At 29.4% G+C, this 112913-nt stretch overlaps 12 protein-coding genes across 14 annotated transcripts in view; 6 read left to right on the top strand and 6 right to left on the bottom strand.

Moving 5' to 3' along the window:
- LOC111033872 (basic-leucine zipper transcription factor A-like) overlaps window positions 1–6556 on the top strand; it is a 55798-nt gene extending 49242 nt beyond the window's left edge. The window contains exons 5-6 of the mRNA XM_022314807.1: window positions 2436–2592; window positions 3878–6556. Coding sequence (XP_022170499.1) covers window positions 2436–2592; window positions 3878–5207 — 1487 coding nt within the window. The 3' untranslated portion in view covers window positions 5208–6556. The remainder of the gene's footprint in view (window positions 1–2435; window positions 2593–3877) is intronic.
- A 2807-nt stretch (window positions 6557–9363) lies between these two features.
- Window positions 9364–11346, top strand: LOC111033875. The gene is made up of 2 exons (XM_022314810.1): window positions 9364–10436; window positions 10738–11346. Exons 1-2 carry the CDS (start codon window positions 10429–10431, stop codon window positions 11264–11266), a joined length of 537 nt encoding a protein of 178 aa, XP_022170502.1. The 5' UTR covers window positions 9364–10428; the 3' UTR covers window positions 11267–11346.
- A 7646-nt stretch (window positions 11347–18992) lies between these two features.
- On the top strand, window positions 18993–20722 carry LOC111033869. The gene is made up of 2 exons (XM_022314802.1): window positions 18993–19210; window positions 20137–20722. Exons 1-2 carry the CDS (start codon window positions 19203–19205, stop codon window positions 20696–20698), a joined length of 570 nt encoding a protein of 189 aa, XP_022170494.1. The 5' UTR covers window positions 18993–19202; the 3' UTR covers window positions 20699–20722.
- A 1677-nt stretch (window positions 20723–22399) lies between these two features.
- Window positions 22400–28284, top strand: LOC111033868 (RNA polymerase I-specific transcription initiation factor RRN3-like). Of its 2 annotated transcripts, none has more exons than XM_022314800.1 (11): window positions 22400–22696; window positions 23350–23598; window positions 25399–25488; window positions 25547–25676; window positions 25743–25851; window positions 25918–26070; window positions 26136–26363; window positions 26459–26710; window positions 26790–26974; window positions 27049–27277; window positions 28030–28284. In XM_022314800.1, exons 2-11 carry the CDS (start codon window positions 23356–23358, stop codon window positions 28223–28225), a joined length of 1815 nt encoding a protein of 604 aa, XP_022170492.1. In that variant the 5' UTR covers window positions 22400–22696; window positions 23350–23355; the 3' UTR covers window positions 28226–28284. The 2 variants fall into 2 exon arrangements, with proteins under 2 accessions (XP_022170492.1, XP_022170493.1); XM_022314801.1 differs by lacking the exon at window positions 22400–22696 and adding an exon at window positions 24849–25016 and having other exon boundaries at window positions 23485–23598.
- Window positions 28285–31142: 2858 nt separating this feature from the next.
- Window positions 31143–37289, top strand: LOC111033866 (RNA polymerase I-specific transcription initiation factor RRN3-like). Its single transcript, XM_022314799.1, has 11 exons — window positions 31143–31715; window positions 32380–32628; window positions 32762–32851; window positions 32917–33046; window positions 33113–33221; window positions 33289–33441; window positions 33513–33740; window positions 33851–34102; window positions 34172–34356; window positions 36407–36635; window positions 37035–37289. Exons 2-11 carry the CDS (start codon window positions 32386–32388, stop codon window positions 37240–37242), a joined length of 1827 nt encoding a protein of 608 aa, XP_022170491.1. The 5' UTR covers window positions 31143–31715; window positions 32380–32385; the 3' UTR covers window positions 37243–37289.
- Window positions 37290–41826: 4537 nt separating this feature from the next.
- On the top strand, window positions 41827–44465 carry LOC111033878 (B-cell CLL/lymphoma 7 protein family member A). The gene is made up of 4 exons (XM_022314812.1): window positions 41827–42170; window positions 43102–43177; window positions 43750–43858; window positions 43965–44465. The coding sequence occupies exons 1-4, from the start codon at window positions 42079–42081 to the stop codon at window positions 44087–44089; spliced, it is 402 nt and encodes a 133-aa protein (XP_022170504.1). The 5' UTR covers window positions 41827–42078; the 3' UTR covers window positions 44090–44465.
- Window positions 44466–46254: 1789 nt separating this feature from the next.
- On the bottom strand, window positions 46255–48296 carry LOC111033887 (zinc finger MYM-type protein 1-like). The gene is made up of 3 exons (XM_022314828.1): window positions 48117–48296; window positions 46689–47706; window positions 46255–46628 (listed from the first exon to the last, which is right to left on the bottom strand). The coding sequence occupies exons 1-3, from the start codon at window positions 48294–48296 to the stop codon at window positions 46255–46257; spliced, it is 1572 nt and encodes a 523-aa protein (XP_022170520.1).
- A 12806-nt stretch (window positions 48297–61102) lies between these two features.
- LOC111033885 (zinc finger BED domain-containing protein 5-like) lies at window positions 61103–61642 on the bottom strand. Its single transcript, XM_022314826.1, has one exon. It carries the CDS (start codon window positions 61640–61642, stop codon window positions 61103–61105), a length of 540 nt encoding a protein of 179 aa, XP_022170518.1.
- A 117-nt stretch (window positions 61643–61759) lies between these two features.
- Window positions 61760–62137, bottom strand: LOC111033884 (protein FAM200A-like). Its single transcript, XM_022314825.1, has one exon. It carries the CDS (start codon window positions 62135–62137, stop codon window positions 61760–61762), a length of 378 nt encoding a protein of 125 aa, XP_022170517.1.
- Window positions 62138–62385: 248 nt separating this feature from the next.
- Window positions 62386–62961, bottom strand: LOC111033883 (zinc finger BED domain-containing protein 5-like). Its single transcript, XM_022314824.1, has one exon. The coding sequence runs from the start codon at window positions 62959–62961 to the stop codon at window positions 62386–62388; it is 576 nt and encodes a 191-aa protein (XP_022170516.1).
- Window positions 62962–67937: 4976 nt separating this feature from the next.
- LOC111033870 lies at window positions 67938–96731 on the bottom strand. 2 transcript variants are annotated; one of them, XM_022314804.1, is made up of 6 exons: window positions 96257–96731; window positions 73194–73313; window positions 71095–72648; window positions 69005–69452; window positions 68199–68282; window positions 67938–68117 (listed from the first exon to the last, which is right to left on the bottom strand). In XM_022314804.1, exons 1-6 carry the CDS (start codon window positions 96325–96327, stop codon window positions 68046–68048), a joined length of 2349 nt encoding a protein of 782 aa, XP_022170496.1. In that variant the 5' UTR covers window positions 96328–96731; the 3' UTR covers window positions 67938–68045. The 2 variants fall into 2 exon arrangements, with proteins under 2 accessions (XP_022170496.1, XP_022170497.1); XM_022314805.1 differs by lacking the exon at window positions 96257–96731 and adding an exon at window positions 83982–84123.
- A 1825-nt stretch (window positions 96732–98556) lies between these two features.
- LOC111033871 lies at window positions 98557–110596 on the bottom strand. The gene is made up of 4 exons (XM_022314806.1): window positions 110484–110596; window positions 110189–110406; window positions 105598–106903; window positions 98557–98818 (listed from the first exon to the last, which is right to left on the bottom strand). The coding sequence occupies exons 1-3, from the start codon at window positions 110567–110569 to the stop codon at window positions 105675–105677; spliced, it is 1533 nt and encodes a 510-aa protein (XP_022170498.1). The 5' UTR covers window positions 110570–110596; the 3' UTR covers window positions 98557–98818; window positions 105598–105674.
- Window positions 110597–112913: the final 2317 nt, after the last annotated feature.

Below are 112913 nucleotides of genomic sequence, written 5' to 3'. Positions count from 1 at the left end.
ATTATTTTTAATTAACTTATTATCCCATTCAAATAAATACCTAAAATAAAAAATGAATTACCCACCAACAATGAATCATTATTATAAGTAGTACCTATGGTAAAAAAATCAGTGTATTATTTGAGATTTATCATCATTTACCACCAGTTTTGGTAAATGACATCAATGGCCGGTGAAAGATGTACATTTGAATTTATAATCTGGTTTTTTACACCATTTACCTACATAATCAAATCATTTTGGTAATAGACGTCATTCACCGGAGAATGACGACATTCACCAATATTCATCTTTCACCGTAACATATACATTACTGTAAACCACGAATGCTGCAGCACAATATTATAATATACGATCGGCACGAGCGATAAAAATAACACGCTTTCAATACTAAATAAGTCGGCCGAGTATAAAACGACGTAATGTGTATTATAATATTGCCTATGTGCATATAATATTATAATGGCTGGTTGCAACCGAACGCATTAACCAGAGCATAAGTACTGTTTAAACTAGGTACGATACTATTGTATTACGACGATGATTATGTTATATAGGTACTAAACAACAAGTGTTATAAAATATGGCTCACACACAATAACTATATATGTATATATTATAAGCAAAGTGACAAAATCACGTTTTCGGTCATAAAACAACTCTTGATACCTATATATTTAATATTACTGTACACACTGAATTTCCTGCATAAACATTAACTCCAGGCGCTGTCGTTATAACTTATAATAGCTGCCTAATATCCTAGGATCTATATCATTATATAGTCTATAATCGATTAAGACGTGATTATGACAATTTTCGAATTTTTCAGAATTCCTGTTAATTCAAACTCATACGTAGAGATACGCAATTAAAATGATTGCTTCCTTACTCCAAATAACAGAAAAAAAAGTTTTTTCGGTCGAAAACCAAAACATGAGGGAATTGATTAAAAACAGATGTGAAAATTACACGAAAGACTCAATGCGCGATAGTTAATACATAGTTTTATATGTTAAAAGAATGGTGAGCTTATAAAATATAACCAACCTAAAATATTGATGAAAAAAGAAGTTTTCAATTTCTAAATTAAGTTACTTATTGTATCAGTAATTATTTTCATAGAGCCTTTATTTTGATTAAAGTTGACCATTTGACCCATTCAAATTATTTTACGTTTGCATTTTATAGGTTTATATCTGAATTCTGAATTGAATATACATCATATTTTGCAAAAAATATCGCCTCTCAATTAAAACTTATTTTAAAAATGTTTTTAAAATAATCGTATTATCTTCTAACCAATGTATTAGGTAGCTATAGTATGGTTTATAATATTGTTTAAGAAAATAAAACTTAATTAGCCTTTTATAGTCTTTGAGTTCATAATATTTAACACGATATCATAATATGTTGAAATAGCCGTATAAAAATCGTAATATAGTAAGAAGCTATCTGTAACAGATTGTTTCCTTTTTGCCCAACAAAGTAACTAGAGATCTGATACTTATATGAGGGTGACGAAAAATGTGTAATAACCACAAATATTTTTACAATTTTGCTGACTTAAGATATTATACTGTAAATGTTATTATATTATATATTGTAAATATTTGATTTGAAAAACTTTAATAGTTGCCCTCGGTCTCAAAAATCTCGTACCGGTACTTTAAGTATAATAATACTCACATACTAGAATACTCCCGTTTTTATTTATTAGTGGTACTACTATATAAACCAAAATAATTGAACTTGTTAATTTCATTGCAATTTCTCATATTCGTTTAGTGGACTATACTTTTTGTACTTCCAACCACCCAATTTGGGTTAGACTCCCAGCAGTTAGAATAAATCATGTAACGTGTGTAAAATATAAATATAATTTGATTATGCATCATATTTAATTTTTCAGTGACTTTAATGTATAGGCTACCTTTACAATAGTTCGATTACAAAAGTCAGTCGTCATACAAAAGATATTTTGCAAAATAAGAATACTGTTGTAGAGAAACCTAGCTTAAATTGTAATAGTAATAAAGTGACTTTTCTGCACATCTTGGTCTTGTACTAAGTAAATTCAGATAAAATACAAATATAAAACAACACAAAATGGTTGATTTCCTTCTTGAAATAATATTTAGAAATGATTCGAAACGATTCGAATTAAATGAAAACACATTAATCACTTCACGACTATTGAATCGAATTGAGTTTTAAATTACTACATATTATCCAATGTCGATAAATTAACTGAATTTCAATACCTTTATGATTAAAAAGTTCAAATCTAATATAATTGCATACCAAAAAAAAATTCTGATTAAGTGTACTAAATGCTAATACAATATCCAATCGTAATAATATTATATATGATATGTTAATACGTTCAATACGCTCAAGGATTTGATTTTAATTCTGTTTTTTTTTTATTCCAGCGGAAATCACCGATATCAAATTCTTATGTCTAAACGGGACGGTATTCGATCAGGAGACCAGAGTATGCGAACGTTTGGACGAAGTAGATTGCAGCAGGAGCGAAAGTTTCTTCGATCTTAACTTGGAGCTGTACGGAAACAACGGAGCGGGCTATGGGTAAATAATTGCAACATATTACTGCAATAAACGAATCTATAACATAAATAAGGTGCACAGAAATTAAGTCGTATAAGTGCGAGTGAATAATTTTTAATGAAAGATTGTTTAATAAAGCTTAAATATTCGAAGGTATATAATTATTATCGTACGAAAATTATTTTGGGTCCATTCGAAAATCTGTACAACAGGTTTATACGTTCAATTTTTGAGGTTGCGTTTTTTATTATAATGCCGCGATAAAATTATCATACAAGTTATCTGCGTGAATAAGTTGTTTGCCCTGGTCGTTTTTACCATTTTGTTTGATACTTTATCAATAAAATAAATGAAATATTATCCAACAATGTAATATCATATGCCCACTGGGCATTAAAATATGTGCATACCATCGATAGGCGGTACGTTGAAATGTGCCATATTATTATATTATATGTTATTATATAATTATAAAATATATCTCCTTAGTACATACAAATGTATTTACTTGATGAGCTGATTTTCTTAAATATTAATACAAATAATTATAGTATAGAATATTGTTATTTCAATTTTACAATTTTTTATTATTTTATTCAATAACCATAATAATATGGAAACTTTCAAAATTTGACTTGCACTAAGTAGTGTAATTTGCCAATTTAGTATGTTGTATCAATGTTCGTCGTTTTGACACAGCGTGTATTACGACATCATATAATAAGCACTTACTTAGTGTACCAAACACATTTAAAGAAATGATAATAATAATTTAAAATAAAAACAAAATGTATTTGCACAATATTATAGTCGTGCTGCACTGCCTTATTAGTTATTACTTATTCAGTAAATTCAATTGATTTTTTTGTTTGATCAAAATCCATATATTGTCTATTCGTGAGGTATTGTAAATAATAATGAATTAATTAAGTGTCACAAAGACATAGTATGTAATTTTATTCTAAATATTTCGGCTCATTGGCTATTTAATATTTACATAAAAATGTAGTATATTTCTGATACCTACATGCGTTATGAATACTAATCTTTAATTAATTAGTTGTAAGTAGTCTATTAATAATTTACAAAAAAAAATTATGGTTATAAATTATAATTGATTTGGTTTGTCGATATCTTGTAAATTTGTTAAAATAATTAATGAAAAAATTAAGTAAATCAAAAACGATAAGTGACTGAAATGAAGTTGAAAAGTAAAAATCACAAAAACCGACATTTCTCTCGATTATATTATATTATATTACTACATTATCTCCCATACATATATTCATGTGGCGAATTCTTTCAGAATTGCACCGGAAGAACCACCGGAACAGGAACCGGTGCAGTGTAACGTAGACGAAGAAGAGTGTTCCGGGACGCCCGACTACTTCGACGAGGAAATGACAACGGTCTCAGGGCCAATAGGAGCGCTGGCGGCCACGGCCGCGGTCGCTGCAATGACGACGACCACCACGACGACCACTAGCACCACGACCACAACGCCACGGACAACCACGACAAGCGCGGCCACGAGCACCAAGCGTCCATCGCAGCCGATAGTGATGACTAGCACGCCAAAACCGACGCAGCAGCCGGCTGTCTCGTATCCGACAAACTCGCCAGAAACGATAGCGGCTCTGATAGCACTGCACAACGCTTTCCAGGAGAGCCTCAAAGAACGGGAACAAGGGCCTGGGCCCAAGGGGCAGCAGTCCCACCACAGGTACCATCCACCGCCGCCGCCGCCACCTCAACAGCAGCAGCCCAAACCGTTTACGGTGTCCAACTTCCAACCACCTCGACACTTCCCGTCCAAGGCGCCGCAGCAACATCTGCAACAGCAACAGCAGCAACTGCAACAGCAACACCAACAGCAACAACAACAGCAGCAGCAGCATCAGCAGCATCATCTGCAACATCAACAGCAGCAGCAGCCACCGCCACCGCCGTACCGACATCAGCAGCAACATCTGCAACAGTCCCAACAACAACAGCAGCAGCAGCAGCATCCGGTCTTGTTGTCGTCTGAGCGGTTCGGAAACCAAAACTTCCGGCACGGCTTCCGGTTGCAAAACGGACCGCTGCCGCCCGTGGACGAATCGCCGCCTCCGTCGTCGTACCAGCAGCAGCAGTACAACGGAGACGGTGCACAGTACGACGGTAACTATGACGAAGCGGTCGCGGCCGTCGGACTGGGTGACGAAGAGGACGTGGACGACGAAGAGTCCCGGCGGAACTTCGCTCGCGAAGCTCCCGAATCGTCGGTCTCGGTTTCAGTGCAGGTTAGCTCGTCGTCGACCAAAAACAGTGCCATCAACCAGCAGCAACAGCAACAGCAACAGCAACAGCAACGGCCGACGCAGGTGGCTGTCGTCGCCTCAGAATCCGCGACGCCGACCGCGACCACGACGACGACCACGACGGCCACGGCCACGGCGGCCGATCGCCCGTTCACGGACAAGTTGTCACTGCCGCAGCCTCCTCCAGCGGACGACTCCGACCCGAACGACGGCGGAGATGTGTACGAGGACGAGTACGAAGAGTTGGAAGGCGACGAAGAGTTCTTCAAGGACGTGCCAAAACTGGGTCAGGACAGGAGACGGAGATACGCAGTGGGCGTCGCCAGACGAGCGTAGCGATATGTTTATGATAATAACAATATTATCGTTATCGTTTCCAACAGTACGACGCGGGAACGGCCGCCAAAACCACCGCGAGACGATCGAACGCAGTTCAAAATGTTTTTGCTCAATAGTTTTGCGTCTGTTGTTATGATCACGACTATACTATACGCGAATACGGCCATTTTTTTTTCTTCTCATCGTCGTTCGTAAATGCTTTTACACCGACGTACCTGAATCCTACTGCTCCTGCTCCTCCTACTCCTCCTCTCCTTCTCTCTCTGCCACCCTCACTTCCTATTCCACCTCGTCCTACACTCGAGTAAGGAAAATGTAAAAGTGATTTTTTTTTTGTTTTTATTTTTTTTTACCAACATACTGTATTTATAACTTACACGATTTTTTTACGAATATGCCAATAATGGTTATAATAATATTATTATTATCAATTATTATTTTTGCAATAATTCTGCAGGCAATGTAAAAGAATATGTCCCTTGCTATTCCTGTATAATTGTAGGGTATAATCAGGACTCGGGACTATGAGCACTCGCGTCTGAGGTGTAGTACCGCTACTGGTGTATCAGTTTTGGGTAATACGTACCATTTTTAAAATTGTGCAGAATCATTTATTGTTATATTAATACTATTTTTTTTTTTTTTTGTCACGGTTATGTTTTGAATGGAATATTTTTCTAGACACTATCAAACCGGTGGTATTAATTATTTATCATAATTTTAATAGATATACTAATGTAAGTACCTAAATATTTACATTAAAAAAAATATCAAGTTTGAGATAAAGCATACAGTTATATGTATTTAAGTAATATACAAATATTTAAATAAGCGCTCAAGTCCCGACCCATGATTATGATATTACGATATCACGCTTGCTTACGTCTGTCGTGAGCGATATCTTTTTTTCTCTTTTTTATGCTTGAGGGGAGGAACGATTTAATTTTGTATACTATTATATAAATTAATAATTAAAATGATATTGTACGATTGAAATACATGTTTCTTTTACACGCAACACAATACGGATATTTAAATAAAAGAATCTATTTATATAAAATAGGTTTGTAATATTATTCCGAGTTAACCAAGTATAATATTTATGAATACGTCGTATACGCATATAATAATATAGTATTATATTGTAATTTTTTTACACTTGAAAACATAACAATATCATATAATATATATTATGTTATCGATGATTATTAATTTTGTGTCTTTCCTCACATATGATAGGTAATCTAGACTGATATATGTTATTATTATTGTACTCGGATTATTGTGTTTAGTTTTACGGAAAGCGTGTAATATACGAAATTAAAATTGTTTAATCATTTTTAGTATAACGTTATGCTTTTATATTTATTTCCACCTATGTCGATATTTTGGTTATTGTGCACAATATTTTGTACGCACATGAACGGATCGAAAAAAATCCAACAATTTCCATATAGTGAAGTGTAATACCAATGCAATTAAGTCCACGGTGTGATCATATAATAGAAAAACAATAATGTAACATAAACAACATAAATTACACCGAATTCATCAGCGAAGGTAAGAGCGTCATTATTGGGATGTACATTTTTCGCTAAGCGATTTTAAGTAATGTGCCAATTAACATATTATATAGTTTTTGTTAAATGGTTGTATTCTTGAAATATATTACTCGCCATCAGAAAAATAAACTAAATAATATGCTTAATACAAATAATCATGATATTATTTGAATTAACAATTGTAGGTATTATAAACAACTGTTTAAAAATACATTTTATAAATTTTTGTTTCAATAAATTTAATTTCACACATAAAATATGCATTACCGATTGGTAAAAGCCCAGGCATACTTGTACTGTTGACGCCTGGTGTGATACCAGTGAAAATTTGTGAATTTCAAAGTATCTTTTGAGAGCTCAAACACATTTTTTATTATTAAAGCAACTATGATATATTTATATATAACAAATTAACAACCGTCAACCATACTGACATAGGTGTCTTACATTTTATTAGGACAAAAATACTCAAAGATTAACTTTAATCAAGATAACATTCATACAATTTAAACAAATAATAATGTTTATTTTGTAAATAATTTTTCCTTTTGTTCATAGAACATAATATAATACGTCACAGTATTCATAAATAACAGAAAATTAATATTAAAAAGATAAAATTAAGATTATATGAGTTAGTATTTGCAACCCCCGATATGCTTAAGCTTGAAATAGAGGGGTTTTTTTAAATAGTTCACAAAAACACTAATTGTTATTACTAGTTAATGCCTAGCAAAATCTCTTACTATGGCGGTATATACTCGACAGTCGATACCTATTACAGTATTATACAGGAACAAATGTACATTACTACAATATATCAGACTATAAGAGTGACTTTCACTGTTTTTTTATGTGGACACTATTTTACTTCATTCTTTCAATGTAGAACAAAATGTCGCTGATTATCAGTTTTCCAAACCCAATCTATATAGTTTAGGATCGGATCTTCGGATCTTATCTTACATCCATTGACTATTCTATTCTTTTATTTCAGCATTAAAATTTATTTTTGTACCTACAAGACGAGCAACAGCGGATAGCACATTTTAATACAAAATATATACTTCGTATGTAATATTAAATATTTGTTATAAAATAACCAATTATTTACGAAATTAAATACTTTCAAAAACTAAAATTTTAAAAAGTTGAAGTAAAATATTACAATCATAAAATTCTTATAATTTGCTTTTAAATTAAAATATTTATAAAATCCTATGAAGTGTCCTGAATAATATTTTACCTTTAAGTGTTATAATAGGTTAATTTACTCTAATATCAAAAAATTAGGATTTGCTACCTACAGAAAGAAAACAAAATAGTGCAATAACACATCATAAAATAGTATTATTATCTACAAAATACAGCAGTTACCTATCCAGCTATATTCTACCGGCCGGTGAATGAAAAATGAATAATCTCTTATTATATTTGACGAATAATTATTATCAAATAGAGAATTTTAAGAAGCGAGCATCTGTGCTACCTTAATATTATCTTGAAATATATCATACTACACACTCAATAAATAACAAAATATGCACAAAAAAAGTTGTCTAAAGTTAATTTCAAAATAAATAATTTTTTGAAGGTACCTATTATAAAATATTTGTTGTGACTAAAGTGATGAAAAAACAATCGATACAAACTGTAGGTAATAACAAGCGATATGGGAATTATAGTTAAACAAAGTATACCCAAGAACGACTCGATTTAATAAAAAATAAGGGCAAAATTATATTTTTACATGATAGAAAAATGGTAAATTCATAAAATATTATTATTATCTAGAGTCCTATAATATATTTAATAAAAATAAATTTTAGCTTACTTATTTTTCTAGGTAATTTATTTTTATTATAATTAACTATTTTAACTTACATACATATAAACTGGTTTATATCTTTATTTGGATATCTAGTATACACTATATCCATTATACAAGACAAATAAAATATAGATATTGTTAAATAAACTATATATTAAATAGTTATTTAAGTATAGTTAGATATTATAAGTATCCTTTAAATTTAACTTATAATACAAATATTTATAGCAAAACTAGGTACCTATAAATAATAACTTAAGAGACACCGATATTTGTTTTTCTAATAAAGGTTTTTATTTATTTATAGGACAGTTTGAATGGATGATATAATATTATGTAATGAAAAAGTGTAAATATTGCAAAAAAAGTTTGTAAATTACTTTAATATTTCTTACATTAAGTATTTTTAAAAACCTCTAACTTTATTATAATGCATTGGTGATGCAAGTGTATATTTTATACAATATACTGCAGTTCTCGGTTAAACAGTCATACACTCATACATGTACATACATACATACATACATACATACATACATACATACATACATACATATATATATACATACATACATACATACATACATACATACATACATACATACATACATACATACATACATACATACATACATACATACATACATACATACATACATACATACATACATACATACATACATACATACATACATACATACATACATACATACATACACACATACATAGATTCATTATATATTATGTCCGTTTACTGTATAGTAAAATAGATTATCATTTTAGATTGTCATTATTATAAATAGATATTCTCTATAGTTTCCTAATATTTTGTATGAATTATATTAAAGGGTAGGCATATATCGATCTATCGAAGTTGAAATATGTAAGATACAAAAATGTAAGTACCTACCTATACATAATAAATTTCACCACCAATACAAGTCCATAATAATTACACCACCATACGCTCTACATATTCACTGACATTTAAAAAAATATATATTATAATATCAAATACTAAAAAATCGATTACCTGATAATAATCACGTTCTACATTGCCTGTTAAGATATTTTAGCCTTCGAAGAAAATGCCATGCACCCAGACAATATTATGTACTTATATAGGTATGCATTTTCGTACTTCACAGTTAAAATTGGATAGGCGTACCGTATTATATTATTTTGTGCACAACGACAGAATATTTTATCAAACTCTCACTGGTGATGACATGTACGCACGAATAAATACTCAACGTGTGATATGATATAGTTATGGTATACCTGGTATATACGTATATACTGGTATGACATGTCCAATTTTGAATTTAAAACAAATATCAAATCATAATAAATAATGGGAATAGATATTATATTATATTCGCATATAATATTTCGGTTAGTAACGATGTGGTCCGATGTGGCCAAGCAATTCCGTGTTTCCCAGTAAAATTATAGAAAAGACGCCGTATTGTCTTACCTCTAACTATTATGTTGTTATGTGTCGTAAAGGCGCGATTGGACGTGCGATTACAGTAATAGTGTGCTAATTCTTCGTTAATGCGCTACAATGTTTTCGAAAATGTCATTTTTGCCGGTCTCTGGTAATTAAGGTAGGCCCCTAATGTCCCCTACTGCCAAATCGACCGTTTGCAAACGACGATACCCGTGAACGTCTGCTATATAAACCCAGGACCTCAGTCAAAAAGGCACATCACTCCTTCAGTCGTCTCTTCGAACACACGCACCTGAACGAGTCTCCGCAGTCAGACATCACTCGACAAACGCTCGACAAACCGTCCACACTCGACAAAACTTCAACAACAACATGTACAAGTAAGGCTTAATTGTTATTATTATTATCATTATAATTGCCGATCAAAATTTCGCAACTATACGCATATATTGTCGTCGAATTCAAATCGAATGTTTTCGGCAAAATATATATTTTACTAGTTGTCAAGTTCAAGCACATCGACACACCACGATTTTTGTGATCTGGCTGACGAAACGTGTTGTATACTAAACGATCGAAGTGGTGTGCCGTAAAAAATCGAATAATTTATTATATTATTGACTATTTCATGTAACCATCATATAAAAGTATAATAACAAAACAATTTGTCACCGTTTACAGGTACACAGTCATGATGATCGCAGCGGTGGTTGTTGTATTGGCGTCCGTTCCGGCCACCTCCGCCCAAGCAGCGGCCAACAAATTCAACCCAATGTCAGCCGCGGCCACATCCGTACACAGCAAGCATGTCAAGAATGAGAACCGTCAAATTTTCGCTTCCGAGGCCTATAACGAACAGTCGAACAATGTCGGCAGCCAACTGTTGTCCGGACTACTTGAGGCGATTAGTATCCCGAAGAAGATCGCCAGCGCCTTGATCAGCAAAGTGTCCGATCTCCTTAAGTCGGTGGATCTGAGAAAACTCATCAAGATCGCTTTGATTGGTGGTGCTGTGATCGTGTTGGGAGCTGTGGCCGCAGCCGGCGTTGCTGGTATCGCCGCCGTGGTGGCGTTGGTGAGCGCCGCGCTCCCGTACTTCCGGTTCTTCTTCGGCGGACACAAGGGCGAGGCATCCGAATCAGAGATTGACGTCATCAGCGAATTCGTTTTGAACGCATTCAACAAGTACGACAGCCAGCACAAGGCGTAATGATGCAACTCGTCGCATTAATATTATATGTAATTAACCGTCCGGTTTTATTTATTGTACATTTAACGAAGCGCTGATAATGGCTCACCTATATTTATATTATTTATATATTATTATTTTTCGAGTATGGTAATAAACAAAAATATCCTACTCTTATATGTGGCACACTCGTCTTATGACTTATTACCTAAATATTATTATATTCTATTACGTGTACACGTACTTAATATACCATCGTATTTATCTGTGCTCACTGCTCAGTACGAAGACGCATAGTAACGAGCGCAGTGCGAATCAAAAAAGAGTGTGACCCTGCTGCAAGCATTGAATGAGTTAGAACTTCGAACTTGTATGAATATGTTCTCTTTAAGCATTTTGTTCAAAAAATGAAATTCAATTTAACTTTAAACTTTAACTTCAACGATAAAAAGTCTACTCTACTGTCTAGTGGGTCACTAAATTGGATGGTTTTAAATTTGAATTCAATGATATCATATCATTGTATAAAAAAAAATATTCTGGGAGGAGACTGTCTGTCACTCAGCTTATATTATAATATAATATTTTTAAATTACAAAAATAACTAAAATCATTATTCTTCTTTTAAATATGTTATTTTGTTTAAATTTGAACAATTTAAAATGTCTGTAAAAAAAAGGTGTTAGTATAAATACAATGTGTATAAATAACTCAAAACGAACAAAAATATTTTTATAAATTGATTGATACCTATACAATAAATTAATTTTACTGTGGAAAGAAAATGATAAAATGTGGTAATTTAAGTACCTACGGTTAATATTTTTTACACAAAATAAGAAATAATAATTACATTTGTTGTTTTAAGGGTGATAACTAATGTCTGACTTCAAAAAACACTCATAAAAAAATTGTTTAATTTTGATACATTTTTTTGTTTGTTAAAAGTAGAAAAACTTGTGGGAAATCTTGTATTATATTTTCAAAGTTTTGATATGCATAAAAAAAAATTGTAGAAATTTCTAACTAAAAATAATTATCAAATGTTCGTGATCTTGATACATTCTGTGAAACTTCTACCTTTGGAGGCTTATAAAAAATTACTGTGGACTTACGCTCAACTTTTTTTAAAATTTATATTAAAAACAATTTATATGAAACCCTATATCGTTATAAAAATCAATTCATACATAACTCTGCTCAGAATCTATAACTATTTAATTCAAAGATAGTTTATTAGTACATTGTATCTATATAGTAATATTGATTTTACTAAATTTAATGTACTATAAAAATAAAAGTGGATGTCGATCTGCTGTAGCTTTAGAAAAAAAGGTTTAACTTGAAATAAGAGTGCAAATTGTATATATAAATATTATATTTAGGGATCGATGGTGGATATGATGGACATATTATTCCAAGTATGAATAATTTGATTTTCCACCTCAGCATCTTTTCAAGTACGAAAGTGAATCTAGATGGTATACTTTGAGGGGTCAAAAGTAAAAAAGCAGGTTAGTAGATGTTACTCTGTTGTACATAAGGTGTCTAGAAGGTCGATATAATGAATGGTATTAAATTTAAATTCAATGATATGATATCATTGAATACGAAAAACGATTCTAAGCGTAGAGAGTATGTCAGTTTAGGATATTTTATATTGTTATAACTTATTATTAATATGGTAGCCGATAAGTTGCATTCATTGTATTCATAATATTATTCTTAAATTATCAGTGATGCTGGAAAAATATTAAATATACTTATGTACAATTGGGCTGTTTTGGAACCGAACTACAACAAAATGACAAAATATATAATTTTGTCCAAATTTAAACTTAAAATATCTGTAAAAAATAACTGTATTTATATATTTTTTAGATTTTATAGTTATGGAAAAACTTCATGAACTTTATGGAACCTCGTTTTAAATTTTCAATCCTTAGCTTTAAAAATTAAAATTGTATAAGTTATTATCACTACAAAAGCATTTAAAATTTTCAATTTGATGAATATTGTCAAAATTTGAACTTTCAATGCTTATACAAAAAAAAAATAGGACCTATGTATTTTTAATATTTTTCTACTGCTATTGTAACAATATAATATCAAGAGTCTTGTATTAAATTGTCATGCTTTTTGATCCAACCAATAACATTTTATTGACATTTATAAACAAAAAAATAAAAATAAAAAAATGAAAATTGAAAATGTCAGTCAACAACTTAAAACGAGGCAAAATATTTTGAAAATGTTATCAAGAATATGAATTTATGAAATAAATATATAATTTAAATTTAAAATGACTTCAGTAATTTGTTTTTGAATTACAATAAAATAAGAAAATCTTCACATGTGAAATCGAGTGAATATGCAATGTTGTAAAAATTTCTATTTCAAACTCTCATAAAAATTTTATTTGATTTTCTGGTAGACAAACTTTTGAAAAATTTCCTATCAAATTTTTAAATCATAGATACAAAAAGAAAAATTCTTATGAATTTCTAACTCAAAATAATTTTTACAAATGTTATCGAAATTCTAAGCTTAAACGCTCATAAAAGCTTATTGTGGATTTATAACAACTTACGAGAAACCTTATTTTACATTTACAAGTTTTTTTACTAAACAAAAAATGTTTTATCGACATTGGATTAAAAAAAAATCAAATAATAATTGAAAATTGCGTATGCCTATAAATAGTTCCACACGAGTCAAAATATTTTGATATTTTAATTATATTCATAATTATTTTATAATGTATAGAAAATGCTAACACAAACATTCAGTAAAAATTTCAAGTATCCACTGTAATTTTTTTTATAGTTACACTAAAAACCAATATCGATTTTTTCGAAAACTGGTCTTGCGTAAGAATTCCCGTTTTTTCTTAACTGTTTGTTTTTCCTGTCGCTTTTGAAAACTATTAGGAATTTTAAATTTCGACCTCCCGAATACACCAACTTGATTCACTTTCCTACCAAAAAAGTTGCTGTTGAAGAAAATCGAAGCACTTTGACTGCCTCCAAATCATGATGACATACAAAAGCAAAAAGAAAACTAAATAAATAAAAAACCCACATCATTGTATAATCAAAACATTCATCGCTCCACTCATCTAACCACAATTGGTCAAGCTTATTACTGACAGAACATTTTGGAATACTGTGAAGTGTTAAAAATGAGGATGCACTATTAAATACGTTCAGTGTGGTTGACTCGTAGTTTAAAATTGAAATGCAACATGTAAAATTCAATAATTAAATTGTTTAATATAATGTAATAGATAATAAATATTTAATGTAAAATACACATAATCAATATATTTGACGATTATGGCCTTTTTTGTGAGGCACTTGTCCAAGTCATGGTTTTCTAAAAAGTTTTAAAGAACACGTTTGATTCTCTCGCCCAATTGTACATATTTTTTATTTCGTTTAATCCCTTCTAAATTTAATTCGATGGTCACTTTCTGCTGCTGATGTCTTCAGTTTTTCAATTAAAACCTAAATACTCGGGTGCGATCTTCCCACTAGTGTTGAAATTTATGATCCCATTCTTCAAAATATTTATTTTGCGAATAGCAAGAATGACATAAAATGAATTTAGAATCCTAGTTTGAACACTCGCGTGACACTCTTTTCCCCTCAAAATCAAAATTACATAAATGGTATATGAAACACTATTTTTGATCCCTAACCTACGAAATTTTGACATTTTGAAAGTTTTTTTTCAAATATGTTTGTTTTTACCCATATATGTATATTATACATTTTAAATTACTGAAATTACAATTACTGCATGTGAAATTGTGAAAGTTTCTAATCAACGTTTCGTTGGAATATTATTATATTATCTAATTATTATTGATTATTTTTCATTCTCTGTGAAATTTTAATTCGTTTTATCATAATGTATTAATGTGTTTATAACTAGGTACCTATATATAGGTATAACTGATATCTAGCAATGTGTTAATAATATTTTAATTCATTTTTAAATTATAGATCACTATTAACATTATAATAACTACTTAGTTATAGGTAAATATTTGTTAAAGTAAACTGTATTCCTATTAGGTAATAATTTGACTATAACTGCGTATAATGTAATATTATAATATTATAAGTGCTTGCATCTCATAATGTTCGTTACATTTTATATTTTAATAATATTTTTTTTTCATTATAAAACATTTCAAATAATTTTATAGTTTTAACATAATATTAAATAAAATAATTACAAATTACCAATGTTTGTAAAAATAAACTTCTTTGAAAAAAACAACAAAATAAATGTTAGTACAATGTTAAAATATTTCACTATTTCATATTTCATTAAATATTTAAATGTCCCAACACGAATTATTATGCTTGTTTATTTTATTTAACACTGTTAAATATTTTTTGAATTGTAAACTTAATTAAATAAATAACAGTTAGGAAGTTCGGTACAACGAATATTGTTTCAGTGTTTTCACTTGAAACTAAAGATCACAGAAAGTCCAAGGTAAGTTTCTTTATACACTACGTAGCATAATCATATTATATTTACAATTAAATTAAATTATATTATAATATTATCTGTATACATAAAAGAGACTGTCCTGAGGGTCTGATTCATAATCAACGCAAAGTCAAACCTATTAGAGCTATCAATTTAAAATTTTGAGTGTAGATTAATATTATAATTTCTTTCCCGCTCCACTAAGAATGGATTTTTCAAAATTTTGATTTTCAAGGATTGAAATCGGCATATCAATATTATTGTATTATATTATTTATATATATATATATATATATATAATTATATAAATGAATGTATGTCTGTCCTTTGTGCCTGCCTAATTCGGTGAAATTTGTTGTATGTGTTTGAGTGGTTCCCTGGATGATTTAGACTTACAATTGGACACAGTAGGTCCGACCCGGAGTCCGGAGAGGTACTCAAACAGAGATTTTGAGATTAACGAAGGTAATTTTTGTTTATAAAGAGTTGTTATTAATTAAAAGAGAAATATACATATATTTATTAGACATTTTTATTTTATTTGTTTATTGATTGCCCGGGGAACTTGACCCTCCTGGGAAAAAAATATGAATTTATAGTGCAATAAATATTACCATGATATTTCTTAATTGCCAAAACAAATTATTTTTCAAAATTACTTTTATGATATGAAATAAGTATAAAAATACACAATTTTTTTTTCTATACTTCCTAAATTTTTTTTATTTGGCTCTCCTTAAAATTGTACGTATGCATCAAATTGAATTTTCGCACAATGCCTACCAAGGGGGCTGAGTTGCACTTGTATACGCTCATTGGCATGCCCGCAATCAAAATAAAACATATAATTCATATAAGACACCCATGTACCGAGTGGGGTCCATAAGCCACCGCAGGTGGATTGCCTACCTGATAGTACCTATATTATAACTCATATTATCACAAGCAAGTCTCATATAGAGTTGACATTTTTAAAGGGTAACTTAGTCCACGGGATCAGCACGTTGTTATGAAAATTAATACTATTATTTAAGTAACTATTATTACTACATTTAAAATATAACAAATATTTAACAATATATGCTGAATAAATCCTTATCAATCATAAATATAATTTTATACATAGAATTATTTATTAGGTATTAGATTTGACATATGACATAGATTTTATGAAACAAAAAACGTATTGAGCTGATAACTTTTTTATGAACCCGGCAATTTGTCTTTGCATAATTTGTACAATTAATTAACCAATCTACTCTTTTTGTAAGTACACTAAAACCTATATTATGAAATTTGTTATTTTCGTTGAAAAGCTTGGTTATATGTATTTTTGTTACCTATTTAATATTTAAATATTGTAGAAAAATAATGTTAAACACGTTGTCGATTTTTTCTATTAATATTCATCAAAATGTTTACATAATATAATAGAACATTACGATTTACGGCCCTAATATACTATGTTGAAATTATGTTATATTTATTTGACAAAAACAATATTTTAAAATTTACCAAGATTTAATCCATTGCTATTTTAAAATCATCAGTAATCACGTTTCTAAGTTTTATGTCTAGTAACATAATCCATATAATTAATATTCATATAAAAGGTATTGTTTGTGTGTGTATAACTGTATAAGCGATTCACTGCCAAATCTATCGAACTCATAGTTTTCGAATTTAGTACATAGGTACTTATAAGTACCCGAGGATGTACACCTTTGAATTTTTCATTTTAAGAAGAACTCATTCAAAAAATTCTTGGCTCAAGTTTTTTTGTTGGTTCTAAAAGTTTATCCATTTGTTAAGGAAAATAAAATAGTTATTAAAATTGAATATAATTTTAGACCAGTATTTTAAATTTGGCCGAAATGGTAGTATTAAAAATGTGTATAAGTAACTTACATTTAACGGAGCTTAAGACAGAATAAATTCACTGCATTATTTAACTAGTCGCGAGTTACGCCGTGCATCATTAGGTATAATTAATAAATACACATCCAGGTAATTGGTATATTGTACAATATAATATACCTACTCAATTATGGTACTATATAAAATCAAAAGGATGGTTCAAGACCCATAGTTTTCGACTGATTTTCATCAAATTTTCATCAATATACTCGGAAAGGTATATGCGGTGAGAGACTTTTTTACTTTTAACGTAATAATGTTAAATTTAGTTACCTAACTTGTGAAAGGCTATCGTTTTTTTTTTTGTACAGTATATTATATTATTATTCTATAGGTATTGTTGGCATTTTTTTTTTTTTTTGGATTAAGGATTCAACTACTAAGGCTGGTACTGTGTGGGGGGGACGATTAGTTGGAACACGTTTGTATGTGTGGCAAGGATATGTTGCTAAAAACCCGGATAGTCCCCCATCCGAGTGCTAACAACGCCAGCCCGTACGTACGCTCAGAGCGTTGCCGCAGATTGAGCGTACAACCGTGCCTCACCAAAAGCCACTGTTGGTATTTATTACAGAAAATAAAATAGTTATTATGATTGGATATAATTTTAGACCTGTATTTATATGGTCAAAACCACCCAAAATTTTTGAGTTGTGTTAGAAATGTTTGGGAATTTTATTTGTCACGGTAAATGATGTGTTTGGTCAGTTAGTTAGTCATAACTCTATAACCTAGGTTAGCTAGTCATAACTCACAAAGTACAAACTAAACTACAGTTATATGTTACATCCGGCACACGGTGAAATGGGTTGTTTCCCTAATTTTTTTTGCACTTCTCGAGGAATAAAAAACTGATTCTATTTTGCTTAAACTTTCGTGAAACTGCCCATTTGTGCGGAAAGTGACATAAAATTGTGGTGAATACTGAATACATACTACCATTGATTTATAAATACTAGTATTTATATTCAATGATACTACATAATCGTTTCCAAATTATTCCTCTCGATATCATAATCACGCGTCTTGGGAGAAATACAAATATCTATTTAAAAATATTTACTATAATAATTAATTGTAATGTTATAGTAATTTGATAGAATATATTTTGGTTTCAACTCTTGACTATCTACTGTAATAGGCATCGAATTATAATAGTGAAATCGTACATGAAAACATTTTATTACCTTACTACCATTACCAGTTGTAATAGGTATTGCAACAGAATGCGTTTATGTTAATCATGTGTGAATTTTTCATTAATGCGATATAAACGATCGAAGTTTGGACAATTTCATTTACCAGTTACCAATTAATGCCATAGGGATCTTGAAAACCACTGGTGCGGTCATTGTGATTTCAAATTGACAAATTTAAAGCCTACCTACGCCGCCTATATATAATGTTCAGACCTCAGGTCGAAAAGGCACACTTCACTTGTCACTGCTTCGAATATCTTTACTCGAACGCCGCAACGACATCCAGAGACTCCTACAGAAATCGAACATAAGACACGATCGGCGAGTCCATCATCATGTCCAAGTGAGTGTTATTTGTTTTTGATAATTAGATGATACGATACGCATACGTCGCTGTCATGGCTTCTACTCGAATGTTAATCAGAAGTTTTGAAAATTTTAAACAAATAAAAGAGAACACTTATATACTGGCCTCTAAATTAGAGATCATATTAAAACTTTGATAATACATTTGCAAAATTTACCACTAAAATTCCGCTTAAAACATATCATCTTGTTACTTAATCTATATTAATATGTATTATGTATAGACCTATACTTATATTATTATATTATTATTATTGTACAAACACGTATAAGTTATAAGTTATATTATTTACATTTTTAGACTCAAATAATCGTTAACAATGTTTTTTAATGATATAATATTTAATTATATGGTCATCTGTTCGGAAATTCTATTTTTAACAAGTCCTCGTATATATAGTTAGATATACCTAACATAAAAATACTAAATACACTTAAGTTATTAGTTAATTCAGATTTTCTTTTATTTCTTGTTTTTAAACCCAATTTTTTAAGTAGTTGATTCTTTACATGTTGTATAAAAATATTTAATAACCAAGTAAACAAAAATATGTCAATAATCAGTTATTTTAAATGTCTTTACTTCAATATGCCATATTTAGCTTTAATAAATGTGCGTAACTGATTATGATTAAAATATTAAAAATTAAATACTAATTAGGTATTCATTATAATAGTATAATATTTTAATATATGTATACGTATTTTAAATTTATTATGTATTGTATTATTTATAGTTTTATAATGTTGCATGCCTTTAGGTAGTCATGCTTTGTTTAAAAGGCTTAAGCCTTAGATGATAAAATTACAAAAAAAAATAACAGTGGTCACAGATTATATTAAATAACGGCGAAATGACGAATAATCATAAAACGTATTAGTAATTAATCAACGCCCTTGCAGGTACACGGTGACGTTGTTGATCGCTGCAATGGCCGTGTCGACGTCGCTATCCGTCAGCATACCAGCTGCTGCAGTCGAACAACGACCGCAGGAACCGGCTGCGGACTCTAGCAACTTGGTAGTGCACAAGAAGCACGTCAAGCCTGACAAGATCGTGTTCTTGTCGGAGATTTTGTCGCCGCATGACGAGGGCGAGGGCGGTGGCAGCGGCTTACTGGAATTGGGACTATCCGGGCTAATGGAGGCGATCAGCGCGCCGAAGAAGATCATCGGCGCCATCTGCAGTTTCGTGATCGGCAAACTCAAGTCGTTGGACCTCAAGAAACTCGTCAAGATCAGTCTGCTGGCGGCCCTGGTGACCGTGCTGGGCGCCGTGGCCTCGGTGGCCGTAGCCGGTCTCGTGTCCATCGTGTCGGTGGTGTGCACCGTGCTGCCGTATCTGAAATTCGTGTTCGGCGGTCACCACCACAAAGACGAGTCCGCGTCCGAGTCACAGATCGACCTGGTCAGCGAGTTCGTGATGGGCGCGCTCGACAAGTACAAAGTCAAGCGCAAGGCGTGAGTCCAGGGCAGCCGCTGCACCGCTGACAACGCTCAATCGTTGTTTCGACAATACGGTTAACAGTTTATTTATTGTACACCTATCACGCCGATATCGTTAAACTTAGTATATTATAATATTATATATATATATATATGCGTTGTGTACTGCGTTACGTAGTATTGCGAACAATAAACTAAACATTATTTAACTTTTATGCATTCAATTAATAAAACAATTTCATATAATAAAACATAAGTATAATATATAATATATAATAAGCACTTTTGAACTTTTAATTTAGGATGTATATTTTATTAACATACACGATTAAAAATACAATATTGTGTAACGATTACACAAACATGAGCATATACTCATACTCGGTGTAAATATAAAAAGTTAAAAAGTTTATGCATCACTAAAGTTTTTGATGCACTATTTTTATTAAGTGATATTCTTGTAGTTTATTAATAAATTATTATTAAAGCAAGTAAATATCTAAATACAAATATCAAAACACTAAATTAAATTCAAAATCCAAACCGCAATATTTTAAACGATTTGTGATATAAATTAGGCACCTACTCTGGAAATCTGTGAATTTATTTGAAAAAAATGAAGTGCTGACTACTTAGTCCCCTCAAGCACGTAATTTGAACTGTTTAGGATTAGGACTTTGGGAGTAACGAAATCCCTTTACCCTGGAAAGCTTGATATATAATTGTTACGATGTTTATTTCCTTTCCTTCTTTAATATATACTAATCTACCACTATAAAAAGCACATGAATTTATCTATTATACCTATAATACCTATAATATCTATAATATCCACTTGTATACCTAATTTAATGAAGAATTACAAAGACTATAGCATTCAAAAACTTGACTACGGTGGTATACGGTACCCATATTGTAGGTACTGGTACATGTTTAACATAAATATGTTTTTGGACTGTATACACGTTTTTGGTTTCTGACCGATTTTTCGTAAGGTTTTCCTTGTCATGGTTACTTATTAACAAAAACATATTTATGATTCATAGACTTTTCTTTTAGACTAAAAATATTGAATAGCGTGCTATGGATTTTCTTTTTATTAATACTATAATTGTTTATTTATTCTTCAAGAAAATAATGCGGATTCCATTTGAAAAATGTTGTGTTCTTGTGTCAGAGTCATAGTTAAAATAATGGTACCTACATATAAAATGCTAAAATAAATTCAATTTAATAGTACTCGTCCAAGACAAATACTATTACGAATTACGTCATTTTAAAGATAAGACAATTTTCATTTGTAGATAGCATATTAAACCAACACAGAATTACGGTGAATAATATTATACTTACGGTGGATAGCATATTGGTCGAGTAAGTACCAATTTAATTAGGTAGGTAATTTATTTGTTGTTAAAATCAAAATTCAAAATCTAATATTTAAATTGATGGTATGCATATTATGTATATGTATATTAACGAAAATATACTGTTGGCCTCGCACGAGTCGCACGGGCTTTACGACAAAATCGTTCTGATCAGATGCACCAATCATACGCGGTACTGAGAAAATTTCATCCGCTGCTCGTGGCCAGCCTGCGAGCAGCTGCTGGATCTACGACGTACAATGTACATATTCAACGTACTACCGCTGCGGTCGTGGTGTCTATCGTTCCTCAGGTGAACGCGGTGGTAATAATTATTGGTTATAGTACGACGTGCTTGTGAATGTATGATATCAGTGGCGGAATTGAGAATAATTGCACGTTGCACGACGCCACGACGTATATCACTTCGCTCTGCCAGACGGTCTATTACGACTTTCCCGTCTACCACTCACCTCTCCTGTAGTGTGTACTCTGTTTTGTGGTTATTGCCAGCAGTGCGACTGTGCGAGAACGCAGAAACTCACGTTATTAATCAATTCTCATAAGTTCCGGATCTATTGTCGATCACCGGATGTCACAGTGGATGATAGTTCCCGACGGAAACGAATTAGCTTGACGTGAACGAACGGGTATGATGAACACGTTAATATTATTTCGTATACCTATAATGATAAGTTAGTGGCGCTTGCCATGTGGTTTATCGGCTACGATTACCCGGTGACCGGTGTAAATGTACATAGTATTGTAATATGGCCTTATGCCGGCGACTTTAGGTACGGAATATAATATGTCTGTATTTCACCGAAATCGTCACTTACTTTTGACACTTAAAATGTTGAAAATATAGTAAAATATGATTATACGCGTTTTGTAGTTTTCCAAATCAACCAATTCCGATTTAGTCGCACTTTCTAAGTTTAGGATAAGTAGCAATTGAAAAAAAAATAATAACTCTTGAAACAATGAGCAACTAGGTATTTGTTCAGAAAAAAATATGGTATTTGTGTAAATTTACACAAGTATGAAAAATAGAAACTTATCGATGCTATCGTTTTCAACAACATATTGTCGGCTTAATGACTTTTTTCTAATATTACCTTCCTTTTCTTATGTCAAATTAATTCATAAGTATCTGAAAACCACAATTAAATGCTATTTGTATTAAATATAATATATTATTTAATCATGCTTAGTATATTTATTTACTTTGGGAAGAGTATGGTCATACATTATGTATTTAAATTTTATTTTTTTAAGTTCTTTCACATCTTTATTTTTGCAGGTAATTATGTCATCGTATCGTACTTCGAAGACCAGTTCACATAACTCACGGCCACCAAGCACAAGTACCCCTACAATATTGAAAAAACGTAACACACAGTTAAATAATGTACCAAAACAAAAAGTACAATTCAATCTTATAGACAACTTGAAAGCGTTGCTTATTAGTTTTGATCAAAACAATGATAAAGAAAAACTTAAATACAATAACCTTATATGTGATATTAGGGATGCCGGTATTGAAATTAAGGTTAGTATTTTTTCATTTTTTTATAAATAAGTTAAGGTTTGGTAATTCTTATAATTATAATAAATAAACTATTAAACATTAAATCAATTATGAAACTTGAAATTTCAACCAGAGCCCTTTAAGTTTAAAAATACCAACGTCCAACAATCTTTATAACATTTTTAAACTAGTTAGGTAAGTCAGTACTTTCAAAGACAATGTTGGTTTTAAACATTTATAGTATAAATATATCTAAATTAAGAACATTTATATTATACATAATGTCAAAATGATGTAACGTGATAATACTGTGCATTCCATTAACTAGGTGGCCTTCTTGGCTTATCACAGAGTTCTTCAATTTGGCTTTGTGGTTAACTGAGCCAAAGAAACTACATACGTATTTGAATTAGATTTTTAATAGTTCAAATCTGCATTTATTTCGTACTAGTCTAATGACAAACTTCCCCCATTAGGAATCGTGTACACACTACTATTGTCATATTATAATATAATGTTATTTTATAAACTAAGACTACTGTTCAGCTCTGTAACAGATGGTTGTACAAAAATGATGCATTGGTTTCAAATGTTTAACGTAGAAGTTGCTAGAGTTACATATCTATTCAATGTGATATGAAACTATTATATTATAAATTTTAAGTAGCCAGTATTTTTGCCCTTTTTTTGAAGCATATTAAACTGCAAAAATTACTGTCGGTCTAAATTTTTGAAAAGTACCTTTTAACTTAATTAATCAAATAAGATATGAACAAACTACATCTGTGTATTTTAATATTTTATCCTCATGTACCAAGCACTTCGTAACTTGACTTAATATAGCTTCCATATATGGGCTTTTGATAATATTAGATACTTTAATTTTTAATTACAGTTAAAATAGTTATTATTATTAGGAAGGAAGCTAACCATTTACAAAACTAAGAGGTATTATAACTTTCAAATTATTTAATAAACAATTAAACTAATCTACCTATAACATTTTTTAAATGTGTAGACTGGTTGAATTTCATCTGATATCAATCAATTAAATTGTTTTATTTAAATATATCTGTAGTCTGTTCATGTATTTTAATTTAAATATTTGATAAAAACCATCAAAATATAAGATAATCAGACAGATATATAATATGAATCAACTAAATTCTTTTAAAAAGATAAAACCTCATACATGATCATGTTCGAAAGTTTTTGTAATCAAAAACTGATTTACAACCTAACTTGTAATATTTTTATCTGGTTCATCAAAGATGAATCTATTACAGATTACACCCATGCCCAAGAATTTATCCCAAATGAATAGTAGCTGCCTGATGCATATGAACTTGGTCAAGTATAATGGGGGTAAAGAAAACAACACGGGTCAAGATTATACAACATTAACAATTACCTAAGAGAGCCTTTTGGTGCATAAACAGGTGAGAATAAAAGGTAAAACTGGTATGCACAATCATTGAGAGAACTCTAAGCTCTACAAGAATTGAAGGACAAAATAAACATATTTGGGTTGTATAATCCAAACGAAAATAATGACTTTAATTAAAAGAGCTTAACCTCTCATAGTGCAAGTGGAAAAAAAACTTATTATGAATTTGTATCTGTTCATAAATCATAACTAAATATTATTGTTAATTACTCATTATACTGTAAAGGATAGAAAAAAAAGAAGTATAAAGAAAACCTTAATATTATGATGTATTAACCCAAATCTTTTCTAAAACTAATCTAATAAATTATATTAAAACCGGTCGGAAATTTATAATTTTCATTCAATAGAGTATGTATTTAAATATTTTACAGGATGCTGAACTTGTTGCACTATTAAAAGATGCCAGAAATTGTGTGAATATTTTAAATGAAAATCTTACACTTTTTGTTAAGGTTATATTGGTAAGAACATTTAATTATTATATTTTAAATTAAACCATTAATGTTGCGTTTTCATTAGATTTTAAAATGGATGAACAGGAGCGATGAAGTAGTCAATGAGTACCGTGGATTTCTACTTGATGTCTGTACTGCACACAACTATCACACAAAATTTGCAATAGAACAACTTGTAACATGTTTTTCTCATGGTAAATATAAAATGTTAAGCTAAATAATTAACAAATATTATATTTTTTTTTCAACCATTTTCACAGTGGACAATACTGTTTTTGATCGTGTCAATGGTATGCCTAGTGAAGAAGAAGAAAGGGGATTTCAAAATGTCCACAAGACCCTTGAAGCTCTTTTGAAAGTCATTCCATTGTATGAAATTTAAAATAGATAAATAAATATATATGCATTGATTTTTAATATGAAATATTTTTTTAGGGCCAAGGAATTATTAATGGCAGCTTTTAAAAGAAAATTTCCTTACAAAAAAAGTAGTGTCGAATCCCATCTGCATTATATACACAATTTATTATTTGTAACTGAGTATGAAAAATCTTTAAGAAAACAAATTCTTAGTCTTATTGTTAGCAAGTAAGTTGGAATATGAATTTAAAAAATTTGTGTATAAAAATTCACAAAAAAATTATCCTGTTTAGGCTAGTAGAAATTGATGTTCACATACCCAAAGAAGAATTAAATAGGCTCGAATCTAATGTAAATGTTGGAATCGAAGACATATTCCCTATGGATGTCGATGGGGAATGTATGCAAGTAGATCCTGACAAGTTAGAAGCAGAAAGTTTTTCTCATACACTAGATGTTTGCCTAAGAAGGATATTTATGTATACGAATAGTACTTGTCATGATCCCGATGGTGGATTATTGTAAGTACAATCAGAGCAATTAACATTCTTTGATTATTACATTGATATTTAAATCTATTCTTCATAAATTAATTACTACTATTTTTTTTATTCAGGTGGAATGATACTAAATTATTATACCACGACTTGTTATCAGTATTTGAAAGTGAAATTCTCCCAACATATAACAGCAGTCATATTCAATATGTAATATACTATTTTCTTAGTTTTAAAACCACACTAGCTGAAAATTTTAGCAATTGGCTATGGAAAAAATGTTGTGATGTGTCATCATCATCAACTATACGGCAGGCCGCAGCTGGTTATTTAGCTAGTTTTCTTTGCAGAGCACCATTCATATCAAATAGGTAATAAACTTTGATGACCTTCACATTCTACCAAAAATAATTATAAAATTATTTTAACAAAACATTTAATTTGTTTTAGTGTTCTGAAAAATACTATTTTTGAAATGTCTACATGGTGTATTAACTATATAAATAGAGTAGATAAATCAGTTAAAGTAGTAAATGAAGATTTGTTAAGATGGCATGCAGTGTTTTATTCAATGTGCCAATCGTTGTTCTACATTATTTCTTTTAGGCATCATGATCTGATGGATAGTAAAAGAAGTGAGAAATTGCTTAAATATAATTATGATTGCTATTGCATATTTTGTATTTATATTCTACTTTTTTTGTTACAGATCTAAAATTCATGGAAAATTTAAATCTATCTAAAATAGTCACAAGTAGATTGAGCCCATTACGTTTATGTTGTTCAACAGTTGTCAATCGTTTTGCACAAATTACTAAAACTTATCAGTTAACCTATTGTTATGCCGTAATGGATGGTCACATCAGAATCACTGATCAATCAATCAAGGATGAATGGCTTTATTCTTTCTTTCCGTTTGATTTTTATGTTCTCCCAAGGTGAGTGTTATACTACTTATTAGATTATAGCATTATATTATTGAGACTTATAAGATAACTATGGATAACTACCTGCATATCTTTATATAATATTAGGTGTTGTCTATTGATAATTAATTTAAAAATACTTAAAAACTAAATGACATGGTAGGCTATGATTAAATAGAATTTTGCTGTCCAAAAATTAAATATTCAACATAATATTAAAATGCTTATTATTTTATGTCCAATCTTCACTTTCAAGTTCAAAAACTTCAAAAACAATATCAGATGTACATAATATAAATTATAAATAATGTCAGTTTTATACCCTATTCGGTTTAAGAATTGCCTATCTGATGCACGAAATGTTTCGAAACTAGATAGAAGAGCATCTATTCCCACTACAACATAGCTGTCTAGATTGTGACCTATAATTTGTCAGAAATTTTCAGTATACAATCATTGTCAACTTCTGTATTAAGAAGGTTGAGCTTATTCCGAATGCACAAAACTAGGCATTCTTAAACTGATTAGTGTAATATATTTTGATATTCAAATAAACCTTTTAATATATAAGTTTTTCAATTTGTTTGACAACAAAAATATTGGGTTAAAAGTTATTTGGAAATTATAATTTATGTACAAAAACAGAAAAAAAAATGTTTTATTTATTCTTGCTTTTTTTTTGAAATTTCTTATAACTATTACAAAATAAGTAAACATGTTATAGTTTGCAACTGTGACTATATTATAATTGTTATTATTTTTAGGTCCAAAGATTGTATAATGCCTGATTTGTATAGACATTTTGAGGATGATATAAATAAGCATGCTAATATTGATGATGAAGAAGACAAAGAATCGTCATTGCTTATTGATACCATGGATATTAGCCCAAGTATGTTATCTACAAGTTCACCGGCAAAAACTGATTGGCTCGGGCAACTAGTGAATCAACATCATTAATCAATGCTGTGTTGTGATTGTTATTTTTCCTGTCTACTAATAAATTATTAATCCTTAAATTGCTTTTTAATTTCAATTCTAGTTTCATAAACTGCCTTCTAGAAATTGTTATTTTAATATAAAAAAAAGCGTCCGAAGACATAAAGTACAGTAAATTTACTAATATAATAAATATAATATATTATTATACAGTTTAAACATTGTTTGACAAGTGTGACGACAATTTTCTTATTAAATATGTGTACAAAAATATAATGGTACGCAACTAAAATAGAAAGGCAAACTTGTTAAGTTAGAAAGCTATCATATAATATTTTGGCATATTCCTAAAGAAACAAATCAATGATATTGAGATTATTATTGCATGAAGCCAGCAACTTATCAATATATGTTAAAAGTTGTATGGTTTGAAACATTTGAAAATTCCTAGTGTTAAAGGAAGTCAACAAATTAAGTATACCCAAAAGATGACTAAAAATGATTAAAAATAACACCAAGGAAAAGATTTCTAGAACTCGGGGAGCGCTTGCATTAAGTTGATTGTCGTGACCATTGTTTATCTACTATTTCAACTAGCCAGTGATAATTCATAATTTAAGTAGCATAAAATATTATTTTGTACACTCAATTAATTTAACTTGTATAAAAAATAAGTTGAAATGTAGTCAAAATAACAACCGTAGTCAAATGCTGACTGAACTGGTACCATGTGTTACACCTTAAGCAGTTAAATATACACATGAGCTTAACCTAACAGTTTGTGATGATTTTACAAATGTTGATATTCTATGATCAGAAAAAGTTACTTCTAGGTCTTTAATAGAATTTAATTATCAGTGTTTGTAAGGGATGGGAATTAAGGGAATAATTTTTAAAAAAAGGTTATTTTTGCATATAAATATAATTAAATAGCATTTATCATTATCAACATTACATTTACACTATTACAAACACTTAATTAGGTATTCAATTAATTTTGCAAATTGAAGGAGTCAGCCTTAGAATGAATAACTTGAAATAATTTTAAGTTTGGCAATTAGACTAGTTTGATTTGCTAGAAACAAAATACATATTGTACATGTGTAAATTAAACAGTAACAAATATAAGCAAATTTTTTCTTAATTGACTTTAAAATGATAAAATGTGAAAGGTTTGTGGTGAAAGTGTTACCCTACTACATTGATATTACTTTTTAATTTTTATAAATCATAAATTATTTTAGAAGAATGCCAAACTAGAAAGTACAAACTACAAAGGAGATCCAGTCCACTCCTAAAAAAAAGCGCCAGAGGTAATGTCGTCTTGACTTTTTATGGCTGGGGTGATTTTTGATCTGGGAAATATTACCACTGCAAAGTTTATGCAATATTTTCTATTAATTGTTGGTTAGAGCTTAGAAAAGATGTACCAAGTATTCTATTTATTATTAACATAATATCCATTAGAGTATTAGACTATCATTATAAGTAGGTAACAATACATTGGCGATCGTTTATAATACTATAATAGTACTAGTACTAATGAACCCATTAATTTTTATTACACTTTTTCATCTATTTGTCCATCAACCATCAAGAATTATAGGTTTTTTAGTTCTTATATATTAATATTATAGTAATCAAAGAACTCTTATTATTAGTGACATAGTTACTTTATGTAGTTTGCACCTACCTTAAATTATATAATTTAATGTAGGTAATAAATTGTGTATGATTCCAGCCTGAGGTTAAGTTAGTAACCCTATGATTTAGTTGCGTAGTCTGACACAAAGCTCCAGCCTCCAGAAACCGTCGTCGAAGATGAGAAAATTATATTAAAATTAAAATAAACTGTGACAGACGACAGTATAATAATATTGAAACATGCATTTACCATCCTCCGTTAAGTAGGTACTAAATAAATAACTCATCTGCATCTTATCAACCTCATAGCATAGGGTGCAGGGCACCCCTCGAAATTTTTTAATTGAGGCCCATATTTGAATCGATATTATTATAATAAAATGTCATTTCTAAAATGTGTGGTAAGAAGTAAATCATGTTTCGTGATAAAAAAATAATAAAACGTAAAATATTTTTAATTTGCATGAAATAGTTTATTATGATTTAACAGCTACCTACTACCTAGATGTTATTGACCACAAAAGTACAAATAATAAATAAACATTGCAATTATCTTAGAAATATCCCGAAATTCAAGTCTGCCCACGCGTGTTCCTCATAGTCCTATCACCCAGTTATATGCTGGGCGGCGATATTCCAAGGGACCACCACACTTTTATCCTTATACAATGTACCTATATATAGTTATTAATTTCTAAGTTTTTGAAAAATACTTAAAATGCTTTAACGATTAATGAATATCCTGTAGGAAATGGCGATACGAATTTCTTCATTTTTGAAAATGTTGACGTATATTTTTAGTTTTTAAGTACCAATTCAGGTAGTTGATACTTGATACTTTACACTACGTGAAAATTGCCTGACATAAAATTATACTCGAGTATGACCTACCTACGAGCTACCAATAATGATTTAATTAAAATATTTTAAATCAAGGCCTCAGGATTTCCAGGTGAGATGCGTTCCTTATTTTAGGATAATTATGTGCAGATTTCTAATTTTCTTTGTACTCTTACTTTTTTTTTCATTTTTATTTTTTACGATCCCATAGTGCATTGCAGTCGTGTTTTCTAAGCTCTGTATTATGTTTCTGAAATTTAGTATTTACCCGGGACACGATGTAACATTTGAAGTTAGCACCGGTAAGTGTAACCTCTATAGTCTGTTGTAGTGACTAGTGGTGCTAGTGCGTAGTGGCTGTCTAGTCTGTAACCTCAAAAATGTATCGAACATTTGAACGGTAAAGCGAAAACGCACATGGGTTTTGTTTTGACAATTCAACATACCTATCTACTAGATAATATAATAGTATAATACATACAATTTGAATATTTTAATATTTGAATATTTGATAGATCTTAGATCTGTATGTCACAATTTTAAAGACCCATCAAATTTTTCTGATAATATTTTATATTTTTATCTATCCGTCCCCGTCGATCCCTATAGGAGGAAGTGGTATCTTGGTATCTAAAATCTAGATTATTGATAACCGAAAAACGTAAATTGTAAATACGTAATATTAATTTTATTTTAATTAATAATAATTAATAGTAGGTTTTTACATTATAATATTCTATTTTGTTTGTACTTTCTACCTACAAACTAGTTACGAGTTGATAACGTTCCATGTTCGGGAGTAGGCGATCGCCAATCGTCATCGATACATTCGATGTGACCATTCTTGTGCGTTTTTCTCACGTATAGATCGGCAGGGCAAATCGAAGTGACCATAGAGTATTAGAGCCCTATCGGGATTCTAGTAGGTTTCATATTTCACACGAATAACTATTGTTAGTACTTGGTTTCCATCGGACATCAAACCTATCACGGAGTATATACAATTTACTATGTGCTAATCCGACTCGTAAGTATAAACGTTTACATTACGGTATTTATTGTGTTATTAAGAGCTACTGTTCTTAGAAAACCCCTAGGGCAGTAGTTTTATATGTTATACTCGACCCGCCGTTCAATTCGAATGTCTTAATCACAAATCAAGTGATCCTTATAAAATAATCATAACTTGCTTAGAATTAAAATTACATTAAAATCCTACAAGTCACTTTAAATTTTATAATAGCGCAAATTACACTAATTTTATATTGATAACAATTAAAACGGGTTATTGTAAATATAAAATTTGGTATGTATAACATCTGCACGACAGAGACAACACATGTGTCCTCTGAATACACTACACTCTTCACGAACTTCTCAACAATTCATCAGTACCTGCATAACTTGTGGGAAATTATCATCTGCCATGAACTAGTTTGTGTTATGCTAAAGGATGATACCTAAACATATTTTCATAATGTTAAAAACTTTCTAATATTTCATTTTTTTCATTTTCAAATCCTCTATAAATTCATTCGTAGGTATGTTACTACCATAATATTAAAATTTCATCAACACATGGTTCAATAAATATTAATTACATATTATTTAGGTAAAACAATTGTATAGGTACTTATAAACCACAATAAAACAAAATTGTACTTCTGACTTATATCTTTATTTGATTTTAGTTCCAGATGTCATCTTTCCGTGCTCCAAAAAGTGGCATTCACACTTTGAATAGTTCTATAAGCTCACCCTCCATTTTAAAAAAATGTGGAAAGCAAACATTAAATAATGTACCTGGTCGAAGAGTGTGTTTTGATTTATTCAATAATTTGAAATTATTACTAATTAATTATGACAGCAGTAATAAAGATGATCAAATAGAGTATAACAATCTAATTTGTGACATTAGAGACTTGGCTACCGAAATTAATGTAAGTGGAGCAAACAATATAAAACATGATATGAAAGTATTTTCCTAATATATTTTACCATAAATTATGTGGAGTATTCCCATATTTATTAAATAAAACTTATAAATATAATATATAATGAAATAATTTACAGGATAATGAACTTATCAAGTTATTGAAAGATGCCAGAAATTGTGTGAATATTCTAAATGAAAATCTTACCCTTTTTGTAAAAGTTATATTGGTAAGAATTTCAAATTACTTATGTATATTAAAGAATACTATCATCTGTGTAAATTTTTTTGTCAGATTTTAAAATGGATGAACAGAAGTGATGATGTAGTCAAGGAATATCGATTATTTTTACTCAATGTTTGTACCGCCTACAGCTATCATACACAATTTGCAATGGAACAACTCGTGGCATGTTTTTCTCATGGTAATGCCAAAACTGACATATAACATGAAAACTATTATATATATATATTCTTTGAATATTTCATAGTGGACAGTGCTGTTTGTGATCGTATCAATGGTATGCCATCTCAAGAGGAAGAAAGAGGATTTAAAAATGTCCATGTGACTCTTGAAGCTCTCTTGAAAGCAATTCCATTGTAAGAAATCTAAACTAACATATATATTACATAAGTACTAATTTGTAATTTTTAAAACTTTCTTTAGAGCAAAGGATTTATTAATATCAGCTCTTAAAAAAAAGTTCCCATACAAGACAAATACTTCTTGCTCCCATCTTCATTACATACACAATTTACTTTACATTTTTGAGTATGAACCATCCTTGAGAAAAAATATTCTGAATCTCATTATCAACAAGTAACTTGATCAAAATAATTTGAATCCCATACACTTTTATATTTTGTGTAATATCTATATTACTTTTGCAGATTAGTAGAAATTGATGTTCATATACCCAAAGATGAACTAGACAGATTGGAATCGAATATTAATATTGAAATTGAAGACATATTTCCAATGGATGTAGATGAAAGCTGTATGAAAGTTTGTCCTAATAAAGTTGAAGAGGAAAATTTTTCAGATACATTGGACATTTGTCTCAAAAGAATATTTATTTATATGAAAACTACTTGTCATAATCCTGATGGTAGTTTATTGTGAGTATCATTCAAATTAACTAATAAATAATTTTTATATCAACTAGGAACTTAATTTTTTTAATATTGTTCAATTTAAAAATAATTATTAACATTAATGCTGTTTTCAGTTGGGACAGTACTAAATTGTTATACCATGATTTGTTATCAATATTTGAAAATGAAATTCTTCCAACATATAACAGTAGTCATATTCAATATGTAATTTACTACTTTCTTAGTTTTAAAACTACTTTAGCTGAAAATTTTAGTAATTGGTTGTTGAAAAAATGTTGTGATGTATCATCTCCATCTACTCTGCGACAGGCGGCAGCTGGTTATTTGGCTAGTTTTCATTGCAGAGCACCATTCATTACAAATAAGTAATATATTGTGAATACAATAAATATTAAATAATATTTAATACTAAAATGTATGTTTATAATTTTCAGCGTGCTGAAGAATACTCTATCTGAAATGTCTAGGTGGTGTAATAACTATATTAATAGTGTAGATAAATCTGTTAAAGTAGTAGATGAAGAGTTATTAAGATGGCATTCAGTATTTTATTCAATGTGTCAAGCATTATTCTATATAATTTCTTTTAGACATCAAGATCTAATGGATAATAAACGAAGTAAGTTTTGATTTTTTCTTAAGTAGTATAATAGTTCTATAATAATTCTTATGTATCTCCAGATAAACTTATTTAGGATTGGGTCTAGAGCATAGATTCTTAACCTTTTCTTAGCCATGAATATCTTTAAAGTATAAAATATAATCATGGACCCCCTCCCCAAACAAAAAAAAAATATTAATTGAACGATAATACTAAGACGTAATACAATATTAAATTATTGTGATTAATCACTTTTTATAATAGTTGAAAACAAGTTTTAATTTGCCATTTGCTTGCTATATTGCCTTGAAATTTGGGATCGTATCGGACAGAGAAATTTGCATATCATCCTTAATGTCCAATCAATTTCTTGTTTTAATTTTAATTGTGACCATTGTAGAAAATTCTGACTCACAGAACTATGTAGTAGCGTATGTAATTAGAGCTCGCGATAAGCCTTTGTCAACGAACACCAAAATTCGAGTACATATTTTGTTTGAAAACCTGGTTGTGCCATTTCTTTTGATCTCAAATCAATTAATTCATATTTAACAAGGTCTGAATCTTTAATATTGCATTTAAGTCTACTAGAAAAGAACTGTGCAGTGTGCGTAACCATATTTCTGCTCTCAAGTATGTAAAATCCAAATAATTGCCAAATACATTTTCAAGCACATCAAGATTTGCACAAATTTGCGTTTTTATGGAACTGGATAAAGCAATATTATTGTTTGAAAGCTCGTGTTGGAAAGTCTGCTAAATTTTCTGATTGAAGTCTTCTTTTCCAAAGGGAAATTTTATTTACAAAAGAGTTTATTTTTTCGGACGCTATGGACGCATGTCACTGCTCGTCTTTGTATTACCTTGCAAATCAAGCATTACAAATATATAATGAAGTAATTGAACTTAGAATACATAAGTTGTGTATAATTTCATTAAACAACAGTTACTTAATGTTTATGATTAGCTCGACATACCGTCCCAATGATCGTACTTATTTTATGTAAACTGTTATAATTTCAATGTTCCAATGCTTTTTATCTGGTCAACTAGTTCTTTGCCTTCGAGTCTCATTCTGAAATCCTCTTCACAAGCTGATGGATATTATATTAATACTTTCCATGCTGGATTTGCTGTAATAATTTACGAAACCCACGGGCTAAATTATAGAGTGGCCACCTCCTCAGTTCTGAAAAGTGCTGAAGGTCTTGAGCAAGCATGTAAAACTCAAAATATTAATTGGGCCAAATATATTAAATAGTTAACTTACCGCAAATAAAAATAATGTATCAAACAATTTTATACAAATTTTTAATTTTAATCATTACTTACAATACTATACAATACTTATTTAATTACAGTTTTACGGAAGATAATACAGGAAAGTAACATAATGTATACCTCTCAGTAACATAGTTGTCACATGAAAAGAAAATTGAAAAATGTTTTTTTCTTCAATTAATTGTTCATTATAGTTTCTATCCTCGGGCCATAATAAAAATGAACCAGGTACCTTGTGTTTGACATGCCTGGTCTTGAAAATCCTTTAATCTTAGACGAGAGGGGCCAGTGGGTGCCATAGGACCCACTGGGATTTTTAATGAACCAAAAAATCAGTGAGTAATAATGTAAATATGTGACTACCTATGTATGTATCACATACATTTAACTTTGCACCCACTGAGCTGATTTTTTGAGGATGCCCCTGTCTTAGACCCCAGATTAAGTTAGAAATATCCAAGGTGGCGACCAAGCACTAAGTATAGGTCTAATCACTATTCATAAAAGTATAAATAGTGGAAATGTTGTTTATTTTAATACAAAAATATGTAGGTATTAGGAATTTAAAAGAAACCAATAAATAAATGTTTCATTACAGAATCCAAATTTCATACTCATAAATTAATTTTACATTATTCAGTATCCATATTATGAATAAAACAATTACAAATTATTTTATAATCTTAGATTATGAGTTAATACTTAATTAACTGTTTGGTTTCATTCGCCATACACAGTTTTACATATATTTTTAATGAATAACAATGATGATATTATTTTTTTTCAGATCTTAGATTTATGGAAAGTTTAAATTTGTCTAATATAGTCACATGTAGATTAAGTCCATTGCGTCTATGTTGTTCAAAAGTAGTTGATCGTTTTGCACTTATTACAAAAACATATCAATTGACTTATTGCTATGTGGTAATGGATGGTCACATTAGAGTCACTGATCAATCAATCAAGGATGAATGGTTGTACTCTTACTTTCCATTTGATCCATATGTTCTTCCACGGTAAGTAAACTTTTTTATTTATTTAAAAAAAAAATTATGTTATATCATCTGTTAATTAAAATATTTTAATTCTTAATAAAAATTTGCATAGCATAGTTTATTTTATGTTAACATAATAGTTATGCCCATTCTGTTCTTAAAAATCAATTGTGAAATCTAATCTAAAACTTTCAATTATTTGTTGATTTCAATTCCTTTCACAGCCAAAATATTATTAAATTTGAAATGAATTATTCCAATTTTAATTTTGTACACCTTTTATAAAGTATTATACAGTCAGATTTTCAAATAATACATAAATTACCTAATTATTTTTATTAGTTACTCTACTAAAAATTGCTACTTAATTACATTAAAGTATGTCCCATAATAGGTAGTAATTGTTTATATTATTTTTAGATCGAAGAATATGATCATACCAGATTTATACAGAGACATCGATTGTATTAAAAGTTCTAAAGGAGGAGAAAGATATATTGACAAAATCCCTTCATCGCTTCCAGATAACATGGACATTAGTCCAAGTATGGTGTTATCTCCTTCACCTGCCAAGACAGATTGGCTAGGACAATTTGCGTATGGAAATAATACTCATATATTATTTTGATGATGTAAACTGTTTAAAAAATATAGTTAATTTTGTTATTATGTCAATATAACATACGTATATTATTTTTTTATTTATTACTTCAATAGTGCAATTATAGTGATATTTAGTGGATTATTAGTAAATTAATCTTATGACAATTGAAACTTAATACAAATAAGAGAGGATGAGTGTAACCACATATTATCCAGTGTCAGCAAGAATGACATAAGATGGTGTACAATTGTATAAAAAAAATTTATTTTGGGATAGGTACTAACCAAAACAACATACTTATCCAACTTTTTTTTAAGCTTGAAGATCAAATTATTTTATTCAACTAGGTTTTTCTATATCATTGATGGTAGTTAACACGCCATGATAGAGGAAAGTGGTGGTAGACGCCAATAAATGGCCAATGCATAGTAGTGCATTATTGGTTCGACCATAAACTTGTAACTGCTTGTTATGACGAAAATAGGTAGAGTGTATTGTGCGTACTTTTAATATGATCCAAAAGACCATGTCGTACTAGCAGCTTTGTTGATGTTTGTGGCTAATATTTGTATGGCTGCCAGGAGCACAATGAATATTATGTGCTCCACATTTCATAAACACACTTGTCAACACAAAAAGCTACTAAAAATTGTTCTTTTTTAACTAACAATTTTATGATACAAACTACATAATAATTAATAACCGATAAAGTTAACTATAGAAATCTAATCTTTTTTTTGGGATAGTTCACATACTTGTGTACCTACCACACTTTGATTCAAACTATTCAAATTAGGTAAACAATGAAACAAGTTATATAAAAATCTATTTCAAAATACTATGTTAAAATATGCATGAAGTTGTATATGTTGCTTGTCTCTAAGTAGCTTAATTTACATACTCATTTAGGATGCATAATTCTGTGTAAAATTATTGTGATTTAAAAATTTAGGTCAATCATTTTTATACTTTTAATTTTAGTAGTACACTAGTACCTAGGTATAATGAAAATAATAATAATTTCATTACGGAACAGACATTTTAAAATGTATTAAATTATAGTCTATGTAGATAAAAATTGTATTAAAAAAATAGGCTATGGCATTTAGTACGTTGGGAATATCCCTACGACCATTATTAATGGCGGCTATTGCATATTTACCTTAGTAAAAATCATTTTAAATATCTACCCGGCTACCCCGCACCCAGTACCAAAACAATTGTTCAAGGAGAAATTATGTATAATAGTAGACACCTGCGATTTGGTATAGTCGTCGTCCGCCACCGACCATTATTATAATACTCCTCACGGAGATGTTTTATAATTACCTATTTTGACTACTTACTATTTTTAATCTGTGGTAGACGGTGGTCCAACAGTAGCAGGGACGAATTATTCATAGGTAGGGGTCCACAAAAATTTCCCAATAAAAAGGTAAGTTACATTTAGCGTCGAGTAAAAGAAAAAACAACACATCGTTATAATTAACGATGTGGAGGGAGGGAGGGGATAGGTTAAATGTAAGCTGCATAGATTTTGAACACCGTTATTTGAGCTGTTATAACCAAGTATATACAAGTCTAAAATTATATCCAATAGTAATAACTATTTTATTTTCTGTAACCAGCCAACAATATTACATATAAATGTAAAACTCTTGCCAAATCGTGGTCACCGTGTATACATTCTTGATTTTTAATTTTTGAAGAATTTTATTATGTACAGTCTATTGGTACTACTTCTAAACGGACTATACGAATATATTTTATTTCAATAGGAATAAATCTCATTTTGTACTTTTGGCAGTAGTTACCTACTCAAAATGGACAATTTTCTGAACCGGAACTCATTTTTTTTCAAGTATATACCTACAAGTTTAGTGGTTTGTTTCTAAAATTTGATTTGCGGAGGACGCGAGAGGACGGAGTCCATTTCTTCTTCGAAAATATTTATGCGTACCCCTTCTTATGAAATCCTAATCAATAAGACATTTTCATATTCAAGTACCTACGCCATTTTTTTTATACACTTTTGCATCCCACTTCAATTTTCTCCCAGTTCAACTAGTTCAAGCACTATTTGTAAAGCTTTAACTTTAATGGAGTGTAGTAAATTTGTGAATTAAAGCTAAAGGTCTGAAACTCTTCACTGCACGTGATTCTTACAAGACAATAAATAACAAAATCCAGCTTCGGAAACCTGCATTGCTAAAGAAAAATCTATAGGTAAAATTGACTATTTTTTAACAGTTAAAAAGTTAATTGATTTTTTTTTTATAATTTATATTTTATGTCTACCTGGCCAAAACTATTTAATGAGCTGTCGACCAATTTTAGCCTATGTAATTTCATAGAAAAGTTAAAAAATAGAGTTTTAAAGGCTGAGCACGCGGACGTTTTTGTGAGTCAAAATAATTGTTTTGTTATACCGAAATAATAAGCATGATGACTATCTCGTTAATATCTTACTTAAGTTAATTAAAGCTAACTTAATTACCCCCCCCCCCTGGACTCTACTCAAAATTCTGAATTCATTACTAGGTACCTACTAAGTAACATTAAATTTTCTTTCTTATTTATCACAAACTGTTGAAGTTTTCAAAATTCAGATTTTTTTCGTTAGAATTACCATAATATACTTTATTAAAAATGAAAATCAAGAAAGTAAATGTGATAGTTTTTTATGGTGAACTGAATTCAAAATGTTTTTTATTGAAAATAAGTCTGAAAATTCGTAAATATTCCTAAATATATCGACAAAAATTGGTCGAAAACTTATTTGCATAACTCGAGTAAGGGCCATTTATATTATATGGCAGATATATTTATCAAGTAAGGCTGATTCTGCAAGGTATTGTATATGACAAATGAAATACCAGTGGATTTACTCTGTCTCGTACTCCTTTAAATGTAAACTAGTAAACTACACATATTTTTAACACTGTTATTTGGGTGATTTTGACCAACTATAAAATAGATACAGCCATACAGGTCTAAAATTATATCCAATTATAATAAATATTTTATTTTTTGTAACCATTACAATTCAAAAAACATTCGTTTTCCGTGAGCCAAAAAAATCCACGTGTGAGTCCTTCTTTAAAATTAAAAATTTTAAAATATGACTTCGAGGTACTCGTCCTTGGATATAGGATTACCAATATACCTACCAAATTGCAAAAACATGAGTTCTATGGACTTGACTGTGGATCGCTTTCACACACTCACCTACACAAACATTATTAGGAAATAAAATATGTAGCAAGTTATAAGTCAATACCGACTATCAATAGAAGAAAAAAATATTTTGTTTTGGATATGGAAAAGTAAAGAAATAACAATCAACAATTTTGTTTATATCAACTAGGTACGTTTTAACTTTCAAGATAGGCAGGTTTTCAAATTTGGCTTTCATAAATATTGAAAGAGATATTAGAAAATGATTTTAAATATTTTTCCCAACAATTAAATTGCTAACAATATGTAGTGTTATGTGTTGCCTTTATGACTTTATGTTATGTTTTTCATAAAAGAAATGAACTTTAGGAACTAGGAATAATCCCTACCTACATCAACATTTTTTTTTCTTACCCATAACTACCTATATATAGTACATATGGCTATACGACTCGAACTAGGATATACATTCTATAAATAGATAGTAAATTCTATATTAGTTTGTGCTATATACGGCTATAGACCTAAAGTGCAATACTTAAAATATGTGTTCGCCGTATTATACGTTAAAGCAGATATTATGTCCCTAATTTCGTCATTTCAGTTTTTAATAGGAGAGGGCAAAAGTTTTGACTAACCCATTACCCACCCACATAACTGAACCAAAAAATAAACTAATATTTTTGTCCACAAGCAAATTTTCACTTACCTACACTTAAATCTCGAATAACAATGCTCATCTTATAAAATTGTATACGTGTTGGCGACAAAAACGCCATTTTAAATAACCTCAGCAAAAAAGACGTTCAGAAGGCGTCATTTTATAGGTATTTTTCTAAAGATATCGAAGAAATTAAAATACAACATCAAACAAGACCGCTAGAAAGCACAAAACGTAAATAGAATATAGGTTACTGCTATTAAGTAGGTAGGTAATAGTTAGGTATAGAGGTATTTTCGAAATCTCGGATAAATTTAAAAGTGATCATTTTGTTTAGAATTTCTGACAATAAAAATTTATGTTTTAACTAAAAACCTATAACTATTAATTATTAACGTAACAATAGTTTTTTAGTGCTTATGCCTACATAATATTACGTTATTTGACCAATAACTAGCCCAACATTTGACTGCTTTTACCGAATGTAAAGAGGACAAATGCCTCCCTGGCACCTCACCCCCCCCCCCTAAAACTTTCAATTTAAGTGGTTACGGGCCTACAACCTCCGCCCAACCCCCAAAAAAAAACGAAAAAATATTTTTTTTTTAAATAATTGGTATTTGGAACGTAATATAATATTATTTGAAAATAACAACTACGATTGAGCGGCAAGTGATACCGTTTGTTCGCGCGACCAGATGGCGCACAGCTCGCGTTGACTGATACAATATGATAACAGTTTCGGGATTTTAATTTTTTTATCGATTATTTTTTGTGGTTGTTTACAGTCTACAGGAATACGCACTACAGAGTCTGCGTGATCCGGCACCGGGCACCATACCTGGCGTCGCAACGAGTCGTTGTCGTTTCTCGGGGGCCATCTTCCTGTCCGACCGTCCGGTTGCCCGATTTGGGAGGTGCATCGCACTTGCCGCCACCGATCAACCACTTTAAGCCGTCCGTCCGGCGTTTTGGGTTGGACACCTCCCTTGCACACAGCAGCGCCGCCAGTCGCTTGTATTATGATGTCTCGGTCAGTGCGTGCGGAGACCAGGAGCAGGGCCAAAGATGACATTAAGAGGGTCATGCAAGTTGTGGATAAGGTTCGCCGGTGGTGAGTGCTACAAACAAGTAAATTTAGAGTATAAATGAGAGCATTTCTTTTCATATCATATCTGCCTAACAAACTATGCTGCGTTCGACTTTTCCCCTTATGAGTGTAATTATTTGAACGTCGTCCTCTGTCAGTATTTTTTTCAACGTGTCGCTCGCCGATGGATTATATCCACCACTGGGTGCAAACGTTTGTGCTTGATATATTTTACGGATACATTTGTGGTAGACATTCTGTCATCGCAATGTAGTCATCGTACAAAACAATTTGTTTTCTCACAAAAATCGCATACTCTGGATGTTCAGTTGTTTTATTCTTAACGAGCTGTGTAAATTTGTCAACAAAACAACCAGTACAAATTTAATACATATTAATATTCAGTTAGGTACTTTTGCCACCCATTAATGAAATTACTTTTATTATAATTACCTATTATTAAACGTTTATATGTTTAGTACATGCCTCAGTACTGTACTAATTTTATGGTTTACATTAATTTAGTTTAACTTTCGGGTTATATATTGACCAATTACTCTATGCCTGTTTAAGTTTTCTTTTTGCAGTAGAAATTATTTCACACTTAAATTGTTTTCACCATGTACCATTCTATTAAATGATTAATTATTTAATCTACGTGTTTAAGTACTTATGTTTCTAGTAATGGTTAGTTACATAACAATTTAATTATTTAACTTACTTAAAGAACAATAAATTATATAGGTAGTGTCTCGGGTAGTGTACTGAGAAAAATGTTGTTAATTTGTATAGGATATTTAACTCCATTACTTTATAAGGTAGGTAAGTAAGAATAAATGGTCTAAAAATGTCTGAATTCCTTGCTTAAATACAATTTCCAACTCTAGCTATATTTAAGTTAAAATTCAGGTACAGTATAAAGACAATATTTTCATAGTTTGGTTTACTGTTCTAGGGAAAAGAAATGGGTAACAATTGGAGAGACTACCATGAAAATATACAAATGGGTACCCATAATATCCAACGAACAGGTTAGACTTATTAAAATAGCACTTTATTTTCATACTTAAGAATTAAGAAGACGTCGTACTCACATTTGTTGCCTCCTTGTTACTCAAGTACGACATAGCAAATTTGTGTTTTGGCTAGCTATAATAGTGTGCTGTTAGTGTTGATAATGATTGAATTGACCTATTATCTAACTTTTAAGTAAAACCATTATCTATGTTCTCCCGTTGGTTTTTTACTTAAATTTTAAGTGAGTTATGAGTAAGTAAAGTATTAATATTTGAAAATTCTCATAATTCACTTAAAAATGAAATACCGTAAAAAACCAATGAGAGAACACAGATAATGTTCTTACCTAAAAGTTTGATAATAGGTCAATTTGCTCTAATATCAAAACTAATAACACACTATTAAAACTAGAGAGCAAAAATGTGATATGTCGTACTTGTGTAAGACAAAAACCACACATGAGGGTGTGGTGTCCTCTTAATTCATAATTGTGTCAAATACTACTATACTACTATACTATTATACTATTATGTTGACAGTTTATCATATAACAAATTGTTTATAATCCTATAATTTTCTTTTTCAGAAGAAAAAGTCAAAAGAACATTCTCACTCGAACAAAGAAAACATGTTGGGCAAAAGACCTATCGAGGCAACGCACTCAAATTTCTCCATGGCTGACGACTCAAATACCTGTAAGATCGCATAAAATACACAATAATACTGTCATTAATCACTATAATTTTATCGTTACACAGTTACATTATAATTCTACTAAATTCTTTTACATTATTATTGCAGCATTTTCTGTCAGCGATTCTCATTCACAAGAACCAACCGAATTTGCCACCCAGTTGGGTTTTTCTGAAGATTCCAATTCACAGAACAGTGAACCGCCACCAGCTAAACAAATAAAAACTGAATAAGTTTTCCTTACTGTTGCTTTACCCCTAAAAAAAATTTGAATTTTTGTTTGTGTAAAACACTTAATTACCTACCTCTATATGTTTTTTTTTAAATTGTTCGGAAATTTTGTACTTTACTACTATTGATTGTGCTGTATGTGTATGTTGTCCTGCCTTCTCCCTTCCCTCCCAATGACAAACATTCATTCCTCGGTGTTGAATTTTTTTGTATTAGAATCATACAATGTGCATTTGTGTATATATTACCTTTTAAGTCGCTATTTTTTATTTCATTTTTTTAAACTTAATTTATTCATATTTTGACTATCAAAATTTAATTCAATGGTATAAACAAATATAATTGACTTTGCGTATTTTGCCATTGACTAAATGAAAATTTGTTCTTGATTTATTTTAGCTTGTGGTTCTTTAAGATTCAGTAACAAAGTTTTGAGTATTATCAAAAGATACAATATTAAATATAAAAAATAGGCATGAAAATTTGTTTTTAAAGATTTTAAATGTGAAATGTTAAATTGTAAAGTTTGATGTTACTGGAATCATGAATAGCCTTTGGGTTTTGTGACATTGTTTTTTATCAACGATATTATTATTTTTTTATAAATTAGTAAATCTAAATGTTAACATTGGTAAATAAAAAGATAGTCAGGAAATAGACAAAAATACAATAAATTATATTTAAAATGTATTTTACACCATGGATAATTGTAACTCAAACTTGATATAACCAAACTTGTTTTCTAGTTTCGTTACTTACAGTCCCAAATGATTGACTGCTTGACAAACAATTTGTTGGTTAACTGCTTAGAAACTTATACAAGAAGATTCTATCAATTTGTTTTCTACCAAAATATATTTTAATATTTTATGCCAATTATACAGACTATTATAATAATTAATAACCAAGTACAACTCCTAAAATCATAGTTGAATTCGTTATGGGTTTTCTTGAAAATCATATTTTCTATTTTTTGAATTTGTACTGTTTTTAAAATAATAATATTTAACACAAATAAATAATTTTAAAATGTGAGGATATGGATCTCAAGTAATGAAGTAAACCTCACAGAGAATTTAAATTATTTTTCGGAAATTTGATCAGATTAATCTGGGTTAGTTCACAGGACATATTTTAAGAAATAAAAATATGTATTTTTGATCAATGATAAGATTACGAATATTTTTAAGGGGCAATGTATAATATTATGTAACCAACAATAAACTCAACATGATGTCACACGTATACATTTTATTAATCTTAGGTACAAAAACACAATAAAGGCGATGCGCATATGAGAACTAGTGCAAAAACAAGGATTTTGTTGAACGTACTTCTTATTTTTTATACCATGTGTTAGTTAATACGATATTGGTAATATATTGAGATTTTAAAAAAAATAATTATATTGGTGTACCACGTTGTTGACATGTGCATGCGCCTTGCCGTCAGCACAACGGACGCACTCAACGGGCTGTCGGGCTCAGCCATATTTTATTCCGTCATTCCATTTACACGAAATAAGGTGTGCGATATGACCACTAGATCGCGAGGCGTTCGCTGTTTACACCACAACATGTCAATATCTATGTAATATTAAATTATTACTCAAACATCGTTATTTTTATAGTTCCCGCTGTAATAATACAAAGTTAAACTTTTATAATTTTATTTAAAAAGTTATAGATGTAAACGACAATTACACCATTGTTTTCATGTTAAAAAATGTTTGTATATTTATTAACTGATTTCATAGTACAAATATCAATATGGTATATTATATTCATAGGCGTGCGCAGACTCTAAAAGCAGGTAGTGCCCATATTTATCATCGGCCACTTAGTCAACCGTTTTATATATATAATAACAAATCTAAATTTTATAAAAGTACCTATTTAATATTATCACATATTATATTTTCTTACATAGTTTAATATAATAATAATTAATAGTACACAATAGCAATAATTGCTACAAATAATATAATAATAATAATAACAACATAATATAATTATAAATACTTTATATTAAACCTGATTGTTCAAATAAAAAAAAAAAAATACAAGTACTAGTAAATTAGAATAAAGTATAACAAATATAATATGTATGAATTACAGAAATTCACGTCATCTAGAAACAGTAGAAATCATAAATATATTTTATGTCCTTAGAGAGACATTCGTCTGTTCCCCTTACTGTTGAATTCATCTATTACTGCATTTAAATCTACCTTTGATACCATTTCTTGTTCAGTGAAAAGCAGTAATAATGACTCCAAACGTTCTTGACTCATTGTACTGCGTAATTTGTTTTTTACAATAGTTAATTTTGAAAAAACACGTTCACAAGTACAGCTAGTTACAGGTATGATTGTAAACATTTTCAAAGTTTTAAAAACACAAGTATATACTGTAGAATTTCCAGTTGTTTTCAACCAATCAATCCATTCATAAATAGATTTACTAGAAGCACCATTTAGTTGCATAGCATTTTCATAATTTTTTAAAAGTTTCAGTTCAGTAATTAAATCTTCCTCTGAAACTTTGGAAAATGTTGATAATATTTTTGTAGTATTTTGAGTTAAATTCATATTTAACATACATGCCATAGCATCAACCAAGTCAAATGTATCCTGCTTAAATCTTGAATCAATTCCACTGAGTAGTTTGTCAAGTAATGGATAGAATACTGTAATTTTCAATTCATCAAATTTTGTATTAAAAAAAGCTTGATTTGATGAATTAGAATCTAAACGAGTTGAAACTTTGCGAGAATTACTATCTGGAATAACAATATCATGTTTTTTGCATAATATAACAGATCTATCAAACATTTGTTTGTATTCACTGTCATCATTTCTCATACTATCTAATGTACTTCTCAAACTATTAACATTTTTCATTGCCAAAACAAGATTAAGATTTGGTTCTTGGAGTAAGGTACTAACTTTTAAAATTAACATTAAAATTGGATTCATCATATGCATACCAAAAATGAAATCAAAGGTTTTTAATTGATATAATAAACCAATTCCTTTAGCTCTCATCTCTGGCACTGAACAATTTTCACAAATGTTTTCTATTGCAATAATCAAAACTTCATAATTATTCATAATTGCTTTCACAGCTTCTGCTCGACAAGCCCATCTTGTATTTGAACATGACTTCAATGTGTGGAGTTTATCACCAGTTTCTTTTGCAACTTTTTCCAGAGTTGCGTGTCGCATAGGACTACTTTCTATAAAGTTATATATGAATTGAACAGTTCCTAAAAAATTAAAAACTAATCGATTTTGTTTTCCTTTAGAATTTGATTTTTCACATATAGAATCAACCAACACTAAATTTAAGCAATGAGCGTAACAATGTACATACATTATGCTATTGTTTTTCTCTTTGCATTTTGATTGAACGCCATTTAAATGACCAGACATGGTCGATGCTCCATCAAAACAAACAGATAAAGTAATAACTTCTAAATTTGTCATGTAATCTTCTTGGCTTGTATTTTCACATTCTATTACTTGAGTATCAGATGAGGTGACAACTTTTAAATTAGGCTCTTTTTCTTGACTTGTATTATCACATTCATCATTTATTTGATTTTCACTGTTATGCTTCTTAAAACAAAATACAAAATAATATATGTATACTACCTTGCTAAGCAAAAGTGCTATAAAAATAAATATACATTTATTAATTTTTAATTTTTATTCTCAATTATATTTTATTAAGACAATCAGCTAATCATTGTTGTATTTCGATAAATAAATATATTTTTGCTTCTATTTTTATGTGCATCTTTTAAAATTTAAAATGCATATTTTAAAATTTTTTATCGCATACAATATACAAATAATAATTTTTTTTCAAGTAACAGCACTTTTGCTTAGCAGGGCACTAGGACAGTATTCAAGAGTAGAGCATTTAATACTTTAATTTATAATTTAATAGCTAAGCTATATGCATGTAATGTACTATATCCTACAGATTATAAGAAAATAAATAGTCTGTGTATTATTATACTTACCAAGATCAAGTTTGATACAGATGCAGGATCGTCAATATCGTGTTCATTAATTTTATTTATTGGCATAAAAAAGTGTTGTATATTTTGACACGATTTTGCCGCTACATTTAACTTAATTCTTTTTTTTTCACGCTCTTTAGCAGCTCCTCCTTTTGTAGTTATACTTTTGTTAATATCCATCGTTCAATCGTACAATCAAATTCAATTTAAAAATAAAATTAAAACACAACAAAGTCTCACCACGGACGCGAAAGACGTATCGTGTAGGTATGATTTGTGTACACACTACACGCTACACAGTCCGTCAGTCCACAGCACACGAACGCGAGAATATTAGTAATAACTAATAACTAATAATAACAATAGTACTGAATTTGTAAAAATAACATATTATCATGATATGATATTATATTATATTATATGATGATGGAAAACCCTACGTAAACGGTAAACTTGTATTCAATTATTCGGTATTCCAATAATAAGATAACAATCTTTACCATATTATTATTTATAGTTATTATTACATAATATTATACATCAATTATATAAATAAACTATAAAAACAATTTTGATACTAGTCAAAATAATATGTTTATACGACTATAATACACCATACTGTATAGTGTATACAAACTTTCAACTACAGAGTGAACATAGTGAATTATTCAATTTTTTCAAATCCACTATTTGGTAATTTCGGTAAATTAAGGCATAGGGCGCTTCGGCCCATGAAAAATCACGGGTCGTGCCTGGGCACGCCCGGCACGCCCTGTGCGCACGCCTATGATTATATTTTAGTTAATTTTATCAGTTTTGTTTTGAATTTTGTAAATATTATTATGATAAATATGATAGATTATCATGATTTTAAATAATAATTATTAAATAAAAAAATAAAAAAAGAGGGCAAGTGGATGTCGCTCTGCTGTACAATGTACATAGGTCGCTGTAATGCAGCGGTTCCCAAACTTTTTCTATCGCGGCACATTATTATTGGTTTTTATAAGTCACTGCACACTTTGGATTCCCTATACACAGATGGAGCTCCTGCAATGACTGGCAAATTTAAAGGCTTTGTTTCGAGATTAAAACAAGATTTTCCAAATATTATTTCAACCCATTGTTTTATACATCGTGAAGCTTTGATGATTAAATTGATTCCAGATGAGCTTAAAAATGTTCTTGATTTGGTAATAATGGTAAATTAAATTAAATGAACTCTCAAAAAAATGTGCGAAGAAGCTGGTTCTCGTTGTGAAGTTTTAATTTTACATACTGAGATTCGATGGTTATCAAAAGGTAAGGTTTTAAACAGATTTTATGAAATGAAAAATGAATTGTTGCAATTGTTCAATAATGAAGACCCAAACAGCGATTTCGTAACTCAATTAAATAATCCATCAAGGTCTGCAGAACTTGCTTATCTAGCTGATATTTTTAACCATTTAAATATACATTATTCCAATATGCAAGGTAAAGATTAAAACATATTAACATCGTCTGATAAATTAAATGGGTTTTTACGAACAATTTATCTTTGGATACCACAAGTAGAAAAAACAACGGCAAATGTTTCCATTAACAGCAGATGTTGATCCTGATGGAGAAGTAATATCTGATTTGATAATAAATCATCTTAAAATTATATAAGAAATAATGACAAAATACTTCCCATCTTTGGTTATTAACGAATATGATTGGGTGCGCAATTCTTTTCCTGTAACATCAGATGTAATATCACATCTAGGGTTAGTTAAACAAGAACAACTTTCAGAACTTCAATCTGATCGTTCATTGAAATTAAAATTTAATATTTTAATGAACTTAAACTGTTCCAGTTTTGGAGTTTTATTAAAACTGAGTATCCGATAATTACAGAAATTGCAATAAATATATTATTACCATTTTCTACAACATACCTCTGTGAACTTGGGTTTTCCGCGCTAACCAATATTAAAAATAAGAAACGTGAACGATTTTTATCAGTTGAACAAGAAATGCGGGTGTGTTTATCGTCGATCCCTCCTAGAATTGAACTATTATGCAAACAACATCAAGCACACGTTCATACTAAAATTTGTAATTATTTTTTTTTTTGTAATTTTAAAGTTAATTTTTGTATTAATTATTTTTATTTGTATTATATACTTTAATATTTTGAAAAAAAATCATTTTATGTTTTTTTTATGAAAAAAGTTCAAGTTGTCGCGGCATACCTTTCAAATTTTACGGCACACCCTTTGGGAAACACTGCTGTAATGGATGGTATTAAATTTGAATTGAATGATATGATATCATTGAATACGAAAAACGATTCTAAGCGGAGAGAGTATGTCAGTTTAGGATATTTTATATTGATATTACCTATTAAATATGGTAGCCGGTAAGTTGAATAAATATTATTCTTAAACTTTCAGTGATGCTGGAAAAATATTAAATATACTTATGAAAAATTGGGCTGTTTTGGAACCGAATTACAACAAAATGATAACCATTATTATTTGTGTTATTATGCAATTTTGTCCAAATTTGAATCTAAATGTCTGTAAAAAATAACTGTATTCATATATTTTTTAGATTTCTTAGTTATGGAAAAAACTGTTTAAGTGGAACCTTATTTTTAATCCTTAGCTATAAAAACTGAAAATTGTATACATATATAACTACAAATTCAATTTTCAATTTGATAAATATTGTCAACATTTGAACTTTAAATGATTATAAAAAAAAAATCATGCTTATGTATTTTTAATATTCTTCAACTGCTATTGTCATAAGTCATCAAGAGTCTTGTATTGAATATTCATGCTTTTTGACCAACCAATAACAGGCTTGGCCTACCTACTAGCAGTATGAACAACGAGGTTGCATACAAATTGAGTCCCAATAAGACCTTTTAGGACAAATTAAGTCCTGGGATGTAGTAAGATATTATACTAATTGAGTACTGTGACACTTTAGATAGGTATGATACTAATTGAGTCCTTGTTTTAATACTAACTGAGTCCCATCAAACTTTAAAAAAACCTTTTTATGTCTCCGCTTCATATTCTTTATATAATCAAATTTAACCTATTTATTGTCATTGGACAAATCATATTTATGGACTATAGATAAAATTATACTATTTGTTATTTTATTACTTAAATGTTGTCTTAACCTAGTTTCAACGAATATACTATTTTTATGTTGTTACTTAGCTGAGTGCATACAATTGTATAATTTGTTTTTGAATTTTAATTATTACATGATTTTTTCATAATATAGTTTTTAAGTAATAATATTTCTTTTTGGTACTTAATTTAAATTATACATAACTTAAAAGCTTAATACAACAACTTATAATAATCATTATTTTATACATTTAAATAATTTAAAAACAAATGTAATATTATTTTAAAATATAAAATGTCTATTTATTTTACTATAAATTAAAAATATTATGACCTAGTTTCACTATTTTTAAAAATTTTTAAATTTTATAAGTAGCTAATATTAAAAACAAAATGTTCTAAGCTTATAAAAGTATGGAAGTAACATTAGCATCTTCTATCAATCGAATATTGTAATAACAATTTTTGGTATTGTCCATCTCTCACAGTTATATAATAATAATAATACAAATTCTAAGTTTAAACGCTCATAAAAAATTATTGTGGATTTACGTTCAACTTTTTTTTAAATTACCATTAACAGCTTACATTCTTACAAGGTAGCTACATTTTCAAGTTTTATAATATGATTATATTAAGTATTGAGTGTAATATTTTACAAACCATTAATGAGGAACGTAGAGGAAATAATATATAAAATAAATACATAATAAATAAACTATGTTTGTAAGTTCAACGATACAACACCATACTACTTTTGTTTCGTACACATTATGAATACTATATAAAAAACCTTTATTTATAAGCATATTTTTATATGCCTTTTTGGCTTTTTATGAATGTAAGTGGCATTATATTTAATGGTAGGTAACGTTATTATTACACGTTCACGTATGGCCAGGTGTACACCTGTACTTAAATCGACTTAACGGATATTACCCACGCTATCTCCGTCATAATAATAATTTACATTTGATAAATCGTTGAGAGCTGATTAGATTCTTTAATCATGGTTTTTCCGACTGTTTTCTGTATACAAGCCATTAGGTAATGTTTAAGAGGACGCCACACTGCGTGGGTTGTCTCCGTCTTACAAAGGAACAACATTGCAAAAACTGTTTTGCGCGGGACAACTTTTATCTTTCTGTATTTGTAGTAGTGGCTCCAAAATTTCTGAACATATTATCGAGTAGAAAATTATCTATGCAACAGCGTGCCTATATTTTGGATAACATAAATTCAATAAAAGTTATTTGCTTCTAACATTTTGTTTTTTTGTTTTTTTTTCATTTGCTTATAAAAAATGATTGGAAAGTGTAATTAAAAAAAAAGCACGCTATTGCACAGATAAAGTTCTTTACGTGTTGTGAAAATTAAGTAATTCTACAGCAAATATGGTGCCTATAGCCTATAGGCGACATAATTAATTTTTTTATTCGTACTTGATTAATACACGTCTCTCGTAATGGCTGACGAGAAAGAAATTGAGCGTACTACGCGCCTGATCGCAGGTGCTAAGATGAAGCGTACAGCTGTTATATCGCAAATTCGAGCTGTACATGCTATGGAATTACGAATTAAAGTGGAGCCAGATTTAGTTCCCGAGTTTGCGCTAAACGCTGCGGATTTAGATGCGTTATGGTTCCAGTTTAGGACGGATGACAATTCCGTATAAGACTTGTTATCGGCGTCCGATAAGCTCGCCGACCATCACCCGACTTGATAGCGGAGGTACGCTAACTAATTAATGCTGAAAAAATAATTAGAGACACAAACTATGACAGAAGGATAGAGATAAGCAACGAACAAGTTATGTTAGCTTATGCAGATGACATTGTGCTGATGGGTGAAACCAAAGAGGAAATCATCAACTCAACATCTAAACTCATAAATGCAAGTAAAGGAATAGGATTACATGTAAACGAGGGGAAAACTAAGTACATGGTCGTATCGAAAAGACCACCAAATATAGATTTCATAGTAGTGGATAATTATAAATTTGAAAAAGTTGATAATTTTAAGTATTTAGGCGTAAACATCAACAACAAAAATGATATGCATATAGAATTAAATGAACGGATCACTAGTGGAGATAGATGTTATTTCAGTATTATCAAACTCCTGAGGTCTATGCTGTTATCGAGAGGATCAAAGAAACTACTATATCATAGCTACCTTCGACCTGTGATAACATACGCCTGTGAAACTTGGTCGTTGACTAAAGGTGATAGCAGAAGACTTATCACGTTCGAAAGGAAAGTGTTACGAACCATTTATGGACCAATCTTCAACCCAGAAACACAGACATACGAAAGAAAAAGCAACAAAAATATAGTCTCTTTATAATAAGCCAGACATACTCTACTTTATTAGGAAAAAACGACTAGAATGGTTTGGACATGCATGGAGGGCAGATGGACAATTAATTAAAAATGTACTTATCAATAAAATAAATAAAACGAGACCCCTAGAACGACCCAAAACCCGATGGATTGACGTAGTTGCCAAAGATATAGAGATGATAGACCAGGACGCAACGTTAGAAACAGCATATCAGAGAGAGAGGTGGAGAGAGATTTTGATGACAGCGTTGGTCCTGAATGGACCGCTAAGCTGATGAAGAAGAAGAAGAAGAAGAAGTACTGTAATATTGTTGGATCCTTTGGTTGAATTTTTTAAAATGGCTGGATCTATCTATGATGCAATGCAAATTGATTCTGTGGAGATTGAAGAAACTGAGGAGTCAGACAGTGAAAATGAGTCACTCAGTGGAGATGATGATTGTGTGATATAATTTATAATTAGTATAAATTTAAAATTAGTATCAAATATATTTTACATTTTTACAGTATTTATTTATTATTTATTTTAATTGGGCTAATACACCTAGTCTAATTAGGTACTCAACTATAGTTTATATTTCACCTTAATAATGACGTGATTCACAATATTACTTACCCAAAACTGACTATATGTCCCAAAATTTTTAAAATACGTAAAAAAAAATTTGTTTTAGGCGCTGCGCGTGGCAGTCAAGTAGCGTTGCGCACATGCGCATAAACGTAAAATCGTAAACTTTGGAAAGCTATAACTTCTAAAATAATAGTTTCCGGGAAAAAAATTACACCATCGTTTTAAGCATAAAAAACAAGTCTTTTGAAAAAAAAATTTTGAAAATCGTGAGGGGGTTGGTAAAGTAGACTTTAGCCGGTACATGTAAATTAAAAGTAATTTTTATAGTACTTAAAAAATACTTCCATTCTAAATCTATACATTAAGAAATATATACCTAAGCTTACTCAATCATCGAAATATGTATTGCTTAAATAAAACAGGTGCAGTCATCTATAGAAATACAAACTAGTAAAGATGTTCAAACTTCTGGACAATATTGTTCATTCCAAGTTTCTAAGTAAAAAAGAAATACCTCTTCCGGTTCGTCACAATTTACAAGTTTGTCAAAGTACTTTGCCATCTTTGCGCTATTTCCTCGCTCGAAGTTATTACGTTTCAACTGAGCCGTCATCATTTTTAAGAATCTTTCTTTCTTCTTATTTCCTCCAGCAAGGTGATTTATCTGCTTGTACATTGTTCTAGTTTTATGCGTTTTATAGCCGAGCTCTGCTTTTTCCATCATGTCCCGGAGGTTCTTTTGGTACCACTCGCTTCTCTTTGACAAATTTTGTACCTGCCGAGTAAAGTTTCATTTTCTGTGTCATTTATCCAATTGCTTCTTGCCACCCTCCTTCTCTCAATAGCTTCTTCACAGATTCTGTTGAACCAAGGTTTGATCTTTGAAGTTTTCTTTCCTAATATTGTTGTTGCAGCAATATTAATGGATTTTCTTATTTGAACCCAGTTCCTATCCACAACTGCGTCGGCTGCTACTTCTTCACCTTGAAAATTTCTTTAATTTTGTTATTAAATTCACTGGTTGTTGATTGGTCTTCCAGTTTGTCAATATCAAACCGTCCTGTATTTAGCGCACTTTGTTTATTAATGTTTTTAAATTTTATTTTCATCCATATCCCAAAAAGTAGGTGATACGAATCCAGATCAGGTCCCCGACGTGTTTTTAAACGCTGATTTTGAATCTGTTTGAATTTTTTTTGCGTAAACCATTATTTTGGAAGTTATAGCCTTCCAAAATTTGCGATTTTACGTTTATACGCATGCGCGCCACTACATTACAGCAGCGCTGAGCATATTAATGCATATAACCTGCTAGCGTTGCCACTCGCTCGCTGCGCTACGCTCCGACGAAAAGTCGAAAATCTTCAACTTGTTGTGTAAAACCGTCTTGTGTAGGTTTCGAAATAGAACATGTTGTTGGAGATTTTAACAGAGTCGATGGCCAACCTGTTGAACTAACATAAGTACATAGGTATAATAATTATTATAGTAATATAATGGCTCCCTTCGCCTACCGTCTCCGGTCGAACACGGACAAATCGCCGTCGCCACTTCGCCGTAAAACCATTTTGCCGTCGTCGTTTCGACGTGAGGCCACTTCGCCGTTATTTTATTTTATTATTATTTATTATACACATTTTCTTATATTCAATAATAATAAAAAATATTTATTTTTCGTCAATAATATTTAATAATACCTAATAATCTTTTATCGACGTCTAAATAGTTTACTGTGTTCCGATATCTAAAGGTTTAGATGTGCTGCAGAGTTTGTGTTTATCATTGCTTATAAACGCGTTTAGCGATAAATGAAAATAGGTAGAATTAAGATAATAATAAAATAACAGCCTACAGATATTTTTTAGTGGACAGTGTAGTCTGTAGTGTGTTATTTGCTCGCCATTACCAAAATGGCAGGCGTAGAAACTATTCGTCGGCGTAATGTTTTTGTGGATAATGGTTTTATGTTTATATTCGATGCGTTTAGTGCAGATGGGAAAAAACGTTTTGGCGATGTAGGAGAAGAAACATCTGCAAATCTCGAATTCACACAAATGTAGACGATTTGACCGTGTTAAAACGAATCAATGAGCACTCTCATGACTCAGATGCCGCGGCAGTTGAAGCAGAAGTTGCTGTGACTAAAATTAAAATTCGATCCCAACAAACGCTAGAATCTACATCAATAGTATTGAACGAATGTACGACTGGACTTTCACAAGCAGCTAAAGTAAGTGATATAATATTTTTGAGTGAATTAAAAAATAAAAAATAAATATTATTGTAATATTTTTTAGGGTACGCTAACGTCCACCTGTGCATTAAAGAATTAATTTCTCTAATAATTCCAGAAGCGTACACAATTTATTCACCCTCTGAAGGTGTGAATGAGAAATTTTTACTCGATGATAGTGGGCCAGGTCTAGATAGAATTTTAAATTTTGGTAGATTAAGCAGTTTAGATATTTTAGAACGGTCAAAAATATGTTTTTGTGACGTAACAATTAAGATTGCACCTCCTCTTTTCGCGCAAGTTTACGTTATACTGGCTAAAGATATTGGAGGTGTACACCCTCTTATCTATGCACTTTTACCAAATAAACAATCTAAGACATACCAACAACTTTTTCATAGATTACAACAATTAAAACTCAATTTATGTCCTGATTTTATATCGTGTGATTTGGAAAATGCTGCTATAATATCTATGAAAGAATCTTTTCCAAACGCTCAAATTAATGGATATTTGTATCATCTGACGAAAAATTTCCGATTAAAAATGTGTAGTTTAGGTTTGATTTCAAATTATAATAGTAATGCAGATTTTGCTCTCTCCGTTAAAATGATAACTGCATTAGCTTTAGTGAAAATTGAAGACATTGATAAAGCCGTAGACGAGCTAGCTGAATATTTACCAGACGAGTTACACGATCTTTTAAATTGGTTTGAGGATAACTACATTGGGCCGCAAAAATAGATCAAAAAATGGACGTAGACCAGCACTTTTCCCCCGGCATTATGGAATGTACACGATCGAGTAATCGTTGGTCAAGATCGTACAAATAATTATGCCGAAGCTGCCAACCGGAGGTAATTAAAAATAATTAAAAATTAATTACAATCACAAAAATATATTTTTAATCATAATATTCTTTAGATTAAATACTGAAATGAGTGTCAGCCATCCAACATTGTGGTCGTTTATTTCAAGTCTACGTAAAATCCAATCTGGCCGTGATACATACTATGCACAGTTGGAAGCGGGGAGAAGTCCACCAAAAAAATAAAAAAAATATTTAGACGTCGATAAAAGATTAATTAAAATTGTGAGGAACTATAGTAACCTTAGTTTAATATTATTTTTGCGAGGAATTTCTCTGAATATATCTTTGAAATGATCTTTTTACCATAATTAAATATTGACGTATTTTATGCAGGTATCTTATAATGCTTAAAATTATTTATTTTTTATTTATTATTATTATCATTATTACTATCATAAATTATTGACGAAAATGAAATATTTTTACTGTTATTGAATATTGAAAAATGTGTATTGTATTGTGTATTTATAAAATTATTGTTATTAATGTTAAATGTAAATACTTATAATAATGATTAACAATACAATTAATTACTATAGTATAATATTTACAAGAGTATGCTTTGTTACGAGTTAATTTTTTTTAACGGCGAAGAGGCTAGCAAATAACACACTACAGACTACACTGTCCACTAAAAAATATCTGTAGGCTGTTATTTTATTATTATCTTAATTCTACCTATTTTCATTTATCGCTAAACGCGTTTATAAGCAATGATAAACACAAACTCTGCAGCACATCTAAACCTTTAGATATCGGAACACACTAACACAGTAAACTATTTAGACGTCGATAAAAGATTATTAGGTATTATTAAATATTATTGACGAAAAATAAATATTTTTTATTATTATTAAAGAAAATGTGTATAGTAAATAATAATAAGTAAAATGCTCAAAATTTTGTTTAACGGCGAAGTGGCCTCACGTCGAAACTGCGAAGGCAAAATGGTTTTACGGCGAAACGGCGACGGCGATTTGTCCTAGATCGGTCTCCGGTCGCCAAACTTGAGTGACTCCACGTGGCTGCGAAATAGTGTGGCGCTCATGCGTATACAAACGTTAAATCGCAAACTTTGGAAGGCTATAACTTCCAAAATAATGGTTTCCGCAAAAAATTTCAAACAGTTTCGAAATCAGCGTTGAAAAACACATATTTTTTAAATAGAAATTCGAAATTTAAGAGGGGAGTGGCAATATGCATTATAGCCTTAAATATCTTATACAATACTTGGATACGCTGTTTTGTAAAACATATCAAGACTATATCAAAAATATTAAAATGTATTATACACACTATATTCATTACTTGACAAACACTTTATGTAACTTTTATAATTTTATAAATTTAAAGTTCAAGGTACAACAGCGATTCACTCGTCATAAATATATTAGATACGTTTTTTTTACCATAATTTATAAAAGATACAATACTTCGATATCTTATAAATTCTTTGATTGTGATTAATAATTTAAGATTTCATGTCTTAATTATCGCCATTGTGCATTACACATTTCGGTAACCACGTCATTTCGTGTACAAACTGCGGTGCGTTAAAAAATTCAAATTTAGAAATAGTCAATATGGAAAATGAAGATAAGTTTATTACTTCAGTGAAAAGAAAACCACTGGAATTACTTAATCTCCATAAATATCGGCTTACGGCTAAAACAATTTATCTGTGAATGTATTTATGGTTTAAATGGATACAAATCTGTAAATCAACACAACTGAAAACTGTTATCATTGTTATACATAACATAGTTACATCTCTTTTAGTCTTTTCTCTCTTGTTTGAGAGCTACCTCTCCTTCGATTCATTTTACTTTTGCAAATACACCAGAGATCTGAAGCAACGCTCTTAATCCCTTCCTCTGTACACCTTTCTAGCGAAGAATCAGGCAGCCGATTAAGCTCGGGGATTCTACTTTATAATTTTTTTTCCTGAGTTTTCAAGCACCTATCGGCCTCTCAACCAATGTTAATACTTAAAACTTACTCATATAATCTCCCCTCCGACTCCTCTTTCTCATGTGACGATGTACTATCAGTTCTTCAATCACTAAAAACAGCTTTTCCAATGGGCCCAATAACATCTCTGTCAGTTTAGATACTTTACAACAACTGCCTAAACTCCCTGGCATTTCCTCTATTAATCCTCTTAAAAGGAATCTTTACCATTGTCAAAAAAAAAAAGTGCTTGATTGCCCCTATACTAACATTTTGTAACCCTTCTAATGTGTCCAACTATAGGCACATCTTCCACATTAAAAGACACTCATTACTTATTTTTAGTTATTAGGTAAGAATTAGTTGAATAATAATATAAAATACCTATTTGTGATGATCATGATTTGTATCATTATATTTTGTGTGATGTACAATGTTTTTTACATTTTTTTTATAACTATTATTATGAACTACCTACATATTAAATTAAAATTCATCGTGTACTATATTTTATTGTATTTTATACACCTTCATTTCTTAATTAATATCATATTATTATACTAAGAAATAATTATTGTATTATGAATTATGATAACTATTTAGTGTAAAAAACAAATTAAAATACTAGAAAAAAGGTGTAGATACTAAAATTAATTTCACACATCAATTATTTTTTTAAATAAATTAAAATGTAAGATTATTTATAATAATATAACTACTATTTACTTAACTTTAGGTATGTAAATATGTAATTAATAAATTCCTATGAAATACAACAAATAAGTAATTCTATAGTATTAAGAATTACAAGTTATAGGTCGATTACATAGGTCACTTAAAAATGTATAGACTACTACTGTTTATGCATATTTTTACTCAACAATATTATGAAGAAAACCTAAATGTATTAAAATAACTTATGATTTGAGAAATAAAAATTAATAAAAATCAGAAATCAAAAAAAAATAGGTATAATTTTAAGATCAATATTATAGCCTATTGGTTTGTTATTACATAAAAATTAGTCATCATATTATAGGTACCTAATTATTATTATAATATATATATTATATATTTGTTAATGAGTGTTGCTTCAGTACAGACCATAACGTTTCAGTTATGTCCCTCAAAAATATAATAAAATTAAATTTTTGAATTACTTAATAGTATAATATTGATTATTATTAATTATTGTTTGACAATACATACATTTATATTCATAATTTGAAATATACCAAATCTGAAGTGTCCCAGATATTATGTAAGTAGGTACAAGGTACCAATTATAAAATATATACTTGGTACTATGTTTGTTAATTGTTTTTTATTTCATTAAATATTAAATTACAATATAATAAATTAAACAATAACCCTTAACAGTTGACATTATGAAGTATCCAAAATATGTAAATTAAATATTCATAAACATTTTACAATTCCAAAAATGTGTAGTAATGAATTAAATAATAAATTAAAGTATAATTAGACAATAAAATGTGTATAAAAACGAATTGGCAGTTGATTATTGTAGACCGTCTAACAATCTTGTATTTATATCATCATAATATCACTCCCAAGTGTTATGTCCGATTATAACTAATGTAGTGGACCATTTGATGGTGTAGATCAGTAGTTCTCAACCTTTTTTGATTCATGTCACCTTTAGCCACTAGAATCAAACATCGCGTCATCCTAACTGTGTAATGTAAAAAAAAAAAAACCTAACATCAAAATAATAAATAATCTTAGCTGTATATATTAAAATTATTCTTTTATTAAAAAAAAAATACAGTACAGAAAAAAAGCATGTTCAAAACGTTGACACTTTAAATTTAAAGAGTTAAACTTTAAATTAGCAAATAAAAAAATTAAAGTTAAAAAGAAAATAATGATTTATATAAATTTAATGTGAAATTTGACCCTGGTGTTTTTTACAAAGTTGGGGAATCCTAAGTTTGATGGTGGAAAGAGCGAGTCTCATATCGTCTTCTATAGTTGTTTTTGTGAGTCTGTTGCGTTTTTTTGTTTTTATATTTGTTAGTGCACTAAAGCCATGCTCACATAACCAAGACGTAGAAAACTGAAGGAGCACTTTAATAGTCTTTTTCGATAATCTAGGGTATTCATTGTTAAGAGCCACCCAAAAGCTGTCTAGCGTGACCTCATTAAACTTAACTAGAAGCGTTCGGTCGTTCTTCAATTCCACTGCTTCCTGTTGTACCTCACAGTGATCTGTTTGTATCATGGTAGTAAAAGGGTTCCGAATCCAGTCGTAGTGTTCAACGGTTAAGTCTGGAAAATAATGTTTCATAGACATATTTTGTAAAGTCTGTAAGTGACTTCGTATGATTTTTAGAACGGTAGGACTGGAGTTTTCCTGGCTCGTAAACAGTGGAAACATAGTTGTATTCCCTTTATGCAAGTTTGCACACCACACTGACATTTTTTCTTGAAAGGCTGAAATTTTGTCGGTGGAAGTTAAAATATTTTCTGATGGTCCTTGCAAACTAGAATTAACCTGGTTAAGATATTGAAAAATATCAGCCAAGTATGCGAATTTTTATATCCAGTCGTGGTCTTCCAAATAACATGTAAATTCATTGTTCTCCTCTTCCATGAAAAACAGCAAAAGTTCCTCTTTCAATTCATAGAGACGTAACAGAACCTTTCCTCTGGATAACCACCTCACTTCGGTATGGTACAACAAATTTGTGAAATCAGCATCCATTGATTTACAAATTTCGGAAAAAATTGTACTTTTTAGGGGCTTTCCTTTAATGTAGTTGACCATACGAACGAAATTACTCAGAACGGAATTGAGTTCACTACCCAACGTTTTTGTCATCAGCACTTCTCTGTGGATGAAACAGTGGGTCTTAACGATTAATGGATTTTTTATTTTAGCCAGTGTAACAAATTCCTTGATACTCCCAGTCATACTTAGAGCTCTGTCTGTGCAAATTCCAACACAGTCACTCCACGATATTCCATTATTTTCAAAAAAATAATCGATTGTGTTGAAAATGTCTTTACCTCTAGTATTTTTTTAAAACTCTTTCAGACACAAAAACTGGCTTACAATAGCATTATTGTCGACAAAACGAACGAATCCTATCATGTAGCATTTTTCGTCGCTACTAGTTGAGTCATTGACTTGAAGCGTGAACCGAGGGTTTTTCATCTTTTCTATAACGAGCTCTTTAATATCTGTCGGCAGATGCGACGAGAAACAGTATCATTTGACATAGGTATCTTATCGATTTCAAGAGCCGCTTCATTTCCAATCATTATTCGCACCATTTCCTTACAAACTGGTTTAATTAGTTTTTCTCCAATAGTATGCCCTTTCATGTTGTTGGCGATCATTTGTGAAACAACAAAACTTGCTTCGAGAGCCCTCTCGGACACTTTGATCTTTTTTGTAAATTTGGTTGCTTCTTTTTTTTGATCACTGAGAAGTTTTCTGAAATAATGAACGTCTTTATTCTTCAAGTGAGAATGTTGTTTAATAAAATGGCGTTTCAATTTGCTGGGCACCATCGATTCGTTGGTCAACATTTTCCCACATACAATACACTTGGGAATAGGTTCATCTTTTGGACCACACCATGTAAAACCTATATCCATATATGATTCATTGTAATACCGACACTTACCTCCGCTCTGTTTTAACTTCTCAGTAGTTAATGATAATGTAGTGTCACTGATTTCCGTATTCTCATCATTATCATATTTTCTTTTCCGATTAATAAATCTATCCATGCTACAGTAAAATTATTATTTTTATTATTATATTATATTATATTATATGCATACTATAATTTGCTAATAATAATGCTCATAATTTTTTAAAAATTAGTTCTTACTTGTAGACTTGTAGGTAATTGTACTTGCCAGCTAACGAATACGAAAAAATACTAACGTTAAAATGTTATTATTAATAAGTAATAACAAAATGTAAAATACACAACGAGCGATAACATTGCACAGCGACTGTAGAATACTGACTAATGGCCGGTTAATGTTGAGTCGTTAAGGGCCGATTTCACCAACACAGTTAATCACGATTAAAGTTAACCACGGAGTTAATCGGCCGAATTTGGCCGGTTAAATATCTGTTATCAGCCGATTAAGCGTTAACCGTGATTAACTGTGTTGGTGAAATCGGCCCTAAGACGTATGTAGCGGTATCGCAGCGTTATCGCACGACAAATTACTTATTACTAGGTACACGTGTTTATCGGATCAAAAGATTAAATATAAATAATACAAACTATTATAAAGAAACGAACTTTTAGGTATGTTATGTACATGACAGTGGTGATATAGGTGTATAATATATTTATTGTAATAAATAATATGATTGTTTTCGAAATTTTATTATTATTATTATTATTATAATTTTACTATTATCGAAAAATTTATTTTTTAAATTTTTTCTTTTCTTGTTAAAATTCTGCGTCACCCCTAAGCTAGGTCCATGTCACCCCGGCTGAAAACTACTGGACTGTAGATGGACATATTGGAAGGCTAAATGCAATTATTCCTCATAAATTGTTATGTTTACATTTACTAATTAATAAATGTGTTGGTATATTATCTAAAAATACTGATATTTCATAATTGTTTTTATTTATTGGATTAGAAAGTTCACCTACATTTTCAATTATTAAATGCTGTATTAAAATAATCTGTTTTGAATCTGTTTTGTAGTTGTGTTCAGATTGCAGTTGGTGCAGTATAATTGTTGAGGTACCGATAATTCCTAACATTTTCCAGAAAATCAAAATATTGACTATTGGTTGGTAAGTTTGTCATTCATGTTGAAGAATGTTTGGTGTAGATTGTACTGCAACTCCAGCTAGATGTTTGATATGTAGTTCTTGTGAAGGACAATTTTGAAAAAGTTTCGTAATTATTAAATTTTATGTCGAAGCACAGTTTAGAGTCGTTAAATTGTCTGTCAGCCCCTTCGTTTGATTTTCATAAATATATCTTAGTATATTTCCTCATTGTTTAAATGTTTGTACGTTGATTCCATCTCTCAGTGCTCGGGAAATGGATTTAAAAAAAACTTCATCACTCATTAGCATATGTGGTGCACGATAATTGAAATATTGAATCAAATGAACAAGTGTTCAAGAGAGTATAATAAATATCATTCAATATAACTGGTAAAAGATCTGAAAAGTTCAATTTCACAATAGTCCAATAATTGTACTTTTGGTTTTACTGTTTTCATTGCAATAGAGTATGGTTTGATCTTTGAGTAGAAACGAGCACTAACGAAGTCAAAAACAGCGGGACTGATTTGAATCAACAATTCGTTATGGTGAGGTGTAGGCATGTTTTTACAACCCCTCCATTGAGTCTAAGAATAACTCCGGAAGTAATAGAGTAAAAATTCCAGGAATTTGGAGGTGGGAGTGCAGTCGTTTCACTCTCACTCCCACTGCAAATCCTTTGTAACTCCTGAAGGATTGCAGCACAAACATAGCTCAAACGAAAACCATTGGTTTGAAACCGAAATTCGGAAATGGGGGTGTGCCAGTTGAATGCACCTATCTCAACTCTCTAAATGATTGTTTATCTTTTATTAATGTGTTCTCTTATTCACCGATGATATAAAACTAGATATACCTCAAAATAAACTCTCCCTCTCACTGTCATCTCTTACAATCTTCTCTTGAAACCTTCTCGGATTGGGAAAGATCTACTCGTATTAACACAACCCTTAACATCGAAAAATGTCACGTAATGTCCTTCTCGAGAAGTACCTTACCTCTCCAAAACTCATGTTACCATAATGGTTCTTTTCTTGATCGTGTATTTATTATTTAATATCTAGGTATCTATCTCACACCCACTCTCTTTCTACTACCACATCAGTATTACAATCGGTAGATAATTCAAAATATTGGTATTTGTTAAACGTAATACACTAGTACCATCAATTTCTCATCTAGCTTCTGTCTCCGTATACTTCATGTCTCCTTAGTCCGTTCCATTCAAGAATATTGAGTAGTGATAAGACATCCTTGCCTGGCGTGTGACGAACTAACAATAGAGCGAGTACAAAACAGAGTTCTATCTAATGCTGGCTACAAATTTAAAATCAAAATTCTTATCCACTACTACTCACTTATTTGCTCCACTCTTTGTATCCTTACATTACTATCTACAACAGCCGTTATCTTTATTTCATTTCTTCTTTCACTTCTCAAGGGATCTCTTTGTTTCCTCCGTTTGCTTTCTTCTGTCTCATTCCGTGTTCCTACCCACTTTACTAGAAACCGTTCTCTTTTGATGCCAATGACTTTTTTGGTTGAACCACCCACTGAACAAAATTCTCAATTCAGCTTAGCCTAAGTCACTTTTTCGACAATCAATGTTTTTAGTTAATGTTATATTAAGTTAAAAAATCTTATTACCGTTTTTAAATTGATGCCTGTTATGGAGTAAACAAATAAAATAAACAATTAAATAATTCTCAAATTTAATAGAATTGCGGAAAATTGGAATAATAACCGTCACCGACAACCTTATATGAAAATATGTTAGAAGTTATCTATCTAGATCGACATAAAATAATTAATTCATTTAATACATATTAAAATAGAATTTGATATTGATAATAATCTGCATTAAAAAAGTATGTAATTTTTAAGCGATTTTACGATTAACCGGTAGACAGCATGTATGATAACATGCAACCCATGCTTCATATTTCGTTAGGAAGTGTATATCTTTAATCTTACTGCGAGGCAGTTTTACTACGTAGTGCAGCACTAGATTATTGTGAGAGTTATATCTTGTGCGATGTAAATATAGCTCTGACAGTAATATTAGTTGACAATACATTTTTGGGAAGAAAAAAGTAATTTTATGAAAAAATATTGACTTACCTTTAAACTGATCGGTGTCCTTTTCATCCAACAGATATATCTTAATTTGTTTTAAAATATATTTGAGTGATTAGGATAAGGTAGCGCGATTATTTAGATTACACGACTACAATATAATTATTTATACATTTTTAAATGAAAATCGGTTTAAACCTAATTGGTTTCAATATCGAAGAATATCTACTTGTATACCTGATTCATCCGTGAGTAGAATTATTTACCATTCGTCTTTAAGCAATTATTCACAAAATAAAATATTGTAGCGGGCCCCGTTGATGGAAAGGATGACTCAGAATTGTTATTAAGTTGTAGAATAAGTATAGTGTTTATTTGCTCAGAATATGTGTATAAATGATATTTAATTTAAACTGCAGAAATTCTGAAATTATTAAAATATATGTCATAGAAGACCCGATAAACACAATATTTCCATGTTCAAAAAATACGATTAATTCGGTATCTAAAATTTCAAATATCCTGAAAAGTCAACTGGTGGTAAGGTTCTTCCTATAGGTCTGGTAAATTATTATACCTGAATATGGGCCGTTTAGGACCAAAATAAATTAGTCCTCCTCCCCCCTCCCACTCATAAGTTAAAATTCTTAATAGTTCATCGAGTTCTCACGATTCATGGCTTCTGCGCGATAACCCACAGATGTTGAGTTCCAACCCAGTTACCCCGTAATAGTGTGTCAAATTCATATTATACGTAATACATTATTCATATTATAACTCTTTAAATACATCGTTACATCGTTGTCCAACGGTGTTTCATTGTTTATGAGACGTTTATAAATGAGTAACATTTCGAATTGGTCATTAACCCCCTTTTTATCCGTACATTAATTCTTATGTTATAACTCATTTCCCTCGCTTTCTTGAAAAAGAGTTGTTTGTTCGGGGTTGATACATTTTATAATCGGCATGACCTATTAACCCTGCGACAGCGTTTGTATCAGAAGTATTGGAATTGTTATTTAGCTTCCCTGGCCTTCCTAAAGTTAATGGCTATTATAAGTTACCTGTATTGTGTGAGAGCATGTAGCAATATGTACTCATTATTATATCTGAGGGACAACTGATATTCGAAATAATACTTTATACTTTCTTTTCATGTTAAATTTTTTCTTTATTTAAAATTAGTTCACAACAATTCCACCAATTATTCTCTTATTTTATCAAGATAGCCGGTAGGTAATATTAGTATTATGGTTGTTAAATATGCATTACTGTGTATGATTTATTTCAAATAAAATAACTATAATTTTAATTGTCATGTTTCGTTTTTGAAAAACAACAATTTATTCAACCGTAAATAAACTGCAAAATATTATCTTCAATAAAATTAATTAGAAAAGTTCCATTTAACTTAATATTTATTAAATCAGTTAAGAAATTGTATATATAATTAACATATACATAAACTATTTATTTTATTACTTAACACATAAGTTTACCGATGATGTGTCAAACAGTTATGTGAATACAGCAGTGTTAAGCTTTGAGATATTTTTTTCATGTACTTATACTTTGAAATATATTCTGAACCTTAATAGAATCAGTATCAAAGGATCATTGACATTCCACTCCCTCTTCCAGAATAAGATTTTTATTATTCATTTACATATATAGAGAACACCAAGAAGACAAAAAACAAAAATATAATTTATAAATACCAAAAGTTAGTTCTTTATTTTTGTGATCCTTTCCTGGAAAAACAATAACTGTGGTACAGATGAAAAAAAAACTAAGAACATAAAAACCCTAATATTAAATTAAACATAATAGTAATCAACCGTAATATTAATTATACAGACTTAAGAAATATCAAAATATAAAATTACAATCCATTTTTTTTTTATACAAAAATATTTTCATGAAAAACCTTTTAATATAAATACAACACATTAAAATTATTTATATATATAAGTAATGGAAGGCTTAGATTCGACGCTGCCTGTTGATCAGCATTCTTTCACAGTCATTTATATGACTTTCATACCAGTCACGTCGCTAAAAGAAGAAAAAGACACCAATAATATTATATAACAACTGTACAGTTACTTAACAAATATATTCAAAATATATTCTTACTTGGCAGTTATGGGAACAGTATTTCACCGTTGTACAGCTACTGCACATTATTGTTGCAGGGATGTTACAATTACTTGCGTAGCACTGAAAAACAACAAAAATGTTTTAAAAAAAAATTTAAATTGCTATCATTTATAAACTTAGGTGCCTCTAAATTAAAATTCAAAATAGTAGTTTCTTAGGTATTAAAATGTATAAGTCAAGAATAATAGTTGATAAAAATATGATTTTACAAAATACAATAAGCATGAAATGTATAATCTAAAACTGACTACACTTACACAATTTTTACAAATAATAAAATGATAATAGATTAATATTAATTACAATACTTTTTATATCATTATAGCCCCCAAATCTTTCAAACCAATATCATGTACCTAATATTCATAGTAGACAAAGTTCTCATTTTTGGAAAAATAGCTAATCAAATCGTTAAGATAGTTGCTGACAAATCATTCGTAAGTCATCAATTTAAATAATTCGGTTAGTAAGTTGACCATTTAAAAATCAATTTTTTTGGTTTTTAGGCAGTCAAGACTGTCACAATTTGCTACTTGAAAAATAAAGAGCGCAATTGAAAGTATGTTACTAGTACTTGTAAAAAGAGTTTTCAAAACCACAAACATAAAATGAAACAATAAATTAGTATAGCACTTTACAGGTTATATAGATATATTAAAAATTTTGAACTTGTATTAGACACAGTTTTAAAAAAATTACCTTTTCACAATCTAATATTATGTTATAAAAATAAATCTTATTTAGAATTTGTAAAAAATGATATACAGATGAATTTTACTTACTTTGATACTGGGTGGCGGTGATCTAACAAATATATTAGAACCATTGACGACTGCTCTCATTTGACCTGTTGGCCCCTTAACCAATTGATACTGTTTATTACCAAGTAAAATAGTGCTGCCTTCAGTTCTATGAAGAGGACCGTTTTTATTCAGAATTGGCGGTTTGAAAGTCACATATGTTGTTGTTGGTGGTGTTGGTGTTGATTTTGCAGTTTCTGGTGATGTCGCTGTTACTTGAATCATAGGACTATTGGTAATAGTTGAAGTAACAACAAAACATTTTTTTGTTGGTATCACTTTAGAAGTAGGAGATTCAGAGGTTCTTTTTTGTAGTGAAGAAGAGAATGATTCATAGAAGTTATTTATTGGCTGGCTTGTTACAATTGATGGTTCTGCTGCGGTATTACCAATTATTTGGGACTTATTAGTACTTAGCAGAGGTATTTGTCTAAAAATAAAATAACAGGACTAATTAATACTGGAATTTTAATTTCAAATACAATAAATATGTTAAATATATAATTAAATATGTACAATGGGGAATTGAGGAATACTTATACTAGTAAAAGGAAGTATGCATTTTGAATTTAAATTCATTAAAGTATTAATAGTTGCTAATTTTAAAAACCAGAGATTTAATTAACAATTATAACAACTATTTAAACTTCTACAACTTAATTAAAATGTATCAAACTATTACAGATGTAATGAGAGTTCCTATAAGTTTATACTTATAATATAACTTAGACACTTTGATTGATACTTAAACAAGTACTATAAAAATGGAAAGACTGTAAATCTATAATAGGTACTATATAATAAAATATTTATTAAATAATAATACTGCTGTATTATCATTTGTCAGAAATAAATAAATCAATTAATCGTAATTAACATATTATGCAGTTAAAGGTGAACAAATCTTAGAAAACTAAAAACCAGGGAAGTCATGGACCTGTATAGTAGATGTTAAATTTGAATCCAATGATAAAACATTACATAACAGAAGCAATTCTAAGCAGAGATGGTCTGTCAGCTTAACTTAATTTAAAGGATACTTTATTACATAATTATATTGTTATTATTTATTTATTTATCAATTAAATATGCAGTAGGTGAAATCATTTTGCCAAAAACAAATCAGATAATATATTAAATTATTATTATTATTTCTAGATGCTTTTGAAACTAATGTGAATTTTCAATTTTGATACATCAAAAATACCAACTACATCAACTTTCTACCAGAAACCACTCACAAAGCTTAAAATCAAAACAAATCTGTGTAGGCAGATAAACACAAAAAATAAAAAAATACATCCGTGTAAAATTATTGCTCCACTCAGAATCTAAAATTAAAAATCGTTTACATTTTTTATTACAAAAAAATTTCTAAGTTGTTTTGATTTAGGATAACTTTGTCAAAATTCTAACTTTAAACATTCATAAAATGTTGTTGTTTTACACTGCACTGTGTACATGAATTCAAGATAAATCCTTGCAAAGCAAAACTATAGATCTAGTTTCTATTTTAAAATCAGGTTTTCGTTGGTTTTTGCTTTTAGGTAGAAAACCAATTTTACTTTGGGAGGCAGCACATGCAGCGGTTACAATTAGTATTTCAAGAAAACAACATTTTAACAAAATACAAGGCAAACAAACAAGTGTGCAAATCAGCATCCAGCCTTTGTAATCCTGTCAAAGAACATAATTATGCAAAACATAATCATAATAAAATAATAGTACTATCCTAATAATGGTCATTGCCTGCTATTGTAAGAAAATTATAATGAGTTCTAGGCAATAATATAATATTCTTACTAATAGATACTGTCATAATATCCTAGAATCCATTAGTTATAACTTATAACACCTATATGTCTGGTAATATTTATTAAATATATACAGATACTACAGTTACAATCCAGGTTTTTTTTTGAATGGAGGGGAGGGGGAGGATGAGAATATAAGCAAAAACAGTGTAGATACAAAACATCTTTCAGGGGTCTAAACATACTAAAATTGTGTCTAAATCAAATATTTTAAGGCATCTAAATGATCTATTATAACAGCAATCAAAAAAAACTTACTGGTAAGTTCCATCTGGATTTTTGGCTAGGAACCAGTGTTGAATTGGTTCAGCGGAGTTTATGTTACTTTGTGTAACTGGTATTTTGACATTTGAATGCAGTATAGTTTGTGAATCGACTGGATCTTTGAACTTCGAATTTATGCAACATTGAAACGTCGCATTATCAATTAATAATGAAAGGTCTTCATTTGAATCACTGGTGACGGCATCAATAACTGCTTGAAAATATTCTCGGCTGTTGACTGTTGACACAAAAAACAATGACATACGATCGGTGACTCCGGGATCAATGTCCCGACTATCTTCAATTAGACTTATTAAATCGATGCAGTCAGGTCGAAATGTTTTTGACCGAAACATCGCAAAAATTTTAGGATGATTATATTCACTGTTTTTTAAACTATTCCATAGTAAAAGTACCAAATTTTTGAAGATGCTACCTTTTCTGAACTTTGGTTGATCCAAAACTCGAAGTACAGTTAGTATACTTAAGAAGAACATTTGGAAAGCAGAGTCAAATTCCAACTCTTCAAAAGATGACACAACGTTTATAAAATTGTTCTTTAGCTTTGTTTCTAAAATTTTTTTATGTCTCCCGTGTAATCGGTTGGCATCACATCTTTCCTTAAGTTTTTCGGCCTCCGACCTTTTCTTAAAAGATTCATCCATTCGTGCTTTGTGATGTTTGTTTGACATGGAAATTATATTCAGTATATTTGCAATAATCACAATAGTATCTTGTACAGACTTGCTAAAATACTTTTTATAAAGTTTTTCAATTTCAATCAAATTTCCTTTTACATGGTTTTTGCCATTTAAAGGGTGTTTTATTCCATTGACTTTGGTAGAATTTGAAGATGATGGTCCGCTAGACCCGCTTGTAGAGGGTTTAGCCACTGCTAACTTTGTCATGCAATTTGTTTGTTTGGGTTGTGATCCATAATTTAATGTTTTCATCCATCTACGGTAGTTTTCTGGTGTCATCATTTTCTTAGGATTCACGATCGTAATCATTGGGTAAACTTTTTTAGCTGTAGCCTCTGCAGATTCAGTGGATTCTTCGCAATCGATTACAATGGGCATCTCCTCAGTACATGTAGAAGCAATTTCTTTATTGGGTTTTAATGAAGACTTAAATTGTGATTTAAATTTGTCGGTTTCACCCTCTCGAGATAACACTAATTTCAAAACATCTACTCCACTTACATCCAACTTCTGTTTTTTTCTAGCAGGCTCCTCGTCTACAGATGTATTTCTGTCTTTAGATGTTTTAGTATCTTTGGAAGTTTTAACGACTTTAGACTTTTTATTGCCTTTAGATGTTTTATCACCTTTAGATGTTTTATCACCTTTAGATGTTTTATCGTCTTTAGCAGTATTATTGTCTTTAGCAGTATTATTGTCTTCAGCTGTATTATTGTCTTTAGCTGTATTATTGTCTTTAGCTGTATTATTATCTTTTGCTGTATTATTATCTTTAGCTGTATTATTGTCTTTAAATGTATTTTCATCTTTCTTGTGTATAGTATTTACCTTGTTTTTAATTAAGCTCCTAAAATTAATTAAAATTATTAACATAAATAAGTATTTCTGAGATAAATGTCACATTATGATTTGTAACATTCATGTATTCAAAAACGTAGAATTTATTTAATCATAGATTTTAGAAGAGTTCTATACAATTATTTATTTTAAGTATAAATTACACATAAATATAACTCATCAATGATGAAAAACGCTTAAGAGATTAGTTGAAAGGCTATAATGTAGTGCGCAGTCTACCCGTTCTGCTTTTTAAGATACAGTTGAATTGAAATGATTATTGTTCGTTTCGACAATAAGCAACCGCCATGTTTAAAATGGGATCTCTCAAATAGGATATTCCCATGAATATAATGACTGGGTTCATCATTATTTTATCAAAATGATAAATTAAAAAACGCTTTTAGTTTTTAAAATTTTGGTTTGGAATAAAATAATAAAATACGCTACTAAAATGTTAGAATTAAAAAGTTTAGCTTTGGTTTAGTTCATACTCGAATTTCAATATTTGTATCACTAGTACCTACTCATATGTAAATATAAAAATAAACTTACAATCTACAATTTGCTATGTCTTCAGGAGTGAGTTTCATCAAAACAACCTCACATTTGTCATAAATGATGTTTTTATACACGCTATCGACATACTTTTTGGTATACGTATTCATTCTGGTTCTGAAAAAAAAACATTTATCAGCATGAGATTAGATAATGTTCACGTTAAACTTATATAATATATTAAAATAATAATCATTTGTATTAAAAGACAGTTTTTGGTTATTTGTTAAATAACAAGTTGTTAACTTACTATTTCAAACCTATAAAAAAAAAGATGTTTCAATATTGAACATTAAATATCAATAATTGGAGTATTATTTATAAACTATTAATATTCTTCAATTGACTATATTGTATCATTCCACAATACTACTTAAGGGATGTTAGTTTTAATAAGAATCATAACAGTTGCGTCATCATCAGGAATCGTGCTTTCGTCGTTGAAATACCTAATTATTTGAACTACAAACTGTAGCTCTTACTTTGGTTATTTAATAGTTAAACCAAGTAATTTTAAAAATATAAAAGTATTTTCATTAGAGTCGACCAACCAAAAATGGTACAATAAGACAGAAGGGCATTCGTTTAGCAGGATCTACTGCAGTAGAGTGATCTGCGAATTTATGACGATCTACGTACAAATTAAAAAAATAATTTTTTAATAGTATAAAAACACATAATATTTTTTAAAACGAGCACCTACGTCATAATATTATCATACAAATATTCATCAAATATAAAAAAGAAAAACTAATTCACCAAATATAATACAAATTTCAATTACAGTAAATGCATTTTTAATATCATTTAAAAATTTTAAAAAAGTATCTTGAACATAAATTGATCTCCACCATGCTTCAATCAGATGACGATGTAATAGTTCTTTTGTAGGGCCATGCATTTTTCGAGACCATCATAAACAGACGTATGTGTTAGATACAACAAGCTACGACCACCCAATTATGATTTTTCCCGACAATTTTACGTTTATAAAAATAAAAGTAATACAAAATATGCCCAATATACTAAAAATTGCTTTTCTTAAAATATGACGAAATATTATGCAAAAATATGCAAATTCAAACTTAGTAATGAATTTCGCCATTTCATAAAAAAAAATATATCTCACCTGGAATAATATAATATAATAATAGGCGGTAATAATAATCGTAGATCACTAACTACACCTAGTATAATACGATAGATCACCCGATACACCCAAAACGAGGTAGTAGATCCCCTGCTACACGAATGCCGACAAAAGTAGTGAAAATTAAACAGGTAAAATGGTTTTAAAATATTTAGGTTACTAACGACTAACAGGTCCAAGAACCACCGGCCTAATATATATATATAATCCGTTATTTCAACTAACTACTTAGTTAATCGTTTTGATTACATTGTATTATAATGTAAATATATTGCAATTGTAATATACATCTAGCTATATAAATGTGAAATGAAAATCTCTAAACTACTTTTCAGATCTTCTAGATTTTTTTAAAACGAAACAATATATCAAGAAGATCAAAAACGACCTTACGAAATGCAGTTGTATAATTTGTTATTATTGGGTGTAATGTGATGTTCTTCTGCATCCAAAACTACGGTCTTGAAAACCCCCTACTTTCTGGCCTTAAACTGGGATGAGCACACCGGAAATCATCCTCCGTATGAAGAGAGAACGATCATGTTTTTCATGAATGATGCGATTGGCACATTAATAACCACTGATCACGTTAACACCGGGTCATTGATGGGAGATGCGCTAAACTGACGAGGCATCAGTGAGCCTACTGATTGTTCTCTTTTGAGGCAAAGTATACTTTGTACGACGTCATGACGACATGCTTTTTGACCCAACCAATACAATTTTATTGACATTTATAGAAAAAAAAAAATTTTATAAAAAGGAAAATGGAAATGTCCGTTAACAGTCTAAAACGAGTCGGAATATTTTGAAAGCTTTATCCAAGTATATGAATTGATGAAATAAACATTTGGTGTGTATTTCAAGTGTCAGCAGTAATTGGTTTTTGAACTACAACAAAAGAAGAAAATCGCTAGAAGAGAAATCGAGTGAATATCGTGTTGTAAAAATATCAACTTCAAACGCATTAAAATTTAATTTGACTTTCCGGTAGAAATTTTTTTGATAAAGGTAGACAAACTTGTAAGAAATCTTGTATTAAATTTTTAAATCTTAGATATAAATAGAATTTTTTTATGAATTTAACTAAATATAATTTGCTAATTTTCATGATTTTAACGAATTTTGTCAAAATTTTAAGTTTAAACTTATAAAAAAATTACTGTGGATTTAAGCTCAATTTTTTTTTAATTTCCATTAACAATAGCTTACAAGGAACTTTGTATTACATTATCAAGGAGCGAAAATTTCATTTGCTAATAAATAGTCCAACACAAATTAAAATATTTTGAAAATTGGATGGCGTATAGAAAATGCTTACACAAATATTCAGTGAAAATTTCATGTATATTTATGGTAATTTTTGTTAAAGTTACACTAAAAACTAAAATCAGTTTTTTCAAAAACTGGTACCGAGTAGAAATTCCCGCTTTTCCTTAAATTTTTGTTTGTTTTTCCTTTTGCTTTTGAAAACTATTGGGAATTGTAATTTTGACCTAGCGATTGCACCAACTAAATTCATTTTCCTACCAGAAAAGTTACTATTGAAGAACATCGAAGCACTTTTACTACAAGAAACAGTGATGACGGACACAAAAAAAAAAATTAAATAAAAAACACACATCATTGTAAAATCAATATATTCATCGCTTCGGATCAGAATCTAAAATATTAAATTGGGCAATGGTGTTTTCAGTTTTCACATAGGAATAAGTCAACAGAAAAAGTCAACTGTCTTGTCGACAAAAAAATTAAATATTTATTTCGAATTTTAAGAGTGATGCGCTTACCAATATATTTAATATGTAAACGTAGTCATGAGAATGAGACCGGTTCACATATTCAACAAAACAACGAAATAAAAAACTGAGTAAATTTTAATTTAAAAAAATCTAAATTAATGACTACATACAGTTATATACATAATTGTAAAATATTATTTTGTTTAAAGACTATAGTAACCTGTCAGTTAATTTAACTTACTTCAACTGTTCAAGGTATTAAAAGTATATTATTGAACTACAAAACTAGATTGCGCAAGAACTTTTCATGAACGTTTAATCATGAATCGTCCCAAAGTCGTGATCTAGCTCTAGTCTACAAGTTACAGTTGTCAGCTGCCAATTAAAAAACTATTACAATTATTATATCAATTTTTTAGGTCATATTTAATATTGACTTTTTCACGGTATTTTACATTTTCATTTAACTGTTCAGGGTAGATAAAAGAATATTTTCGAACTACAAAACTAGATTGCGCTAGGTGGCATTAGAAAGGCACAAGAACTTTTCATGGACATCTAATCATGAATTGTCCATTTGTCCCCCAGCCGTGGTCTAGTCTACAAGTTACAGTTGTCAGCTGCGGGCTGTGTAATCTTACCATATAATATACCTAATATGATTGTAGAAGTGTAGTCCTGCAGATGGCAGACACAAATTCCAACAATGTCATGACTCATGACTATTTTAAGTTTTTACGATCGAATTGAACATTACAAAGAAAAATTTAAAAATGTAAAATAATTTGACATATGCCTATAATTTTTAATTGTAAAGCAATAGAAATAAATTTTAATCAGACTTATTTTGGGTTAGTAAGATATTATGAGTTTTCCGACTCTAACAGCAGAAATCGGGGTGTCTCGGAACGGCCTGTCAAAATGTCATAATATTAACCTACAACGTTTCAATAATATTGGGTTGAGAAAAGAAACAGGTTGAAGGTTAAACTCGACAACGCGTGCATTTATTCAACCGCGCTGTAACATCGGCGCGCGGCGCGAATCGAATACGATGTATAAAATATCCAACCTAAGCGGTTAGTTAAGAAAATTCGGCAACGTTGCGCCGCTCGATCGTTATGACGAGGGGGATAGACCGGTATACGTGGCGGCTGCAGCCGGCTGCCTTTCACCGCCCTCCAATAGCGGAGGTGAAGGGCAAGAATACGATGAACCGTGCACGCACGCGGCCGAAACGTCGTCGTTGTTAGCCCGCGTACGGTAGCGGAGGGAGTGGCGGCGGCGGCTGTGTTCTCTCGTAATACAATTTTACAATATTATTGCAGTGTACAACACATGCAAGCTATATTATAAAATTGTACATGATACTAAAATAATATAACGAGTAGAGACGACGGCGAGGAACGTAATGTGTTCACGTGTTTATCGTAATCGCAAAGGTCAAATTTACGATAACACCGACTGACATCATATTATTACCCGCATTATAATATAAGAATATTTTAATATTTATGATACAATATGAACGACCAAACAAATATTCATCACTTGTCGTCGCAGACAAAATACGTTACGGAAACAAGTCATTATTTCGATATTACTTACAGACGACGTCGTATTATTAACATGAATATAGTGATAATATTGTCATTGCGATATGAAAAACCGACGTTTCATCGATTGGTCGTTTCCGTTTATGCATTATTTTTAATACATTTTAAACGATAACGAATTGTTGAGATCAGCCATGAAACTTAGGCTCTGTGTTACCTTAGTGTTGTAACAACGCGAAACATATAACTTATCGCTGACATTAAAAAAATTTATTAATTAATGTCAAATTTTAAATTATACAAAAAGTAGAAGTTAAATTAACAAACTATGATCAATAACACAAAATGAATAAACAGTTTTTACTTCAATACCTAGATAATGAACAATAATAAAATATTTCTCCAAAAATCCCGAAGCAAATATTAATTATTTTAATATGTATATTTAAAATTTATAATCCAGATGTCAGCAGTTAAATAGGTACTAGACAGAACAAAATATAGTTGAACTATTTCAGAATTAATTTGAACGACATAAGATTATAAATTTGCCCAACTATAACTGGTTTGGTAGTAGATTTAAGAAGTAAATCTTTATGTTTGCATGTAACTATTTAAACATCTAAAAGCATGAAAAGACAATTAAGGTGTTGTAAATGACCCCGTCTGGTAATAAAGAATAAATAAATAAATATTATGCATATTATAATATTAATAATAATAAGTCAATTTTAGAACAGATACATTCAAGAATTAAGTAGTTCCAACATTTTGTAACCAGGATATTATACATTTATGCAACTAGTGCCTAGTACCCTACTCCACCTGGTAAGTTCAGTTCCAAACATACTAGGACCCTAATACATCATAATTTATATTATCATATTTGATTTTGATGTCTAACTTTTGGACAAAATATTATTTTTAATAATAAATCGCATAGATCTAATTCACCATATAATATAATTTATGCTGTATTTCGAATATTAAAAAAAAATATAGATATAATATAATATTAAAGTGATGTAAAGGACAAAGTAATATTGAATTATATTATTTATATTTATAATACAGTAGACTCAACCTATGCAGTAAATTTAGTATCATTTATACGTTTTTGTAAATAACATTACATTATTATTTAATATTTTATAGGTGTATTTAACTCATCATTGGTATCGCCATTATTGTTGAGTAAGGGCTGCCCTCATCTTTTGGTCTCTTTTATTAATATTTATTTTTTTAGGTAACAATTAGAATATTGAAACCAACATCAAATTAAGTATTCACATTTTAATATTTTACACAAGATTTTCTTATAATTTTTTTAAATTTAAATATTTTAAACAATAAAAATTAAAAACTACATTATCATAAGACTTTTTATAAAATACACTTCAATTATTATTGATTTTAAAATTTTGATTTTGATTTTTTCTGCTAGATTTTATTTTTTATAAACATATTCTTCTTCTATACATAGATTAAGTATATAAATTATGATATAATATTATTCATCTAGGCTGAGTGGTCTGAGTGGCCAGCAACCGGATACTGATGACATTGCATGTCGATATCTTATGAAGAATTATTTAGAATATTATTTTTGTCACAAAATTATCGAAATTTATTAATTGAAGGTATTTATATATCTTAGGACTCAAGTAATAAACAAATGGTTCTCACAAACATTTAGGACGAAATGGAAAGCTGGTTAAAACAAGTTTGGTAAATGTTAGTAAAACAAGTTATTAAACATATGGTCTTAAATCATGATATACAGATACAGAAACATGCATACTGATCCATGTTCAAATGCTATCTGGTTGTGTAGCTTATTGTTATTACTATCAAATTACTATCAACCATTAAATACAATAATTAATTTAATTAGTGCACATGTAACCAAAAAGATATCAACTTTTTCGCATGAGGCAGAAATCTCATTCTATCTTAAATGCTTAAAATGTAACAAAATATAACTGAACAATTACAAGGAATTTATAAAAGGTAAAAAAAATTATAATAAAAAATGAAAAACCTTAAAATAATTTCTTAATAATCTTTAAAATGGTAAAATATGCTGGAAGTATAATTTTTTTTTACTTCAAATAATTTAAAAACCTATGTACCAGTTACAAAAGAAATAAATCACATAAATATAGGTATAGATAACATAAACTTTATAAATTTATAATATTTACATTTACCATCTATTTATTGCATTCCATGTAATAATATGCTTAAACATGAAAATAATTATTGCATTATTTGGTAATTTATTTAAATCTAGTCAAACAGAATATCCTGGAAACTTTAAAGTATGCTGTAATGTGCAAAATAAATATGTTTTTACAAGTTATGCACTGAATAAGTTATCCAGATTAAGAATGCTGCATGAAGCCAAAAAAATAAATGTAAGAACCTAAAAAATCGCTCTCTACTTAAGCTAAAGTCTGCTTTACCTAAATTAAGACTGGTATTATTTTTGCAGTTACAATTAAAAAGCACGCAATTAAAATGCTGAAATGTACAAAAACAAATTTTTATTGGTAATTAGTAATTATATAACAAACTTTTCACTGTAGGCACCTAATTAAAAATGTATTTTTATTGCTATTTAATTATTATAATATAATTATTTATGAGTAAACGAAACTATTAAGTATTATACAACAATTTTAAATTTAAACTGATCTAAAATATTTGATTAAAATTTAACTATTATAATTAGGACTGCACAGTAATAACAATTAATTGATTATTCATATAATTAATCAGTTGTATCTGTAATTTTACAATAATTTAAAATACAGATTAGATGTTTTTACAATAAAATTGATTAATATTGATCAATCAATAAATAAAAATAATCATAAATCTATTAATCAATTAATATGAATACATTATTATGAATTCCACAAATGATCACACGTTATTCAGGTGGTTAAAACGTAAAAGTTAGAACTAAAAACTGTTATAATATTGTTCAATTGTATAACCTCAATGCATAATGAAATTAATGGAATATTTAGAAATGGATTATTGAATTAATCGATTAACAGGATATTCGATCAATCAATAAAACAGATTAGAACTTATAGTAATCGGTTGTCAAATAATAACCGTGCAGGCGTAATTACAATAAAAATATAAGATTTAAACGGCTTTACAGTATTTGATTACAATTTATGATCATATACGTCCCTATGTTTTTTTCTGTAAAAAAAGCAATATAAATTAAAAAATAGTATCAGTTGATTAAAGATTAAGCAATACAAATGTAGTAATTAGTACATTTTTATAAAATAGCCTAAAACGCGCAAATGTCGTCCAAAACAAATCTTTCTTCAAATTAATCTACATCTTTTAATTTGAATTTGTAGCTTATTTCTATAGGATACAGAAAACGCCATAAAAAAATGCAATTGCATGGGTACCAGGTCTTTACTTATAACTTGAGGATGGATTTATATGTAAATGCATATATTTATTAAATAAATATTAAATATTCACAATTTAAACCATTCTTATAAAAATGATGCCAATTTTATTTTACATATTTTATCATTTCATCATTCAAACGTTTTGAAGCCATGTCGCAGTGAACTTTGTAATTAATCAACGCAATACTTTATTCCATAAAATATTATATATATATATATATTTTTTATATTTGTATAATTATATTTAATGTATTATAAATGCATGGTACCCATATAAAAATTAAAATGTTTTTCCCCATATTCATGTATTTTTATAACATATAAATCCACTCCCTATTTATAAAACATTCAATTTATAGCCCTAATAATTAAAATATATTTTCAGAAAAAAATAAAATGTATAATAGATAATTTTAATTTTATATTAAACATTAAGGATGAAGATATTCGAAAAAATATATTTTTGAACTTGTGTTGTACGTAGAACAAATAACATATTATTCATAAACTTTTTAAGTTTAAATGAAACAGATTAGCGTCCTAAAATGCACTATCACTTATCACTCTTAATTTCAAATCTTAAGAATTGGTTACTTTTATAAAAGCATAGAAGGTAATTTTCTGTTAAATATTTTGGGTACTTCACTGAACTATTTCAACCAAAAGTTTTTAATAAAAGTTAATATTAAAATATTTGAAGTCTCATTCCAAGTTAATTAGCAGTCCTGAAACATATCTGAACATTGAGACGTTATACTCAAAACCGGTAAAACCTTATGGTATATTCATAGCAATATACAATTTAGAACTAGACCTTTGTTAGTTAAGAAAATAGAAGCTATAAAAATTACTTTTTATTCAAATTTTATTTGAGGACATAATTGAAGAAATCTCATATATTGATGAGAACAAAAGTAATATCTACTATCTACTACCAACTGAATAAATCGACTGAGATTACATTGAAATATTGATCAATATACATTATTATCTTATTATAAAATAAAAAAATTCAGAAAAATAATACTAATATAAACATAAGTAAGATAAAAAATTCGACTTAGTAAATTAAATATACATTTTAAAAACACATACATACTTTAAGACATGTATAGAAAAATATATTAAAAAAAGGGGGAATGTAAGTAATCGCTTGCCGCGTTATCGTTCAGCGAATTACTGTAATATATGTTTATATTTGAATTTAATGATAAATCATTGAACACGAAAAAGAAATCTGAGTGAAATTGGTCTGTCAGTCTATATTACAATGAATACCTATTTTATAATTTATTAATATTGCTTTAATTGTAATTTTTTTAAATTTTAGTAATACCGTAAAATCGATTATTTTTTGCTGAAAACAAAGCATTTATTATACAAATTATTGATATGAGCAGTAGCATTAATAAACTGTTTTGAAAATGTAATTTTTGTATAAAATCTAACAATGTAAGTAAAAGTTTCAAATCCCAACAAAATTTTTTTTAACTTAACCAAAACAACTAAAATTGATTTTCACTGAATAAATATCTAACATGAACTAAGCAATGTTGTTTATCTATTTTTAGGTTTCAGTATGGACCCCTAACCTACCTAAACATGTATTAAATTTACAAGCATTAGCTACAAAATGTTATATTTTAATTAATTTATAACTTTGAATGTTCACAAAGAAATTAACGTTCATGTATTAGCTTATAGACCAAGCAAAAATATTTTTATCAATATTTAAAAAAACTAAACTTCAAATTTTTTAAGGTATGGATTTTGTCAAAAACTGGTTTGGCCCTAATTTATACTGCTCGAAAGTACCAATCATAATCACTTTCCTGTCAGAAAATATATTTAAGTTAAAAATTAAAGCATTTTTCTAGTATAAATAGGGTAGACATCCTACTAAAAAAATTAATCATTGTAAGATCATAAATTATAAGACACTATAAAATATAGATAGACTAACCAATACAATCAATTATTGTCCGTTATTTTAGTTTGGATTTGTCTCATTAGTGACACATAGTGACAGAAGGAGGTAGGAAATAAGTACCATCTTGCCACCTGCCACAATAACTAGAGAGTGAAATCCAAATAATGAACAATAAATTATTGTATTGATTAAATTATCAAATTAATTATTAAATTAATCCATAGATATATGGATTGAGTTATTTAATCTTTAATTTAATTATTTAAAATATAATAATAAAATAATAAATTATTTTATTTATTTATTGAACACTCTTAAATGTAGAAAACAAATTTATAGTTCCTATTTAATATTACACAATAGCATAGAACAAAATCGTATATAGACATCATTATAGGCTTTAACCAATATTAAGGGACAGTGTATTGAATTCTCAATTATTGACGATAAATGGATAAAAATGCCTGAATGTCTTAAATCGAGTGTACATAAATAGATTCACCAACACTTGAACCATCGCTAAGACTTAGTGTACAAACACGTGTTTAAGAATTCTAGGTTAGGATAACCAGTTTTAAATTATTGCCAATGTTTAAGACGCACAAATAATAGCTTTGACATGTGACATGTATAAATACCTAATAACAATATATTAAACAGATAGGATACAGACATATTCACAAATAAAATTAATTCCACACGCAGAATACGAATATTCATGACATCCATCAGTTTCATCAATGGTTGTGCGAGAAAAATAATATTAATAATTTCGGAAATATAATCAAAACCGATCAGTAGACGTTAAAATAATTGAATAATATCATACTAAAAAGTCACGAGGTATAAAAAAAACAAAATGGCCGCCACGTGGCACGCCGCACAACCTGAGCACATGGGACGAGAATACCAAATAAAATGTGTTTCTTTATTTAGTAATCGTTAAATGACAAATACGTACCTCATCCTTGCCATAATGCAAAACGGCGAACAGTAACGTCGGCGAATTGGATTATATTTTACAAACTTAAAGAAACGAAAGACGCAAGACAAACAAGTGAGCAACCGCCGACGTGTGATCTCCAAATGACGCCCCACTTGTAGTCACCGGCCGCCGTCACCAGACCGCAGTCGCGAGCGTCATAGTCGGCGGCAGGGAGCGCGGACTACGTCGTTACACGTCGGTTACCGCCGCCAGCCGTGACGTCATCCAGTCGACCTACGCTACGAAAATGTCGATAACTATCTCCGTACGCCATGCGGCTGCGGCGGTGACCTCGATAGTCGTTGGCTACACAACTGCCGCCGGCGCGGCGCCGCGTAATTACAACAGTGCCGGCACACGGCAGAGCGTATGCCAATATTAAAATATTATTACTGCAACGCGTTTGACATACAATAAGGTCGGCGGCACGATTGCGCTTGCGCTAACTACACAATATTTTATTAATATTACATTTTATCGTTCGATGGTTTGAACGGCCACGACAACTACGAAGGAACCGGTTTCGTAGGTTTTCGCCGTAGCCGCGTTTTTGAGGCAAACTGCCAAATGCTTAATATTATTAGTAGTATCGTTATAGTTTTACGATTAGAATTCGATACCTATATGATGCATTATATTATAAACCAATAAAAAACATGAGGAGAGTTTTATTCAAAGGTGATACGAAAGGCTTAAAAAAAAGGTTTTAATTTTTCAACTACACGACGTTTTATTAACGGTTGACTGGAGAATCTACGCAGCTTGTAAGGCGAACCACGCGTTATACGGATAAAATTTCTAATAGTGCCTTTTAATTGCACGCCGACATTTATATGCAATAATTTATTATGTGACTTTGTTGTTCACTACAGAATCAGATTAAAATATGGTTGCGTAACGACCTAGATATAGCGCTTCCAGCGAAACCTATGCTTGTAATCATGAACTATATATTCATGGCTACTATATATATATATATACCTATTATACACCACAATTTCCGCTGAAAGCGCTAGCAGTGAGATGGTTTTGTCTTACGTGATAAAAATATTTTTCGCCCTTTTAAAGCAGACTAAAATCATAACACGTTTTAATTGTCAAAGATTCTAAAATATAATATATCGAGAGTGGCTTCATAGCACGTTATTCTAGTACACCCTTCAATTTAAGAAAAACGGATAATTATTAATAGGATCATAGACAGTCACTCAATCATTGTATAAATAGCCGTGGAACTTAATTTATACGTCACCATAATATTATGCCACATGGATCATTGCAAAATAAATCTCGTCGACCGTCAAAAAATATAAAAATGTAGTAATAAACTAATAACTATGAAACCATTTATTGCAGCACGAATTACAACAAAATACTGGTAAAGAATAAAGTGATGACTATTACTTTGACTAACTTAAAAGTATTTTATTGAATATTATTTTTGTATAGATTATAAAATTCAGAAATCAAAATATCAAAAAATCAATCATTTAAAATATAAAAATTATAATAATTTACAAAATTATTCAACATCGGATGATTTTTTGACAACTACACACACCTTATAGTTTTAAGATTACTTATTTAGTATTTATTTAATATTATACGACTTTTTATATTTGAACCAAACATCTGAAGTGTAAAATAAACTAATTTATAAATAATAGTAATATAATCGAAAAGGTAGTAATAAATACGAAATAAAATAAAATTATCATTAATACGAAATATCAATTCTTATGTGAAATGTTATGAAATCGGAATTTTTTCAATACCTAACCACATTTTTCCTTATTTTATAACTTGGTATTTTTTAAAAGCTGATCTAGATTACAATACCCGTGTAAAAAAATATTAACTTAATGAGTTATTAATATAGTGCTGTTTATATTTGTATTTATAAGTGAAGAGTGTAAGTGGATATGCTGTACAGTAGGTTACAAGTGGATCACTGTAATAGATGGTATAAAATGATATAAAATCATTGTACAAAAAAAACACGATTCTGAGCGAAGACGGTCTGCCAGCCTATACAATTACTTAGTAATTTAGTGTATTTGATGATGTTATTGTGTTTAAAGTAATTTATTTTACAATTAAGAGGACGCCACACCCGTATGTGTTGTCTCCGCCTTACAAACGCGTAACATGCCAAATTTATGATCAGCAGTTCACGTTGTTTGCCGTTGGCTTAAAAATTAGAGTAAATCGACCTATTATGAAACTTGATGGTAAAAACTTAATTTGTGTTTTGTTGGGAGTTTTTTTACGATACTTCAGTTTTTAAGCGAGGTATAATAAATGTAAATTAAAAATGCTCATAACTCACTTAAAAACTGAATTATTGTAAAAAAACTTCCAACAAAACACAGATAAAATTCTTAACATCAAGTTTCATAATAGGTCGATTCACTCTAATTTTTAAGCCAACGGCATAAAACTTAAACTGCTTCCTTGAGACGGAGACAACACATGCGGGACATGGCGCCCCCTTAAGCATTAGTACTACAGTAGGTTAAATACATTTTTGAAAAAAAATTACATTTGAAAAGTCATTGTGTGTATAAAATTGAATAATATATGTTATGTTATGGTGTATAGTGAATGCTAATATGAACATTCAGTGAAAATTAAATGTATATAAGGACATTTTTTTAAGAGTTGCACCAAAAATCAAAATCGATTTTGTCAGAGGATAGTATTATAATAGATGATAAAAATTAAAAAAAACTTATTCTTTAGGGATGTATTTTTTTTAAATGTATTATAATTAATTTACAATCTTGGTACACCAATACTGACTAGAAATAATATTTATTTTTTTTATTTTTTTGACTTATACAATCTATACAATATTCAGTATAATAAGCAAGCATAATAGATGGTTAGAAAGAAAACAAAATACAGCAGAGGGGCTTGAGTGGAGAAGCCTCCCACGGGCGAGAAATAATATAAATTTAAGAAAATGCAGTTCAAATTCACTATAAAATATATATTTTTTTAATATCGAATTAGTTTTCTTATATAATATTAACCCACATTATATAATATATTTGATTTATACCGTCTGTATAAAATAATTTTATACCAAGTATATAATATCTAGTATAATAAAATTGTATACAGATGTTTAATACCCACTCACATCTCTAGTTATAAGTATTATCTTTACCACAATATTAAAATTTTTTAAGGCTGATATACGTATTTTTAAATTTCAACATTTTAAAATACATGCACCAATGCACTAAACACAGTACATAGTAATTATAGTATTTACTATTTATCTATAATAAATAAAAATTAAAAAAAAAAGATATAGTATTAAGATAAAAATTTATATAAACTAGAAAAATGTATTTCTTCCTCCTCCGTGATATACTTACAAGTCTCGTATCGAAATTACTTCAAAAGGGAACTGTTCAAACGATAATCAGTTCTCTAGAAAAATTAAAGTTAATTTCCTGTACATATTGAGTGTAGAATTCGCGGAAGGATGTTATCGGAAATATTGTCGAACGGATAAGATTGCATTAGGTAGTAAAATTATTTTTTTACCGACAATTTTCCAAATGTGTTTTAAATATTTTTATAAATACTCATTCACCACTAACTTTGCTATATAAAAAATGCAAAATATAATCTTCATTTTTTTATACACTTAATGTACAAATCATGCAAAATACAATTTATAGCTTCCTGTCTACCTAGTATAAAAAATATATTTATAGATCACTCACATTATTCTGCAACCTTTCTAGCGAAATATAAAAACTAGAAGCCCTCAGCCGTAGATTGAAGATTGTATAGGTTTTTTAAAAATATATACTGCATCACTAATTTTATTTTAAAATCAAATAATTCTACAAAAATGTGTTTTTCTTATCTACACAGAGACGAAGATCAAATCCAGTTACAGCTATACAACCAATGATATACGCCTATAAAAATGAAATCATTACTACATTTTAAATGCCAGCATACATGTACATAAATTAACCTCTTGATTATATATATTATAACATGGTCATGAAGATATCAAACAATTATTGTTGATAAAATACGAAATGATAATGTGCTGGGATTAACAATAATTAAACATTTTATTTATAATAACTAATAAACTATAAATATAAGTACCTATTATTATGCCATATTTTTAGCACTATATTATTTGTTTATAATTTATATACATACAAATTCGAAACCTAATCTAATTTCACACCAGTACTTACGTAATCTTCTTCACAATATATAACATTTTAAAAGTTCAAATATGTATTTACAATTATCTAAATGTTTGTAGTTCAAACGGCCAAACGTCAGCAAATAAAGATCAATTTAAAAATAATTCTGATAACAGTTTTGCTGAACAATCAACACGCCCACGTTGTCGAACGTACGCGTGAAAACACAACTGATGGTGAAATAGAACTTACTGTGTCTTTCTTACTGCATACAAATGTCAACACAAAATTTTCGTTCAGTAAAATGTAGACCCAATCTTGTGTAGTTAACTTTAATTTTAAAGTGAAATGATCTATTATTAAACTTCTAGGAAAGAACATTTTTTCAGTGATACAACGATTTTGTACGATATTTTAATTATTAAACAGGTTTGAGTAACCATGTAAAATACTTCTATTTAAAAATGGTCATACCTCATAAGTCATAAGTTAAAACTAGTTAAAAAAGTTTAACTAAAGTTTAACTAGTCTACGATGTTCAGATAATGTTCTTACAATCTTACCTTTAAGTAGATAACAGCTATACCTATAGGCTATAGGTAGCTCTAATATTAAAGATAACAACATAAACACAACACCGGTTCTGCTGAACACAAACTTGCTATTTATTATGTTGACAAGTACATTTGTGAGACGGAGAGAATCAAGCACGGATTGAGCCTTATATTCTATAGTATTCTTGGCTTAAAATTACGTTGAGTGGTAATTTTTACTTTTTATATAACCTACAAGAATTATTTTATTTTTTTAACTAACAGTCGTTTAGGAGGCCATCATCCCCCACCATGGGTATGGTGAGGACACATGAATAGGTAAAAAAAAAATTGAATTATTAGAAAAATTAAATAATTTACATAAATTTGTTTATGTGACCGCATCGTAGGTACTGAGAATTCAAATCCTTACTGATAATAACAATTAACAGCGTACATTAAATTATATTAATTAAATGTTATTGTTGTTATAGATATAGAAGATTGAATGTTTAATCTTTAATGTATGGTAGTTCATTTTGATTTATTTTTACGGATACGTAATTAGTATTTTACCTATATTGTTTTTATAATATATCAGCTGTAAATACATAAATGATAACAATAAAGCTTTAACTATACTTAGTGGTAATGATATATTCCAGGTTGAAACACACCACGTAATAATTGATACATTTAGCTCAGAACTGGACAAAATAATTAACACAAACGGATAAAGTGAAGTATAGTTGAACATTTTATATTCTCAACTAGACTACATGTTGAGGAAAGTGTTCTTGGATTCATTAGGATATATTATAAAAATGATGATTCAATAAAATATGAAGAAGTACTTTTCAAGCAATATTGAGATCTAACTCCAAATATTTTCCCTAACATTCATGTTGCTTTTATCATTTCTGTTGCTAACTTTACTATAGAAAGAACATTTTCGAAGTCGATCAAAATTTAAAAAAAAAAAATACATTTTCACAAACACAAGATGAACAGTCATCATTAATGATTTTGTCTACAGTAAATGATGTTCTACAACATTAAGCTTTGATAAATCCTAAGAAGCTTTTGCTACGCAAAAAGCAAGAAAAAAGACTTAATTATTTTTCTATATTTAGTATGTATTATAATAAAATATAATGTTCTTATTTAACTTAAATGAAGAGGATTAATTTTTTTAAATATATTTATATAATTTTATGTTTTTTATTTATGGAGGTAAACAACTATGTATTGGCTTCTAAGCCCCTGAAGGTCTAAATCCGGGCCTGGAAAGTATACATCATGCGGGTGTGAGTGTATGGCCACTAATTAAGAGACTATATTACCGAGATCTTACTTCGGTTTTACAAATATACATAATAATAATAATTAGTCGGAAAAAATACATTAAAGCCATACAATTGCACTATTTTATATTTTAAAAATATTTCGTTGATTAAAATTAAAATTTATTCATTTTCGTGATTTTTACGAATTTTTGTCAAAATACTAAGTACAAACGCTCATAAAAAATTACTGTGGATTTACGCTAATTTTTTTTAATTTCCACTAACAACAATAAGTTGCTTTTGAAAACTATTGGGAATTTTAAATTCTGACCTCCCGAATGCACAAACTACATTCACTTGCCTACCAGAAAAGTTGCTGTTGACGAAAATCGAAGCACTTTTACTGCAAGAAACTGTGATAACAGACATAAAAAAAAAAAATAAATATACATCGTTGTAAAATCAATAGTTATCGTTCCGCTCGGAATCAAAAATGTATGGTAATGTTTGACGATAATGCCAGAGGCTGGAGATTAAAAAAAAATAAAATTAAAAAAACGACAACGCACATTAAGGCATTAATAGCAATTAACGCTTTTCTTATAGCACTTAGTGATACGCCTATACAAACCCTGAAATCCAGTCATATTTTGTATAAAATTGATTTTAATACCAATCGACGGTATAGGTTGTGGCGTTTTCATAGGCGATTTTGGTCGAGTAACAATTTCCTATTCAATTTCATAAGACGCATGTATTGGATATAAATGAATAATACAACTACGCCTTCCTTGTACCTATTAGATTTTAATAATTAGAATATTATGTTAATAGTGAATTACAGCGGACGTTGACGTGTCACCACTATCACATAAATTACACAACAATGAACAAATCGCTTTCGAAACATACTCTGAATTCTATCACAAAATAGAAACAAACTTTAAAATAATGACTGTTTTTACTTTTTACTAAATTAGACATGTATTTTCTTGTTATGGTCAGAGTTGGGCAAAATACCATCTCTAACCTACTTATGAATCGGTATCGCAATACTAGATACTGGATACTTATCTTTGGAGTATCATGATACTAGATACTCAATACTTACATTTTAAGTATTTAGATACTCGATATACGATGGTAGATAAATTTTAATAAAATTAATAACGGGTTGTTTTAAACTTATATCTAATCACATTGACAATAACAATAAATTACAATAATTGACATCTACAGTAATAGCAATATAATTGTATCAAGAAATAAACTTAGTAATTAGCGATATAGGCTGATGAATCGCGAAAAAAAGCACACGCTAATAAAGCTTACAGGAAAAAAGTCCACGGAAAAAATTTAAACATAAATATGCGAACACGGGCATACATAGTACATTGTGTTATAAGTTTTTTTTTTTTATAAGCCTTCATAAAAATTTTTAGCTCAACAAGTGTTTTAAGTTATAATTTATATAGGTATTTATAAATTGTTTTATATTGAGTCATTAGACAGTTAACGACATAAATATAATATAGAAACTACAGTAAAAAAACATCATACATTTATACAAAAATTACACAAAAACAAAACAGGTGGTAGTGCCTATAATATTAGATGGTTTTTTGAGTCGAATACAAGGGATGAATGGATACACGCCAATGGAAATACTATTTTTTTTCTTATTTATCTTAGTAATATCGGCTACTAGGCCAATAGTTATTATTATTATTTATGATTATTATCTGTAATCTTTATTATGTACTATTAAGTATATTTGCATTATGCTTTTCCGAATTATAATCAACGAATTATTTTTAAATTAAAATAGTACAATTGTATGGCACTCGCATGGACTTTTATTTCCGTGGGTTTTTTATTCTCCTATAGTATAGGACCTATACCAAGGTGATTCCGCTCAGAATCGTTGCTTTTATAAAGAACCATAATTCAATAACTATTAGTTACATTTTTAATTTAATTTTTATTTGATATTCATACCTTAAAAGTTAAGATTTTAAGAAACATATTTTTATCAGAATTTCGGGATTAAATTATTTTGTATTATGTTTAATTACACAACATACGATACTATTATCTTATAAATAAATATTTATTTTAAAATCTAAACAGAAATGTTATACAAATATAAGATCAACTAGTGAGTATTATTATGTTTTGTGTGATAGTACCTATTAGATTTAATTGAAGAAATATTTGTTTTTTATTTATGCTTGTTTATATTATACTACTTATATATATTACTATATTATATGTACTTTGAACCTTACAACCAATGAACCAACACGTCAATAATAGTGAATGCATCCTGTATTCTAAACAATTATCATGAACAACAGTACCTACATAATTTTAAGCAACTTATGACAAGCAATATAACTATAATATGTTATGAAAAACCACAATAATAATTCATCGTAACTCAGGACTCAAATTAGGTTTATCCCAGCGCTATTCAATTAAAAAAGTTGGGACAAACGATGTAAAAACAAATTTCTACACATTTTATCATGCATTTATTTGTCAACTTTTATTTTATGAAATACAGTCAAAATGTTATGAAATATGTCAAGAAAAATATTTAAATTCGTTTTTACGTGCCACTGAAATTTGGACGGCGTGCCATAGGTTTGCCACCCCTGGTATAGGTAAAAGAATTTTTTTAAATCGGGAAAGTATAGTTTCAGAGATTACCTCCTACAAACAACACAATTGTACCACATAATAATATTAGTATAGATTTAAAACAAACACAAAATAATAAACTGACGTTAAAAACCGTCACACACACCACTGCCGAACTCTTTAACAGTGGGACTCTTCAAAATCTGTGACGGAACGGCGGCGTTTTATTACAACGATCAAATTGTAATCGAAGTATTGGTATAGACTAGATATCTAAAAAGCTAAAACCTAATCGTTACTATACTACCCATGTTTTATAAAATAGTTATAAATGAATGTCCTGCATAGGTACGAGCAAGGGCGCATTAAAGGAGGAAACAGCATATGACCCGGCGAAATGTTATTGGTGGCGGTAAAATTTTTTAATATTTTTATTTAAATACAACAAGCTTCTTCAGTCATAAAGGAACCATTAAATTGCATGATACAGGTAAGTAATGGAAAATACAGATTGGAGGCACAACTAATAATACAAATAATTATAGTTATAACAATATAGCTTGTTTGACTTGAATCGTATGCTATAGGTGTACATCAAAGTGCATATAATGTTATAAATACATATACAGAAGATTTGAATACATTATTTGTTGAAGAAGTTATTCAATTTAAATAAAATACTAAATCATTCCATAATAGTGATTTGTCTTGGACTGTTAAAAAAATTATCTAATGCTCCATTAAAAGTTACTTATCCTAATGGCCTTATAATTTCAAAAATATTTGCTTGCACGCCTTTCACATGCATAGTTGTCGACGATTTAAAAATGTATTTAAAATCCACCTAATCTCAAAATAAAACGGTTTCCCCTTCGTCTTTGTCAACGGAAAATTAAATGCTTATTGGAGAGTTTTATTAGACAAATATTATACAAATTTTGTGAGTAAAAAATAAGAAAAAATATATTTTAATATTGCTAACTTTTTTATTATTCTGCCATTAAATTTTTTTTAATATCATATTTTATTGTTAATAAAGATAAATTTAGTATTACAAATCAATGCTCAATACATAATAGACAAATAACTACAAATATAGGGATTACATACTAGATAATTGATTACAAACATTTTACATAAATATTACGATTTACCTCGGATTTACCGGAGTCTGAACTACTAAAAAAAGGATTATAGTACCAAATAGGTAGATAATTATCAATTAGTATAACAACAAATTTATTTCTAAGTATTCATAATATTGAATGAAATGAAAATGAAAAACTGTGATGCGGAGTGCAGAGGGGACTTTTTTTTATGTTTTCCGTGCTTTCATATAAATTTATAAATAATACATTGGGGGCGAAAAATATTTTTGCTTTTTCCATGTATTTTATTAACCTTTGATGCACCCCTGGGTACGAGTGTACAATCGATATAACATAAGAAATCGGAAATAAATATATAAATCATACGTACATTTTTGTACAACAGTAAATACTACAGTAATAGTACAGTAATTGCGAGTAATAACTATATAAAAAATAAAACCACTTTAATGTTTTTTGTAAATACTTTGAATGCAAAAATATAAAATTCTGAGTGGAGTTACAATGATGAGTTCTATCGTTATTTTTAACACCTTCACGAACAGTGAAGTTTTTTTTCTATTACTGTCAATAAATAATTTTTCATTTGGTTAAAAAACTTTAAAATGTAATACTTGGTTCGGTATAAGTTGTTAAGAGGATGCTACCCATGCGTTTGTTGTCTCCGTCTTAACAACTTACGACAAAACAAATTTTCGTTTAGTAGTTTGAATAGTATGCCGTTAGAGTAAATTTAAGAATTATCAAACTTTTAGGTAATAACATTATCTATGCTTAAGCGTCGGCGGATTTTCGATATTGGATATTCACAAGTAAATTAATGAATTCGCGTCAATCGATTTTTCATATGTTGTAGTAATTCAAAGACGAATAACTGTAGTACAGTTAAGGTATACCGTATACTTACGTAAATATTAACAAATAACATTAATTCAATGTTCGTCAAAACGTCAATAAGTATTATTTTTATTATCATTAAATAATATTTATCAGTCTAACGTTCATGAGAAGCGTTCGCGTTTTAGTGAAAACCACGAATTAAGATTTGAGGTATATTTAATTAATAATTATATCTATATAAGTATATATATTAGTATTCTTAATTTATGTAGGTATGAAATGTATAGTAAATAATCATTTCAGCGTAATATATATGTAATAAAATTAACATAAATATACGTTTACTTGAGAATGTAAGTAAAATATTTTTTTAAGAAGAGGCAATGCTCATTTTGTCATACACTTGTAGGTACATGTTTGTTATCTTAACGTGTAACAAAAATTTATTTTGAAATTTTAATATATATTTTAATTAAATAGGTTATATAGATTCTTAGTTACATAATTAAACAGTAAACCAAGTGATTTTTATGTTTGACAATAGGTTAATAATTTCGTAGAATATTAATTATAAAAAATAATAATAATAAATGGATTATATCGAAAGTACAATTTATAACATAATACTTCACAAACACGAACAACTGACGCCTCGTTAATGACGTATTCGAACACCGCTGTTCACATGTTTTTTTTATAAATATTTTCTATTTCTGGCAATTTTTTTTTTAAATTGATTTGTGTGAGTGCTAAATTACAGCAAGTGAAGTCCACAATAAAAATAACAAAACGAGCGGTTGGTTTGACATAAACGTACGAAACGCATAATATCCATCACAATATGCCCGTCGAATTTACCGGAAATCGAAATAATTAATTATTTTTAAATCATAATATTACAATATTATACTTAAACGATGTATCGATGAAAAGTACGATTTACGGAGAAAAGAGGATTCACCAGTTTATTTCAAGTAAAAAATGAATTGAAATTTCGTTGTCCAAATAATCTGGCGATCTTACTAAAGGTATATTATTTTTAAGAATACGATAGCATAGATAATAACAATGTTTATAAGTAAATAATAATTGATAGGTACAGAACTACAGAAGTATTAACTATTAAACAAAGTATTTATATTTTCCGATTATTTCACCGATTTTGATGTACGGCGATCAATGAGATAATGAGTATGAACTATGAATAATGATCGACGGCGAATTTCATCGACCACAAACAATCGAAAATTATATTATTACTCTAACCAGTCTAACGTAAAATAAGCCCGCGAAATAGTCTCTACTCGCGCGTCATAATATGCTTCGAGGCACTGATAAGGTACAAAGAGTCTACCGTCATGATTGTGAGTGGATGATATCGATTATGGAGTATTGCCGACAGCCTACTTCCATAGATAATATTAAAATAGTATATGTTAGTAATATAATTGACAGAAAGACAGTCCGCAACAACCGTATTTTGTATATATGTTATACAAGATATCATGATGTTAAATCGTTAACATTCAAACGTTTCCGTCTTTGCTAATCACTACTCGATCGCGGCGGCGGCGAGAAAAAACGAGATCGCCGTCGCCGGTAGATAGAATCGACAATCAAACAAAAAAATGAAAACAAATTATTGTATCTTACCTTGATAACACGCGTATGTTGTACGCGCGTAGCGGTTCTACAAAAAGCTTCGCCGAACTTAGTTCAGCCATAAAAAATCATGATTTGTAAAAAAACCGTTGAAAAAACAATATTCAAAAAAGAAATCGGTGTCTCAAAATAATTCAAATTGTAACGATATCGTCTCGGCGGCGCTGGAGCGTAATTGAGTGTCGTCAAAACAAAGGTATAAATTCGAAAAATAATATAATCGTGCACACGGCAGTTCGCCGGTCAAAAAGCACAACGCGAACGGTCGGACTAACACAAAACGTATCGGTTCCGCGCGCTTCGCTGTAACACTGTGCACGTAAATGTCGTAAATACTAATCCGGCGGGAAGTCCAACATTACAGCACGGCCCGGATAGTGGATAATAATGATCTGAGTTTCTGTACTCTAAGGGATTTCGTCCTAGTCCAGACGTCCGCCGCCGCCGACGCCGAATCCCCACCCCAAAACATACACGCTCTGGCGCCTCACACGGGCGCTCTCTCTCGCACCACTACGAACGTGGAATGACGCAGTACGGACTGCGGACCAGTATTCTTGCCGCGTGGTAAACACAGGTTGCCGCCGATACGGCGCGGCTGGCTGCAGCTGCTCGGAATAATAATAATAATACACGAGAATCCATACCTGTGGGCTGTGGTATCGTTCGGCAGCAGCTGCGCTGTACCTAAATAAACAGTTGTTGTCGCTAAGGATCTGTTTGAATATTATTGTTCAACGGTTTGGCCGTCGCGTCGCACAATCGCGGTCGATAGTTAGCCTCTCTTACGGCCATACGGTAACCACGCCGGCCGTGTACAATATATTATTATATTATGTACGTTTACCGCCGCCATTGAATAGTATGATATGATAAAATAGTAAACGTTCCCGTCGGCCGTATTCGTACGAAATAGTACTATAACGTTATTGACGTCATCCAATCTCGCTTTAATACACCAAGACACACAGAATTATTATAATAATAATATAATTATGGTATAACATTTCGTAATATTATGTAATGTGTACAATACCGACGTTGAGTTCTACATTTTCGTTTTAATTTGAATCGAACGTTAAACGCAAGGTTCGTTATCGTTTATCGTGATGGTACATAATATGTGTCACGTGTAAGCGTTGCGTTATTATCGACCTCGAAACTTGTACAAATCTTAATACAATATTAATATTATATGCATTTAAAACGAACTATATTCTTGTGTTCGATAAAATTGTTACTACTTACATTTTGTTGAGAGATAACTCATTTTCATTCCGTTAGTGGTTCTACGAATTATGACCTTTCGGAACCAATCGAAAAGCAGTATTATAAAGTAACTCAACTTATTGATCTGTGTAAAATATTAGTTATGACTATAAGTTGATGACTAGAACTTGAAAATACCTCTAAATATACATTATTAACTATACATTTTTACTTCACTAAATAGTATCAAAAATTCAAAAGTATTCTCATTAGTAATATTATTAATTTATGCTGTATAAAATGATTTTATTAATTTTATGTAAATCGATATTTATATGTTCAGACTTCGGGTTTTTTTAAGGTTATAAAAAAAAAAACGAAAATGTAATCAATTTTCTATTTATTTTTGTATGGTTAATTTAATAAATACTAATTACTACCAAAATTAGTAGATGTATTAATGTGCAACATTTTGAGATTAAAATTAATAAAAGCAAATCGGCGGTTCATAATTTCAACTATAAATGTCCGGCAGACGAGGAAAACACATCCCTCACTAATTTCTTTGAGTATTCCTTTAGGTATGCACTACATATTTTTTTTACTAATTGAAAGAATAATTAAAAAAATTAATATAATATGTAGAATATGCAAAAAAAATGTACTTCTGGTATTATGAAACAGATTTTTATATCGCTATGCTATGTTTCAAATTAATAATAAGAAACATGCTAAATCCTATAAGCTCCTATCGAGTTCACTCGAGAACTAAATAATAAGTTAATAATTTGATTCTAGAGTTAAATTGCTTACAGTCTTACACCATAGTTCATAGAGAAAGTATGTTTAGGTATTACCTTGGTAAGCAGTGTTAGGAAGGAGGTAATGACTTAAGATATATAGAAAATATTTAGGAATTAGGACATTGATAGAAGAAAAAACTTAACACGCTTATAATTTATAAAGTTTTACACTTTGTATATTGTTGTAATAATTATGAAATAAATAATGATAAGAAATAATAATTTAATTTAATACTAAAGTGAGAAAAAAAACATATTACATTTTGTAATTATGGAGATATAACTTGTGTGTTGTGAATTAATGACAAATGTAAACAAAAAGAATGTCTCAGTCGAACATAACAATTTACATATTTTCAAAATAATATTGTTATAATACTATGTTTTTAATTATATATATAATATATTTGTAATTAGGCAATTTGCTTATCTTAAAATTAATAATTATAAATAGGTTAAACATAATTAGACTAAACTAATTATAAAATCCAATTTTGAACACAGCATAGAATTTTGGCATTCTTCAAATGCAATCAAATAACTGCTGCAACAATAAGATAAACATTTATTTTAAATTAAATTAAATTAAATTAAATTATATGAAATTCAGAAATCGTTATATTATAAAAAACGGAAAGAATTGTTCTAATATGCTATATTATTTTAACAACATAATAATACTTAAATGAATATTAAATAATAACAACTTAAATAAAAAAAATAAAAAAAATAAATAAATAAATAAATAAATAAATAAATAAACTTAAATTAACTTTGTTAACAACTAAAATATAAATGTCTCTTAATTACAACGAATATTATGTAATTATTATGAATCTTCATAAATTAAATGTACACGTTAACGTACAAAATATAATAGTTTATTACATATTTTATTATTTTAATTAAAATATGTTGAGGAACAAATCGTATGATGTGCACAATACATACGTGTATGTATATTATGCAATAATTAACTAACTAATTAGTTATTACCAGAGCAATAATAAAGAGAAATGTTTTCTTGAAAGAGTACATTATATAAATCCAAAGGTGGGCATTAACTAGTTAAAAAGTTAATTTTTTTAAAACGTTTAAACTTAACCAGTTTAATTGGCAGTCGAAATAAATTAGCTCTGCACAGTTGATTTAAAAAAAATGATCTATCAAGTATAAACAATTTTTGAAATTGTTCGTTTATACGTAAATATTAATATAAAAATAATCCAATAATATAATAACACATACATTTCTGTTATTTTTCTTAATAAAATAATTTTGCACATGAATAGATTTTAGTAGACCATATAGATATTAGACATATACAATATCATTTTACTAATATGTTTCCAGAACAAATAATAATTATTGATAAGAAAAATACGGCCAACAACCAGATTCTGGAAATTGGAAAAAAAATGCTAAAAATAACTAGAAAATTAAATTATCGTATAAGTACAGTAGTCGAAATGACTCAAGATAAGTGGAGGGATGCCTTACAATTCAGGTTTAGGCCTATACGAAAAATAAAAAGTTTTCTTATACATAGGTATAAATATAAAAATCATAATAATTATTTCATTTTAAAACAAAAGTCTTCGGAGGAATGCGTTATTCTAGACAAAATAAGTAGAGGGATGAAAAATGTAAATACAAAAAAGTAGAGGGATGTCATCCCTCCGTATCCCCCCTCCCCCCCACTTCGACCACTGTATAAGTATAACTGTATATACACGTCAAATATTATGATATGCTGTTAATACTTGTAAGTTGTAGACAATATTATTATAAACTATAGTGTACTTGCAATTGTCTTGAATTGACTAAGAATTTGTTTCATTAAAACTACAAATTATATAAAATGATATGTATAAAGAATTTTAACTAAAAAGATAAATTTCTTTTTTTTTTTTAATTTCAATAAGATATATACAATCTGTACCCGTTAGACACAATAAGAATATGTGATATAATATTTTGTACATGAAATCGTGAGGGAAGAAGCCAACCAGTGAAGGCACTACCTAATTGTATTTATATATATATTTTTTTATTTTTTTTATTTAATTATTTGGATTATTCATTTAGTAATTCACGACACCAATTTCTTTTTAGTCGACGTGTTGGGTTGCCTGGAATTATGCGAGAAGCTAAATTGGATATAAGGGGATTAGGATGATGTGGAAGTCTGTTGTGAAATCTTTTGTAGTATATTATGGCTTCAGCATGAACAGTTTTTATGTTTAGATCTGTGTGCAGAGAGTAGTTGGAGACATATGGTGGGGCTTTAGTGATTAATCTTAAAATTTTATTTTGAACGGTTTGGATTTTATTTACATTAGTTACTTTTGCATTGCCCCATAATTGTAGGCCATAAGTCCACATGGGCTTGATTAATGATTTATATATGAGAAGTTTGGTGTTTAAATTAGTGTGCTTGTTAGATATTAGTGGTTTAACTGAGCGTAGTCGTTCGTTTAGGCCGAGTTTTTTAGCTTTGATGTGAGGTCCTCAGGTCAGGCGACGGTCAAGGATTAGACCTAAGTACTTAACCGATTGGGATGAAGGGATTGGTATGTTATTAAGAAAGATTTCTGGGCAGGGAGGGAGACGAAGAATGAATGTAGAATGAATGGATTTTGATTGGTTTACTTTAACTCGCCATTTATCATACCAGACAGACATTAGGTCAAGGTGGTTTTGAAGGTTTAAAGAAGCAATGTGAGGGTCTTTGTGTACTGATATAATTGCCTTATCATCCGCAAATTCAGCTACAGATGTTGTTGGAGAAGTAGGTTGGTCTGCTGCATATACATTGTATAGTATAGGTGAAAGAATGCCACCTTGAGGGACTCCTGCGCTCATTTTTTCAATATTTGAAAAGGAAGAGCCAAACTTGACTTGGAAGTGACGATCCGTAAGGTAAGATTTAATGAGTAAGAAATATGTTGTGGGAAGAAAAGCTTTTATCTTAAATAGTAGTCCTTCATGCCAAACCCTGTCAAAGGCTTGTGAGACGTCAAGGAACACGCACGAGCAGTATTTTTTCTTTTCAAGAGAGAACGAAATGGCGTCGACTAGTCTATGCAATTGATGAGTTGTAGCATGAGAGGCACGATAGCCAAATTGCGTGTTTGGAATTTTGTTGTTTGAAAAAATGTATGGCAAAATTCTTTTAAGAATAAGCCTTTCAAAAATGTTTGCGAAAAAGGGCAAAAGATTTATAGGTCGATATGAAGAGAGAATATCAGGTGGTTTTTTTGGTTTTGGAAATACAATTACTATTGAAAATTTCCAAAGTTGTGGGAAGTAAGCTAATCTTAGGGAGGCATTTATCAGAACTGTTAGCAGGACAATTGCTCTTTTTGGGAGGCATTTGGCAACTTCCGCAGTTATTAGATCATAACCAGGGGATTTCTTAAGGCTGTAGTTTTGAATTGCATTTTTAATATCGTTGGGAGTAAAAGATTTCGATGGAAGAGTAGGTGGAAGAGGGCTGTCAAGAAATCTGTTAACTAAAGCTGTGTGATGGGGAATTTGTATATCAGAATGTGGTGTGAAGATTTTTGCTAGGTGATTTTTCAACAGTTCAGCTTTATCAGCGTCTGTAAAAGCTAATCCACCGGACGGATTTATTAGTGGAGTATTCGGAGCTTGATGTCGCAGGGACTTTTTTGTGGCTTGCCAAAGATAAATAAGTATGATAGTGAGTGGCCCCTTGATGTACAATGTGAATGTCATAGTATTTTTCTAACACTTCAGCGCAACTGCTATACACTATGATAAAAAATTCAATAAAATTGATTATTATTTATTATAATTTAGGAAATTAGATCTTTCTCAAGAACGTAGTCATTCTTAATTGTGATCTACATACTAATTTTAAATAGTTGAACAACTTTTCTTCAAACTGTGTTAGGTTAATATTTTTTTTCGTATTTAACTTATCGAGTTATTAATATAGATATTTTCTCTTTGATGACTATAACGTCTATAATCTGCCTATAATATGTATCTGCACAACCTGTTTCTGTAATAATGCAGTACGTTGAGTGAAATATTTAATATTATTACATATAAAGATCTTATAATAAGACTTCTAATATGATTGAGGTAAGAATATTTTGAAGACTTGATAAAGAAATAAAAGAAATAAATGATATTTTTACTTTTCTTACTTTTGTAGTTTGTACATTGTACCTAATCTCCTGCATCAAATAAGCAGGTTAGGTTTAGTACCTAGTACCTTCTAAATACAAATAATATTTCAACAATATTAAAATGTACTTTGTGTTCTATTTGTAATTTATTTTCTCATTTTCATCAAAACTCATTATTTTTCAACTTTACTGATTTATGTTCTACTTGTGCCCTCCCCTCCTCTCAGCTAGATTATAAGACAATTGTCTTTTCTGGGACCACATATAAATTAAATAAATAAGGTCGAAGGTTATTATTTTTTAACATCATTGATAAATATTGTAACTTACGAATAGTGAATAGGTATCTTAGTGAAAAATGTGATTAAAAGAGTATGATATACAAATTTCTTATTACAGGAATAGAAAAGTGTCTAAATTAAGTACACTTTTCAAGTTTCAATAACAAACTAACACATTTTTTAATTTAAGCCTGAAGGATTAAAAATAACAGTGTATTACAGAATAATAAAAAAGGACATACCAAAAGTTATATGAAATGTTACCAACTACAATAAATTGATGGTTCAATCAAGAAAGCTTTGAGATGATAAATGCTGTTGAAATGATATCAAATTTAGAATTTCACCAAACCATCCTTAATGAAATATTACAACGTTCATTCCAAATCCCATAAAGAACTTTTTGGGTGATATTAATATTTATAAAAGTATTCAAAGTGTTCCAAGTGGCATATTAGCCAAATTAGTGCATAATTTGCTAGATTTTTCAAAAGAAAATAGTTATAGGTGCCGTGAGAGTCTTTTCTTTGTTATCTATTGTAAATACATAATTTACTACTGTAGCGTAAATTACATGATGTAAATTGCTACTTTCCCCAGACACTCACAACAAACAACATTAGATGGTTTAAAATGTTTCTCATATACAATGAAATGTACTTTTAGTGAAAACCCTTTGGCTTTTTCCTAAATATCTTGGCGATTTAGGGAATGCCAATCCAATTTTAGTATTATCACTATCATAACAATCAAGAACATAATATTTTAATAAAACTAAACAAATAATGGATAAACAATCAATCAAAAGTAGTAATTAATTATTGTAATTTGTAATTTCTCTTACAAAATAATACAACACAATGTATAATACTAATACCTATCTTAAATTTGGCAGTTTAAGAGAACACCACACGGGCACTTATTGTCTCCACCTTGATACCCTAGATGCCTTAGATAATAGTCTTTAATTTTAATTTTATAATGGATAAATTCACTCTAATATCAAAACTAACAGCACACTATTGAAACTGGTGTACGAAATTTTGATGGGTCGTACGACTGTGGAGTGTAAGACGGAGACAACACATGTAGGTGCATCAAGTATAGATCATGATAAAACAAAAATATGATGGAAATTTCGAGTAGGTACTTATGGTTATTCATTTGTGAATTACTACAAAATAGGAAAATCACTTCATGAGATATCAAGTGAATATCCAAAGGTGTAAAAATTGCAACTTCAAAAGCTCATAAATATTTATTATTTGTCCGATAGACATTTTTTTTCATTAAATTTTCAAATTGTAGATATAAAAGGAACGATATTTATGAAGTTCTACCTCAAAATAATTTGCATTTTTCGTGATTTTTACGAATGTTGTCAAAATATTAAAACTTTCTAAAATACAAACCATTGGGGGGGGGGGGGGAGCACCTTGTAAGTAGAAATTAACAAAAATATGGTTATGACTTAAATAGTATTAACACATTTTAGTAGTGAACAACCCTAAAACTCCCTTGAATCAGTTGAGTATTTTTTTAATCATAAGCATCAACCATATGCGTCTTCGAAGGGGGAGGGGAACATGCTCCCCCATAACAATTTTTAATGTACTGTCAACAAAATAATGATGATCAAAATTGTAATTTATAGGTTCGCCCCCCTTGAAAACTGTCTAGGGATGCCCCTGTTTTTCTATATATAACCGCTGTAACCATTGGCTTCTATTCTACACAATTACAACCAGTCTAGGATCCCAAAAAATATGTGTGTACAATTTTGGGGCTAGTGCCTAGTGGATTCATTTTGACCAAAAAATGAATAGTCTGTATGGGCAACGTTTATTTATACCGTTTGGGAGAGTGAAATTATTTTTAAAAAACCGTCACTGTCGGCATCACTGTCTTTATGAATTCGAGCCAACTATAATTGAAGTGGATATACTTAAAAATACAGAAGAACAAAATTAATAATAGTAAACTAATATAGTTTTTTCTCTATGGCAAACAACTACTTCAAAATTTCAAGTCTTATTATGAGAAACTAATCGAATACATAGTATAACTGTGACATTTTATTTTATTGTATTGGACAGGTGGTACAACTGGAGACAGGTGGCGTGTCGCCAATGTTGTATTACTATTTTCGTAACTTCTATTTAATTATCTTTTTGAACTCTTCTAAGTAGACGACTCATTTTCACACCATACACTATTTCGTTCAAAAAAAAAATCAGTCAGATCGGTTGAATAGAAGACATTCAGACTTAGTTTTCCAAAGAAACCATAAGTATAAAAAAATGAATATAATATATAGATAATATCACGGATTTGATTAATTTAACTTTTTGGTGTGCAAACTCAATGCCAGTCACCGGAATAATTTTTAATAATGTCATATCGCCATCACCAGTAAAATTGAGTTAACCTAAGCAGGTTCCAGGCTTTTTCAATGTGCCCATTCTATTTTAATACCTATTCTTAATTCGGTGCATACATGATACAATCAATATAAGTAACAAATATTTGAAATATAAAATAGAAATACTTAGTCTATATTTCAGACTATTATTGTCTGCAAAAGTGTTGGGCACCATTTACAAAACTTTACCATACCAAAATTGTGGAAATGGGAAATCTATATTATTAATAGATATTACCTCATTAATAATTACTAATTAAAAATTAGTACCTATTAAGTAATAACTCTTAAATTAAATATTCACTAAATGTATTTAATTGTTGTATAATAATTTAAATTTAAATTTTATTATGATTTATTTTAATCATTATACCTATAAATAACTATTGCTTAACAAAATAAATTAAATAAATAACCAGCAAATATTTTAGTATACAATAAAATAAAATAATTTTACCTGCATAATTTTTTTAGAAATATATTGAATGTTTTTTGATTAATTATATTCATCTTCAGTTTATGCATCATTGGTTATTATTGTGTGTCGTCATACATTTTCTGACCAATCGAACTTAATATAACTTGAGCTTCTCTGACAGAATTTTCATCAATTGTAACCTTAAGATTAGCTGGTTGTTGTGCTTGTTGAAACTCCTGTTCATATGAAGTAAATTTTCTTTTTTTATTAAGTGGTTCTTCTGGCATATCTTGGTATTCTGATTGTATTGGACGTTGCTTCAAATAACTATTGATATCATCAGTTGCAAACTTAATGCTAGCTGAACGCTTCCTGTTGTCATATGTTAATATTTTTAACAGCTTCTCAACATCTGGGACGTATGACCATTCAAAAAGAGTTTGTATACTTTTATATGGCAAATTTCTTTTGGTAATACTAAATAAAATATACTCCACCAAAATAAGACTATAATAAAAACAATTATTCCATACCATAGGGATCCATTCCATTGCCATTTTATTATCATGAGACAACAAACACCTTTTAATAAAATCTGTAAAACCAAAGAAACTATAATAAACGTCACGTATTGACATTTTATAAGTATCAACAGATTTACGAAATAAAATGTTCAATAATGTCAAGAAATGTATGATTTTGTTTGCAGTCTGATCTATTTCTTGTAATAGTTCCTTAAGCAATATTTGAATAACACGTATTTCAGGACTGTGCCACCTATAATTGATTTTATGGAGTCTTTGTAAGTTACAATTGAATGTCTTTTTTATTATGCAGACCAACTTCTTAAAAGCATCAGTTCTGGAGAGATCAAATTTGAAAATAATTTTTTGCAGTTTCAAAAAATCTTTTGTATTTTCATAATGATAATTGTCAATGGTTATTGGGGATGCTGCACAATCAACTTCAGTTGTTGGTTTCAAATGACTAGCTTGTTCAGAATATGAACATTCTTGAACATTATTAGATGATGAAAAATTGGCAGTCTGAATTTCAACTTTGGAGGATGATGCTTGAATTGATTCATTTCTACTGATTTTATCGAACATTTCACTAGAATCAGTAGAAATGAGTTTATTATCATTAGGTAATTTTTTAATATTTGATGTATCACATAATTTTTGGTCTTTGAAAATAATGGGTATTTTCAGCGATTTCATTGTAGAACTATTGGCAGCACGTAGAATTGAAAATTTAATTCCATTTGGAGTAGGAGTAGAAGTAAAAGAAGCTTCAGATTTATCATTATCACCACAGTGTTCAGCTTTACTTGACATTTTAGTACCTGGAAACATACAAATAATTCATTATTTAAGGTATTCAACAATTATTTGTTAGAGTTTTTAATTAATATAAAAATTAATAGACATTCAAAGAGTCAAGCTAAAAAAACCAACCAATATGACAAATGCTGAAATGACATCAAATCAGACTTAATTTTGTATAAATAAACATATTAATTTAACATATAATATAACAACATAATTATATGTTATTGACATATTCTAAATTTGTATTTTTAAGAAAACGTCTTAGGTTTGTTGCAAAATTATCGCTTTCTGAGCAGAGCAATGAGTGTAATGCTTTTATAATGACACAATGCTGATCTCAGGCGGTTTAGGTTAATATCTGGTAGTAAACCGGATGTAGTTTGAACTAATGGTACTATTGAGAGGCCATAAGTAAAAATTCACTTGATATTTTACACAAAACCAGTTTTTGTCAAAATCTTTTGTAGTAGTTCAAAAATAAATAACAGTAAGGATTTGAAATTTACACCGTGTACTCATATAAGTTTTTAATACCTATATATTTTCAAAATTATTGTGCTCTTATTGTTATTTAGAAATATATGAAATTTTCAACATGTTTTGGTTTTTTTTTTGATTTATGAATCATAAAGATGTAGTTGGTAAATAAAAACCCTTAATAATTTAAATTAATATCCCTTGTATTATTTTCTTACAGCACCTAAAAATATTGTAAATTTAAAATGGTGGTGTCCACTCTTGGTACAAGAAATATTCCAGGAAGTCAGAATGGCTATTCATTGACTAGTTCTACCAGAAGTAGACTCAAGAGAACACCAGGCTGCTTGAATGGCCCATAAAACTGTCGGAAGAGAGAACTCCATAGGTTATTCTGGTGACATTCCACGGCTCTTGGTTGTCTACATTGTCCGCAGTCACCACAATAGTATAATTTAATTTGAGAAATAATTGGAAAAAATTCAAAAGATAATTAACAAAAACCATACTCTATGGAGTTTGCCTATGAGACTCGGAGATAAACTAATTATCACTGTAAGGTATGAGATTTTTTTAAATGTATTATACTTTTACAAATTTGTAATAGTTTATAAAGTTTTAAGTGTAAGACTTAAATTGTGACACAAAAAAAGTAACTGAATACCTATTTTAAAAAATATAATTTTTCTTACGATTATTGACTGTTAACACATTAATAATATTTAAATTGATACACAACCTAATAAAAAAATATTGAAAAATGTAGTTGATTATGGTTTTGTTGTAATCATTTGTATAAATTGAATGAAAAAATTGTTTAAATTATTGATAGTGATTCAATAAATTAGGTAGGAGGTATCCACTATCTATACTCATTTATTAAGTTAATTTTATGTTAGGTTTTTTTTAAGGAATTACTAGATACCTAATATTATTTACACACATTCCATAAGCTATGATACAACAACTGCATAATAATCACAATTTTATGTCATAATATGGTATCAAGTATAAGTTACATTTATACCAATTAATTAGACAGAACACAAATATTAAAAATAACAGCCTTAACATAAAGTAGTTTGTAGGTGTATAGGTAATGTAGGTAGGTGGTGTATACAGAAAACTTTGGCGAGGCCCCATAATTTATTGTGGGATAAAATCAATAAGATTTCCTGTCAATAATACTATGAAAAGCAGAAGTGTTGATAAAGTTTAAGTTTTGGTAAGCTTTGACTTGGACTGTATTTCTGTGACTATGTCCTAATTATCAGTCATCACTAGGGCTAGGGTTTATATTTAAAATTTTAAACACATATTTTTACTGTTTACTTGATAAATTAACTTAAGGTAAGTGATAAATTTGTTTCAAGTGATTTCCAATGTAATGAACTTTATTTTATTTTACATGTTTTTACGTATTTTGCCATAAGTATATATTTTTACATATTTCTCAATAATTCCGTTTTTCCTACATATTTCGAAAATTTGTTCATATACGATTTATTAATAATTAAATACGATTATATTTTTCAATACAGACAAATTCCCATGTTTATAAAAGTACACAAACCGACCAACTATCATATTGTGTTTGACATTTATGACTTCGATAAATAATAGATAACGATTTATTAATATATGTTAGTGTTTGAACTAGAAACAAGAAAAATGACTTTAGTTCAAAGTTTAGGACTTATAAAAGAAACTGAAAAATGCATAGAATACAAGAACAAGGATCCTTGAGAGTTGCAGTAAAAGAAAAAATGCACAGTGCATCACATAAAAATCCAGGTTAGATTGCTTAAAATTAATTAGAGATACACATTTCGTAATTAATGGGGTAATATAACTGACTGAACAGATGTCCTTTGGACATTGCAAATATGAAATTTTTCGTACCCATTACCTCGGTGGAAGTCAAGCGCTTCTTTAGTCGGTACAAATCTGTGTTACGACCAAATCATTGATCATTTAATTTTGAAAATTTTAGAATGTATATCTCATTGCTTCTTAGATCAAGATCAAGATGAATAATGTTAAAGTAAAATAAATAAATTAGGTAATAATGTAATTTAAAAAGCGATTTTTAATATTTTTTTGTAATTTTTTTATATTCCATATTTTCATTTTTTTATCACATATACAGCGACTTTTAATTACATATATATTTACACATTTTGGTTTTTTTAATACATAAAAATCTAAGCCCTAGTCATCACATATGAATCTACAGTTATTTGTTATTGAGTTACACCAAAAACACAAAATCAATTATCTCAAAACTAGTGTTGACAAACTAACACTATTAAAAAGTACTGATAATTTTCAATTTTAACCTCTCAAAAGCACCAATTAAATCAAATTTTCTATCAGAAGCCACTCTCAAAATTAAAAATCAAAACTTTTTATACACACAAAAAAAATGTACAACCAATACTACACTGCTCCGCTATAAATCTGAAATTATACTTTTTTAAATATATAATCAATAATAAATATCCCAAAAATAACCAAAATATTTTTAAAATTCTAATATCCAAGGTTATTTCTAAATTGCAACAAATAAATAAAACTTCTTGTTTAAAACTAGTGTTGTATATTTACTTCCAATTATATCCAAATTATTATAAAAATTTATGAGAATTTTCTACTTGTAACCCCCCCCCCCTTAAGAATCAACTAGTCAAATGTACTATCAGAAACCACCTTCAAAGTTGAAGATGTAAAATGTTTATTTCTACAAAATGTGTTGAAAAAACATCACATAATAGTAAAATCAATACCTATCAGCTCAGATTCTACAATTATAATGTGCTTACCTAAAGCATCAAATAGTTTGTCATTTATTCCGATTTTATCTTCTGGATCAGATAATGCCTTCACAAGTTCATTGTTATTTAGTATTGGGTCATAGCTTTTTAGTAGTTTTTTGTATTTTTTATTGGATTTATGCCCATGTATCTTGGCTAATTTCTTGTTACATTTTTTTTCGTCCATCAAATTTATATTGTTTGTTGAATCGCAGTTGTTATTTGAACTATCAAAACAATAAATACTAAATGTTTAGTCATTTGTTGTATTAAAACATCCCTAAATACACAAGTAAACATTTACCTTTTTTGGCTTTTTTCAACTTTGATATGTATTTCCTGAACTATTTGATTCATCATATTATTGGCTGTAGTATAATCACCTTTCATAATCTTTAAACATTTGAAAAATATCTGTAAAAATAGAATGCCTAAAATAATATATTTATAGAGAGAGCAATCATTTTAAACAAATAAAAAAGATGGGAATGTGGGAAGTGGGTTTATCACTCAACAGTGGTAAGCAGTCACTTTGTACGGTCCATCGATTAAAATGCATAACACAGGCACTTAGTAAAGTCAGGTAAATATATGTACAATTTCAGAATGCAGATACTTTGTACTATTATATACATAAAGTATTTAAGTATACATTATTATGTAAATATAATTACATAAGTATATTAGATATAAGATATAACAAATGGTATTTAAACTTAATAACACTTTTAATATAATTGGTCATAATTGGACTTCAGACTTTTATATTATACATACACACTACACAGCTATACCTACTTTATGTTTATGATTTGTGTATTTTATATAGTAATACAAAGTACCACATTCTACAATCTAGAGTTTTATCCAATCCAGTGAGGTACCCAGGATTTAGTAACTACTGTGGGTCTGCCTAACTTATGAGAGGCCACTGGGTAAAACTTAAACCAACAATATATTACAAAATCACAAGGTTACAAAGTTGATTTACCTTATTAGTTAATTATATCAAATTTTGATACCAACATTCAGTACAACTATATGTTATGCTAAAACACAGTTTTAGGTACAATTTAAAACTTACTTATATAATTTAGGTATTATAATTTATTTTTATTTTTATTTTTTGCATTAAAATATATTAACAATCAGCGGCAGGTCCAGAATTTTTTTAACAGAGGACATATTATTTGTATTATAGTAAATTAATTATAAATGGGGTACTAAGTGAATATAAATTTAAAAATACATAAATAAAAAACATATGTTGATGCCTAATAATTACAAATCTAATTGAAGTTTTCTTTTATGTTTTTTGCAAATATGTCCAATACCTCTTCTGGGGTTAACGCTATATCTTTATTAATATGAAGCATTGATAATCCATTGAGTCTATTCTGATTCATTGTAGACCTTAAATAGGTTTTGATTAGTTTCGACCAACTAAAGTCGCTAAAGTGTCTATTTTAACAGGTATAATATATACTACATAGTATCTTTAGAAAGCACTCAATGTTAGAAAACATGGATTCAAATTTAAAGGCTCCTGTAGGAGTATCTGATTTTTCAGATACTTTCTTCCATAAACACAGTTCTCCGCGAAATACTCCAATGCTAGAGGGTAAATCTGATTCATATTTTCCAATATTTCTTCATCAGGTGTATCATATTAAAAATAATATTTTGGAATAATTTTTCTTAAGTTAAAGATGATTTTACACCGATATGAAATATCTCAATAGGTATTTTCTGTAGGAACTCTTAAATTATAAGCCAATATTAAATTGAAAGAACCGATATGACTTCAGCTCTAGTGTCTTAGATATTTCAATCATGCGGTTTTGCGGTTTATACTGCGGTGGTTCGAAAAAATGTATATTTGTGAGGACCAGCGTTGCATCCCTTAAAGTATTTTTCACCGACCAAAGATAAAAACGAAAAAGACTAGTTTATTTATCTTAAGTATTTTTTTATGATACGCAAAAGTAAATTCAAGAAATTTGGTAACCACTCTGCAGTCTGAGTGTACCTCATCATCGAGGAGTCAGACACTGTAACGTATGTGTTAAATTTGAATTCAATAATAAATAGGTAGTTGAGTACAAAAAACGATTCTGAGCAAAGACGGTCTATCAGCCTATAAACGGCCTGTGGCCCTTTAACAAATGTAATGCGACCTGCACTAAAATTAAATTGTTTATTCCAAAATTCAAAACTCTATAAACAATGTATACAATTTTTTTCCCTTAGAGAAGAAATTAAATTAGTTATCTTCAAACAGACGGCCAAATTTCCAGAAATAAATTCATTAGAATTTTGGTACAAACTTGCATTTCTTGCAGATGTAACAAAAAGTTTAAATATACTTCAAACAAATCTGCAAGGAGAAAATAAACTGGTTCCTCACATGCAAGGTTTTTAGATTATAGAGGTTGCCTCATACGGAAATTTCGAAAAAGTAGGAGTGGGAGAACTAGTCCGATGACGTCATTGTAGTATAAATTGTTAACATCGTATACTACAGTATACAATCTACAACTACAGCTATCATTGGTTTTGAGTTTACCGTATTAATTATTTAAATATTTATTTTATTTTTACTATATTTTCATTTATTTTCATTGTTTGTACATTTCATAAGTTTATACGTATTATGGAATCAAAGATATTAAAGCAGAAAGGAGGCTCATGTTGTGCTATTGCTACTTGCATAAATAACTACAGTAAATCAAAA

This window comes from Myzus persicae, unplaced genomic scaffold (genome assembly GCF_001856785.1).
Source record: "Myzus persicae strain clone G006 unplaced genomic scaffold, MPER_G0061.0, whole genome shotgun sequence".
Classification (NCBI taxonomy): Eukaryota; Metazoa; Arthropoda; class Insecta; order Hemiptera; family Aphididae; genus Myzus; species Myzus persicae.
The sequence above is the reverse complement of the archived record's forward strand: the minus strand, read 5'-3'. Positions and strand labels throughout refer to the sequence as shown.

What these genes read in the sequence shown, in the direction of transcription:
- LOC111033887 (XM_022314828.1), bottom strand. Translation starts at nt 48,296, where the DNA reads ATGGATATTAACAAAAGTATAACTACAAAAGGAGGAGCTGCTAAAGAG. An exon ending in CTGTATCAAACTTGATCTTG is followed by an intron (nt 47,707 to 48,116) that starts GTAAGTATAATA and finishes TTTTGTTTTAAG; the next exon opens with AAGCATAACAGTGAAAATCA. An exon ending in CTTGGTTGATGCTATGGCAT is followed by an intron (nt 46,629 to 46,688) that starts GTATGTTAAATA and finishes CATTTTCCAAAG; the next exon opens with TTTCAGAGGAAGATTTAATT.
- LOC111033885 (XM_022314826.1), bottom strand. Translation starts at nt 61,642, where the DNA reads ATGTCAGTGTGGTGTGCAAACTTGCATAAAGGGAATACAACTATGTTT.
- LOC111033866 (XM_022314799.1), top strand. Translation starts at nt 32,386, where the DNA reads ATGTCATCTTTCCGTGCTCCAAAAAGTGGCATTCACACTTTGAATAGT. An exon ending in AATCCTGATGGTAGTTTATT is followed by an intron (nt 33,741 to 33,850) that starts GTGAGTATCATT and finishes TGCTGTTTTCAG; the next exon opens with TTGGGACAGTACTAAATTGT. An exon ending in GCACCATTCATTACAAATAA is followed by an intron (nt 34,103 to 34,171) that starts GTAATATATTGT and finishes TATAATTTTCAG; the next exon opens with CGTGCTGAAGAATACTCTAT.
- LOC111033884 (XM_022314825.1), bottom strand. Translation starts at nt 62,137, where the DNA reads ATGACTGGGAGTATCAAGGAATTTGTTACACTGGCTAAAATAAAAAAT.
- LOC111033871 (XM_022314806.1), bottom strand. Translation starts at nt 110,569, where the DNA reads ATGAAAGGTGATTATACTACAGCCAATAATATGATGAATCAAATAGTT. An exon ending in GTTGAAAAAAGCCAAAAAAG is followed by an intron (nt 110,407 to 110,483) that starts GTAAATGTTTAC and finishes TTGTTTTGATAG; the next exon opens with TTCAAATAACAACTGCGATT. An exon ending in CAAACTATTTGATGCTTTAG is followed by an intron (nt 106,904 to 110,188) that starts GTAAGCACATTA and finishes GTATGTTTCCAG; the next exon opens with GTACTAAAATGTCAAGTAAA.
- LOC111033883 (XM_022314824.1), bottom strand. Translation starts at nt 62,961, where the DNA reads ATGGATAGATTTATTAATCGGAAAAGAAAATATGATAATGATGAGAAT.
- LOC111033878 (XM_022314812.1), top strand. Translation starts at nt 42,079, where the DNA reads ATGATGTCTCGGTCAGTGCGTGCGGAGACCAGGAGCAGGGCCAAAGAT. An exon ending in GTGGATAAGGTTCGCCGGTG is followed by an intron (nt 42,171 to 43,101) that starts GTGAGTGCTACA and finishes TTACTGTTCTAG; the next exon opens with GGAAAAGAAATGGGTAACAA. An exon ending in CCATAATATCCAACGAACAG is followed by an intron (nt 43,178 to 43,749) that starts GTTAGACTTATT and finishes TTTCTTTTTCAG; the next exon opens with AAGAAAAAGTCAAAAGAACA.
- LOC111033870 (XM_022314804.1), bottom strand. Translation starts at nt 96,327, where the DNA reads ATGGCTGAACTAAGTTCGGCGAAGCTTTTTGTAGAACCGCTACGCGCG. An exon ending in AACATACGCGTGTTATCAAG is followed by an intron (nt 73,314 to 96,256) that starts GTAAGATACAAT and finishes TTTTTTTTTCAG; the next exon opens with AACCAGAATGAATACGTATA. An exon ending in CACCGCCACCCAGTATCAAA is followed by an intron (nt 68,283 to 69,004) that starts GTAAGTAAAATT and finishes GTTGTTTTTCAG; the next exon opens with TGCTACGCAAGTAATTGTAA.
- LOC111033868 (XM_022314800.1), top strand. Translation starts at nt 23,356, where the DNA reads ATGTCATCGTATCGTACTTCGAAGACCAGTTCACATAACTCACGGCCA. An exon ending in TTTTTGTTAAGGTTATATTG is followed by an intron (nt 25,489 to 25,546) that starts GTAAGAACATTT and finishes CGTTTTCATTAG; the next exon opens with ATTTTAAAATGGATGAACAG. An exon ending in CTTAGTCTTATTGTTAGCAA is followed by an intron (nt 26,071 to 26,135) that starts GTAAGTTGGAAT and finishes TATCCTGTTTAG; the next exon opens with GCTAGTAGAAATTGATGTTC.